The following is a 144,179-nucleotide window of genomic DNA, read 5'->3' on the forward strand; positions in this document are numbered from 1 at the left end:
GACATTTCTCTAGAAACATAGGTAGCTAGTGATAAATTGCTCACTGTCTCCTAAAGAACTTATATGTTTAGATAGACAATAATCAAACACTAGCATCATTGAATATCAAGGCTAAAGAGTCCCTGTTGCTGTTCGTAGGCAGAGTCTTACTGTGTAGCTCTTGATGGTCTGGAACTTGATAAGTAGACCAGGCTAGCCTTGAGACACCTGCCCTGTCTCCAACTGCCAGATTAAAGATGTCTGCCACGCTTGAGGGGGAAAAAAACTAGTTTTGTATCCTTACTTCAGAAGTTAGTTGGTTTTTGTTGTTGCAATTTTGTTTTATTTGTTTTTTATTTGGTTTTGGTTTGGTTTGGGGTTTTTTGTTTGTTTTGGTTTTGGTTTGTTTTTTGGTTTTTCAAGACAGAGTTTCTCTATGTGTAGCTTTGGCTGTCCTGGAACACACTCTGTAGACCAGGCTGGTCTTGAACTCACAGAGATCCACCTACCTCTGCCTCTGCCTCCAGAGTGCTGAAATTTTTGTTTGTTTGTTTGTTTTTTAGATCTTTCAATTGATTTACATAAAGTAATTTAAAACAGGATGGAGGTATAGTTCAGCAGTGGAGTGCATGCTTAGTGGTCACAAGACTGAGGGTTCAATCTTCAGAGGCTCCTCAAGGTTAAACTGTGTACATTAATCTGTAAATACACTCAGAGGAAGACTTTAGGGCAGCAGATCTCAACCAGTAGGTTATAACCCCTTTGGGAGTTGAATGACCCAATCACAGGAGTTGGCTAAGACCATAGAAAACACAGATATTTACTATGCAATTCCGAACAGTAGCAAAATTACAGTTATGAAGTAGCAACAAAAATAATTTTTAGTTGGAGTCAGCACAACATGAGGTACTGTATTAAAGGGTCGCAGCTTTAGGAAGGTTGAAAAACACTGCTCTAGAGAAAGGCGTATTCCTACATCTGTCTCTTTCCCATTGTCAATGTTCATGGTTGGTGAGGTTTCACCTGGAGCTCATACAAAGTCTATCCAGGCAAGCCAGAAAGCCAAGGATAGTGAGAGTGGTACCTACCCACAGGCCAGAGGAATACCCACTATTGCCTCTCTCTTCCCTGTCCCCAAATAGAACAACACATTGCCATAGTAATGTCCTGCTTGCCAAATCATACTAAAATGAACTAAATCCAAATCACTTCATTGTATGCTTCAACCACAGTTAAGCCCGAAGGATATTATGCTAGATGAAATAAGCCAGCTACCAAAGAGGAATTGCCATACAGTTCCACTCATAAGACAAACCTACAATAGACTTATGGAAACAGAGAGTAATGGTGACTATAGGGGACAGGAGAAGGGGAAATAGGAGGTTCTTGATGAAGAGAAAGTCCTAATTACACAAGATGAGCAGGTTTTGATTACTATTCAACACTATGCCTACACATAATAACTCGTGCTGTGTATTTAAATATTTGTTAAGTTATATCTCCAATGTATAGGGTTTTTTATTATTCTTTTACTCTTTGGTAGCCAGCCACCCAGCTACCTAATAAATACACAGAGACTTCTTATTAATGCCCAGCCTTAGCTTGGCATATTTCTAGCCAGTTTTTCTTAACTAATTATCCCATCTAACTTTTGCTTCTGGGATATTACTTTTCTCATATATATTAAATGGATATATATATATTAGAAGGAAGGATATATACTTACTCTTCTTATTCTGAGACTGGCTATGTGACTGGGTGATTGTCCCATGGCATCCTTCTCTTCTCCTTTTCTCACTCTCCCCTCTTCTCCCTTCACCTCCTATTTATTCTTTCTGCCTGCCAGCCCCAACTTTCCTTTCTTCTGCTTTACTATTGACTGTTCAGCTCTTTATTAGACCAATCAAGTGTTTTAGGCATGCAAGGTAACACAGTTTTACAGAGTTAAACAAATGCAACATAAAAATGCAGCACATCTTTGCATCATTAAACAAATATTTCACAGCATAAACAAATATAATGCATCTTAAACTAGTTTTCCACAATACCTATCACCTGTTCTTGTCACAATAAAAAAGGGGAAGAGGAAGGAAAAATCTAGTGTATTCAATTAGAAAACCCAGGTTGTAGAACAACCTATTTTAAGATATGCTAAGGTGGAGAAAGTCATTTAACTCTTAGTCTTCATTGGTAAGAACGAAAATGGTTACACTGATCTTGTGCGTCTTCAATTTGGTGATTCATGAAGCAATACCAGACCCAGAAACAAACAAACCTACAGGACACTTGTTTGCACAAGCTACCTCCTTGAACTTAGTCTCTTCAGGTTATTCACAGACACGCCAGTACCTAGAGCACAGGTAATTATTCATTTTTAATTATTCACATATTTAAGTTGCATTTTATTTATGTGTATGGGTGTTATGCCTTTTGACGTTTATTGGGAATGCCAGCCCTCTGAACCCCTCAGGATCCAGAAGGAACAGCAAATGAAAACTGACTAAAAGGAGTCTGAGGGTAAAAAGTATAAATCAGCTCACATAAATCTTCTCATTCTGTCCCATTGATTCTTCCAGTGTTCTCTCTTTCAGTGTTTTCTCGATATTCTCCACCATCCCACAAAGTTTCCAATTTATACACACACTCAGACACAATTAGCAGTCTTTAGGCAACAGCAATGATAACAAGCATGCATTGCGCAGGGCCACAGAGATAGATTAGGTCTGACAAGGCTGGTCCTGTTGACTTACTTCTGTCTCAGAGGGGGCACGGCTGTGAAGTGCCTGGGCACATCTGAAAAGGGTAAATAGAGGAAGGGACTGTGATTTCTAAGATGGGCAGAGGGAGTTTTGTGTTAACTACATTTGTGTGGTTAGTTAAAGTAGAATTTTGTAATTAGTAAGTGTAGAAAAAGATGGAAGGAAAACATGGCATTGACTTTCCAAGCACTGCCATTCCTGCCGCCACTGGGAACACAGTGTTTATGGTAGCCATGGCAACCAGCATACGCTGCAGTAGGGGACTGAGGGCGCTTGGTTCCCATTGATATTTTCATCAAATACTTGCTAATTAAAGGGAATGGAATCTCTAGCCCTAGAGACAACATCTAAGGCGGCTAGATCAAAGGGGAAGCTGTGGTAGTGTAAAATCCGGAGCCTGGCATTTCCAGCCTCCAGGCCAAGCTTCTGACACCTGAGTGAGAAGATTTTCCTTCCTGGGGGCTTTTCCCAGAATTCAAGGTACTCAGTATATATTCTACACATCAAATTACACTGCCAAATGAAAAGTCATCCAGTATAACGGTACATGATGGAGTTGTGCCCAATAATTGATTAATACACTGCTGGGGGTTTGGGAAATGAGTTCCACTATAGAGAAAGGAGTGCTGTGGTTTCACAGAAATGACAGCGGCTAGTCAAAAGACAGGCATTCCTGAAGCTTCGCAAACTGTGTTTCCTCACTGGAACACTCCTATGAGTTAGTCTAGAGATTTTCCAGCTGTACTTCTCACTGTATGGTACTGTGGACCTGCATGCATGTCTTTGTACCACTTGAGTGTCTAGAGCCCACTTAGGCCAAAAGATGGTGATGGATATCTTGGAACTTGTGGGTACTGGGAAAAGAGGCCTGGCTCTGTAGAAGAACAGCCCACTGCTCTTAATAGTTGAGCCGTCTCATTGCCTAATTACTATTTTTTTTTTAATGATTGTTTGGGCCAAACATCAAGCACAAGCTTGCAATGCTGACACTCAAGAGATAGAGGCAGGAATATTGCAGATTTGAGCCCAGTTTGGGCTACATGAGAACGTACTCCCTACCCTCCAGACCAAACCAAAAGTGGTATTTTTAATCTTATATTGGACTGCAGAAAATTATGTCAACCTCTGTTTTCCAAAATGGTTTGTCTTAAAAGGTGTGATAAGAACATGAGATAGACAGAGGACTCACAATCTAAACGTAATCTGGGGATCTTCCATTTCCTGTAACTGTCCTCTGCCCTTCACAGAACACAGATCAGTCATACTACACATTCAAAACATGAATATAATATTTATGATCACATCTTTCATTTTTAATAATCACACCTTCCTCTAAGTAGTTAGAAATGTATCAAATGTCAAAACTAAAATCTTAGCTGGGCACACACACACCTGTAGTCCCAGCACTAGGGAGGAGGTAAAGGTAAGAGTCACAAATCTGAGGGCAGCTTCAGCTGCAGAGTAGGACTCTGTCTCAGAAAAACAAACAAAAAACAGAATGGGGAAGACTTGAATTCCTTCCCTGACTTAAGTGTAAACCGTGTTCTTTCCTTCACTCCTGACCTCTTCTTAACTTCTAACACACACACACACACACACACACACACACACACACTGGGAGGGGGGCAGTCCTCAAACTTATGATCTCATGCCTCAGCCTCCATAGCACTAGGCTTACAGGTTGTGCTTCCAGATCCGATAGTCTGTTCTATGTTTTCAATTCTAACACATTATGTACCTTATTATGGTGATTTTTCTCCCCTTCATTTTTCCCCATAGAATATAATTTTTATACAGATATTGCTATGGTGTAATGTCCCGTGAAGTTCATATGTTGGGTGCTGGAGGTATTTAGCAGTGCTGGGCTACTAGAATCACATGAAGTCATGAGGAGGGACACCTATCATGAGATTACTTTCTCAGTAAGCTTGCATATTCTTTGGGATGACACAGCAAGAAAGCCCTCTGTCTTGGATTTACCTGCCTTCAGAACAGTAAGGAATACATTTCTTTTCTGCATAAACTACCTAATCTGTGATATTACATTACAGCAGCACAAAACAATTAGGGCAGGAAGTCTGAGTGCAGGCACCCATGCTTTTTCAGGAAAGTGGACCTTCATATGTGCCGTGTACACAATCTATCCAGAAGCCTCACTTCAACTGGTATTATGGGTACTTTTAAGGGCAAAAATGTTTCTTTTGTTCACTGATATGCTCCGTATGTTTACCCAAAACAATTTCCTAGTGCAGAACTAAGGAATAATAAGCAACTGGTCAATAACTGGATAGCTGATTTTTCTTTATGTATAGAATGTTATCATAGTGGTTATATGTAAATATGAAAATAAATGCAAAACTGATATATAGTATATTGGGTATAAAATATTATATATATATATAAATTATATAACTGGCATCAGAGTGTTTTATGTGAAATTACATGGATTTGTGTAATGACCAATAAACATTTAGGCAAATTGTTTCAAAGCTTTCACCAGAATTTTGGAAAATATTTCATCACATCCAGCTTATGAGTTTTGTCCAGAGAAGCCTTTGCCTGTATTCAGAATGTTTCTGTAAACAAAGAATAACAGAAGGACAGTGATTCTCAACCTTTCTAAAGAGGTGATCCTTTAATGTTGTGGTGACCCCCAATCGTAAAAATTATTTTGCTGCTGCTTTGTAACTATAATTGTGCTACTGTTATGAATCATAATGTAAATACCTGATAAGCAGGATGACTGACTGATATGTGGCCCCTGTAACATGGTTCTTTGAAGGCAGAAATGATCTGTAAGTTTCCCCTAAATAAATAACCCTTTATTATTTATAATTCTGAACTGGTTTGGAATTATTTTGTGACTTCCACCTTCATCTGGCGCCCAACCATTTGGTTTTAGAACCCCTGGCCTGACTGCACGCTCATCATCCACCAGGCTCAACACAAGTCCTCATCAGCCTGCCTTGGTCACAGCCTGTGCACGGAGCGAGCAGTTCATTTGGACATAGAATTCTCGTACAGCAGCTTTTTTTGCTACGGATCAGCCACGGTTCTTTATATTTTCTCATTACACACCTAGGAGCGGCTTCAATTTCCTGTGCACTCTCCCCAGTACCTGTGCCCAGCGGAAACTCAGACGGAACACAGGCTTTCCCGAGTGACTCTGTTATCTTGTTATTCCTGTGCTCATGCGGCTGCTGACCAATCACGGTCCACTGCGGTGCACACAGTTTATGATTTTTATTAAATAACTATTTTTAATCTGAGCATATCTTTCAGCTTTTCACTCTAAAATCAGAATCAGACCAGCAAGCAACTCCCAGTGTGCCACTAGGCCCCCCTGGGTTTGTTTTGTAGGTGGCCCTAACACCTACTGGCAGGTAGTGGTTATTGCACCTACACCAACTCAAAATCAACCATAGGTAAGATTAATAATATGAAATATAAATTATAAATCTATAATTTAAAAGGGAAATATGTTGGATAACCTAACCATCCAGGGTTTCAATAGCCTCTTTATTTACACCATGTACAAGATTTTACAAGACTTATATGATTTCCCTCCTGCATCACTATTTTTGATTCTGGAGATTTGTCCTCAATATTTTTTTCTTAAAAATATGGTTTGATAATAGGGATAAGAATGAGGTGCTTAGGGCTGGAGAGATGGCTCAGTGGGTAAGAGCATTGCCTGCTCTTCCAAAGGTCCTGAGTTCAATTCCCGGCAACCACATGGTGGCTCACAGCCATCTGTAATGATGTCTGGCGCCCTCTTCTGGCCTGCATACATACACACAGACAGAATATTGTATACATAATAAATAAATAAATAAATATTAAAAAAAAAAAAAAGAATGAGGTGCTTTCAGAAATGGTAGTCTTTCCAGACTGATACCAAGCATCTCAAAAAAGAGGTCAGAACTCTGAAAAAGGATATGAACAATTTAACAAAACTCAGTCAACTGAAGTATTTTTAGAAATGGTACAGACTGATTGTAATTTATTAAAAGGAAAATTCAAGAACTATGGAGAAGGATACAGCCGATTTGGCACATAAAACCCAGTCAATGACAGTGGGTGCTGAAACATTATTTGAGAGAATTTGTACTGTTGAATGTATTAATTGGACTCTGTCAAAGGTGTATGACTGATTAATAGAATGTCTCTCCAGGAAGGTAATATGTATGCTATTAAGATTATGTCCAAGGATGAGACATTATCTTTACTGGACAGACTTCATACCTTGGAATCCTCAGTGAGGGCATTAGAACAGAACACCGGACAGGAGATCCAGACTTTACAAAAGGCAGTGGTAGATAGATTTGAAAAGATTGAGGAACTTATTGAATTTGATGACCAGGGACAAAAGATACAAATACAAAATTTAGCCTCATCAGTTCGTAAAAACCTCGAGGATAGCTTCCCCAAAGTTCTGCCTGCATTTCTGGTAATAACATCAGAAAGAATGCCTGGCCCCAAGTACCCTAAGGTTCTCAAAGAATATTCATGGGAGCCCATATGTAAGACTGATCTAAAAGAAATTAAACAAGCAATTGTAGCTTACAGACTACATTCGTCCTTTGTTAGGGAAATGGTAAAAACGTGGGCTTCCAGTAACAAAGCAATGCCATAAGATTGGGCTCAGTTAATCTCAGCAGTCCTAGAAAGTGGATTGCAGTTGCTTTGAAGGTACTATTTTAAGGAAGAAGCTAAAATTTTAGAGCAACAGGAAAAAGCAAAAGGACCTGAGATTTCCCTAGATCAAATTCTAGGCGAGGGACTTTACTCTGATCCTCAGGATGAAGCTCTTTATGATGACCACATCTTGTACCTATGTAGCAAAGCAGCTTTAAAAGCTTGGGACAGAATTCAGGAACTAGGAAAGTGAGTTGAATCATATCTTAGGGTTAAACAGGGTCAGAGAGAACCTTTAAGTGACTTTTTACTAAGACTAACATGGGCTGTACAAATAGGGCTAACTGACCGAGAAGCTAGACATATAATAATTGAATCTTTGGATTATGAGTATGCCAACTTAAAATGCAAAAGGATCCTTGGGCCTTTGAAGATCAGATCAGCACCCATGGATGAATGGGTCTTAAATACAATGAATGTTGAGACACTTGACTATGGTACTGAAGCTTGGGTAAGAGAAACAATTTCCAATGGTAAGGTGAGGAGGGCACAGGAATTCTGGATCTTTAAAAGTTACCAGGTATGTTCACTGTCTAAAATGGGACCATAAACTCCCAGACGACTGGACCACCTGAGAAGCCAGGGCGGGGTTACACTGTGGTTCTGAGTCAGTTCCTAATCCAAAGAAGGAATTGTAAAGAGAGAGTTTGGGGATGTAATAACGCTGTCAGCTGTGTCTCTCAGTTTCCTGTGAATCCCACCACTTCACAAAACGCTCCCTGTTGTTTCTCCTCAAATTCACCCAGTAGGTATTGATGCGGCACACACTAAATGACAAGCACTAGGAACAATCTATAGCTTAGAGTAGTAAAGGAGACAAGCATGGCTTTAAAAACTCTATTAACATCTGAGGCTACGGGGAAGTAAAATAGAGATGTGTCAAATGTGCAGAGTTTCTGTGCAGCCAGGAGAGAAGTTCAAAGCATCTGGACACAGTGGTGTGAATGCAGGTGACACTACTTCATGGCACACTCAAAGATGGTTCCAATCGTGTGGTGGCTTAGATAAGAAATGTCTCCCAGGCTTGAGAGTGGGAAATTTGTTCTCCAACTGCTGGTATAATTTTGAGAAGAGGTAGGGAATCATCAGTGAATATAAGGCCATCCTGGCCTACTTGAGACTCTCTCTCAAAAATTAATAAGTAGGGGCTGGAGTGATGGGTCAGCAGTGACTAGGATAATAGATGATAACCACATAAATATTAGCTACCTGCTATAACAAAACCCTCTGTTCCAGGTGAGGGATAAAGCCAGTGCACCCACAGGCACCTGGGTTGTTAGGAACGCTGGCTTGCACCCCTTTCTATAGCAGTGTTGATCCAGCACCTCTCTTTGTACACTCCTTCCCTGCTGACCACACCTGCCTTCTGGCCTCCACACTGACTTCTGGCTTCTGTACTATTGCTCACTGAAGAGCCCTCTGCAGCCTCTACATCAAAATACTATTGGTATCATCTAGAGTAGTAGCTATCAGCCTTCCTGATGCTGTGACCCTTTAATACAGTTCCTCAAAGTGTGGCCCCAACCATAACATTATTTTGTTGCTACTTCATAACTGTAATTACGCTACTGTTATGAATCATAATGTAAATATGTGGTATGCAGGGTATCTGATATGCAACCCTGTGAAAGAATCATTTGACCCACTGGTTGAGAACCAGTGACCCGGATGCTCTCCCCTCTCTAGTCTTTGGGCTATGGGCTATGTTCCATCTGATCATTTTGATGAAGCTTTGAGACACTTAAAGGGGATTAACATGGCTACACGGCAAAGAAATTTGAGTACTAACCAATCTTCTTTTAAACTCTTCAACATCCTACCCCCAGGGAATCTTTCCCATCAGTTAATCTTTGGGGACCGTAGTTTTACTGAATTCTATCCCTACATCTCTTCTACACTCGTGTGTGTGTGTTTCCAGCATGTCAGTGTCGGAATTTACCAACAAATAATGAATCCACAAGCTAAGTTGGCTTTGGTGGTTGACATGGTGTTTGACATGGTCACATTTGTTCTGAAGAAGTCAAAGGAAGCTGAAAATACTGGGCAGTGGTGTGTGTGGGGGGGTGTATGGTGTGAGTGTGTAAGTGACTGAATGTGTGTGTGTGTTGTGTGTAAGTGAGTGAATGAATGTGTCTGTGTGTGTGTGTGTGGTCTCAGAACAGATCAAGTGTTGCAGCTGGGTATGGAGTATACACCCAACATCCCAGTACTTGTGAACCCAAGGAAGGAATAGTGCCACAAGCTTTCAGCTAACCTGGGCTACATAGTAAGTTCCATACCAGCCCGGGTTAAAAAATGAGACCTTGCCTCAAAAAAATAATCAAATAAACAAAAAGATTATTTTTTCAGCCTAGCTATACTAAATTTTGGAGCTTTTGAGGCGGGAGATTAAGGGCATCTGAATTAATCAGATTAAGAGGAACCTAAACCTACAAATAACATTCAAAGATATCAATATCTCTGTGATCTAGTAGTTTACCTAGGCCCAACAATGCCATCCATTATGTCCCATTGCAGAAGTATTTTATAAAAAGAGTCCTATGACTGCCCCAAGCCACTGCTTGTCTGCTTTTATTTTGGGCAAAATTATTTTTCTGTTTGGCCAAATAACGTATGCTCATTCTATTAAAATGTGTCATTATGTATAAATATGCATTGCATGTGTTTAATTATTAAATGTCAAGCTTTAAAAAAGGAAATTGTAGAAGCTACGCCTGACAGTGTGTGATCATACATCAGAAATTTTCAGTGTTCTAAAGGCTAATTTTCAGAGCAGCATGAATATATGTGGGCAGTGAGAAATCATCACCCTTCAGCAAAATGAAAGAGAAGAAGAAATGAGCAAGCATGCAGCAAGTTCACTTCAAGCCAGGAGTGGGATAACGCGGCCTGAATTAAGCCAATGTTCTAGTAAAATGTTCAGAGCTTATTCTGCCAAATGCCACTCTGTAAAGGAGGACGCTCTACCTGTATTTTAAGAAAATAAAACACAGATACTTGCTTGTTTCTGTTTATTTGTAGGTCATCTCTTTTGGCTTTAAGATGATCTGGTTTTTAAAACATTATGAAGAAAAACATGCAAAGCAAGTGACTGACTCTTATAAGGAAGTAAGACTTACAGGAAAACAAAAGAAAGAAATATCAAAATACAATATCTTTGCTGGTTTTCTACACTTCTGTGGTTTCCTTTTAAGTATGAAATAGAAAAAGAATCAGGCAATATAGAGAATTCCAATATAGCAATTTCCAGTATCACAAATCTATGCCAACAGTGCCGAATTCCAGTACCTCCTAAGTTCTCAACGTGAGGCCAAGGCAAGAGCATAGCTGGAGTGCAGGAGTCTAAGGCCAACCTGAATAACACGAAAAGCTCAGAGGCTAAACACATTTGCTATACAATCATGAGAACTAGAATTTAGGTCCCTGAGCTGGGTAGCCTTCAAATGCCTGAAAATACAGGTCTGGGGACTCAAAGTCCTTTTCTGGCTTACACACACACACACACACACACACACGCACACACAGAAGAGAAAGGGGGCACACACAAATACATTAACCTTGTAATGGAAGTAGAAGGAGGAGGAGAAAAACTCTAAAGGAAAATAACGCACATGACTACAATCAAGTGCAGCAAGAGAAAGGGATATTAAAATAACAATCTGAGTTAAGTGCACATAACTGCAAGGGGAAAGTGGCTTCATTTTATTTAGGCAGTATAGCTCATTCCAGTAAATGGACCAAAATTGCAGATTCAGTCATTCATTCATTCAGCAGATACACTGAAGAAACAATTTTGTTACTCTCTTCTAACTGGGGCATTCAAAGGGTCTGTCAAATGTCCATATAGCTTTATGGACTCAAAGTGCATTTAAGCAAATGAAATCACATTAAGTAGCTTACTGTTTTGAAACAAGCACTAAATAAAAACACAGTACACTATTCGAAAAAGGTACTAGAAATACTTGACTGTGTTTGTACATAAAAAACTATTTCTTGCACTGTGTCACTAAAGGCCATACAACATGCCAGGAACTGTGTCTCTGAATGGGAGCTTAAAGATGGCATCTTTAGATTTCAATGGCACATTAGAAGTATGCAGTTAGTACACAACCTTCCACAGACAGTATCTAGGTTTCCTCTAAACCATTTTCTGCTGAATTTTCTCTTTTTTAATTATATGTTCAAAGAAGAAATTATATATTCAAAGAAGAAATTATATGTTCAAAGAGATTACCATGAGCATATAAGTGGTTCAAATCATCAGTATGTGGCCATGGCCAGTGGTACCTTTTCTTTTTTCTTTTCTTTTTTTTCTTTTTTTTTTTTTTTTTTTTTTTTTTTTTTTTTTTTTGGTTTTTTGAGACAGGATTTCCCTATGTAACAGTCCTAGCTGTCCTGGAACTATCTCTTGTAGACCAGGCTGGCCTCAAACTCACAGGGATTCACCTGCCTCTGCCTCCCAAGAGCTGGGATTAAAGGCATGCGTGCCACAGTAGCTTTTACTCAAATGGCTTGCAGTTTTGACTGACTTGCTTGAAATGTGTCTCTCAGACAGATGCGTGTCTGCATCTAAGATTTAACCAAAATGTCACAATGCAATTGAATTTTCATTTTTGATTCTTATCATTATTATTACTGTACGTGTATGTAAGCCTAGCAAGTGCTTTACCTGCTAAACCTTCAGGATGGCCCTATAATCTTACTCTTTGTAAATTATTCAGTATGTGGGTGGGAGGCGGTCATTTCTCCATGGAACTTACAGAGGAGTTAAAAAGAGAGACATAAGTGGCAGGGATGGGGATGGTAAAAGGGAAAGGGGAGCTAAGTAAGTGAAGTCAAGGCTCTTGGTTACAAGTATTGGATGATAATTTTATCTGACTATGAATAAGGAGAGATTTTTTTTTAAAGCAAACAAAGCAAGACATTATGGGATTCAAATCACTGAACAAACTGGAAAACAGTGTAACTGGGAAACCCACACTTCCGACATCTTCCTGATAGTTTTTCCCCACTAATAAAATTGTCCATGAAGATCAGATACCTTAACTGATATCCCAAGGAAGTAACCTTTTTTCCCCAAGTTACTTGTTAGCCACGTTAGCCTCTTACTTATGTAAGTCTCATTGGTAAAGCCTAAATCACATGACTATGACCTGGTTATAAAAAGCCCCAACTTTGAAGAGGTCAGCTTCATAGAGCAAGGAACCAATCACCCAGTGTTTACAAAAATGCTGCAAGGTGGGAGATACAAAGGCTCACTGAAATTCAGAAGTACTTCATTCATTCAACTTCACTTATTCTTATTAAATGGCTACCATTGTCAGGTCCAGTTGCTTGTCTTAGTTCTCAGATATTACATTACAAAAAAAATCTTTATGTCTCTCTTGGCAGTCCAACCCCTTCCACATTATCAACTACTAAATTAGAGGTTGTTCCAAGGCTGGGATTTGTCATATTACGAGACATATTGCCATGTATTCAACAAATATTTATTAACAATATAAATCATAAAGAAGCAAATGTTATAAAAGTAAATGATGTAAGAAAGAGCATTATCAATGTGGAATTCTAGATTAACTTTAAAGAACCCCAAAAAAGTAATGAGTGTTCTAGACAGAGGGAATAGTGTATACCTTGAAGGAACTCTGACTGGCTTGGGTGTGTATAGCAAACATGGCTCTGACAGGCATTGTCCTTCCCCCTCACTCCTTCTGCTTTGCTAAAAAGCATTAGATTGTACTCCTGAAGCTAACCACCAAGGTCTATTCCCTTATTTGATGAACTCCTCCTCCTGGGGCTGACTACTAAGGTCTAACTATCAAAGTACTGAAGTCCAGCAATCAATAGTCCCCTTTGGCTTATCTAATTAGCATGCCCAATTACAATTAAACACTTCATTCTAACATGTGATTTCCCCTTTTTCCTTTATAAACTGTCATTTGCCTATGGGCCACAAATGTCTCCCCTTTATCCAGAGGCAATCCGTGGTCCCTTTGGGACAAATACCCCTTCCCCTCTCTCCTGTCCCCTTTCCCTTCTCTCTCATCCTCTATCTCCCACCTCTGTCTCTTATTCCCTGTCCTCTGTCCCTCTGGGGCAAATAAATCTCCTTTGGGCTGAGAACTTGGTCTTGGGGTGTCTTGAGCTGACTCTGCAGTTCCTACTTATTGCATCCTGCAAGTGTGAGGTTAGGAGATAAACGTTAAAGAGATGGTACGGTGTAATGGTTCACACATGGTATGTCCCCTTGCAGTATTTGAACATTTGATCACAGACAGGTAGTACTTTGGGGGAAGCTGTGAAATCTTCGGAAGGTGAGTCTATCTGGAGGAAGTAAGCCATTGGAGGCAGGCCATGACGTTTATGCCCAGTCCCATATTGGGGCCATATTTTATTTCCTGGTCCATCAAGTTGTAAGGTGCCCCAGCCACATCAGACACGCACTCCTACTACCATGGCCTCTGCTGTGTCTTCCCTGACACTCTAGTTTGCAGAGTTTCACATCAACTTACACCTCCAGGTCATAGTTCATCAGTGAGAGAAGTCAAGGCAGGTGCTCAAGCAGAAATGAACTATAGCCCATAGAGGAGTGCAGCTCTTTGGCTTGCTCTTGGACTCATAATCAGCTAGCTTTCTTATACAGCCCAGGCCCACCTTTGCAGGGATGGAACCAACACAGTGGGCCGCCCCCGCCCCACATAAATGATGAATCAAGTCATGCCCACAGGCCAATGTGACAAGTCTTCAGTTGAGGTCCCTGCTTCCCAAGTGAATAAAGGTTATATCAAGGTAACAACTAGAACTCAGATGGATAAGGGACACCATGGACGACACTCTCTAAAGCCACATGTTAGCTCATTCTGTCTTCTGAAGCATTAACCTAATTTATCTTTATTAATTAATTAAAAATCAGGAGTTAGCACTTGGGAAGCAGAGGCAGGCAGATCTCTGTGAGCCCAACCTGATCTATAACAGCTACTTCCAGAACAGCTAGGACTGGAGCACAGTGAAACCCTATCTCAAAACAAAACAAAACAAAACAAAAAAGCAAAATCAGAAGTCAGATATCTGTATAAGAACCTGAAAGAACAGAGAAGCAGGGAGCAGCCACCTCTTCTGTTCCTCCAACCAAAAGGCTGAGGTCCTCTCTCAGCCCCATCTTGCTACTTCCTGTCTCCTCTCTACCTATAGTCCTCCAAACCTCTATGGTTAATTTTGGTCAGCTACTGGCTAGCTCTGCCCTCTGACTCCAAGCAAATTTTATTTGTCAGAACACAATGAAAATATCACACAATAGTGTAGATGGTGATTTTTCTCCATCTGGTGGTCCTGCTGGACCAGTTTCTCTCTGTCTACCAGGTCCTGCAGCCACTTACAACCAACCACTTATCCATTGCAACTGTTTGTCCAATGGCTTAGGCTTCTTTCTGACCAGTTCTCTGTCCGATAAATAACCCAATTTTATTGAACTGTGCATATCTCCACATGGCCATGGTGTTACCTCTGTTCTGGTATCTTTCTCCTTAGGCTGCTGTTGGCCTCTCTCTTCTTGGGTGGCTACATGGCATCTCCCCAACTCTGCCTTCTCTTCCTCTATCTTTATTTCAATTTCCTGCCTAGGTATATTCTGCCTGGTCATTGACTGAAACAGCGTTATTCATCAGCCAATAAGAGAAACACATCATCACAGCCTACAGAAGGACACCCTACATCATGGAGAAGGCAACTACTGCAGTTGGCTATAGCATGGTTCGTCATCTCTTGTACAAGAGATGACCAAAGCCAGCGTCAATCCCACTCAACTATGTCAGTAGAGAGGAAAGGTTGTAGCAATCATGGCGCTGGAAGACCATCCAGGTAATTCCAAGGGACATTTGTCCTTTCCTTTATTCCATGCCTGCGCACAATGGCCACTGACAGTCAGATGGTGTTCTAGTTTCATTTCTGTTGCCATGATAAAACAGCTTAACTGAAAGCAACTTAGGGGAGGCAGGGGTTCATTTGGCTTACAATTCCAGGTTATGCTCCATTCTTTCAGGGGAGCTGAGAAAGAAACTAAGTGTTTCACGTTCACACTTGAGTGCTCTTGAGAGCAGAAAGAGGACAAGCAAATGGATCCTTTTGATTGTTTTCTCCTTATACTCAGCTAGCTTCCTTCACTCTTCCACAGTCAGGGTTCAGCCTAGGGAATAGTGCCGCCCACAGTGGGCTGGGTTCATTAGCAAGACAATCCCCCACAGACAGGCTTACAAGCCTGTCTGATCTAGATGATATCAAGGATTTCAGGTGATTTCAGGTTGTATCGAGCTGACAAAACCTAACCAACAGAGGTGGTTGTAGCAATCTTCCTAGCTGGGAGAAACTTCCTGTGTTGGGCTGTCTTTTAGTTTCACGCCACTGAATTGCCTCCAATTCAGCACCCACACTGACTGAATGCCTAGCAAGAGTAAGCCAGGGTGGCTGTGGTGTCCATATAAATTAAACTATCCTCTTCTCAGGGCTCTTACAGCCAAAACATCTGCATTCTGATACATAACTGCATACATTAAACACCTCTGAATTTTTTTTTAAAAAGCAACAATTACATCAAAATAGGGAGAAATTGTGAAGCAAATGTCCTACCCTATATGTTTACAACAACTTCAGTTTAAAAGTATGTCTTGGGATGGGGTAAAAATGGCTAAAATTTATTATAGAAATGTAGAGATGTATACAACTGCCAGACATTCAGAAGAATTAAAGTTTGTCTGTTCTAAAATTGTTCCTGTTGACTTCCAACTTCCTGAATGTTGAATATGTAATATTCAGATGGCAAATTGCAGCCATCTGTAGGCATCTGAGACCTTTTCTAGTACAAACTGTGTATATACGTGTGTGTGTGTGTGTGTGCGCAGGAGAATATATGTGTATGTGAGTGCATGTATATTTGTACACATGCATATAGACGCCAGAAGACAACCCCAGGTGCCATTCCACAGATGCTGTTATCTTTAATTTTAATTTTTATTTTTTGAGACAGGTCTCTGTGATGATTCAGCCATACAACATGAATGACACTTCCGGGTTCCAGGGCCACACATGTGTGGACAAGCCCTCAGGCAGAAGTGCCTAATGGCCTTGGGAATCTTAAAGGACCCCGTGTGACCCGCGTGCAGCATGGTTACATCATCTATGTATGGCACAGCTGCAGAGCCCTTGTGTGCATGCATGAGCTCCGTCATCTGCGTATTATGTAACCACGTCACCCCCCTGTGTGCAGCCCTAGGCAGCCCTTAAAAGCCAGACATGCCATCTTTAGCTCTCTCTCTCTCTCTCTCTCTCTCTCTCTCTCTCTCTCTCTCTCTCTCTCTCTCTGCATACCGACCTTCACCAGACCTGTACACCCACCCCACAATAAACTCCTAAGCGGGTTTGTTGCGTGTTCCGTGTTTCCGTCTCACTCACGCCAGGTAATTTCAGTCTATCTCTGAAGACCTGGAGCTTGTCAATTTGGCTAGGCTGCCTGGCCAGCAAGCCCCAGTGATCCATCTGTCTCCACCTCCCAAGCGCTTGAATCACAAGTAAGCACCGCCATGCCCTGTTTTCTAACATGGTTTCTGAGGATCAAACTCAGATCCTCATACTTGTAGAGAATTATTTCATCAGCTGAGCCATCTCCTCATCCTCAGGAGAAGAAAAGATGGGGTTGAAAAGAAGGAACACTAGGGAGAAAAATCCAGGCCAGTAACCTCCAGGAAAACAGTGGAGGGTGAACTCCATGACAAGTATTTTGTCAGGGCTTTGGTGGGTGTGGTTAGCAGCGGCACAGTCCCTGGGTGAAGGGTGAATAAAAGAACAGCAGCAGACCTTTGCTGACTCACAGCCCCTAGGGGAAGAAAGACACCAGAAGAAGGCTGTGTAGTGGGGAAGTTGGCTCGGCAGGACTGCAGCTTCAGCTCAGCCCTTGCTCCCTCGGGTAATGGATACTGCTGGCAGGTGCCTGCCCAGAGCTCCAAATGGGCCCTTCCGCCCAGAGCTCCAAACCTGCCCTCCTGCCTTCTCTATGTTTATCTCTGACTATGCATGGAATCTTCTAGTTGATGTTCTCCAGCCTTCCTGCTTTCATTCTACACATGCAATCTCAGGTATGTTCTTCTCCTGCTGCCCCCACCCACCAAGTCCTCCAAGAAGGGCTGTGGGTCACAAAGGCCTGCCGTTGTTCATTTGTTTGCCTGTAACTTTCTCTACAAAGCATTTCCTATCCCCTTCCTCTTGCAGGTAAGTCAGTCAACACCACCATCTTCTAAGCCCTTGAACCCCAGCCCCTGGCTTTGACTCCTCAGTGCCGCCTGCCACCTAGCAGAGAGCAGCTGTGCCTTCACTGAACTGAACTGGGTATGCTGTGCCAGTGCTAACCCACTTGATACCACAAGCTGGGAGTTTTCATAAGGCTTCAAGATCCTCCCCGCACAGACTTGCCACGGGAAGCCAAAGAATGGGATGTCGGAACCAACTGTAGCAACTACCAAGGGAAAGAACCGTTTGGCAAGAGAGCTTGGGTGGCTCGCCAAATGAACAAGTCTGAGAATTTAGGACTGACTATGGAAAGCCCAGGTGACAGCACTCCATGAGGAAGTTTGCCCTACTGCTCCAACCCTTTGTGGACTGACCAGTGAGTGAGTGGGTGACGCAGAGGAGAATATCAGTTACCCACTGGCATCCAAATCTGGACCATTAGGGAGCTACATTCTAAAAACATTCATTTAATAATTTCTATATAACTTATTCATCACAAAACTACATAGCTAATTTAATGCTAGCGAATTAGAGAGAGATTTTATTCTACCTATATCATATTTTCTTTGTCCTTTTAAAAGTTAAGAGTTAGAAAAATATGATTTAAATACTGTTACTAGTTACTCAATTCGGGTAGACTAAACTGAGTAGCACATTCATTATTTACCTAGACGATTGGCCAAATGCAAGAAATGTAGCAAGTTTCGGAAACATGAAGATATTCTGTTAAAGAACAAGAATTTCTGCTTTTTGCACCATTCACCCGGTTGGCCTAGTCTTTGGTAGTTTCCAGGAAGACCCATAGGGGGCGCACCTGCGAAGCCGCCGCTTAGGTGCGCGTTCCGCCGGGAGCTCCGGGGCACGCGCCCGAGCTCACGTGACCGGGTCTCGGGGCCGCGCCCGAGCGCAATGGCGGCCACCGGGCCCGATCCTGGTTCTGGCCCCGCCGGCGGCGCCCGGTTCTTCTGCACGGCGGGCCGCGGCCTGGAGCCGTTCTTGATGCGGGAGGTGCAAGCACGGCTGGAGGCTACTCAGGTGAGTAGGGCTCGCCGGGTCCCCACCGGGTCCCTCTTCCCGCCAGCGCGGGGCTTACGCCCGGGAAGGATGTGTGAGTCCGGGGCACCCATCCCTGCGGGCGGTGGGCTTCACCCAAGTCCTGCGATGAGTGTGTGAGCACCAGGACCGAGTAATTTCTTTTTCGTCCAGTCTTGTCACCGGACATCTGTCACGGCCAAAGTTTTAAAGAGGGGTGCGTAAGCCAGTTTTGTTCTGATTTCCTAAAAAAGAAACTATGCAGTGGCAATAATTGCAGTTATACCTTCAGTGGAGATGTACTCTCCAGGCTCCGTTGTTGAGTCTTGTTACTTTCTTCACGAGGTTAGGTTTTCACCTTGTGACTTGGCTATGAAGCTTAAAAAGTACACCTCAAACACACGCGGTAACTGTAGCTAAAAAACTACTCCGCTCCTGCCGGCCTCGGGGCTACCTGTTCATTGCTGTGACAAGCGAACAAATTTTAAACACCTTCTTGTTTCAGAATGTGCTACCGAGGTTATTGAAAGCAGAGGGGTAAGACGTTGATACTTTAGTGTGGGGTGTGTTCTGGGAAAGGGAAAGCTTGCTAAAACCAAACTAGCGCTCACCTCAGGTGCAGTGTTCAAAGCCCACAAAAGGAGTTTCAGCGATGGTCCGCAGGGGCAGCAGGGAGTTACCAAGAATGGCTTTAGCCACATTGCACTACAGAATTCAACAAAGTGCTGAGTGTAATTTATCCAAAATAGTCTCTCTGTAATAATCCCTGCATCACCAAGGATTTAGAGGGTTTTATTTTGTTTTTGTTTTTTTAATTGTGTGTGTGTGCTGACATGAATGTATTGTACTGGTGGAAGCCTGAGACATCTGCTCATCTCCCAGGAACTGGAGGGACAGGTGATTGTGAGCTGCCCAGCATGGGTGCTGGAATTTGAACATGGGTCTTAACCAGGTGAATCCAATGATGTATTCAAGTCATACAACTTCAGAATGACAACAGTAATATTCAGATTCTAAATTCCAGCTCTGCCAGCCATGTGGCCCTATGTAGTGCCACTCTGGGATTTACTTTGCTAACTTGGCCAGCTCAGTGTCGAAATAACAAGGCGTGATCCAATCTGAACATCTAAGATTATTAGAAAAGGGACGCTACTTGTTTGTTTCCTCTAAAGATAAAATCATTTGAGGGAAACTTCAACAGCCAAGAATTGAATCCAATATGAGAGAAACTTTCTTGACAGCGAGAGCAGGTAAGTGCCAAGCGAATTTCCACCTTCTGCTCTGGCGTGGTTTTAGAGAGATGTGGGTAGTAGATCCGCACAAATAGTCTCAGCCTGCATCCCAGCCGCTCTGATTAGACAGCAGACTCTCCGAGTTAGTTACTGATATTTATTTACATCAATCAAATATAATCCTACCTACAAGTGAAATTAGTGATGGCAAGGTCCCTCGTGCACGTGAAGATCTGTTTGTACCCATCACTGGCGTTTGGCTGGGCTGTCGGGTAAAGTTTGCTTCCTCTGTGGCCTGAATAAGAATAACTGCCGGCTAAGCAGGGTCATCTATAGTTTGCCAGGACTTGTAATGAACAACAACAACAAAGGCAAGGTGTTTGAAAAAGCCCTGGCTAAAGTAGTGCCTTCTTGGAACAGAGTTGTGCTTCCGCAGAGAGCAGCTGTGATTGTCGTGTTCCTTCCTCAGGACCCTCATGGAGTGTCCCGGGTATCCACCTTGGTATTAGAGCAGTCCAGCTTCACACCTGACTGACAGCCAGGGCTGTCAGAGCACCAGGGAAGGGGCTAAAGCAAATTTTCCCAGTCTTCAGCATCTTAGTTGATTTAAAGGAAAAGTAAACAGTAAGAGGATGTTTGTAGTCATTAATATCAGTATTTAACAGTACTGTAACAATAAGCTTACCTTCTGCCCCAAGATGGTTCCCTCTGATCTGTCTGACCTTGATATCCGAAGTGGAGTCTGTGTCAGTTGGTCTCATCTGTATGTACAGTAGTGTAGTGTTTGCTTACAACTTGCACATGTGAACTCTGTCCAGATGACAGAGGGCACTAATTTCATGTCAGTTCTTAAATTATTTAGGAAATAATTTACCTAAAATAATACCAAAGAATGAGTCTGTGCGTGCTCAGTATAGATACAGGGTTTACATCCTAAATGCTTTTCTGTGTGAGAGTCATTGCGTCCACCAAGAGGGCTCTTGCAGCTACCAGGGACCTGCAGTCTAGGGACCTACCCTGTGGCAGTGGGTGACGGCTGTTTACTAAGTGACAGTAAAGAACACATGCTCTACTCTTACACTGGTCTTTAATAGATGTGTGATTTCAAATAGCTTGTTCGGATTTCCAAGCCTCACTTTTCCTTGGCTAATTCCTACTTTCATGGCATCACTGAGTTAAAGATAGGTAGCATGGGGTACATGGCAAATAATTGGTGTTCTATAAATGCTATCCCACAAAATTAGTTGCACAGGGATACTGAAAAAAAATCATTCTTGTGGTGACAAGAGTCTCTTAGAAATTTAGGTTTGCTAGAAGAAAATTAATATTCAAAAATCTGAATTTGTAAGACAAATTAATTCAGAATGATTGTTTACTTTTAGAAGGTAATCACTCAGTTTTAATCAGTGTTTTTCCAATTTTAGTAAACATAAGACTCGCCAAGGAAGCTGTTGGAGGTGCATATTATCCCGGGGCGCTTGCCCCAAAAGGCTTTTCTTTCTGTGGAGATGCTGATGAACTCAGGTGTTTGCAGTGAACATGAAAACCCATGTGACTGTCGCTAGGGTAAATCCTCCCACACAGCGTGCAGCAGGAAACCTCCTGTGAACTCCTTTTCGCTGTCTTTCATGAACACAGAAACAAACAGAAAGATATGGTGAATTCTCCCTGCTCATCAGCCAGCTGCCATAGCAATCAGCCCACCATGAATTCTGCCTCATTCAGCCCTCTGCCATACTCCTAGGAATCATTTCATCTGCATGTTTGCTTGTGCAGCTCTAAATTATGACTCTTTCATAGCCGCGTAGATAGTGTAAAGGAGATGAACTTTCTAAAATATGTCACCTTATCATTTACACAGCTAAAAAATTCATCTCTTCTCAGCACATGCCTCATTAGTGTTCAGAGTCAAATTTGTTTTCTAATATCTCTTGTTTTAAGTTTGTGTGTTTAAGTAGGGATTTAAATACCGTCTACATATTGTGATTGGTTGATACTCTTCATCTATAATTTTACCTCTGTTTCTCTCTTTTTTTCTCAGAATTCTCATGTTAAAGTGACTGGGTTGTTTGACCTTAAACTAAAGCAATCTGTAAAATAAGAGGCCTGATAGTAAATATTTCAGGTTCTGTGCACCACAACTGGTTTCTGTCATATTCCTGTAGGCGTTATTAGTCACGTGATTTCTGTTACATTTTTCTTCTTCATTGTTGTATTTACATCCCTTTAAAAAAAAAAACCTTAACCCGTTCTCAGCTCAACTCTCAGCTCAACGGGGCTTTCTGGCCTGCCATGGCTGTGTTAGCCAATAGGGCCCCACAGTGACTATTTAGAGAATCCATTTGTTCTTCAGATACCTTAGTGACACTATAAATGCTCAGAAGCTGTGCATCCTAGTGGCATCTGGATTGGACCCTCATCTAGACTTGCCAACTGTGGTGGTTTGCGAGAATGACCCCTCCTAGGCTCATATATCAGAATGTTTGGTCCTTAACAGTTGGCAGACTGTTAAGGAAGAATGAGGAGATGTGGTCTTGTTGAAAGAGGTGTGCCACTGGGAACGGGCTTTGAGGTTTCAGACGCCCATACTAGACCCAGCCTGTCGTTCTGTCTCTCCCTCTCTCTTCTCTGTCTCGCTCTGTCTCTGCCCCACCCCCACCCCTTTCTGTCACTGTCTCCTTCTTGAGGATGAGATCCAAGCTCTCAGCTACTGCTCCAGCACTATGCCTGCCTCCCTGCCTGCTTTTCCACCGTGATCCCTACCATGCTGACCATGGAGTCAACCTCTGAATCTGTAAGCGAGCCCCCAATGAAATGCTTTTAAAAGTTGCCTTGGTCATGGTGTCTCTTCACAGCAATAGAAAAGTATCTAAGGAGCGGAGTGATGGTGGCACATGCTTTTAATCCCAGCACCCAGGAGGTAGATCTCTGTGAGTTCAAGGCTTGCTTGGTTTACAGAGTGATTTCTAGGACAGTCAGGGCTACACAGGGAAGCCCTGTCTTGAAAAACCAAAAAGAAAGAAAAGAAAGTAAATAAGACATCAACATTCATTTCCATAGCATGATTTAATGTATCCTTCTATGTCTTGGTTTTTTTGTATTGCTATAAAGGAATACTGCAGGTTGAGTACTGTGTAGAGAAAGGAAATGTAATTTATAGTCATGGAGTTCAGAAGCCCAAGGCTCAAGGACTGTATCTGTGAGGGACTTCTTGCTGCCTTCTAACATGGCAGACAGCATTCAGGGAGAGAACGTAAAAGACACACAGACACAGTAGGACCCAAGTTCATGTTTATAGCAAGCCCATTTCCTGTGTAACATTAATCCCCTGCAACACTGTACCTTAGAAAGCTCCTACTACCCTCCCCCATCATGCTTTGAGCATACTTTCAGCACAGGGATGTTGGGACACGTGGAAACCTAGGACTCCGTCCTCTGCATTTACTGTAAACTGGGTTCCTGTCATTTGTGTCTAGAGCTTGGTCAAACTGAAGGTTGATTTCCCCATCTCCGTGTTCCAGTAGTGGGGTAAATATCTAAAGTTGCTGGATATTTTAAAGTATTTAAGCACATACTTAGACCACTTTCAATACAGAAAAATCTCTTTATAACAATATGTAATGTGTGGAGGCCAGAAAATGTGGGCCACTTCCACCTTGTCTGCTGGTCAGAGAGTTTGGAGATTGACAAGCATAGTTGCTTGTCCCACTCAGGATGTGACTGCTTCGGTTTTTTGAAATTAAGATAGCTCCATGCCATCCTGACAGGTGGTCAAGATGTGCAAAGTACTTCTCCTCCTTTTGTAACATGAGGTCACCTGGGGAAGGGTGTTCTTCAGGATGAGTGATCTAGAGCACCTTCACTACCTAGACAGCAGGATGCTAATGATTTGGGTGTCTCAGAGTGTTAAAGCGATTGACTGTGTGAGTTATCCATTGGTTCATTTGTATCATGTTCATAAAGTCTTTTGTTACCTTCTCCCCTCCCCCAATTACGCTGGGTATAAAAGATGTGGAAAAATAAATGAGAGCTGATTTCAGTCACTAGAATGTCCTCCCGATACTTTCTGTGGTTTCTGTCCTGTTATTTTTTTTTTTATGTGTCTTCATATTCCTTACTATATTTCTAAAATTCCTACCCCTATCCTAGTAAGAAGTATTTTTGATGAGGCCGGCCCTCGGCAGTAATGTGCTAAATTCTAATTTTTAGTAAGAATCATAGTAGCAACAGTTATCGTTAAGATAAAATTACATGCAGCAGAGGTGATGTTATGTTAGCTAAGGAGAGGCTCCTGTGGATGGCTCACTGATCTCTATAAATCCACACAGAGGAGACTATTAACCCAAGCCTTTAGTAGGCCAACCAGTTTGGGTTTTTTGTTTGTTTGTTTGTTTAAATAGCATTGTGGACAGTAGGGTCTATTTAGATCTAAGAGGGTTATTTCGTAGTTATTTCTGTGGGATGTAACATAAGCCTTTTCAAGATTCTGTGTATTCCTTTCCTTTTAGTTTAATGCCATTTTGAAAGTTAAACCTATTTTAAAATTCGGTCTTAAAAATGAACCAAAACAAACTTAGACACCACCCTAACAGATGACTTAGTACCTTAAAAAGTCATTCTGTATCTAAATACCATCTGTAGAATTAGAAGTTTGGTACCTACCAGTGATACTATAATGTGCCTAAATTTGAACATCTACTAATCTTTGGACCAATCTTGAGTTCATGAGTGTAAAGGGAAAGACAAAAATGCTGAGGAGTTGGGGAAGGACTTTTAGCCCAGGGTTAAACACCAGACCAGTTTAGACCAGTTTAACACTTCACCTTCACGATTCAAAAGGGAGGGACAACTTGTAAATAGCTTTTCAAATAACAGCTATTGGAATGAAAATTCTAGAATGCTATATTACTCCATAATATTATAGTTGGATATGGTCAGTTAGAAGCAGTAAGCCAAGGCCTGAGGAATCCTGGGTAAAGGCACTTGCTGCCAAACCTGAATGTCCACGTTCAGGCTCTGAGCCCCGCCATGGTGGAAGGAAAGAGCCACATGTGGTCCTCTGACCTCCAAGTACACACTGTGGTACTCATGCCCCACAAATAAATAAATGTTAAAAGTAGTACTGGGGGTGGAGAGATGATTGATCCTCTTCCAGAAAACCCGTTTAGTTTCTAGCACCCACGTCAGACTGCTGACACCCTGCTTCTAGCTCCAATGGATCTATCTTGCTTCCTCATGCATCCAAACACGCATGCATACACATACACATAAAATTTTTTAAGCGAACAGGTAAGTTTAAGAACTAGAGAGTTGCTGGGAGCACAGTATTGCTCTTACAGAGGACCTGAGTTAAGATCCCAGCACCCATGTCACATAGTTCACAACTGCCTGTGACTTCAGCTCCAGGAGACTCCAGTACCTGTGATCTCTTACGGCACCCAAACACACATGTGCTTTTCTAGACACATACACATAATTAAAAATAGTAAAAATAAGTCACCCCAAAAGCAACGAGAGAAAGCTGAAGGATAAATTCTTAAATACTGGCATGAGTTCTCCCACCTGCTTTAAGGTAATGTTAATATTCACAAGGAGAAAGTGTTTGTATTCACATACGTGACCATGTGATTCTCACAGTGACTGAATTAGTAAATATTTCTGTGTTTCTCGTGTAAAAAGACTAGTAAGTCATGTGTAAATTAAGACAGTAATGCTGCTTTGGGTTTCAAAGATGGATTTGTTATTTTAATTAATCAGCATCCTGCTCTCGTGATTGATGTCCTGAATATGTCAGCCTTTTCAGTTATGTCAGTCCATACCCTGCCGTGTTCTGAATAAGCCTTTCTTTTAAAAAGAGGATATTTTAAGAAAATCTGGTTGTACAAAGTGTTTTCCTTAATAGCCATAGAAGAAAAATATGTCTGAACAGTTAAGGAAGTATAAATGTCTAGATTATTGGACTAAGTAAAATCCTTGGTCTAAGTTTTTATGTCCATTTTCTTGTTGTTATTACTTTAATTTCTTTGTTTTTTAAAATGTGTATCAGTGTTTTCTGCATGTATCATAGTCATGCAGTTCCCATGGAGGCCAGAAGAGGACATCAGATCTCCTGGAACTGGAGTTACAGATAGCCTTAAGCAGCCATTTGGATGCTGGGGACAGCGTCCTTTGCAAGAACAGCAAGTGCTCCTAACCACTGAGCCATCTCTTCTGTCCCTGTTACTTTAGTCTTAAAACCATTCACCTTCAGTAAAATAGTTTCGTTTCTTTAGAATCTTGGCAAGGATTTTAGGTTAAGTTGCATAATGACCGTGCGTGTGTGCATGCGTGCGTGCGTGCGTGTGTGTGTGTGTGTGTCTTATTTTATGTTCATTGGTTTTTCCTTCATGTGTGTCTGTGCTTGCAAAGGTCAGAAGCAAGCTTCAGATCCCTGAAACTGGAGTTAGGGGTGGTTGTGAGCCCCTGTATGGGTGCTGGGAATCAAACCCAGCTCCGCTAAAGGAGCAGTCAGTGCTCTAAGTGCTGGGCCATCTCTCCAGCCCTGAATGAAGAATCTTCTTAAGAACATGGATTCTTAGTTCATTCTGCTATGGCAGACTAGCTGGCATGAGGTAATATATAAGACAAGAGATTTATTTGAATCATCATTCTGACAGGAGGAAAGTCAAAATAGCATGGTGTCTGAAATGGCCATGCCGGTCTGCATCATGATGAGATGGAGAACCTCAGAGCCTGTCTGAAAGAGGGCATTTATACAGGAGAGGGGTGGGAGCCACGCTTCTCTTATAGCAACCTGCCTCTCTGGGAAGTAGCTCCTGTCATGAAACCCAGCTCACCCCGGTGACCAGCATCAGTTAGAAGGTTGGTGTGACCCAGCCACTGCTTACTAGGCCAAACCTGTGAAAAGTTCTGCCATCTTTCAGTGCCGCCATACTGACCAGTCTTCCTGTCTATACACATTCAACCTGTAGCACAGGGTACCCCAGATTCCCTGGCGCCTTAGTTCCACATAGCTTAGGGTGATGTCAGTCAGCCGTGAGCATTGTGAGGACTCCCAAGACACCCATATCCTTCCAGGGCTCAAGGCAGCTACAAGTGCAGTTTCCATACTACACTCAGTTCCCTTAAACCAGGGAGTTTCCCTTTTCCCCTCTTCCCACACGTGCCACAGGCTCATCCTAAAGCTGTGACGTGTATCTCTCACTCCTACTTCCCTGTCTATACCCGCACACCCCTCATGTCTGCCTCAGTGATCTGTTCTTCCTCCAGCATCACATTCTGCACCGTCCTTTATGCCCCTTCCAAGGTAATTTTTCTGTCAGCTACACCATTGCTGTCATAGTTTTCATCGGAATTCTTTAATGGCTGCCCATTCCCATCTGTGGTGCTCAGAATTTCATGGCCGTGTATCAGGCTGGCCTAAGCGATGCCGTCCGTCCCTGACATGCCAGCATGCTAACAGTTCACTGCAGCCAGCCTTCTGTTGCTTTTGCACCTGCTTCTGTTAGCAACCTGCTTCCTAGGTCTTACAGGATTCGTCCTCAGCATTTTAGAAACGGTGACTTCATATTCAATGCTAACACACTGTATAGATTGTCAGTATGGCTGATAAGCAGTTAAGTGTCATTTTCTTCTGGGTTTAATTTACAGTATTGTCTTACAAGTTTTACATCTTAGTTTATATGGCTGTCATGTTATTGTTCAGTATTTGCTGTATGTTCCCTGATAGACATGGAAATATTTAATAAACATCTATCTTGTTCTAGACACTTAATTTGTAATATGCTTATTACCTATATTTTGCCTACTTTTAAGCAGTGGGTGAGGTTTGACAGTGTAATTATTGAATATTTTGTCTTCTATTTTTTTCCAGGCATATGGGTGTGTACTTTACAAGAGGTAACATAATAGTCTGACCATGTGACCTTACACAGATTGTGTGACCTACCCTAGATGTCAGTTTGTGATGCGGAAAATGGCCATGATAAAAATCTGCCTTAGGGTTGTCAAGTGTTTAGAGGGAAAGTAGATGTTGGAGGTACCTGCTGCAGAACCTAACAAATGACAGATGCTCCACAAATGACCAAAGGGAAGAAAGAGGCCCTTATTCTGGCCCAGAACCATATTGATGCCTGTTTTTCTGTGTCTAGGTTGAATACATTTCAGGAAAAGTGTTTTTCACCACCCGTTCAGATTTGACCTCAATGAAGAAGTTGAAGTCAGCGGAAAGACTGTTTTTGTTGATTAGGAAGCAGCTTCCAATTGCAGTGCCTTCTCTGAGCAAAGGTACAACGCGCACCCTCTGCTTTTACCCACCTGCTGTGTGACCAGGGTTGCCCGCCCAGCAGCTGTGTGTCTCCGGTTCATCCATACTGCGTCACTGTTACGGACTTTAGTTCCCTGGTATTGTCACGTGTCTGTAGCCAGCTCTCTAGCTTCTCTTGGAATCTGCTGCCTCCCTTCGGGGCTTTATTGTTCATGTTTTCTTTCTAGAAATGAGTATGTTCCACAGTATTTGATTGCTTTGAAGCATATAATAACCAGAATACAATTTTGCACCACAAGTTGGTAAAAACTGTCATCTTACAAATTTTAACTAAATGAAATAGTTGGAAATTTGCTACATAGTAAAATTTTCTTCTCCTAAAGGCACCTTGGGAGATTTCGTGATTACTCCCTAACTTTAGAATTATGTTGTATAAATAATTTCAAGATCATGATCAAAGCCATTTTAAAAGGCAGACGCTGCAGGATTTACACTGCCCGACCTTCACTCTGATTCCTGTGTGCATGAGACATCAAAGAATTACATAGAAAGTTAGGGCTGCGAAGGGAAGGGAGTTAAAGGAAATCCCGAGGGTTTGTGGGGTACCGTAATTTCCTCCCGTCATCCACACACTGTCTGTGATAATTTTCAGATCAACTTAATGACTTTTGTTTATAAAACAAAGTTAAAGGCAAGCTGACAGCCCTGAACTTATAAAGGTGACTTGTGTATCTGAAGTTTGACTTCATGGAAACTCATTTTAGGATTTATGTTAATATTTTTGTGGTCTAAAATTAAATGGGTCCAAGGTTCAGCTGCTCTGCTTCTGAACATTATTTTTCAGTTTATGGGCAAGGTCACTGTTATCTCAGAGATGTGTGTATCCCCAAGGTCTGTGCATAAACTCGCCACCTGCTGAGTATAGCACCACAGGATACGTGGCTGTGCTGAACTTTGCATGGTTTTCCATAAATTCGATAAATCTTAGATCTCTGTATGTAAATAATGAAATTTATTCTTCTGTAAATCTTAGAATAAATTATCTAAACTCTAAATAAAAGTAAAATTTTGTGTATGCAGCAACTCAGTAAAATGTTTTAAAGAAATAAAGGTCATGAAATCTGCATTGGTGAATGTAATAGACAGTTGTCTATAAAGTTTGAAGATGGATAAACTGAGGTTTTGTTTATTTAGGAAAAATACTTACTGAGCTGCAGAGACTTATAAATGAGGATCCAGGAAGTTGGCTGAAGGCCATTTCTCTTTGGAGAAAACTTCTTGAACGTGATGAAAAAGGAGAAAAAGTTTCTCAAAGGGATGTTAATGCACTAAAGCGAAAAGTGGGAGGAAATGAGATTGTCCTTGCCAAGAAATTAAAACTAGAGGAGAAGCAGATGGTTGAAGAGAGCCGAGGGGAAGGCCAGCGCGACGGGCTTCCCGAAGACTCGCTGGAGCAAGAGAATGCTATCACTAAAACTGACCAGCTTCAAGAGCATGGACTCCAGAATGACATGGTGAAGGCAGCTGACACTCAGAACCAGGACTTGACCTTCAGGGTTTCCTGTCGCTGCAGCGGGAATATCGGAAAGGCCTTCTCTCCACAGGTACGCTCACCTTCCAGGTGGAATTCTCCAGTGGAGATAACACGGCCCAGACGGATGATGAGGTCTGTCTTCATCTGATTGTCTGTCTCTAAATGTACGTTTCCCTTTTTAACTTTTCCTCAGCCGCTCCAGAGGAGCACTGTGCTGTTCCACATGGCAGCCCTTGCTTTCCTTCTAAACATTTTCTTCAGTCCATACATGTCCTTTGCATTTGTAAATACTGATGCTGTGGTCTTAATATGTTAGGGGCTCTTCTTCATTACAATGATATGCTTATAGACAACCACCCTGCACTGTGATGTTTGCAGCCTTGTCACATGACCTAGAAGTCTAACAGCCTGGGGAAGGGTGGCCACCTGTTTCCATCCCAAGACCTCGTTGGTTAGTCCTTACAAAGTTCAGTAGCTCAAAATTGATCTGGATCTTTTAGCCAAACTTAGAATCACATGGACCCTAAAGGTGAGTCTGATAAAGCTGATCTGGTCATGTGGAAACATAGAGAATGAGTTAATACATAATCCTTCAGTGTGTGTTCATTTCCTTAGAAGGGTCACAAATATCAGGTCATGGTCTTATGTCACACACCCAAAACTGCCAGAGTAGAGTGTCCACTGGTAGAGAGTAGTCCTAAAGAGTTTGAGACGGAGGAGGTAAAATACAGCCCTATTGCCTTACATAGGCAGTCTTGGAAGTTATATTTTAATATCACTAAATTACAGTCAGGTGATAGCTAGCTCGTGTCCATTTTAAAGTTTTCTTCTTATTTCTTATGTTCTTATCTTTTCTATGACCTGTCACTTTTCAGGAGGCAGGAAGAGTGGTTGGAATTGCTCTCATGAGGAAGTTTGGATGGAAAGCCAATTTAAGGAATCCACATTTAGAGGTAATGAATATCCATTTGATTTCTATACAACAGCATCATCTCCTTTCCATACTTTTCAGGTTGGGTTGACTTCCGCTATAAAAAGTATATCTACATGGATCTAGCAGCCTGTTTCTCTTCGGCAGCTAAATGATGCAGAAATGTCTTACCCAAATTAGGCTACTTGGCCACAGCTGAAGGAGATATTTATAGTGAGGTTGCAGAGGCACTTCATAGTCTTCCCATGCATAACAGATATCTTTAATAAGAAATCATAGCTGCTATGTAAAGAAAATGAATAATGATCTAAAGTATGATAAAATAATGACCTAAAATACGATAGTCACTTTGGGTGATGGTCTATAAAGTTCTTAGGACTGAAAGAGTAAGAGAAATCCCCATTTTTTAATTTTATGTGGAAGACTAATTATGACACATTAAATTCTATCCAGGACCTAATGGAAGGAAAGAGGCTAAGGTTTTTTTGTTGGGGAAGAAGGTGTTTGTTTTGTCAGCTTGACCCAAGATGGAGTTGTTTGGGAAGAGAGACCTCAGTGGCAATGCCTTCATCAGATGGCCTGTGGGTGAGTCCGTTGGGCATTTTCTTAATTAATGTGTGATGTGAGACGGCCCAGCCCACTGGGGTGGCAGTGCCACTGCAGGTGGTCCTGAACTGTCCAAGCAGCAGGCCAGTAAGCACGGTCCTCCATGGTGTCTGTTTCGGTTCCTGCCTCTGTTGTGTGATGTTTTACTCTTTTGGCTTTTTGAGGGGCCCACCACCCAACTGCCAAATAAATCAATACACGGAGGCTTAGTCTTACTTAGGAACACCTGGCCTTAGCTTGACTATTTCTAGCCCACTTTCCTTAACTTAAATTATTCCCTCTACCTTTTGCCTCTGGGCTTTTCCCTTTCGTTCTGTATCTGTTACTTTCATTCTTCCTCTGTGGGTGACTGGGTGGCAGCCCCTAGCAGCCTCCTTTCCTTGTTTTTTTGCTCCTCCTCTTCATTGTTTCTCCTTCTATTTACACTCTCTGTCTGCTAGCCCCGCCTGTTCTTGCTCCTGCCTTGCTATTGGCCATTCAGCTCTTTATTAGGACCATCAGGAGTTTTAGACAGGCAAAGAATTACAGCTTCACAGAATTAAACATGTGCAGCTTAAACATAGGTCACACACCTTAAAATAATAATCCCCAGCATGCCTTCAGGTCCCCTCCTTGAGTTTTTGCCCTGACTTCCTCAGTGATGGACTGTGACCTACCAGTTACTTTTGGTCCTGGTGTTTGTCATAGCAATAGAAGCTAAATAAGAGCCTTGTCTGCAGATGGCAGAGTGGAAGACACCCTGGCTTAGGAAAACTTCCTCTGCTCTGTTCTGTCTGTGTGCTGGGATAGGCAGACTTGCATGGCTGCAAGTCTTGCTTGAGGTTAGAGTAGGCTTTAGGAAGTCTTAGCTACCAAAGTCTAAAAGCTACAGTGCATAGGTCCAGCAAAGAAAGAGCCAAGCTCTTTGACCTGTGACTCTGGCCTTGACTCTGTAAACCTTATCACCTCTGGTTAAGAACAAAAGATTACAGAGGTTTGTTTTTTTTTTTTTCCCCCAGCATAACAAGTAGGTCTTGGCATTTCTTATTAAAATATAGGTCATATAAACTCAAAACAAATGCTTCAGATTTTCATATCTTGATGTAGTGTTTTCTTGTGCTATTCTGATTCTGTTTGTTCTTTCAGATTTTCATGCATCTGAGTGACGCTTACTCAGTGCTGGGGATTCCTCTGTTCAGGTAACCGATGTACTTGCAGAATTAAGAACTTGGTTTTATTTTTGTAGTATGAGTGTTGGTACAGCAAAGGAGGCAAAGCTTCCTGGGACCCTTGCCAATTGACCATGGTCGTCCATGGGTTAGGATGAATCTTGGAACAATACATCATTATTTCTGTTATTAAGTAGTTTGCACAGACCCACGTATAAACTATAATTGTTCAAATTCTTTTTAAAAAGCTTATATACTGAATTCTTACCTGCAGCAGGCACTTTGTATAGGTGTTTTGGGGAGAAGGCTGATTGATGCAAACAGTCATTCTTAGGTCTTGAAAGGTTGTAAGTATCAATACGTTTTTAAAATGTCTTGTGTGTCTAATCCTGTTCACAGTTATAGGGATGTAGAGACTCTTCTGTTAATTCTCCATTTGCCTTAAGCACATGTTTTCTCAGTCGTAAATGAGATTTTTTTTTTAATGCTTAAGATGGTTTTAATGTCTCTTATCCAGTGGTGAGCTCTCCAGCAGACCAGCACAAGGCAGAGAACTTTGCAGATGCCCAACATGTAGAATGATAGGTCCTTGCTATCTGCTGGTCATATGGCAGGCTCTGCCAGTGTCTCACCACCACCAAGGATCAGGAGTTATGTGAAGGTTCTTGGTACAACAGCCCCTATGAGACCGTTACCTAATGGGTGTCCCCCTGCTTCCGCTTGGCCACAGCTACTCCACTGCATGCTCCTAGACCAAGCCTCCCTGCTGTATGCCCCACTGTCTCCAGATTGCCCCACTGTAGGGCCCTGGATGACTTAAATTCCAGTACTTCTGCCTCTCTGGCTTTTTTTTCTAAATCCCGTTTGCTGACAGAAGGAGTGGGAGAAACTACAGAGTGATTACATTTGAACTGTGTATTTGTTGATAATCACCATCACAAAGGTAGGACGGACAAGTGAAACGGTTAAACAGAACTCATGTCATGGGCTGGAGAAATAGCTCAGAGGTTAAGAGCACTGACTGCCCTTCCAGAGGTCCTGAGTTCAATTCCCAGCAAACACAATGTGGCTCACAACCATCTGTAATGAGATCTGGTGCCCTCTTCTGACCTGCAGGCAGAGCACTGTATAAATAATAAATTTAAAAAAAGAATTCATATCATAAAGTAGGTCTCATGTGTATCTCTGGCTATCCTGGAACTCACTCTGAAGACCTGGCGGGCCTCCCCAACTCACAGAGATCTGCCTCTGCCTCCTGGAATTACCACTATCCAGACCAGTTCTGCATCTTAATTTATAGGTACATATGTGCTTTTAAACTTTCATCTTATTACCAATTATTATTTGAAATGCTATTTGCATGACTTCTTATGTTTCTATAAATATGAGTAAATTTGGAATAACAAAATTTAATGACTTAAAAACACATATAAAGTTATATATACTTGCTGAATAAAAATTCAACAGTTTTATATATAGTTGTAAATTTAAAATATTAGTATATTTGGTGTTGGAATCTAAATATATCACTGCTGCATTTAGCACCACTAGGGTTGAAATAGTTCTTTTTTAGTCAATTTCTAGACTCACCTTTTCTGGGGTAAAGGTCAAGGTACTAATGTAGCTTAGAAATGCAACATCTGCATAGTGTGTGTATGTCTGTGTGTGTGAAGCCTAGCATTGAGGTGGGGAAGAAGGAGAAAAGGGAGAGAGAGGGACTGGGAGAGGGGGAAGCACAGAGAGAAAGAGAAATCCTGTCTTGAAAAAAGTATTAAAGAAAAAAAAAGACTCGGAGCTGGAATGTACAGCATAAATAAGGTGTCAATTGGTATCCTGTGGTCAGGTGAGTGGACTGCCTCAGTGAAGGAAGGAAGTGGTCTCAAAGATGTGTCTTGACTAAGAATGATTTTCAAGAGTGTGAACAAAAAGAACAGCATGGAAGCCCTGACCATGGAAGAAAGTGGAAAATTATGAAACGGCATAGGATAGCCGGGATGTCTGGGGGTCGCATTCAAATGTGTATCTTAGTAGTTCCTAAAGGGCTTGCTTTCATTAAAGACAAGAACTCTTTGGATCTTTTAACAGTTTGAAATCCCAAGGTATTATTACCTGTACCTGTACCACATGGTCATGGTATCTACTCCTAGTATACAGCCTGGAGTCCAGCACTTTGAGTGTGGTACTATTTATAATGTGGACTGTCATTTCCTGAAAAGGCCTCAATTAACAGGCTTGTGCTGGATACATACTTACAGAATAATTTCAAGTCAGATAAAGATGAGAAACAAAATGATAAAAGAAATCAACGCCTGGAATTACAGAAAGTGTTTTAGAAGAGTGCAGAAAACAATGTGACTTTGTGTGAAAGCCCTGTAACTGTTTCTAAAATAAACCTACCCCCCAAACACCAGCACACATTCTTGAAATTCTAACTTCTTTATCTTAGCCACAAACTGTAGCTACAAAACCACATTGAACTTTCCAAAATACCACGTGTGTTGCATTAGAAAGGTAGAAATGGAGGTTGGGGAGGCAACTCGGTCTGTGAAATACTTGTTGTACCCTCATAAGGACTTGGCTTTATCCTCAGAACCCAATAAGAAGCCAGATATGGTGGTATGTGTTTGTAACCTCATCTCTGGGTTGGTAGAGACAGGCAGGTGGGTCCCTCCATTCCTTCAGCATTCCAAGCCTAGTCAGCAAGGCTTGGGTCCCAGTGAGAGACCCTATCTTTAAAAACAAGGTGAACAGTATAATGAGTCTCTCTGTGCCCCCCTCGCCAAGCTGGCTCCCAGAGACCGAGACCTCTTATTAATTATGAAAGCTTGGCTTACAGCTTAGGCATGCTCCTGACTAGCTCATTTAACTTAAATTCACCCACTTATATTAATCTACATTCGTTTACTTGATGTTACCTCTCTTCCATATTGCACCTCCTTTTTTCTCTCTTTCCCAGAGTCCTCTCTGTCCCCAGAAGTCCCATCTAACTTCTTTTTACCTATTGGCCATTTATCTTTTTACTAAACCAATCAGAGAGACTCATCTTTGCACAGTGTAATCAAATATCTTGAGACAGGATAGATAGCCTCTGAGGAACAACACCCCAGGTTGGCTTCTGATCTATATACACACACAGAATGATAGAAATAATACTTGATAGTCTGACAGTACTTTAACTACTTTGAAGTCTGTCAAATGTAGAAACATGGTATTTTCTACATAATGATGAGGGATGGGTGTAAGGTGGTCTGTGCTACGGTTAAGAATGAGAGCCGAGACTCATTTGTATGCTCCTGCCTCATTGTCTCTTCTGAGAAAGCTGCAGATCAGCAGAAACCAAGCTTACAGAAGAGACTGTGAATTTCCCATATTACATTCAGATTACAAAGCCCTGGCCTCTTGATGACACCAGCTGTTCTTGTAAAGACAGGGAAGTGCTAAGTAAGAGGTTTCCTTAGTGTGTGATTACAGTTTTGTAACTGAAAACATAGGAGAGTTTAAATTTCAGTTGTCTAGAAAATTTCATATTGTTAAGTACCACACTGGTTGATTAAGCAACGGCCTAATGTAGAAGGTATTTAATAATAAGGTTAAAATATCCTCTGGTTCAAAGAATATATCAGAATGATATGTTAAAGTACTTCTCAGATATAGACAGAATGATTGTGTTTTGCGTCCTGTTCTTTAACATACTATGGTAATACTTAATACCTTCCTGATCTCTTTCTTGCAGAGTTCCCTTAGCCAGCAGAACTTACATCCAGACAGCTGGGCTGCGGTCGACTATAGCATGGGCCATGGCATCTATTGCTGAAATTAAGGTCAGGAAGCTGCCTATCTCCCTCCAGTGCCAGCAAGGTCCTTCCTGCTAGTGGGCACCCGGTGTTGTTGTTGTTGTTACTCCTCTTTATTTATTTTTGGTTTTTGGTTTTGCACCTGCCATTTGACTTAAAAGCTGTATAGTTTCTACTTTTTGTTTCTTACTTTTTGATTTTCCATACTGAACTTCTTTAAGCATCTTGAGTGAAAAGGCTGAGGTCAAAGTGAGTTGCATTTTGTTATTTCTGATATCGTGAGTCATAATCAAAAATGTGGTCGAAAGAACCTACATCTTTAAAAAAAAAGTTTTTCTCTGTATCCAAGATCATCAGTCTGTAAGTGTTCCCTTGGCAGTGGGAAATTGTGTTTTCTAATTGAAATGTCCTGTTTGACCTCTGCTGCTTTTGCTAGTGTCTAGAAGCTACTCCGAACTTCCCAGTGCTACTGTCTGCTTTAGCACGGCTTCTTTGCGATCCATGTGCAGTGAAACCTCTTTATCTGGGTCAGCCAGCTTCGCCGGGGTCTCACCATCTCACGTGTCTTATTGGTCATTTCATGCCTTTCTTTTTATCTTCAAATTCAAGGGTTTGGGGGTTTTTATGGTTTGGTTTTGGTTGCTGTTTTGCCTTTTGTTCCTCCCAGGCAGGCCTGAGCACCCTTGGTGGCGAGACTGGTCCTGAACTTGTGACAGTGCTTCTGTGTCAGCCCCTCTGTTTTTAGTTTGTTACCGCCACACTCAGTGCTACACCTGGTTTTAGATCTTTTCTGTCCCTGTCACTTTCATTGAAACATCCAGGAAAAGGCATGGCAGATCCACTTCCTGTTTTCCTCTTCCACTTCCTGTCTTCTCTTTCTGTCTCTCATAGCTTCTTACTGTTTACCTGTGAGCTGCTCCCTAGTGTGACTGTGGACATCTAGGGATTTTACTTACTGATTATTCTATTAAGTCACTTTGCCCACTCCAAATTGATCACGCCTGTCTCTGCTTCTTCCTACCTGTGCCTTTTGGGTCATGAGTATTTCTCTTCTCTTCCTTGCCATGAGACCTTTCAGCTGTCCTGACTTCCTCTCCCAGCCCCCAGATGCCAGACTGAACTAAATGCCTCACTGTGCATCACAGTTTCCCATAAAGCTGCCCTGCAGTTGCAGAATCTTAGTTGGCCTTTTTGTGGCCACCATGCCCATCCTAATGTCCAAGCACACTTGTCGTAACACATCTGATACGGCTACAGAGCTCCCTCCGAGATGTGCTGCTCCTTATGTTGTTTGTTCTTTCCCTTCCACGCCCCCTCAGGTGATGGTGGGGTTAAAGTCTTTCCATAGCCATCACCTCTCCTCCTGTATTTGACTGGCCATGGTCCGAATCTGCTTTGTCTGGAGTTCTTCTCCCCTTTCAGCCCATGATGCTCCTCCTGTCTTTTAGCTTCTGGTGTTGCAGATAAACTACCATGCACTGTGGGTTTTCTTGGTTCTTTCTGCTAGTAGACTCCTAAGAGTTTTCTTTTGACCCCTAAAGCTCAGGAGCATTACCAGGTTCTCTGAACATGTGGCGTTTTGTTGTGTGTGCCTGGCTGTATTTCCGTTCAAGCCCAGAGTTTCCAAATCCACCTGCTGGTTCAGTTCTGTGTCCAGCACTTACTGGCCAAGGACTTTCAGGGACAATATTTATCAACTATCCCTCCGTTTTTTGCTTGCAAGATGAAAATAACATCTCATACTGTTAAAGTAGTTGTTAGAGTCAGAGCCTGGACCTTAGCAGCCCTGGTGGGCTTGGCTGCCTGTCCTTGAAAGGCCAAATGGATATTGACAAATGGCTGAAGAGAAAGCTCAGTGGCTAAAGCAGAGCTGCTCCTGCAGAAGATGAGGATCCAATTCCCAGCGCCCGCATGATGGATCACAACCATCTGTAACTCCAGTTCCAGGGCATCCAAATCTCTTCTGTTTTCCTCAGATACCAGACAGACATAGTGCATAGGCATACATGCAGGCAGAACACTCACATACATGAAATGAAATAATTTTTAAATTAAAAAATGAAGCAAGTAATCCTGAATAGCAAAACGAGATGTGTTCAATGAGACCACGTTAGGAAAGAAGCTAACAAAAAGTATGCAGTGACCTACTCATCTCCAAGCCCATGTCTGAGGTCCTGACAGTATTTAGGTTAATAAAAGGGCTGGTATGCATAACTAAGCTGTCCTGGTCTAGGTTGTCCTGCCCATCATTGTCACCACTGTCTCAGCCCCATCTCTCTTGCACAATGGTCTGACAACTGTCAGAACTGTGTGAAATCTTTCCTCTGGCTTTTGTTACGCCCAGCATTAGGTTCCAAGGGAAATTTCTTGGGGTCCATTTTTTCAGGAGAGGAGAGACTCTCCTCAGAATACTTTCCTTCCCGTCATGATGGTTATAATAGGTTCATATCAGGACTAGGTGAATTGGCGTTAATAAAGCAATTAAACTAGTGACTGTCGTAGAAAGTACACAAGTGTTAGTTGTTATGGCAGTAGCATATGAAATTGGTTCTGTTTAATAATAATTATCATTTCTCCTAACTGAGCACTTTCTTCCAATATTTAATATCATTGCCTCAGCTGTCCTGTGAATTTAACTTTAAACTCTTTGTTTTTGACCTCTGAACTTCCTGGTAGAGTCTGTTAACTTGCTGGCTCCATCCTCCCAGTCATTCATCTTTCCCATATGTTTCCATCTCTTTATATTTTACCTCTCCGTTTGAGTTGTTCTTCTAAGTTCCAAGAATAACGGAGATCTCCCTTAATTTATTTGTTGATTTTTATAACTTAAAAGTCATATTTTTTGTTTTGTGTGAGTATCAGTGAAGTCTCAACTCATCGCCCCTCTAGTAGTCAGTAGCTCTGCTCACTAGGGCAGGTAGGATGCATTGCTCCCCATTAGATGGGCCAAAGAATGCTACCAATGGACATTTGAATGCCTCGAATAAATGGTAAGAGGCAGACAGTGTGGAGAGACTCTGTTAACCTGGAGACACCTGAAGGAAGGGCCTCTGTTCTCTGGTCTCAAAGCTCTCTGAAGGCGGTTTCCACTGCTTTCTTATTACTCCACCCAGGCAAAGTGGCCCCTACCAGTTACTTCTTGGGGGTCTCAATGTGAACCCAAGCTTCTCTGAGCACCAGAGCCTTGAGGTCTGAGCATCAGCTTGACCAGAGGTCTAGCCCCCATGCTATTCTTTAACCTTTATCCCAATTTATTTTGGTATAAGACTAGAGACATGATTACTCTCTATTCTTGTCTATACTTTGAGTAGTTCCAAAGTTTGCATTTAAACATAAGTTTTTGTGACCACATGCAAATCTGAAATCTTGCCTTTGTTTTGATGTAGACATACATTTGGTGCCAGGATACAGGTTTTTTTGTTTTTTGTTTATTTTTCCTGAAGGCTATTTCACTTCTTTCCTTCAGGTCTCATCTGGTTCTGCCTCCTGGCTCTGCCCTGGGGACCTCGCTTCCTCTGTAGACATATCCAGTTGCCACTCAACCTGAAGTGGGGTAGGTGTCCTGCTTGCTTGCTCCTCACTGGTTTTTGCTTCCTTTCTTCTATCCTAGAAGCTCATGTTGTTAGATTATGCCAGTCAAATGTAGACCTCTTTCCCTATTGTCCGTGTTAGAGGTATAAGCCTTTATTCCTGTCTGCTTCTTCATGATCCCATAGCCAGGAGACAGGATGCCTCTTGGTGTATTGGCTCCCCTCCATCAGCCTGCCCTAGTCACATGCTAGGCCATGTCAAATCCGGAAGGGTGTATCTGGATGTCTCTGTCTCGAGAATCCTGCTCTTGCCAGGTGTGGAAATGTGTGCCTATAGTCTCAGCTACTTGGGAAGCTGCAGGTGGAAAAAAGGACACAGAGACTTGTTAATCTTGAAAGCCTGGCCTTAGCTTAGGCTTGTTCCTAACCCACTGTTTTACATTGCTCAGTTCCCTTCACTCTGCACTGCTCATCCTGCTTCTCAGCAGTTGCCTGGCGACTCCCCCTTTCTTCTTTTCTGAGTTCTCTCTGTCCGGATGTCCCACCTGTACCTTCTGCCTGCCTATTGGCCATTTAGCTTTTTATTAAACCAGTCACAGTGACATGTCTTTACACAGTGTAATTAAATATCTCACAACAGGAAACTGAGGCAGGAGCATCACAAGGTTCCAAGAGTTTGAGAACAGCCTTTGTAACATTGCAAGGCCTTGTTTCTTAAAAAGAAAGATTTCTGCTCTCGTGCACTAGCTGGTTTGGTTCTACACTTTCAATTCTCTTCCTTCATATTTGTCTTGAATATTAGAGCCGGAACTAGTGTGCTAGTGTGTTCTCTAATCTATCAGCATGTGATTCTGCGCCCACATAGCATAGCACCGCCTTTTGTCCTTCAATAGTGAATTGTCTGTTCTACCCTAGAACCAGGTACTGGATTGGGCTCCCTCTTTCATACTTAAGGACACTAATGGACTGTTTGCATCACTCTGTCCACTGCTCTAATAGCTTACCATTTTGTGTATTTGAAAAAAAAGACAAAAAACATTCTCTAACGAGTTCAAGGTTCAAGAACAAAGCACTGCTGGAAGTGGGAAACAGCAGATACATGCTGCCTCTGGTTCCCTCCTTCCCATTCTCTCATTACCCACTGCTCTCATGAAGACCGCCCCAGCCCGCCCATCATCCTTGTTAACATTTGGTGATGTGACCACTCTCCCTGAAGCAGATTTTCTCTGCTGGTTAGAACTGCTGGCTCTCATCCTGGAGCACGTGCACCACCTCTCAGTGAGCATGACTGAGCCTCACCTTCCAGTCATCTACATCTAGAGAGCACCAAGGCCTGACGCATAAATGTCCCTTCTTAACTCCCCTTGCTTCCCTAGTGAGCTCGACCAGTTCTTAGACTTTAAATACTCACATTGATTGTTCCCACATTTATATCTTAGCCTGAACCTTGAGCTCTAGATTCATCTATCCAGTGCTCACTCATCATCTCTACCAAGACGTCTAAGAGGTGTCTGAAAACTAGCATAGTTCCCTACTCCTTCACCTCTCCTTCCATTCCTCTGTCCCCACCAGTAACAGACGGGTCTTTCCCTGTCAGTCAGGCAGAAGGTTTAGTCATGCCAACCTGTTGGGTTTCTTCAATAGTCCACATTAAATACACCCAGAATCCTGCTTCTTTCGGAATATCTATAGTATCTAGTCTCTCCTGCCCAGACTCCAGAACCAGCCTCCTGTGGTTCATGCTTCATAGCAACCAGTTTGATCCCCTCCGACTGCAACACCATGTCACTTCTTTAACCACGCCCTGTAATAGTTGTCTGTCCTTCATCGACAGAACCAGAATCCTTAGGGTACTGATGCGATCTGACATGATATTACTGTGAGAGAAATTAGTTTTTTCTCCAAATTTCTATTTCCCTTCAAATAGTATTGCATTGCCTTGACTCCTTGGGACTATGTGAACCATGAGACTGACAGGGTTTAACCAGCCTGGTGCTGTTGGAAGTCCTGGGAATGACATCCAGATGACACCATTCAGATCAATGCACAACTTGCCCTGCATGCCCACCCTCTGGCATGGTGATGGTATTCGGCCATTCAAATGGTGACCATTTCATCAGCCTGGCTTCCAGAAAGCATCAAAGCCCAGGTGCCCTGCTTTGTGGGCATGAAGTATGGGCTGCATGTTATTGTAGACCTCTGAGGTCTGGGGATTCTATAGTCTTGTCATTCCCTGGCTACATCTCCTGTGTTACATTGCCTTTGCCCCGCCCCTGCTGTTCCCTGAACTCACTGGGCTCCCTCCTGCCTCAAACCGTGACAAATGCAGTCCTGCCTTAGTTCTCCTAGAGTATAAGAAGGAATCTTGACTCCTGAAATAATGACTCCCCAGGTTTAGGCTTCTTTTATAGTAGACCTATTGCAGCAGACTTAGTAAGAGCAATTTCTCTTTCTGTTTAGGCTGGAGCTCTGGTTCTGGATCCAATGTGTGGCCTTGGGACCATACTTGTGGAAGCTGCTAAAGAGTGGCCAGTAAGTTGCAAAGATTTGTCTAAATCAAGTTACATTTTTAATAATTATATCACTTACCAATATTTTACAAGTCGATAGTCTGGTTTTCGATTATAGTAATTATATGAGTTCCTGTTTGCTATAATTATGAGATTTTGAAGAGTTCATTAAATTTCTATATTTTTTCTTTAAATGCTATGAAGAATTTAAGAAAATATGACAGGATTTAATAATTATTCATACCTATATTATACTAATTGCCAAATTCTTTAGTCATCCATAATGGTAAAATATTAACAGACTTTAAAATTTACTGTTGTGTATTTTTTTAAAAATTATTTATGTAGCACAAATTCTAATCAGTCTTAATAATAAAAACCTGGAATCAGATATTAGGGGTGAAAGCTGAAAGATAGAGAAGCAGAGCAGCCAGTCTCTAGTTCTTACCTCTACAAAATCCTCATACTGATTGGAGTATCCTGTCTCTACATATCCTCATACTGAAATGCCATGAGCTTCTGTCTCCTGCCTTGTGTTCCTCTCTCCACCCAGTCATATCCCTTCCTGTCTCTACCTTCCTAGTGCTGGAATTAAAGGCGTGTAACTCCCAAAGTACTGGGATTAAAGGTGTGAGCCATCATTACCTGGCTCTGTTTCTCTTTTAGATTGAATCAATTTTATGTAGCACAGAGTGGCCTTGAATTCACAGAGTTCTGTCTGTCATTGCCTTCCAAGTGCTAGGAATAAAGGTGTGTGCCACCACTGCCTGGCCTCTATGGCTAACCAGTGGCTAGTTCCTCACTCTGATCTCTAGGCAAGTTTTATTTGTTAGAGCACAAACAAAATATCACCACAACTTTAAACTGTTTTAACTTGAAATTGGGTATCTTTTAACTTTACTTTTTCCCTGTAATAAAATGCAAGTAGATTTTCTTAATTACCGAAATGCTTAATGGATTTATTTATACTTAAAATATGGACTTCTTTCCCACAGGATGTGTATTACATGGGTGCTGATGTCAGTGACTCGCAGTTACTTGGTGCATGTGACAATGTGAAGGCCGCAGGCCTTGCAGACAAGATTGACTTACTTAAAGTCTCTGTCACAGGTAAGATAGTTTGGTTGCTTACACCCTGTGGAAGGTCTGTGGGACTAATATGCACTTCACTGCTGTAGTTGTTTAATTTGTTTCTTTCAAAATATTCCTGATTGGGAAGCTGTTGCAGACTGAAATAAAGTAGTCCCACACTGGCCCAGAATGGAGCATAATAAAGGTTTCTTTATTTAGGGGTAGACTCACAGATCAGCAGTGATCAGCAGTCCTCTGCATGAGCAGGGAACTGGAACTGAATTCAGCAGCCAAGAGACCCACTCATTCTTTTGCTCTGAATTTATAGCACATGAGACTACACCCAAAGTGAGTCGATATCTTAAAGGCTATTGGTTGAAGAAGTTCCCACAGCACCTCCCCCTTTTGTCTAAATAAGAGAGTTCTAAACCCAATACAAAACCATATACAATAAGAATAAATATCAAGTATAAAAATTAGAATCACAGCCAGCATGAACAACATCAAGCAAGAAACATATGCTAAATGTTTCAATAGATCTCCTATTCTAAGGTGTCTAAGTCTTGTATTAGAAATGGCTTGGCTGAATCATGAGAGGAAAGTGACTATGACTATCTAGTCTTCAACCCCATCTAAGACCTGAGAAGGGAAATAATATTACTTGAGTTAGCAGGAAGTGCAATCACGCAGCTTCCAAAAGATGCAAGAAATAACAAAGACAACCTAAAGTCTCATTTGCAATGTTGGGGCAACCCACTTTGGCTAAGGTCTAGAGTAACTCACAGACCATTTTCAGAGGCAGAAAAAATTTTAAAACCATCTTACCCTGTCTTGGCAAGGTCTGGCAGTCTTTTTGCTTGTATCCTGCTTGTCCAGTCTAAACACCAAGCATTTTGTCAGTGGTCAAGGCATGGACAGTTCTTTGCCCAAAGGCTGGTTTTGCCAAGAAGAAAACAACCTCCAAGTGGAATATCTTTGGTGCCCAGCATTCTCTCTGGAATAGATTAGTGCTACCAGGAGCAATCGTGTCTCACATCAACAGAATCCTAAGTTACTTAATGCCATATTCTTTGAAGGGGTTAAAGATTACCTATCTATGCAGAATGCAATCTCTATGTATCTAAAGAACCTGATTAGTCTAACTATAAGTATGATAAACGTAGATGACTATTGACCTATAATTCTTAATACCTATATAGCTTAAAGACTAAGGCTTCATATTATATTAAAAAATCCTGAAATAACTGCAGCATATGAGGACAATGATGTCAAAATGTAAACAGTGTATAAGTATCTTTATCAGAGGTAGAGATATATAGTGTAGTATGATAAATATATCCTAAAATTGCGTCAATATACAAAATATCTTAAGCAGAGTAGAAATATGCATGCATACAATATGATGAAATAACTTTGCATAGGTGTACAAATATTGTAAACAGAAATAGGAGCATATTCAATATAAAATATATAATTTGAATTTGTATCAATATTTAAGAATCTATATCAATATAAATTGTCTATAAGTAATAGCTCACAAGTATTCTTACTATTATTCACTATTATTATTAGTTTGAATAAGCTCACACTAATCTACCTATTATCCCATCCAATCCCTTTTTTTTCAAAAGAGATCCTTAAGCCTACTTAATTTCCACCCCAACCCCCAACCCCTGTTAGATGTCCCTAATACTGAGGACAAACTTTGTTGGGAGAGGGGACATCGTCTTCTAGAATTATTTCCAGCTGTTATGAGACAATGTTATTTCTATGGGATCCTGTAAAAGTAAAATGATGCTTAAGTTTCAAGATTACTGTCTGGTATAATTGCAGATACTCTCTGAGTAGTCAGTAGGGTTTTTCTGAAGTTCTTATTTGAAGTTCTGGGCAGAACGTTGTAAGAAGGTGCACCATCTCAGCTAACCAAGTTGAAACCATCTTGAGTAGCTTGTAACCCAAAACCGATCTTAAAGTGGTGCTACCAACATTATGACATCATATCAACTAGGTGAAATCATCATTGTTGGACCCCATCCTCTTCCTGGAAACTTCAAAGATTTCTGCAGGAAAATTTATTATTTGTTGAGGAAAACTTAAAAATTATTCATATAGACATATTCATTAAAAGGTACTATATAGACAAAAATAGGTATAGGGAGAAATAAAATGTTTCCTGAATTCTTTCTTCTCTCTCTACCATACCAGATGGCTCCTGATATGAAACAGAAACTCTGAATTTTTCTTTTAACAACATGCTTGGATTTAGAGGATAGTCATTGTCCAACTCCAAAGCCAGCTTTGATTTTTAAGTGATATAGGCTTTTTATTATACTGAGAAGTGTGTGTATGTATGTATGTTTGTATGTATGTATGTTCAGGTAATGAAATTTTATCCTGCAGAGGATATGGTACCATAAGTCAGATTTCTCTTTGCTTGGTGATTCTTTCTGGATAGTTGTCTTTTCTTCTTTAGGCATCTAGATGTCCAAGGTCTCTTGACTTTTTGAAGACGAGTATTTTTCTGCAAAGATAAGAACAGAATCCTGCCCCAACCCTTATGAGGTTTTCTTACCACCTGTATGATTGTTACTTCTGTGGATGAGTTGTCATTTCTCTTTCTCAAGAGGTTCCTCTCTTTCAAACTGAATCTTTATTAATTTTGATGGTATCCATAGCTTCTCTTCTCCTGTGGAAACCAGAGTAAAACGTCTCCAACATAGCACATCTCCTAGTTTCCATTCTGAGGTCAACACATCCTTGAAATACACCAGCTGATTTAATTCAGAAGTGTTTTTTTTTTTTCTATTATTCAATGTCTCTCTGCTGCCATTGTTCCTTTCTCATTAGCATTAAGAAAATTCAAGGTTAATAAAGCATTATGCAATCTATTTCTGGGGGTATTTTCCATCCTTTCTGTTTGTTTAACATATCCTTTACAGTTCAATTTCATCTTTCTATAACTGCCTGACCTGTAGGGTTGTTTGGTAGACCTGTAATATGCTTTATATTACAATAAGCAAAAACCTGTTTCATTTTCTTAGGGACATATGCTGGACCATTGTCTGTCTTTATTTGTGCAGGTATACCCATAATGATCATAATTTCTAGTAAATGCGTGATTATTGAATCAGCCTTTTCCAGTTGCCTATTGAAAACCGAATAGGTGTCAATGGTGTGGTACACATACTTTAATTTTCCAAATTCTATGAAGTGGAACACAGCCATCTGCCAGATTTTATTCCTTTGAATACCCTTTGGGCTACTCCCTGCAGGTAGTGGTGTTTGGTTATAGAAAGAAAAAATAGAACATCTTATAATCTCCTTAGCTTGTTGCCAAGTAATAGGGAACTCTTTCTTTAAACCTTTGCTATTGACATGATGTTTTTTAAGAAATTCTGAGGTCTTCAGCACATTTCCAATAAATAATCAATCAGTTACTGCATTACCTTGTGCTGGAGGACCTGACAGACTCGTATGGGATCAGATGTTTGTTATGTATATGGGACAAAGCAAATTCCTGATTATATCTTGAACCTAGATGAATAATGAAGTCAATTCTGTATCATCTGGTATAAATTCAGTGGTTTCGATATGCAAAACAACTCTTTCTGCATATTGTGAATCAGTAACTATATTGAGAGGTTCTTAAAATCCCTTAGTACCATTGAGAATATCATAGAATTTTGACTTTTGGACAAATTGCAAGGGTTTTGCTCTACTTATATCTTCTGATTTTTAACCTGCCTTTCCTGATTTTTTTTTTTTGCTTCAATATAGACTGTACAGGCTCCAGTTATTGGTGTGTCACGTGCAATGCGGAGAAGGATCCAAGTAGCTCTCTTTATAAGGTTAATTCTATAAATTTTGGGATAGTTGCTCTTAATCTCTCCAAAAAAAAAAAAAAAAAAAAAAGATAGCACAAGCTTTTTGCCAGGGTTCATTGTTTTCCCTTAATTTTTTAATTTCATCAGTAGTAAAAGGTAAAGTAAAGTAGTAAAATCTCTGCTGGGTCTATTCCTGCTCGTTGATGAAGTCCCAATTTTCCTTTTGTAATTAATTCAGAGACTTTTTCCACATAAGTTTTTAGTTTTTTACTCAGTTTATGTGGTAAAAAGATCCATTTTAAGATAATATCTTCCCTGTGCATTAAAATTCCTATAGGGGAAATTTTGGAGGGCAATATGACCAGAATAAAGTTAAGATTCTGATCCACTCGTTCCACATGTGCCTTCTGTAATTTCTCTTCAAGCACAGTTAATTCTTTCTCAACTTCATTATTTAAGTCTTGGTCACCATCTAAGGTTTTGTTTAAATGAATTATTAGATCAGGTGTTATCCCAACAGTGGGTCATAGATTGGAAATGTCTCCTAACAATCTTGAAAGTCATTAAGAGTCTGCAATTGATCTCTCCTAATTTGCTCTTTTTGTGTTCTAGTTTTCTGTAAAACTATTTTATAACCTAAGTCATTGACTGACTCTCCTTTCTGTATTTTTTCAGGAGCAATTCATAATCCCCGTTTAGGCAAAACCATATTTACTTCTTCAGGCGTTCTTTCTTAAGTATCTACATTTGAATCAGATAGCAAATTGTCATCCATGTATAGTACATGAGACCACACACACAGTGGGCCGGTATCTTAAAGGCTATTGGTTGAAGGAGTTCTCACAGCAGGAAGGGATATATTTATGTGATTTTCATATTACTTAAGCTGGAGCACATTTTTTGAGATTGTGTTTGTTACAACTGAGTCATTGTCATCTCATCTCACAGCCTGGAATGAAAGGATACAACCATAACATAGAGTATTAGAGGAAAAAGACATTATTTTAATTTTTTTCTACATAAACTGTATGAAATGATTAGTTGATCTTCTGCTTCACAGTGGGCACCGAGAAGTGGGTGACTTAGTCACCCACCCCTGGGTGGTAAACCAATACTTTTAAGAACCCAATGAGGTCTGGAACAGACCAGGATGGATGTAACCATCATCCCCTCTTCATTGATAGGGAATCAGCAGGGGCAGATGGAAGCAGGCACCAAGCATGCAGAGCCCCTGTTGTATTTCCCTAGCCTCTGGCCTGGCACTGTGTTAGTAGAGCATTGCTGAGCTCCTTGACTACTTGCCATCCCTTGATATCACACTCCCCTTTTTAAAAACCAGCTTATTTAATTTTGCTGAGGAGGATGGATCATGCTCTTGTCCATGAGTAGATACTGAACCTGTAATCTGAAATAACAGAGTGTGTTTTTATAGCTTCTCTTCTGGCAGAAATGAGTACCACAGGAGCACATGTTAAGACTAGTTTTGTATCGAAGCTTCATAAAGTAGCCTCAAAGAAAGACCTAGACTGATCTCACACTCATGGCTGTTGTCAGTCAGCGACCATTTGCTCTGTCTTAGGCCTAGATTTATAGAGTAAACAGAAATGAGCAAATCAAGTTCTCCTGAGTCTGATTCTTTAAGAAGCTCTTCCTGAGACCTGTAAGAGAATGGCTTCCTAAGTTGTCTCAGAGCCTGGGTTTAGAATCTGTTTGCTTTCTCCATGGCACCTTGCAGACCTGAGGGAGGGCACGATGATTGCCCTCTGGACCTCTGCCACATTCCCAGCTCCACTGTTGATTCGTTTTGGAGATGTTTTCTGTATAGTTTCACTTTCAAAAACAAGAAAAGGTACCTCTGCTTTTCTTAAATAATAGTTTTTGACAGAGGTTTCTCTCCTGCCCAATCTCCCAATCTCACAGCTCTTCATTCCCAAAGAAACACACAGAGGTCTACATTAATTATAAACTGGTCAGGCTTCTTTTTTTTTTTTTTTTTTTTTTAATTTCCACCTCCTCCCATTTCCCTCCCCCTCCCCCCATGGTCAGGCTTCTTATTAACTCTTACAGCCTACATTAACCCATAATTCTTGTCTGTGTTAGCCACGTGGCTTGGTACTTTTTATCAGCAAGGCATTATCATCTTGCTTCCTCTGACGACTGCAGACTGTGTCTTTCCTTGAAGGCGAAGGCATAAGTAACAAACAATCCCACGCTAGTTTGGAATTATGATTAATATAATGGTTATTTATTTAAAGGGGAAAAACTTACAGATCACCGTCCCAGACAACAGCCCTCTGCACAATCAGGAAGGGAGTCTAGTCGCCCGAAGCGGAGCAGGAAGTAAGAGAGAGCGAGGAGGGAAGTGGCCGCTTTTTTAAAGAGAGAGAGACCACGCCCCAATGGGCTGTTATCTCAGCAGCTATTGGCTGGAGGAGCAGAAGGACCTCCTGCAACATTTCCTCTTCCCAGAATCCTCCTGTTCTCATCGCCCTGCCTCTACTTCCTGCCTGGCTGCCCCTCCCCCCAATACTTCTTGCCTCACTGCTGGGCAATCAGCATTTTAATAAAGCAATACAACTGACAAATCTTTACAGGATACAAGATCATTGTCTTACAGCATATAGTGATTTTTATTTATATAAAACCATAATCTTATTCTCTTTATTGTATTATTTTTTTTGTTTGTGTGTGTGTACACACATGAGCTCCATTTGGCACATGTGAACTCAGGGACAACTTACAGGAGTCAGTTCTTTCCTTCCACCATGTGGGGTCCAGGGAGTGGACTGTGGTCATCAGACTTGGCAGTAAGAACTTTTACCCACTGAGCCATCTTATTGCCTCCACTTTATTTTAATGGTTTTATTATTTCTGCTTCTTGCTAGCATTCACTTTGTGTTGTAACTCTCTGCCAGTATAAACAAAGATGATCATTTAACATGAAGAAATTCTACACATTTGTTCCTGAATTTTAATCATCCTGAAATATGGACTAGAATGAGTGCTGTGCCGCCCATTATCTAGGAAAGTAAGAACTCATCACTGACTAAGCATTTTCATCTGTTGACATTTACATATTCTTAGCGTATGGTAGAAACTGTAACATAGAGATTTGAACAAAAGAAATACATTTGTGATGTAATTAAAAGGTAACTAAACTAAGTAATTAAAAGGTAACTAAACTAAGGGAATATTTACATTGCATCAGCAAGACATTTGACAGCTGGTCACTCAACACTTCATCAGTAGGCTTTATTATAACAAGATTTTTGGCTACAAATTGTGCGTTTTTGCCATCTTTGTTATGGTTTTAGACCATATGGCTTCATTTTCCTTCATGCTAATGTGTTTTCCTCCAGCCCTCGTCTCCCATCCTGTTGACCTGGCTAGTGTTACCCCTCTGGGGAGTTACTAGCAAATGAGGGACATACAGGCTAGGTGTATATGAAGTATAACAGAAAATGAATAAGAGCTCACCTCCAAAGTGTTTGCATGCTGTCATTGTATTTTTTGGTAACAATTCTATTTTGTGATGAATTCTTAGTGCCAGTACGTTAATTAGAGTGAGTCTTTAACAGGAAGGTTCTACACTTCTCTAGAAAGACAGTGATGAGCATGTAACGTGAATGAAGTATGTTGACATTAATTGTCCACTCTGACCAAGTGAGACAAGTCGGCTAATAGAACCACCTAGCATCTACTTCAGAACTTATTTTAAAAGTTATTTTAATGATATTTGTGGATCAAAGCCAAGTGTTGTCGTGTGAAGCATGATTTCATCAACATGGAATGACTGGTTTCTAAATTAATGTTGTTCACCGTTCAACTGCAAGTGTTCTTATGCTTGTGGTGTGTGTGTGTGTGTGTGTGTGAGAGAGAGAGAGAGAGAGAGAGAGAGAGAGAGAGAGAGAGAGAGATTTGTTATTAAAAATAAAGTTAGCAACCAGGAAAGCATGAAGCTCAGTAATGTACAAGATAAAATTTATCCTGTAAATATACCTTGGGTGTCTTGTGGCAAGAATCTTTTGATGACTTTCTTCATTTTAATTGGACATGAGTATATTCTAGAATAGAATGGAATAAAACTGCAGTCCTAATTTTGTTGAGTCTACACTTGATAAAAGAAAAACAGTAGAGACAGCTTATTTGAATTTTATGTTTGCTGAGGTCACTGAGTGAAAGGACTCCAAAGGGCTAAAATGTTCCCATTTTCCATCTTAAGTAGACTTAAGAGTAGCCTCCACTTAGTAGAATTTATCTTGAGACCCATTGTTACTTGAATACCTCCAGACAAAATATGTTCTCAAATATAAATGTACCTGAAGAAGTTTTAACTATCGAAGTAGAACTTTGTTGCTCACAGACAGTTTCATGAACACAGCCTTCACCATTGATAACTTGGGATCAGAAACATTGTCTTTGAAGCTGGTTGGTAGATGAGTGAAAACACAGTTATTTTAATGTTCAGATTTTTTTTCTTTTTTCTGAGACAGGGTTTATCTCTGTAACAGCTCTAGCTGTTCACAGAGCTTGCTTTGTAGACTAGGCTGGCCTCGAACTCACAGAGATCTGCCTTCGTCCACAGGCAACTTGGAGCACATGACTTACAGGGTTTCCCGGTGTGCCATCTTGTGAGTCTGTTCTGCAGACACCTAGCTACAGACACCCCTAGGTGAACTATGCACAGTCAGTGGTACTTCCTGAGGTACTGACGCTGTGGGCCTTGAAAACTGCTGGAGATGGGGTGAGCAGAGAGGCCTGTTTACACCGATTTCAAGACCTTCCCTGAAAGTGAATAGACAATCTCTAAAAGGCTCTGACCCTTGAGTTCCCTGCCGGTGACCCTGCCAGACCAGGGAGGATTACACAGTAATTTTGCTGCTCTTTGTCTTGGATCTCCAAAGCATTTGGAGTCTTGTCATCTCGTGGAAACAATACAGAAACTCTAAATGTCCTTGTAGGTCAGTGTCTTGTTGAGGTGGTCAATGCCTGGCCTTCTCATAACTAGAGTCTCTGGCTTCTGTATTGCAGAGTTACCGCTGCCGTCACAAAGTGTTGATGTGATTATTTCTGACATTCCATTTGGGAAAAAATTCAAGTTGGGAAAAGACATCAAAAGCATTCTACAAGAAATGGAAAGGTAAGTTGTTGAATTTATTTCCATAATTTTTTTTTTAGCTATAGGCCATTTAGTCAAACTAATCATTGCCCTTAAGTTTGTTCACAGTGGAGTAATGTCCCAAAATTTTGATGTTTAATTTTCTATTTTTTATTCATTTTACATATCAACCACAGTTTTCCCTCCTACACCTCTTCTCATTACTCCTCTCCCCCCCCGAAACTAGCCCCCATTCACCCCTCCAAAAGGGTAGGGTATTCTGTGGGGAGTCAACAAAGCCTGGCACGTTAAGTTGAGGCAGGATCACATGTGCCCCCCCACACACACACATAAATCAAGGCCAAGCCATGTTGTAATAGGAGCGGCGGGCTACGACGTTCCTGGCACCCGGCCGCCAACAGGGCTAGCTTTACCCGAAATAATTACACAGAAACTGTATTCTTTTAAACACTGCTTGGCCCATTAGTTTTAACCTCGTATTGGCTAGCTCTTACATATTGATCTAACCCATTTCTAATATTCTGTGTAGCACCATGAGCTGGCTTACCAGGAAAGATCTTAACCTGCGTTTGTCTGGAGTGGGAGAATCATGGCGACTGCCTGACTCGGCTTCTTTCTCCCAGCATTCTGTTCTGTCTACTCCACCCACCTAATTTTCTGTCCTATTAAAGGCCAATCAGTTTTCTTTATTAACCAATGAAACAACAGATAGAAAGATGACACTCCTCCATCATTTCTCCTTTTTCTGTTTAAACAAAAAGGAAGGCTTTCATTTTAACATAGTAAAATTACATATAACAAAACAGTTATCAAGCAAGAATTACAGTTACAATATTTATATCTACTTTATCTTTTATCATAACTAAGGAAAACTATTGACCCTCCTCCATCAAAGCCAGGCATCCCACCATAGGGAATGGGCTCCAAAAAGCCAGATCATGCACCAGGGATAGAGCCTGGTTCCACTGCCAGGAGCCTTTCAGACAGACCAGGCTATACAGCTGTTGCTCACATGCAGAGGGCCTAGTTTGGTCCCACGCAGGCTCCACAACTGTTGGTCTAGAGTTCATGTGTTCCCAGGACTTGGTTCAATTGTTTGTAGTTTTCCCCATCATGACCTTGACCTCCCCTTGCTCATACAATTCCTTCCCCCTCTCTGCGACTGGACTCCTGGTGCTCTACCTAGTGCTTGGCCTTGGCTCTCTGCATCTGCTTCTAACAGTTACTAGATGAAGGCTCTATGATGACAGGGTATTCACCCATCTCAGTACAGGGGAAGACCAGTTCAGGCACCCTCTCTACTATTGCCAGGAGTCTTAGCTGGGGTCATCCTTGTGGATTCCTGGGAATTTCCATAGCCCCAGGTTTCTCCCCAATCCTATTTTCCCTTCCTGGGCAGTCCATGTGTCTGTCCTTCTTAGGGTCTTTCTTGTTGCCAAGCTTTTCTGGAGCTGTAGATTGTAAGATGATTATCCTTTGCTTTACATCTAATATCCTCTTATGAGTGAGTACATACCATGTTTGTCTGAGTCTGGTTTACCTCACTCAGGATGATTTTTTTAGTTCAATTCATTTGCCTGTAAATTTCATAATGTCTTCGTTTTTTATAGCTGAGTAATACCACCTTATGTAAATTTATCACATTTTCTTTATCCATTCTTGGGTGAGGGGTATCTAGGGTGTTTTCAGGTTCTGGCTATTACAAATAATGCTACTGTGAACATAGTTGAGCAAATGTCTTATATGATTGATCATCCTTTGGGTATATGCCCAAGACTGGTGTCACTGGTTCTTGAGGTAGATTGATTCCCAGTTTTCTGAGAAACCACTATACTGCTTTCCAAAGATACCAGTTTGCATGCCCACTAGCAGTGGAGGAGTGCTCGTTCCCCTTACTCCAAATCCTCTCCAGCATGAGCTGTGCCTAGTGTTTTGATCTTAGCCATTCTGACAAGTGTAAGATGGTATCTTAGAGTTGTTTTGATTTGCATTTCCATGATAACTAAGGATGTTGAGCAATTTTTTAAATGTCTTTCAGCCATTTGAGATTCTTCTATTGCGACTTCTCTGTTTAAATCTGTACCCCACTTTTAAATTGAATTATTTGGTATTTTGATGTCTATCTTTATATATTTTAGAGATTAGCACTCTGTCAGATGTGGGGTTGGTGAAGGTCTTTTTCTATTCTGTAGGCTTTCATTTTGTCTTATTTACTGTGTCTTTTGCCTTACAGAAGCTTTTCAGTTTCAGGAGGTGCCATTTATTGATTGTTTCTCTCAGGGTCTGTGCTGATGCTATTATATTTAGGAAGTGGTCTCCTGTGCCAGTGCATTCGAAACTACCTCCCACTTTCTCTTCATCAGGTTCAGTGTATCTGGATTTATGTTGAGGTCTTTGATCCACTTGGACTTGAGTTTTCTGCATGGTGATCAATATGAATCTATTTGCAATCTTCTACATGTTGACATCCAGTTATGCCAACACCATTTGTTAAATATGCTTTTTTTTTCCATTGTATAATTTTATCTTCTTTGTCAAAAATCAGGTGTTCATAGGTGTGTGGATTAATGTCAGCATCTTCAATTCATTTCCATTGTTCCACGTGTCTGTTTTTATGCCAATACCAGGCTGTTTTCATTATTATAGCTCTATAGTAGAGCTTGAAGTCAAGGATGGTGATGCCTCCAGAAGTTCCTTTCTTGTCCAGGATTGTTTTGGCTATCCTGGGTTTGTTTTACCGTATGAAGTTGAATGTTGTTCTTTCAAGGTCTGTGAAGAATTGTGTTGGGATTTTGATGGGGATTACATTGAATCTGTAGATTGCTTTTGGTAAGATTGCCATTTTTATTTTGTTGATTCTACCTATCCAAGAGCATGGGAAATCTTTCTATTTTTCTGATGTCCTCTTTAATTTTTTTCTTCAAAGACTTAAAGTTCTTGTCAAACAGGTCTTTCACTTCTTTGGTTAGCATTACCCCAAGATTATTTTATTTGTGGTTATTATGAATGGTGATGTTTCTCAGATTTATTTCTCAACTCCTTTATCATATGTATTTAGGAAGGCTCTTGATTTGAATTTTTTGAATTCATCTGTATCCCGCCACATTACTGAAGGTATTTATCAGCTGTAAGAGTTCCCTTGTAGAATTTTTGGGGTATATATACTATCATATCATCTGCAGATAGCAAAAGTTTGGCTTCTTCCTTTTCAATTTGTATCCCCTTGATCTCCTTTTGTTGTCTTACTGCTCTAGCTAGAACTTTGAGTACTATGTTGAATAGATATGGAGATAGTGGACAACCTTGTTTTGTTCCTGATTTTAGTAGAATCACTTTGAGTTTCTCTCCATTTAATTTGATGTTGGCTATCAGCTTGTTGTATATTACTTTTTATTATGTTTAGATACTTTCCTTGTATCCTTGATCTCTCCAAGTCCTTTATCATGAAGTGGTGTTGGAATTTGTCAAAAGCTATTTCGACATCTAATGAAATGATCATCTAGTTTTTTTTTTCTTTCAGTGTGTTAATATGGTGGATTCCATTGACAGATTTTCATATGTTGAAAATCCGCACATCTCTGGAATAAAGCCAACTTGATCATGGTGGATGATTTTTTTTTTTTGGTGTGTTCTTGAATTCTGTTTACCAGTATTTTATTGAGTATTTTTGCATTAATATACATAAGGGATATTGGTCTGTAAGTCTCTTCCTTGTTGAGTCCTTTTGCAATTTGCAAATTGGGGTAACTGTAGCCCTGTAAAAAGAGTTGGCAGTTTTCCTTCTATTTCGATTATGTGGAACAATTTGTAGAATATAGGTGTTAGCTCTTCTTTGAAGTTCTGGTAGAATTCTGCGCTGAAACCATCCATCCCTGGGCTTTTTTTGGTTAGGAGACTTTTGATGACTGCTTTTATTTCCTTATGGGTTATAAATCTATTTAAATTGTTTATCTGGTCATCATTTAATTTTGGTATGTGGTACCTATCCCATTTCTTTTAGATTTTCCAAATTTGTGGAGTACAGGTTTTTGAAGTATGACCTAATGATTCTCTGGATTTCCACAGTGTCTGTTATATTCCCCTTTTTGTTTCTGATTTTGTTAATTTGGATATTCCCTCTCTGCCTTTTGGTTAGTTTGGATAAGAGTTTGTCTAGTTGATTTTCTTGAAGAACCAACTTTTTGTTTAATTGATTCTTTATACTGTTTTCTTTATTTTTATTTTATTGATTTCAGCCCTCAATATGATTATTTCCAATCGTCTACTCCTTCTTGGTGAGTCTGCTTCTTTTTGTTCTAGAGTTTTCAGGTGTTTTGTTTAGTCACTGATGTGAGCTTTCTCTGTTTTCTTTATGTGGGCATTTAGTGCTATGAACTTTCCTCTTAGTACTGCTTTCATAGTGTCCCATATATTTGGGTATGCTGAGCCTTCATTTTCATTGAATTCTAGAAAGTCTTTAATTTTTTTTTTCTTATTTCTTCTTTGGCCCAAGGGTGATTCAGTTGAGTATTGTTCAATTTCCATGAATTTGTGGGCTTTCTGAAATTAGTGTTGTTGTTGAATTCTAACTTTAATTCATGATGATCCGATAAGATAATAGGGGGTTATTTTAGTTGGGGTTTTTGTTGTTGTTGTTGTTAATGTTTGTTTGTTTATCTGTTGAAATTTGCTCTATGGTCAATTTTCAAGAAGGTTCCATGAGGTGCTGAGAAGAAGGTATATTCTTTTGTGTTTGGGTGAGCTGTTCTATAGATGTCTGTTAAGTCCATTTGAGTCATGACATCTGTTAGTTTTCTTATTTCTCTGTTAAGTTTCTGTCTGGCAGACCTGTCCATTGGTGAGAGTGGGGTGTTGAAGTCTCCTATTATTAGTGTGTGGAGTTTGATGTGCGATTTAAGCTTTAGTAATGTTTCTTTTACGTATGTGGATGCTCTTGTATTTGAGACTTCATTTTGATGGATTTTTCTTGTGATGTGTATGAAGTGTCCTTCTCCATCTCTTCTGAGTGATTTTAGTGTGGAGTCTATTTTGTTAGGATAGTACACTTACTTGTTTCTTAGGTCCAACCTTTTCCCAACCCTTTACTCTGAAGTAATGTCTGTCTTTGAGGTTGAGGTGTGTTGTTTTTCATATGCAGCAAAAGGATGAATCCTGTTTTCATATCCATTCTGTTAGCATGTGTATTTTTATACACAAATGGAGTTCATTGATATTAAGAGATGTTAAAGATCAGTGATTGTTAGTTCCTCTTATTTTTGTTTTTTTTTGGTGGTGGTATTGTGTGTGTGTTTTCCTTTGGGATTTGCTGGTGTGGTATTATCTAATGCCTGTGTTTTTGTGGGTGCAGCTAACTTTCATGGGTTGGAATTTCCCTTCTAGTGCTTTCTGTATGATTAGATTTGTGGATAGGTATTGTTTAAATCTTGCTTTGTCATAGAATATCTTGTTTTCTCTGTCTATGGTGATTCAAAGTTTTGCTGGGTATAGTAGTCTGTGCTGACATCCATGGTCTCTTAGTGTCTACATAACACCTGTCCAGGACCTTCAGGCTTTCAGAGTCTCTATTAAGAAGCTGGGTGTTATTCTGATGGGTCTGCCTGTATATGTTACTTGGCCTTTTTTCTTGTAGCTCTTAATGTTCTTTCTTTATTCTGTATGTTTAGTGGTTTGATTGTTATGTGGCAAGGAGATTTTTCTTTATTTTTTTTATTTTTTAGTCCAATCTAGTTGGTGTTCTGTAAGCATCTTCTATCTTCATAGGCATTTCTTTCTCTCTCTCTCTTTTTTTTTCAAATGTCTTCCCATTTTATTTATTTATTTATTTATTAAAGATTTCTGCCTCCTCGCCACCGCCTCCCATTTCCCTCCCCCTCCCCCATCAAGTCCCCCTCCCTCGTCAGCCCAAAGAGCAATCAGGGTTCCCTGCCCTGTGCGAAGACCAAGGACCACCCACCTCCATCCAGGTCTAGTAAGGTGAGAATCCAAACTGCCTAGGCTCCCACAAAGCCAGTACGTGCAGTAGGATCAAAAACCCATTGCCATTGTTCTTGAGTTCTCAGTAGTCCTCATTGTCCGCTATGTTCTGCGAGTCCGGTTTTATCCCATGCTTTTTCAGACCCAGGCCAGCTGGCCTTGGTGAGTTCCCGATAGAACATCCCCATTGTCTCAGTGTGTGGGTGCACCCCTCGCGGTCCTGAGTTCCTTGCTCGTGCTCTCTCTCCTGCTCCTGATTTGGACCTTGAGATTTCAATCCGATGCTTCAATGTGGGTCTCTGTCTCTGTCTCCTTTCATCGCCTGATGAAGGTTAATATTCAGGAGGATGCTTTTATGTTTTTCTTTGGGTTCACCTTCTTATTTAGGTTCTCTAGGATCACAAATTAAAGGCTCAATGTCCTTTATTTATGTCTAGAAACCAAATATGAGTGAGTACATCCCATGTTCCTCTTTTTGGGTCTGGCTTACCTCACTCAGGATAGTGTTCTCTATTTCCGTCCATTTGTATGCAAAATCCAAGAAGTCATTGTTTTTTACTGCTGAGTAGTACTCTAATATGCATATACTCCATACTTTCTTCATCCATTCTTCCATTGAAGGGCATCTAGGTTGTTTCCAGATTTTGGCTATTACAAACAATGCTGCTATGAACATAGTTGAGCATATACTTTTGTTGCATGATAGGGCATCTCTTGGGTATATTCCCAAGAGTGGTATTGCTGCATCCAGGGGTAGGTTGATCCCAAATTTCCTGAGAAACCATCATATTGCTTTCCAAAGTGGTTGCACAAGAATAAGGAAGCAGAGAGGGAAATCAGAGAAGCATCACCTTTCACGATAGCCACAAATAGCATAATATATCTTGGGGTAACTCTGACCAAGGAAGTAAAAGATCTATTTGACAAGAACTTTAAGTCTTTGAAGAAAGAAATTGAAGAGGACACCAGAAAATGGAAGGATCTCCCTTGCTCTTGGATTGGGAGGATCAACATAGTAAAAATGGCAATTCTACCAAAAGCAATCTATAGACTCAATGCAGTCCCCATCAATATCCCATCAAAATTCTTCACAGATCTGGAAAATACAATAATCAACTTTATACGGAAAAACAAAAACCTCTCTCTCTTTTTTTTAAAGATTTATTTATCCACTATGTATACAGTATTCTGTCTGCATATATGCCTGCAGACCAGAAGAGGGCACCAGATCTTGCTATAGATAGTTGTGAGCCACCATGTGGTTGCTGGGAATTGAACTCAGGACCTCTGGAACAGCAGGCAGTGCTCTTAACCTCTGGCCCATCTCTCCAGCTCCGGCATTTCTTTAGGCTGAAAAAGTTTCTTCTGTGATTTTGTTGAGTACATTTTCTGTGCCTTTGAGCTGGTATTCTTCTTCTGTCTTAGGTTTGGCCTTTTCATAGTGTCCAGCTGGAAGACCAGTCACTCACCTCTTGGTTCAATCGCTGCAGGCAGTGTCTGTGTCTCAGGGAGCCACTGCGGTCACAGGGGATGTATGGGTTTTAGTGTTTAATTTTCTAAAAGTTAAAAATTTTAAACTATGTTTTCTGTGTCTTCTTATACCATTAATTTTATTGAGAAAAAATGACTTTTGCTCCAGTTACCAATGTATCCTTCTAATCCTCCCAATCATGCATCCTCAAGGTCAGACTCCACACTCTATAATGAGGAACTGGGGCCCAGAAAGATGAACCTGTGCCTGATGGCAGAGCTGCTGAACCACGGGCCAGAATGGGAGGGGCAGGACCATTGCCAGCAGGAAGTGAAAATGCAGAATATTCTCCATACCAAGCTTTCCAGTGTTGATCTCAGAATATCATTTAACAGAAGTATTTTGTGGAGAGGTTCAGTGAGACCCAGATAAACATTTTCCAGTCATTTATATTGATACAGGAATAAGTAGACAAAAATAAGGTAATCCCTTATTTTTGGTCCATGTCAGCTGGACATTTGATGGACCTGAACAACATGAATGCTATGAGCCTGCCAGGGAATAATATGTCACCAGCTAAGGATGTATTTGGGGAGGAGAAAATTCAGTGTCGAGGCTAACATTCCTTGAGGGAGTCATAGCCTGGCCCGAGCTCTAAGCCTGCCTGTTAGGCGTTTCACTGCCTCTTGTCAACTGGGTGCATCATGTTTCTCATTTGCGTGTGTGCATGTGTGTTTGTTCACGTCTCTGGTGATGTCTTTCTGAGTCACTCTCCACACAGTTTTTGGACATAGATTCTCTGAACACAGAGCTCTCAGAATCAGCTTGACTGCGACCAGCAAGCCCCAGGAGTTTCTGCCTCACCAACCCCTGTGCTAGGATCTCCGGCACACACCACCTCATCTGTTCCTCTGCATGAGTGCTTGGGATTTGACCTTGGGTCCTCATGTTTGTGTGGCAAGCACTTTACTTACTAGACCCTCTCTTGCGTCCCAGCCAGTGACCCCCTGTAGTATAGCACACCTACCTTTGCAGTGCCGATGCTCCCATGTGAGGTGGGGGTCTGGAATGACAGCTCTGACCTCCGCGTGGGTGTGCCGTGGCATGTGGGTGCATAAACATAGATGAACGAAATAAATTTTAAAGAAGAGCCAAACCACTCCCTGTGCCTGGGTCCCTGGTCCCACCTCACTCAAAACAGCGTGTGATACAGGCATCTCTTGAATATCCCCAGAGCCAATATTAATTCCCCTCTCGTCACACCCTGACTTCCTGTTACAGTCATTGCAGGAGCATTTTTAAAACACTATTGCCCATCCCCCACTATTGTCCACATTTCTAATTTAATTTAGGATTGGGCCTGGGTATGTTTCTTACAAGCTGCCAGTGTGATTCTTTTGTACTGCCCGGGCTCAGAAGTGCGGCCTGCGAACCTAACTAGGTGGGAGGTGGGGTTGCAGAAAGCAGCTTCTGTGGAAGTGAGATAGTAATGGATGTGCCTGCCTGCCCACCGTCAGTCAGTTTAAATGTTTACACAGAGTCAGAAAGATGAGTATTCAAGATTTCCTGCATGGATAAGAATGCATTTGAATATAAGGGGTTTCCCTTCTTTGCCCAGCTTCCTTGCTACCTGCGCCCAGCCTTTGTGACCTGACTTTAGACTGCCGTGGTTTTAGGTTCCTATAGACAACAGCAGTGCCTGAGAGCACAGCCTCAGAAAGCAAACGACTGAATCCAGTCTGGGTTTTGTTACTCCGTAATTCCTCTGGCATAAGCGGACTGCTGACCACTTCCTATCTAATTTTGTTATCATAATACATACCTTCAAGTATTGTCCGGAGATTCTGTGGATCTAAAGGTCTCAGAACAGCTCTCAGCACTGCACAGTGCTTGGCACCTTAGCTCCTACCCAGACTTTCTCGCATAAGCCACTTCTTGGAAAGTAAGCAGGGATATATATTCATAGTTAAATACATATAGCTTGTCTCTCAATAATTCAGGGGTGTTTATAGGTGTAGACATCCAAAAATCAAAAGAAGATTTGTGTTAGTAAAATTAAGGGGAAAGGCGCTTAGTAAACCTACTTGTAATGGCAGTGGAAATAGATGGCTCCGTTTGTCACACAAATGCAGCCCCCAAGAAGGAATATGGATTCCTGTGATGGCTTGAGCTGTGCGTGCTGCCCAGTTAACCATTTCATCAGGACAGAGCAGTTAGGAATTTGATGAACATTTGAGCTTTGTTCTAACTATTTCCATGTAAAATACATGAACAAAATTTGAAATGCACCTTGCTCGCCTTGAAGAAAGGAGAAAGCTCCGTGTGCCAAAGAAGCCTAGAATGGTCTCAGGGAAGAAGACAGTTTCCAGTAAAATTTGGAAGTCGTGAAAGAATTTTTTTAAAGGGGCCATGTTTTTATTCATGCCAATGTTCAGTGAGCAATGCAGCAGCAAGGTTACTCAATGACCAGTGAGTACACCAAGCTGCCTGAGGCAGGGGGTTGGCAGTAGGTGGTTTAGGTGGCTGAGACCTGCTGTGCTCCATGGTCCAGTGGTATCGTCATTGTTACCATCTGCCCTGGCCTCACAGGGTCCAGTGGCATCGCCATTGTTACCATCTGCCCTGGTCTCACAGGGGCACGTGTAGAAGAGAAATCTTTTCTAGGGTTTAGTACACAGTTTTCTCACCCTTTTAATGATAACATTTTAAAGATATTACCATTAATATCAGGAACCAATATACTGGCAAAGATTTTGAGCAATATTATAATTTCTGAATAGGTCTTTTGTAAGAAATTCTGTGCATGTACATGGGAAGAGGTCAGGAACACTCATCAGAGAACTTTGGGTCATCTTTTGTAATAAGTTGGTAAACACCGTGTGAAGAGTCTGGTCTTGCATATGGGCTAGAAAAGAAAGATGTTTTCTGACGTTGTCTATAAAATAGCAGTGCTGGGGTACAGACTAGAAAGGATAGTTGAAGGGTTAAATGGTATGTGATACACGGAGCATTTGAAACAGGGGCTGGCATACAGCACACACTGGGTAAGTATTAGCTGTCACCATTACTGAACACCATCACACTGCTGCTACTCTGTTACGTCTTCTTGGGATAGTTTCAGAGAGGTAACACTCCAGGGATGAAGATACTCCATATTGGTGATACTATATATAACTAGCCTGCTCTCCCGAAAGTGTTATACCAATTCCGTCATCAAGAATGTTTGTTTGTCTCAGTCTTACCATGCAGAAGCCTCAGTCTTTTCATCTTTGGTAATGAAATGAGTTAAAAGATTATGTATCATTGCCAATATTTATTTTATATGTTTGGAGATATTTGTAGTTTTCTTGTTTCTGTCTCCAGCATCCAGCCACAGTGGACCTTCTCCTACCTGGTCTGTGTAGGTGTGGCTTCTCTCCTCCATCTAGGCTGCCTCTCCCAGTCCCTTCCCCAAGAACCATAGTCTCCCCACTTTCCTCTCTTGTCTTGAGCCATTTTATCTCCCTGTTCTTTCTAAGTGACTCAGCCTTTCCTAAGATGCTTGTGAATGTCATGTGTCCTGCACTAGGTGATGAGGAAACAGCCGTGGACAGACAGGTGAGGTCGCTCCTGTCAGAGTGGCATGATGGTACACACAGCAGTGTTTCCGATCATGCTGCAGTTGGGGAATAGGACAGGATACCACCTTAGGCATAGTCAAGAGATGCTTGTGTCTCCACAGAGGTAGAGTTCTAGGGGCCTTGAGAATGAGAAAGCACACAAGGGAATGTGTGTTAAGTGGAGAGCTAGCAGAGGCAAACAGAACAAACAACAGAAGCAAACAGAAGCAGGTTATTGAGTTTGAGCAACTGAAGGAAGATCCCTGGCAAGAAGAAAGTGGATCAGCAGTGAGTCTAGAAAGGCAGGAGCAGCCGTGAGTGCCTTAGGACAGTCTAGAATTTGCCTGATGCCAAGCAAAGCAGCTACAGAGCGACCAGACATCTGTATCTCCATCTGAATGAACACCAGGGAGCAACGGTGGGAAGGGAATCAGGAGTGGAAACAAGACCCTGCTGTCCCAGCTCATTATCTCCTTACTCCTGGGCCTTCTGTCCCCAGGCTCACTGGTGGCATCTACTCTTGGCCACTTGGTGGTCCTGTGGCTTTTGACACTTAGGGCCACTTTCCCTTGGCCTCCGTGGCACCACTGTTATCCCAGTTTTCTCTAGAGTGTGTCTCCTGGCTCTCTCCCATGGTCCTTCCTTACAGGTGATGTCCCTGCTCACTGCCTTTGCGTCCCTCTTAGCCTGCTGCTACCCGAATGATCCCAGCCATTGTGGCTTTATCATTAAACCTCCTCTCTTGCCGGTCTCAGAGCCCCCATCTGTCCCTTGGCAGTTACTCAGAGTGGCATCATACTCCAGACTGAGCTCTGCTTCCTCTTTCCAGGTCCTTCACCAGGGTGAAACCACTGCCAGTGCCTCCTGTTGCTTCTACCCCACTGCCTCCCAGCCTTGACCCCTTCCTGTCACTCCCGAGCCTCATTCTCTGCCTGCTCCTGGCCCCCCTCGCTGCTGTGGTCCTTTAGTCACTCGTGCTTTTGGTACTGGCAGCACTTGAATGACTGAGGAAATAAACTCTCAAAAGTCAGAGTTTCAGGGTTTTCCCTTTATGAAGTCTTTTCTTAATCACCCCTTTGTTCATGCCCAACTCCTCCCTGGTGACTCTGCCATCGGCCTGTGCTTTCTTGAATATGCTGACTCCATAGGATGCTACCGTTCACCTTCTTCATTATACAATCATTTGTTAGAATGTGACTACAAATTACTTTGAAGCTTGCCTTTTAAGTAGAGCAAAAATAGATAATTAAAGCAGATTTGTACTAGAGATTCCATAATTACTATAATGAATATGCATTATAGAAGATGCTACCTAATTATCAAAACCCTTGTGTTTAAATAGATAAAATTAAATTTCAGATTAACAACTATTTTTAAATAAATCAGGATTGTTTGTTGTTTCAGAAGAAGGAAATACTCATTCCAATTACCATTTTTTGTCAGAGTGCTGTGTGTTGGTGGAGCCATGGTCTTGCTGCTCAGTGAGGATCACCACAGGTACCTTGGAGACTGTGGAGGCAACAGCATCCCCCTAACGTCCCAAGACAACATCGCCGACCCTGAGATGAATCCTGACAAAAGAACTGGCGCACCAGGCACAGCATCGCCTTCATGTAAAACCAGTAGCTCCCAGTGCCCAAGCAGAGTGTTGCCCTGTGGCTCCCTGGTGCCAGTGGAGTGCTTCAAAGTTAGCCTTGGAAAAACAGATGCATTCATATGTAAATATGAGAAGGTGCATGCTTCTAGACTGTCACCAGCTGGACACCATGAGCCTGGAGCTCATCGGCAGATGGCAGCCCTTCAGGAATCCCCCCATCTCCAGGATTCCTCAGAGCCCCAGAGCCCAAGTGCACAGCCTCTGCAGGTGGGTGCAGCTGAGTAAGGCCTCCCGCTCTCCAGGACTCAGTGTTCATGACAAAAAGCACTTGGTGAAGATTTTGAAGATTCTGTCTGAAAACTGCTTCATGCCAGAAATCAAACTTTTAGAAATGAGAAACCTTTTATGTGTAACTTTTTTTACATATTAAACTTGATTTTTAACCTATAATTTGCTTCTTCATTGAAATGAAAATAATTTTTATTTGCCATAATTGATGACTCATATTTTGTAAAACATCAGATAACAGTAATCTGGAATTCCTCAATATGATGAAAATGCATTTTGCTTTTTTAAAAGATTTGTTTTTGTTTCATGTCTTTGTATGCGTGTCTACCTGGGTGTAGGTGTGCCATGTGTGTAGTGTTGCTGGAGGAACAGAAGACAGCATCGTGTCCCCTAGAACTGGAGTTACAGTTGGCTGTGAGCTGTCGTGTGGGTGCTGGCAACTAAATCCAGGTCCTCAGCAAGAGCAGCAAGTGCTCTTATCCACTGAGCCATCTCTCTAGCCCCTGGAATTTGCTTTTATGAAAAAGCTTTAATGAAATTGTTCCTTACTTTCTCTGTAGAGAGTCAATGTGTTTGTTGTGTTTGTTGATTGAGAAAGGGAAATTGGAAGGTAGTGAACATACATTTTCTTATTTGACCTTTTATATACTAACTCACTTCCTGTCACATTTGACACCATTTGAGCAACCACCCTATGTTTAGGAATTTCCTGTCTGTGACTCTCATCTCCACCATAATTTGCCTTTCAAGTGGGGTCTGGTGTTTATTCTAGCTCCACCCCCATGAAGGTACTAGTGCAGGCTGTGTCTGTGTGCAGCAGCAGCAGTAGCAAGGGGGTCTTTGTCATCCCTGCCCTGGAGTTTTAGCTCCTAGGCTGGCTTTCTGGCTTTGCTGGGTGAATTTGTAATGCTGCATGCTAACCTTGAATACGTTCTGCCTTTGCTCAAACTCTAGATTGCTTGCTAGCAACTAGGATGCTAATATGGAACTAGACACTTAGGGGCAAAAGGCCCCAGAAATGTGAGTGTGCTCTTGGTTGTACAGCCTGGCTGGGTGAAAAACAGGTTATAGATAGCATTGTAACAAGCTGGTGGCGGGTCTTGGTAGTGAAACAATCCATTGCTCCTCTGCTTACCAACTACCTTGGGCTGCGTAAAGACCCTGAGGAACACCAGCTCTGTGGAGTAGCCTTTGTTAATAACAGAACTTGACAGCCCAGGAGAAGACATTCAGGTTCACATAGTCCTTCCTTCTTGAGCCAGTGCAGTGGTCTCAGCCAGGGGCAACTTTGTCTGTAGATGACGTATGGCAATGTCCTCAGACTTTCTGGCTGCCACCTTAGGAGGCAGAGAGAGAAAACTGGAGTCTAATGAATAAAAACAAGGAACTGTGAAGCATCCGGCAATGCATAGAACAGACACTCATAACAAAATGCCACCCGTGTGGAGCTGAGAAATATGGGCTTGTGAAGACCGGGGATGCTGGGATTTACCCAGGATTATGTGAAGACAGCCCCTTCTGGTCACCACTGGACTGAGGAAGCAAAAGAGCAAACTCAGAATAGGAGCCTGTGAGGTACCACGTTATATCAGTTGAATTCACAGCCTAGCTGGGTCTTGTAGGTGGAAGAAGTTAGTACATGATGAGGAGAGACCTTAGACCTGAATGGAGACCCGGATGACTCACCTCCTCAACCCCACTCAGGCTTCTGGGTGCTCCTGTTGAGCAAGCCCACATTCATTAGCAGGTGTTCTTCATGTCTTGTGGCTTCTAGGACTTCGACTGAAGACGGAACCCAGCAGCCTTGGGACCTAGGGAGAAAAGGGCTTGTGCAGCAGAACTCTGAAGATTGCTAATTGATAGACAAAAGTGGGACGGAAGGGGGTCTGTTCAATCTTAACTAAAATTTAATTTTGGGCCAAAACTAGATCTGTTGCAATTGATGCAGTTAATATAGGCCTCTGTGTCTATAATGGAATGGGGACCTGGGAAGGTATGGTGGTTTGAATAAGAATAGCCCCCATAGGACCATCTGTTTGAATGCTTAGTCATCGGGGAGTGACACTACTTGAGAAGGATTAGGAGGTGTGGTCTTATTGGAAGTATGTCACTGGGGGTGGGCTTTGAGGTTTCAAAAGCCCAAGCCAGACCCAATGGTTTTCTCTTCCTGCTACCTGTGGATCCAGGCGTACAACTCTCAGCCACCTCTCACATGACCTCCTGTATGCCATCATGATGATAATGGACTAAACCTCTGGAACTGTGAGCCAGTCCCAATTAAGAGCTTTATTTTATAAGGGCTTCCTTGGTCATGGTGTCTTATCATAGCAACAGAACACTGGCTAAGACAGAAGGGCTCTAACCATTTGAATATGTGGTCAACTGAAGCCTAAGCTTAGTAGCTTCCCTCACTACCTGAATCTGAATAGCAGAATTCAAGGTATATTGAAGAATCAAAAGCCTTATACAGGGAAGCATTGGAATAGACATATTTGCCCACCCTTCAATTCTTTCTCTCCCAAAGCCCCCCAAAATGTGTCTTCTGCTTCAGCATTGAGGGTGGAAGTATCTCTGTAGGGCTGGACTGTGGAGGTGGGGGATGTAGGATGCTGCTGTCTCAGTAGGCCTGATCTCAGTAGAGAAGATGAGCACTGTGTGAGAGAGGCAAAGAAACAGCTGTCAAGGGGACAGACACATGTGGAGTCCAGGGCCTGAGTGGTACCTTCCATGCCTTATCCCCAGGGCCGTGGGTAAGGGAGACAAAGTTAAACAGCCCTAGATGCCACTCAACACCGACGACAAGGAAGTCTATAAAGTCTCACTTCTTATGAGTAGCTGGAAAACGACAACTAAGCTCTTACTGGAACCACCGGCAAGTTATAGTTAACCAATTATAGTTGGTTATAGTTAGCTAATTCCCACAATAAGTCTTAATACTGTACATCAAGCCCTTCGAATGGAAGGAGGGAAGGGAGAACTTTCCAAGGAAAGAATTATGACCAATTAAAATAACTCACTAAGCAAAGGGGACATCTAGACCTCTCTTTCCATTGCGGGCCGACAGTGACCTCTGTTAGCCCTCATCCCTGAAGTTCTAGATGCCACTGCTGTCCACTGGTCAGTGTGAAGGCTCACGAGGCTTCAATGGTAAGTGGACCTTTGACACTAAACTGCCTCTCAGTCCTATCCTACACAATAAATACTACATACCTATTGTTGCCAAAGCCCTTGTGTTCATTGCTTCTGCTGCCACAAAATACCTGCTAAAAGCAACATAAGAACAAGTATATTGTGACTCAGGGTTTGACATTACCTACCGTCCCTTGTAACTTGGTATGGTGACAAGATCATGAAGCAGTTGGTCACAGTCTACCAGGAAACAGAAGGCAAAGCTGTTCACTTTAATTTTTCTGTTCATTCAGTCCAGGACCCCAGTCCATGAAAATGCTGTCAGCTCACATGAAGGTGGGTCTTCCCACCTAATTCAGAAACTCCCTCATGGACATTGACAGAGGTCTGTCTCCATGGTGATTCTAAACCCCATCAAACTGTCAGGATTAATCATCACAGAGCTGTTCTGAGCCTGAAGCACGTTCATGACCCAAAGCCCTAGTTGAGTTCAAACATTGGGGCGGGGGGGGGGGGGGGGCAGACATAAGAAATAAGAAACAACTGACATCATTCGTTTGCTAGGTTAGGACAGTTGTGTAACTGTGAAGATGGACAAGTTCTGGCCTGGGAGAAATGAGATTCTCTAAAGGGACACCTGTGACTCTGTCACACTGTTGGAACAATGGACCCCAAAGAAATGGAAATTTCCCCAGGAATTTACTAGGAGAAAGAGAAGACCCCAGCCAGAGGGAGAACTTGTTACACAGAATCCACAGTTCTGGCAACATGCCAGCCCACCCTACAGGATGAGACCGAAGCACAGATAATGGGTCAGGGTGGGCAGGAACACACGTTGGCCTTGGCTACTTGGTTGTGTCGATCTTTAGCATTTATCTTTGTCTTCTGGACACTAAGATGTATTTAGGGGAGTTGCTGTTTCTTTGTCTCTCTTGCCAGTGTGGCTACATTGAGTAAATGTTTCTGCTTTCCAATATTAATTTGACTATTAATTGACTTATTATTAGAGGACAGGTGGAAAAAACTGGCTTGAGGCATAGGTTGTAACCACCCAAGTTAAGCAGCAAAGTGGTTCTGGAGTAGACTAGATTTTTCTTTTTTTTTTCTTTTTCTTCTCTTAATGCATGTGTATGATGAGTGGATACTTGCATATGTATGTATGCTTGCATATGTAGGGTCTCATGTATGTCCATGCATGTAGAGGTTCAAGGTTGATGTTCTAAAGCACTCTTCAGCTTTATTCTTTTGGAGGCAAGGTCTCTCAGTCAAACCCAGACCTGAAGTTATGGCAAGTCTAGCCAGCCAGCCTGCTCTAGGGATCCCTGGTCTCTGCCTTCTGAGGCTGGAATCACCGGCCATCATACCCACTCAGAATTTACATGGGTGCTAGGATTCCAAACTTCAACCTTCTTACTTTTAGGTCCAAAGTGGCACCCCAAAATGGCAGTGCTGGTGGTGAAGGACTTTGGCTGGGTGAAGAAGGGTTGTTACTAGAAACATTTGTTTACTAGAAAAGCAAGTCCCTTTAAGGAGGTTCTTTTGTAAGAGACCAGCCTTAACCTTCCCCCAAAGGTTAACCACCTCCAGCAAGGGCACTCAATTCTCTGTCAGTCCCAACAACCAGTATCACTTTAAAGCCTTCACCCTGTTGACTCATAAAATCTGCTTGCTTTTTGGTCCTCAAGAAGCCTTTCTTTCTAAGGTGGAGTAGGCTAGTTCTATGGTTTCATTGAACCCTTGCTTGCACTTGCTTGTACTTTAAGGGCTGTGCAATCCCCCAACCCTGTATTATGTTTTTAATTACAACGGGTTTTGCTGAGATTGTGAAGTTTAAGCAAGTGTATAAAGGTGATGGAGAAATGTTCCAGGCAGGAGGAATAGGGAGGTGGTCAGGTCTGTTTCGGAGGTGGAAGAACAGCAAGGGTACCTGGAGCAGAGTGCAGAACAGCAGACCAGGATGGTGTATGTCAGAGGCATTGAGGCAAATTATAAAGGCTGGCTTTAGCACAGAACACTGAGGGCATATTTAACAACCGACAGAATCTAGCATACATGAGCGGCAAACTGTCGGAAGGAAATGGTGGAAAATTGGTTGTGTACTTGTTTGTTTGATTGTCCTCCTGCCTCTGCCTCCAGAATGTTGAGTTGTACCACACCTGACTGGCTTGGAGGGTGTTGTTGTTGTTGTTGTTGTTGTTGTTTTCAGTAACACAGGCAAGAGAAAACTAGGACATACTCCAGGATGGGTACAGTAGAAGCAGGAGGAGGTGGCCTGTCTATGCTCTAAAAGTAGACTAAACAGAATTGAGGGCATATTTGACAGCAGTGTGATGGATGACAAGGTGACAAATGACAGTAGACCTTTAGGCATGCACCTGAAGCAAGGGAGTTGCTGTCAACTGAGAGGGGGGAAGGTTGCAGAGACAGTGGGGTAGGGATAGGTTTGCGGGTATCAGAAGTTCAATTTTTAGACTAGATAGTCTAGACAGCCTAATTTCAATTTGTCTAGCCAAGACAATCCAAACTTACAAATCTAGTTTAGACTTGCTTGCTAGACGGTTTTAGACTTTCTAATTTTAAACACACATTAAACAAAGCGGAAATGTCAAATAGGCAACTGAATATTTGAATCTGTAGTTTAAGAAAAAAGGTCTCCTCTCCTCTGGAGGTACACATGAGGACACTGGGCATGTGTTTAGAGTGGCTTAAAGTTGAGTGGTGTCACCAAAGAACTAAGCATAAGATAAAAGGAACTGAGTGTGAACTCCTGGATAGATGCTGTGCCCATTTAAGCTGACTGATGGATTAGAACCTATAGTAGGAGGGTTGCATGTTTGTCCCGCCCACCCGGCTATCTTAGCCCCAAAATAACCACACAGAAACTGTATTAATTAAATCACTGCTTGGCCCATTAGCTCTAGCTTCTTATTGGCTAGGTCTTACATTTTAATTTAACCCATTTCTATTGATCTGTGTATCACCAAATGGCAGTGGCTTACTCGCAAAGCACGCCTTTCTCCAGTGGCGGCTCTATGGTGTCTCTGTCACTCCACCCTTCTTTCTCCCAATGTTCAGTTCCATCTTCCCTGCCTGTCTAAGTTCTGTCCTATCAACAGGCCAAGGCAGTTTCTTTATTCATTAACCAACAAAAGAAACACACAGACAGAAGGACCTCCCACACCAAGAACCCGCTACTGTGGAGAGAGACCAGGATGTTATAGTTCCAGACACTAACTACCTTGTCTTGGGCTAGCTTTAGACTGGAAGCAGCCACTCCTTACCCGGGTGCATCTGTGTCAGAACTTATATCCTGTGATTAATGAATACAAACCTTTGGAATCTCTTAACTTTAGTCTCCGGTGTCTACCACCTTCAAAGCTAAAGATGTCATCATACAGCATTATGGGCCTACGGAAAAGCTTTCCTCATCTTGCTGTTCCCACCTCTCGGATGTGCCCATCACGGTGTTTTAAACTTGCTTTGGTTTGTGACATCCTTTGTTCTGTAAAACTAGAAAACATCATGAAACTGCCCCCAGCATAGAATTTAGGGTACATGGGGGGTGGGGTGGGGTGTAAATCTGTGTTCCTGATCCGTGGTCACCCAAAATGGCTCCAGAATAAACTCTCTTATTTCTTTTAAGATGAGAGCTGAGAGTTTTTCATAAGCAGGGGCCCAGGCTGAGCCCTGCATTCCTCCAACACTTGCAGAGGGGCAGAGATGGAGCCACCAGGGAGGAAAGGCAAGCGTGGAAGTATGTGTACTCAGGTTATGGGGGAGTAAGGAGTCACCCTGCCTGTGAGCTAACTGACCACACGGGAAAAGGAAGGAAATCAGTCACCGGGTTTGCCAACAAGGTTATCAATGGCTTTGGCACTAGAAGGTTGGGATGGCACAGCGTTTAGGGGCACTGACTGCTGTTGAGAAGAACCTGAGTTCAGTTCCCAGTACTCACATAGTGGATCCTAACATCTGTAAGTCCAGTTTCAGGGGGTCTGACACCCTCTTCTGACCTTCAAAGTCACTGCATCCACATAACACACTCTCATACACATAAAATAAATATTTTTAAAAGAAGATAAGAAGTAAGACTACAGGGCTAGGATCAAGAGAAAATAGGAAGGATGATAGAGTTCTAGGTTTTGAAAATGGAAGCAAAGAAATGGGGTTGGAAAGATACAGAGTGAGTGATGGAGGAAGGTCATTGGTTAAAAAATAAAGAAACTGCTTGGCCCTCATAGGTTAGAACATAGGTGGGTGGAGTAAACAGACAGAATGCTGGGAGGAAGAGGAAGTGAGCTCAGACGCAATGTCACTCTTCTCCAGGGCAGATGTGATGAAGCTCCGACTCAGGGTGGACGTAGGCTAGAATCTTCCCGGTAAGCGCACCTTGGGGTGCTACACACATTATTAGAAATGGGCTAGTCCAGGTGCGAGAGTTAGCAGAGAAGAGGCTAGATATAATGGGCCAAGCAGTGTTTAAAAGAATACAGTTTGTGTGTTGTTATTTCGGGGCAAAAGTTAGCCAGGCGAACAGGAGCTGGGGCAGCAGGAACACAGCCCACAGCTCCCACTACAAGTGAGAGAATGTTTGATGAAAGCATAAAGAGTAGATATACATATATGTGCACATGCATATGGAGATATACACATATGTGCACATGCATATGGAGATATGTAAATGAAGAGTAGATATACATATATGTGCACATGCATATGGAGATATACATATATGTGCACATGCATATGGAGATATGTAAAACCCAAGGAACATTTTACAATAAATGTGTATAAAATCCTAGGAGAGTTGAGAAATTGTTGAAAAAAGAGGGGGGGGGGACATCCTGGGGCAGCGTCCCTGAATCAGGGATGAAATGTTGTTACAAGCAGAGGGATTAGCTCACCCATGGTTATGGTGGAAAGGGGCATTGTACAGGCATGCCTGCTATAACATAAATATACCCCTAACATTTATTTCACTCTCAAATTCATGCTCTAAAAACAACAGAATTTCTTTTTTTAAATAATTACTAAATTATGTTGGGCAGACCATCCTTGCAACCTGGGCACTAATGCCAGTACAAAACTGGGCGCAGTGGCAGGTCCCCTCGGATTGCTTGAGCCCAGCCATTGAAGCCCAGCCTGGATAACATAACAGGACATTTCTCCTCTAGCCGTTGCTTTCAGAAAAATAAAGTACAATCAAAAAGACATATTGGGCTGGAGATACTGAGCTACTGTGCAGACCAAACTTTAGATCTCCAGAACCCACATAAAGCCTGGGTGGGCGTGACAGCCACCAAAATCCCATCGTGTGAGAGGCAGAGACAGAAACCACTGAGACAGCTGGCTCCAGCCACGGGAGCTCCAAATAAGACTCTGCTTAAGAGAGATCAAGGAAGACACACATCAATCTCAGGCCTCCATACCTGTGCACACATGTGAACCGACACACATGTGAATATGTGAATATACATATATGCATGCATCCCACACCACTACATTCAAATAAAGATATATCACATTTCCAATAAATAATATATTTAGTTTCTGGGAAAACAACAAAGTCTCCATGGCAAGCTGGGCATGAGGAAGTGTGGGAGTCCCTGAGCTGCACGACTTTGCCAAGGAGTTACCTCAGACTCCTGTAGCTTGCTCATTCACCACCTTGAGTTTTTGCCTTTTATATTTTGGTGCTCATTTGATAACACAAAATATTAGTATGCCACGGCAGGGGAGAATAAGTTATTAATCAAAATTACAATGACACCATCTCGTCCTTGGTGGTAATATTTGAGCCTGTGCCCGTTACAGAGACATACGACAGAGCGAACTACACGGCGAAGCAGGTGCCGGATGGTGGGTGGACATGATGGCAGTACCGGACAAATTCTCTTCTGACTGCTTCGCTTTTCTCAGTAAACGAGAAAAAAATTAAATGGCAGCTTACCCAGTTTCTCGGCAATCACAGGACCCTAACAGATGCCTCCCTCTCTGACTCAGGAAGGAAGGCTGTCGATTAATGAAAGAGCCAAGGTCGCTTGCCTTGTGTGCTCCCGGTCCCTGCCAAAATAGCTAACCAGAAGCACCGCCACGGCATTACAGAAGCTGTGGACATCCGTACCACCAGAAAGGGAGACAAAGATGATTAATGGAGCTCTTTGGCATCTGAAGGCAGCCTGTGTCACCTTTGGGGTTGCCGCTCTCATTTCCCAGAAGCCTGGGAAGAGAGACTCCAGCTGGTTTGGGCCCCACTGTTGGCAGCTCCACATTAATGCCCTTATGACCTGCGAGATCTGAAGGTGCCCAGAGCATCTGTGGCAGATCCCGACAGGAGAGGGCACAGCTGCCGCCTCTTAACTTCTGGAGCAGCGCCAAGCTCTAGCCTGCAAGTAATTATCCTGCCTTTGGAAACAGCTATTGGTTTGCTAGTTGGTCTTGACTTTTGGGCTGCATGTAACCATGTGACCTGCAATGCAAATCTTGAACTGGGTGTGATTTGACCTCCCAACCTCAGAGTCCTGGGGACCCAGCAAAGCAGCACTTCCTCATCAGACAGAGGCTGCATAGCTCAGTGCAGAGCTCCCGGTGGCTGACTGCCTAGGGGCTGCAGGGGAAGGAAGACTGCCTCCCAACACTGCCTCCCCTTCCCTCACAGTCCCTGGAGGAATTTGCAGCAGGGATCCTGAAAACCTCAGGAAGGGAAATCACAGGTGAAATTGCAGGTGTTTGTGGTTCCTGTGGGGGGCGGTTCAGTACCACTCTGGATACTAGTGAGGAGGTACGGAAAAAGAAGTCCTCCTCGGGAGCCAAACTGGAAGTTGTGTGCTGTATGCACTTTGCCTCAAAGGCGAGGTGACCTAAAAGGTACATTCTTGCTGTCTCACAGGCGGAGACTGGGCATGTAGATGGAAGAGGAACATGGGTGGACCTCTTACAGCAGGCCCCAGAGCAGACCTTCTGCGAGAGACCCTTGGGCAATACTTTGCTAAAATATAACCACTTCTGGTTATAGCGTCGGTGCCATCAGCACACCTGTGTGCACAGTGAATGACTTTATTCACAATTGTGTCTTTCCATTCACCGTTGAGCTTCTGACCAAACAGTCCTTTTTGTAGTGATGTGATGCAGTCATGGATTCTTTGTCTTAACCGTGTATCCTGTCGCCTGAAGAAGATGCTTTTTATCCAGTCCTTTTTAAAGCTCTACCAGGCAGAGACTATTCCAGGAAAGCTGAGGATCAGAACTGGTACATTGGCTCCATTTTTTCCTTACTAAGCTCCTCCCACTGTGTTTGCTCATCTTCCCGTGGAGGGGTGGGCACTAACACCCAAGTGTTTCCTTTTCGCTCAACACCAGCCCCTATCTCGCGAGTCACGGATGATAAAGTTCTATAAATAGGGGACGATGTTGCATCTTGAAGAAAAGGCTGTTTCAAATTTTAATTTCTCCGATGGTACGTTTCTTTCCTTAAAACCCCAGTTCATCAGCTGAAGATAGAGCTCTGCCAGCAGAGCTCTGCCTGGCATGATGAATACCAGACAGATGGCAAAGGGAGGGGAGTTAACTATTACAGTGAAACTTGAAGAGTAATTGGGAATGGCGTATTCTGTCAAAAGAAAGCATGTAATTGCTACAAAAGATAAATATAGAAACAAAAGAATGGGGTTCATTATGACACTCCATGCAAACACATCATTGTACTTTGCTCCTATTCATCCCTCCCTCCCCCATCTCTAATCTTCACTCTCGGTTCTGCTGGTCCCCTTCACCCGTCTCCACAAGAAGCCCCACTCCCCAACCCCCACCTCCCGCTTCTGCTTTTCAAGGTTTGGTCTGTTAAGAGTCAAGTTTTCCATCTGGGGAGTCATCTGAAGTCTGAGATACCACCCGGTGGCATACCGTGTGTGTGGTGAACCAATGACCAATAGATGGCGCTGTTTCTCCCATAGTCAGAAGTCCTTAACTGAATTCCGCCACAGCACTCTTAAAGACCCTATTGACATGTTTGTAGCTCATCACTGGAGTGTCTGGTTTTCCTGACTCTGTGCTCAGAACGCCTCTTCTTCCTAGTGGAAATCTGCAGGGCTGTCATCCATCCCATGAAGAGACAGGGCATATCTCATCATCTCATAGAGAGATTCATTACATTCTAGCAAATAGCATGCCACCACCATCACTGCCTCTGCCACCCCAACCTGGAACCTTCTTTCTTAATGGACCACTATGATAAAGAAGCTCTTCTTATAGAAAAAATACACAAGCTTCTCAGTGCCAGGCAGTCTTAGTCTTCTAGATATTTCCAGATGCTGTCTGGACAACCAGTTTTTCTGTGTCTAGGAATCTAGATCTACTAACCTGGTCACATGATGTTTTGCAGTCCTCTCAGATGGAGGTAAGAGGCAGAAAGAAAGCCATTGGTTCTGTGGGAATCTGGGTTTAAATAAAGGCAGTCCCTCCTTCTGGAGAAAGCAGTAACCTACCCCCTCCCCCACACACACACAAACATACACACTCCAATTTCTAAGCTATTCATAATTCACCATGAGCAGCCAGGGTCATTCAGGGACTAACCCCGTTCTTTCTGTAACTGTTCTTAAAGAGAATTTCACTACCGGGACACACAGCAATGAAGCCACTGCATAAGGAGGCATTGGTCATTTTGGATTCGTCATTCCACCAGACAGAAAAAGCACAAAGCATGTTGGCTGTGCTGGTTGGAACACTGTCTCCAAGTGCTCAGTGACAGGTATGTCTGTCAAGAGCACAAGTGTCAGCCTTAGTTCCCAGCAGGATCGTAGCTGGGACAAAGACTGCTTTGCAGGTGATTTATTTTGGGAGTGGAAGCCAAAGGAACAACATTGGGAAAGAGAGTAAATTAATCCAAGGAATCACTATTGAGCAGAAGCAACTGTGACGAGGCTTTCAGAAGAGCTGTATGGAATGTACCACAAAACTGTCCACACAACACAACAACAGGAGGGGGCGCCTGCGCACCAGCTCCTACCTCCATCAGTCAGACAGAGCAGCTTTTTCTCCCTGCCACTGGTTTTTCTTGTGATTTTATTGTGTATACAGTGTTCTGCCTGCATGTATCCTTGCAGGCCAGAAGAGAATACCAGATCTCATTACAGGTGGTTGTGAGCCAAGACGTGGTGCTGGGAATTGAACTCAGGACCTCTGGAAGATCAGCCAGTGCTCTTAACCCCTCAACCATCTCTCCAGCCCCTCCTCCCACTGTTTTAATATTTAAACTTCACGATCTAAGCCATTATCCATGGGATGTCGGGTAGAGGGAAGACTGAAACTGCTCAGAAATGATGTTCTTGAAGCAGAAGTGTTCCTGGCCCTTGTCATAAAGAGGAAAGATGGCTCATGTTCATTTCTGGAGGGAGAGTAGCTATATTACATTACATGGGAATATTGGGTACTTGGAGGAATCTTAAATATAGAGTAAGAATGGATGGTGATATTGGGTAAGAACATAAGGAATTAGTAAGTTATCATGTTTTCAAGCTACCTGGGACTCGTTAACACATTTCCAGTACTGAGAGGATTTCCCACCAGTTGAGTCCCACCCTCAAAGGCAGAAACCAGGGGCCAGCTTTTCCAACCACGATTCTAAGTGACACATTGGCCAGCCCTTGGTACATGATCATTTAATCCAATAGGAACTTGGTTAGGAAGCAGGCACTATGCCTGAACACTGTCCAGGAGAGGGATAACAGACGCATCAGACCTCTGAGACCAGCAGCCACAGAATGTGCTCATGGTCAGTGGTACAAGCTGGAAGGTGGGCAAGGGGCTGCAGTGGATCCTAACAACGACTCTCCTGGTCCATGGTTTAGGTGGTACTCCTGCTTGACTAGCTCCCAAGACTCGTTTTTCTAATCTTAAGCGTCCAGTATTGTTTCTCGCTTGTTTCAATAAACTTGCTTTCTGCTAATTTAGAGTAGATTATGTTGAGGGTTTCTGGGAGGCCTGTCCCACCTGTAAGGTCACACTGACCACACTGTAGCTCATCCTTAAAGGACTGCCTCTTAATTCTTGCCTGGTTTTTATTGTTGTTGTTGTTTGTTTATTTTTCAAACAATCTTATTTTATATACCAATCCCAGTTTCCTCTCCCTCCTCCCACTCCTCCCACCATCTCCCCTCCCCAGCCCCTATCCAGTCCTCAGAGAGGGTGAGGCTTCCCACGGGGAGTCAACAAAGACTAGCACATCACTCGAGGCAGGACCAAGGCCCTCACCCCTGTATCTAGGCTGAACGAGGTACCCCTCCATAGGGAATGGACTCCAAAGAACCAGATCATGCACTAGGGAAAAATATTGATTCTACTGCTAGTGCCCCACAAACTGCAAGCACGCAACTGTCACCCACATTCAGAGGGCTAGTTCGGTCCTATGCTGGTTCCCCTGCTGTCAGGCCAGAGTCAGTGAGCTCCCACTAGCTCAGGTCAGCTGTTTCTGTGGGTATCCCCATCATGGTCTTGGCCCCTTTGCTCATAATGGTTCTTTGTTTTTTCGAGACAGGGTTTCTCTATGTAACAGCCCTGGCTGTCCTGGAACTCTCTTTGTAGACCAGGCTGGTCTCGAACTCACAGAAATCCATCCAGCTCTGCCTCCCAGGTGTTGGGATTAAAGGCGTGCGCCATCAGCCACCACCACCTGAGTTGTCTTTGCTTTCTGACTGCAGGTGTCGTTCACTATTGTGTGATGCCATTTTCCAAGTTTCTGGTGTGCAGAAGCCTTACTTGTATCTTTGGGGGAGAAAGAAACAATGTATGGGGTACTTATCTTCATGTATGTGTCTAAGACCCAGCAAGTGACAGATAAGAAATGTGTGTCTCCTCGTTTCTTCATTGACTTGAGTGACAGTGATGCTGAGCAGGACGGGCAGCAGTTTGGATAATCTCTGTGTATGTCACAGAATTAAATCATGGTCTTAGGTTCCGCTGGTATAGATTTAATAGAAAATACAAGTTTTTTGACTTCTTTCCCCAATATTGATGATATCCTCCAGTTGTAATATTTTTATACAGCTTTTCCCCTCCTCAAGAACGCAGCTCTGCGTTCAGCTCACAAACAACAGAACATCTAATGTTTCATATATTAAATTGAGCTAGCTCTTGTTTGAAGTAAATAAATAATCACCTGTGGGTGTGAGAAGGGTGAAGAAGACATGGAAGTCATGTTAGGAACAGACAGCTATCGGGGGAGATATGGACTTCCTGTGCAACCAAAGCTTATTAAGGATTCCAAATAAACAGTATTTGAAGAGCAACTGCTCTCGTTGATATTAGATGATGTGACCAATCAGGGAGCTATGCATGAGTGCCTTTGCACTAAATGTGTAAGATGCAGTCTTAACAGAGAGACCCTGCTAATTAAGAGATATCAAGTGATCAGAGAGGCTTCCCCCGGCAGCTGATAGAAACAGAGGCAGATCCACAGCCAAAATTTGGCAGAGCTCAGGGAATCCTACAGAAGAGTTGGAGGGAAGGATACCACAAGAAAACCCACAGAACCAACTAACCTGAGCTTGTAGAGGCTCACAGAGACTGAACCGACAACCAGGAAGCCTCCATGGGACCGAACTAGGCTCTCTGAATAGATGTTACAGTTGTGTGACTGGTCTTCCTGTGAGACTCTCAACAGTGAGAGCAGGGGCTGTCTCCGACTATGCTGCCTGCTTTTGGGACCCTTTCCTCCTGCTGGATTGCCTCATCCAGCCCATGTAGAAGAGGAGGTGCTAGATTCGCTACATGGCTGGCTGGTCTCTATAAAGGCCTATATCTGAAGAGAAACAGAGGAGGAGGAGTAAGCGGAGGAGAGAAAGGTGTGGGGAGGAACTGGAAAAAGAGGAGAGAGGAGACATTTTGGTTGGGATATAAAAACAAACAAACAAAAACCAAACAAACAAACTCAATTAAAACAAACTCAATTAGCTTTCAAAGTATAACCCCCCCCAAAAAAAAAGAGGAAGGAAGGAAGGAAGGAAGGAAGGAAGGAAGGAAGGAAGGAAGGAAGGAAGGAAAGAAGGAAAAAAGGAAAGGAGGGAGGGAGGGAGGGAAGAAAAAAGGAAGGGAGGGAAGGAGGGAGGGAGGGAGGGAGGGAGGAATATCAAGTGAGTGTTTTCATGCGTCCTTATGTTTTGCTTTGAAAATGTGTATTAACCCTTTCAAATCTCCTATTCATCCTCTCATTCATTTGCTCCTTCATTCATTCAGCTGCCGGGCATTTCCTCATTTGGCAATGGGCCCTGGGATGTTCCTGAGTAAACCAGCCTCTCCTTAGTTGCTGTCGTAAGGTTCTCTAAAAGAAAACCAGGCTGAGGGCTGGTTTAGGTTGAAGAGGAATATTCCTAGCTGTGGGAAATGAAGGGATGAAGTCATTCCATAAAACCTTGACCCAGAGAGGATGGACAGGTCCAGAAAATCCATGAAGGGTGACAAAATAACAAAGAAACATGCCTGCATACACACATGACTGCGTACACACACACCTAAGTACACACATGCCCGCATACACACACACCTGCATACACACACGCCTGCATTACACACACACCTACATACACACACGCTTGCGTACACACACACCTACGTACACACACGCCTGTATACACATACTGCATACACACACACCTGCATACACACACGCCTGTGCACACACACGCCTGCATACACACATGCCTGTGTACACACACGCCTGCATACACACACTTGCATACATACATGCCTGCGTACACACACACCTGTGTACATGAAGAGTTCAGCTTTGTCTTTAGGTTAAATTCCAAACATGTATTATGTTAAACAGAATGAAGAGACTTGAAGTCTAATCTCTGAATGCTACAATTATTAAATATTGTCAGTCTCCATCAAACCTCTTCCTCAGCCGCTTGCTTCTGAAGGATAGAATGAATGAGAACAGTCACTCCAGGCAAATCTCCCTACCCCCACCCACTTGCACACCCATCTAGTTGCCCTCTTGTGACTCCTTCCCTCCATCCTTCTACACGGGCTTCACCTTGAAGGAATTTGCTTATTTACCATGGATTAAGCCTAGTACTGGCCTAGCGGGAATGAACACGGAAATGAGAAGAATTTATTTACTGAGCCAAGAGGTTTCTGTCTTTGCTTCCTATGACTCAGACTATATTCCTCATCTTCTCAGCATCTTCTGATGACTGCATTGCACTGAGAATCAAGCCTTGCCAAGGTCTTCAACTGGCCCATGTGCTCTTTCTTCACCCCAATCATTCTGCCCCTTACAGGCCCTGGGTCTCTGTCCTTGCTTCTCCATCTCAGAGATATTTCTCCCAGATACCTGCCTGGCTCAGGCTCTCTCCTTCAGTGTCTCCTTAGAGAGGCGGACTGTAGTCTCCCTGTCCAAAGTAACCACCATGTTGCCTTTCGTCCTCGATTTTCCTGGCCATCCTGTGCTCACAGCACACGGCTCTACCATGGACGGCCTGCCTGATTATCATCTCCCTTACACGGTCACAAGGCTGCTCTTTGGGATGAAAGCAGCAGTTTTGGTTTGTGCTTTGTTTCCCCTCCCACTTAAATCTGTCTCTGTCACACACTGTGCACTTAATATAGATTTGACGTGAGTGACCCCATACATGAATCAACGTGTGTGGAGCACTGGTCTCTCATTCTATGACCATGTCCATCTTGGTCCCGTAATGTGGAGATGTCCTCCTTCACACTCAGGCCCAGAGTCTTCTTCATGCTGTTGCCTTGCTCTTAAAGCATCCACAGAAATCTGACCATGAAGGGAGAAGTGGGCTTCTGAATAACCCAATAGCATAAGTTTGAGAAGCAGACAGCAAGTGTTGCCCAAGTTCAGGAAGGCACACCTCCACCCATTACTTCAGCCACACATTCCCTCATTCCTACAGCACACAATCTAGCTCTTTCTCCACACTCCCCTGACCCCTGCCCACTCACCACCAAGTTACTTACTTCTCATGCTCCACTGCCCGTAATGTGAACAGCTCCAGAAGGGCTCAAGATCCTAAACCAAGTGCCCCACTCGCTTTGACCAAATCCATGCATTCTAATGACACCTGGAAGGAGGGTCTTTCCCCATGGGAACTCCCCTCTTACCCTTTGTGACCCTGGGATAGATGGAATGGTGCTGCAGAGAGCCAGCTGTGCCAGCACTGCTAGGGGAAAGCCTGGCATCTCCTGCGACACCCTTTATGGTTATGTAGGCGAATCACACATTCGCAGCTGATTAATGCAATCTTACTGTGTTCTTAACCTAGCACGTTCTTCCCTGGCTCCCCTCGGTAACTGGTTTGCTTTGTTGTTACTCTTTTGGACAGGCTTGTGCAGACAGAACTGTTCGCCAGCCCCTCTGCGCACCCCATATGGTCCTCCCTCCAGCTCTCCCTCACCAGCTCCTCTTGAAATCCATTCTCCACTGCTGGGAGCACTATTTAAACTGTTGCTCTATTTGGAGGATTCCTTATTTAAGAACTGGCTCATCCCTCGCGGTCGATACTGCATTAATCACGTGTGTTATCTCCTCCTCAGATCACCTTTCGCAGTTGGTTTAGTTTCAATTCCCAAGTTCATTTTATCTGAGAAACATGTCGGCATCATAGCGACTTACTGTAGCCCCAGCAGAGGCACATAAAACGGGGGCTGAGGCTGCGCTGCTGCGCCAGCAGACAGATGCTTGCCCCGATATGTCCACCTCACCACCCAGCTCACTCCTTTGTAGGCGTTTGACTTATGCTCTGGGTCTTCGTTTTTTCCAATTGACAACAAGGACAACAGTCACTGCCTCTCTTTACCACCAAGGCTACTTCAAGGTTTGATTTGTCATGTTTGAGGAAGATTCCCCACCCCACCCCCCACCACATCACCACACAGTAAGCCAACTGCAGAAAGGAAACATATAGCCTGAATTGCCCTCCTTAGTATGCAATTTTAAAAAAAAATCACTTGGAAAATACCTTCATGCTGACAATATCAGATAGCTTTATTTTACTGCTGAGTAACTTAATATGTGATGCTTTGTAAATTAGTTCACATTCAACATGGATAAAGAGAATGAAAATCGACACTGTCTTCACAATGCAGGGGAGGGGCTCTCTTTAACATGAGACTACTGCCAATATTTCTAGAAAGTACATCAGCTTGTGGACACCTCCTGAGAGGATCAGCGGTGATGACTGACTTTCAAGGTCACATAGCAAGACAATCAAGAGGCAAGGACTGACTGTAATTCCTGAGTCTCTGAGATGCTAGCCTGTCGCTTACTATGAGGCTCAGTAGCCTCTTTTCCAAAATAATTGCTCCCATTTAATAATTTTAAAAAAAAGCCATCAGGGATGCTTTCACAGGACAATATAGGGAGGATTCGCCCACTTAGATATTAATCTTCAGGCAGTCCTAGTGACATGGGAATTTCTCGTAATGTGCTATGGGGGAAGTGCCAAGAAGGTAATTAAAATTGCTGTCATACCTCTAGGCGACTACAGACAGACTCCAGGGTCCCCTGAAGGTCAGTCATGTAAAGCAAGCCTGTGCTTATAAAAATAAGCCCGGCATTCTTTGCAGAGTCACAAAGGGCAATGTGTATTCTGGTTGGGAAATACAGTGGCTTGATGAAAACCTACGGAGCAATTACTTCCAGGGGGAGCTGTCAGAATCGCGAGCGGATGAGAATCTATCTAGATGCACAAAACGCTGATGAGGTCTCATACGGCTGGGGATAGGTTACTGGTGTATGCGGGATCTGGGGCGTTAACATGTATGCTGTGTAGGGAGATACAGAGTCTGTGGGAGGTTGTGAGGCAGGTCTCTTACTAATGCCCAGAGGCAACAGTGAGGAGAACCCCGATAACCAGAACTTTCTTCTCTACCTCTGTGTTCATCTAATCAGAATGGAAAAAAACTAACCACTAGTGTGAAAGTGACTCTGGGATCAATATCTTAAAAGAAAGTACAAAAGTGAGGTTTAATGGTGGCTGCTTCTAGTCTGTTTTCTTTTCCGAGCACCCCGTGGAGAAATGAGAAAACCTCAACTGTGTCTTCGGGTGCACTTTAAACACTTAGGTTTAACGGACTGGAGCAGTTTGACAAGGTGAGGTGTAATGTGTTCGGCTTGTAGGGAATGCGTTTGAAGCCCACTAAAGGCATGGCCGAGTGAAGCTCAATTCAGGCATGGCCGAGCTTCTAAAGCAAGTATTTACGTGCTCATCACAGTCAACGTGACAGGCAGGCAAAGCCATAAGGGTCAAAATAGAAGATATTCTGTGATGTAAGGACAAACCACCCTATGTGTCACATCTGGCTAAGATGCTATGGTTCCTACTCTGTTTTAGGGAACTGTTCAACAGAGAGCCCTGACTGACCTAGAGGAACAAGAGTCTAGTGGTACCTCTAGAAATCTTGCAAGGCTCTGTGCACTTTCGAGAATCCCCAGAGGGTGGCACTCCACACGAACTCATGAACAGAACAGAATGCACAGAGGTCCTGTGTGGACCTAAAGATTTCTTTTGGAGAAACCTGAAGCTACACATCTAGTCTCGCAACAGTCAAAGAGATCAGAGTCGTGGCCGTTTATTAAGGGAAAGGTGTCATTTTCACAATGGCCCGTGCACTTCATAAATGTCAGCCCTGCACCACTCAGGAGCTCAATCTCCCAATTTTAGTAAGCGCTGGAGAAGGGAAACACTTGGCCAAAGACCGACAGCCTAGTAGGTGGACCTGATGCTGAGGTCACCACTGTGGGGCTTTGCCTCTCCGGAGCACTCACGCTCATTTACCCACAATCCTCACAAGTGTTTTCCTTGAGCCTGAACTGAAGCCTTGCTGGCCTCACAAACTGAACAATGATTACAGCCAGCTTCTGGAGAACATCTGGAAAGTGCTGGGACAACCCATCCACATGCTCAGCCACTTGCTCAGGCCCATGGTCTATCAAGTTCACGGCATTCCATCCTGCGCAGCATAGAATTTACAATGAAACTTATTTTATCTATTTTTGCCTTTTCTCTTTTTCTTCAAATTATTTTATCTTCCCCCCGTCTCTTTTATTTTTGGAACAAGAACCACAGTTTTTCAGGCTGGGAGTGTAGCTCAGTCAGTAGAGCGCTTGCCTAGCAAATGCAAAGCCCTGGATAGTGATATTTTATTTGTGTTTTAATAAATAAAGCTTGCCTGAAGATCAGAGTGCAAAGCTAGCCACACTAGTCAGCCATAGAAGCCACGCGGTGGTGGTTCACACCTTTAATCCCAACAACTACACTAGTTAGCCAATAGAGGCTTGACAGTGGTGGTGTACAACTTTAATTTCAGCACTAGAGAGGAATTTAAGGCGGGATAAGACAGAAACTTACTCTCTCTTCAGTCTGAAGATTTCATAGAGCTAAGAGCTCTCTAGCAGCTTGGCTACTATGACTTTCTGATCTTTCAGCTTGAACTCCAATATCTGTTTCTATAGATATTTGTGCTACAGTCCTGGGTTCAACCCCCAGTACTTTGCAAACCACACATGCTGGCACATGCACTTAGGAGGGTGAGGCAGGAGGATCAGATTTAAAACAAAAGCAACAAAACTGGGGGGAGGGGAGGCTAATTTTTTGTTTTGTTTACTTTTTTTCTTTCTTGAGACAGGGTCTCAGCAACCCCAGCTGATCTTTCCAACTTGCCATGTAGGTAAAGATGACCTTGATCCTCCCAAGTGCTGGCCTGCAGTGTGTGCCCCCATCAACTACCTAGTTCTAAGATCTTACGAGGGACTCATTCTTGGTCATCCTTCCTGTCCTTCCCCACGTCCAGATGACTGACAATCTTGTCAATGCCAGCTCTGAAACATATCCGCCCACGCCTCTCCATTTTCCTAGCCATCTCTCCAGTCCAGGCCTTCATCTCATCTCCCGTGACATCAGGGCTGGCCTCTGTCTCTTCAGACCCCCTGTCTAGCCAGCTGCAATACGAATATTCCTAAAATGGAAACGAGAACAAATCTTTCTCCTTCGTTAAGCCCTTTAATTGCTTCCCACTGCCAGAACAAAGTGCTGCATCGACTAATGGCAGCAAGCAAGGCTCTGCTGGCCTCGGGACCTCAGCTCTGCCCCTGCCCCTTTGTTTTCTCTTCTCCACACCTTTGATCTGCTGTTTCCTACCTACAACAATTCCTTAGAGACCCAAAGGAGAACAATAGGAGTCCAAGCATGTGGGCACTGTTCTAACAATGAGTGCTGAAGGAGGCAAAGAGAGCACACACACACACATGACACACACACAGATACACACAGACATACACACAGATACACAGACATACACAGAGAGACACACACAGAGAGACACACACAGATACACATACACAGATACACATACAGACACATGCGCGCACACACAGACACACACACAGACACATGCACACACACACAGATACACAGACACACACACAGAGATACACACAGAGACACATGCACACACACAGAGATATACACAGACAAACACACACACACAGAGGCAATAAAGATGAAGGGATCTGGGGGAAGACTCAGTGGGTAAGAGACCTTTCTGTGAAGGATGGAGACCCAACTTTGAACCCCAAGTACCCAGGCATGGCCTCACACAACTGTAACCCAGCCTTGGAGGACAGAGACAAGCAGATCCCAGGAACTTAAATAAGTTTCAGGTTCAGGGAGAAACCTCAAGGGAATAGGAAGACAGCAATAAAGGAAAATGCTCCATGCCATCCTCTGGCCTTTTCTTGCATGCACATGGATGCATGTGTCCACACCCATGCATGTGATATGTACATATGCACGCACAAACACACAAAGAAGGAATCTTAATTTATAGGTAACCAATTTGTTTTCCTTTTACAGGCACTCCAGGCGGACATACTCAGATGGAACAGTTGAGAACAAATAAAAAGCTTGCTTTGAAGGTTTGTGAAAATATAGGTTGCATACAAAGAGGAAATATATTGAATAGCCATATTCCCAGGAAGCAGTTGGGTGCCGTAAGCATCTTCAAGCATTTGTGGTTGTTCTGCAGAACAGAGAACTCCCACTCCTTCTGGTCAAAGGACAAAGCCCTGGAGAAATACAAATGCAATTTAAAAGAGCTCTTGGTCAGTATAGCCATTTGCATTCAAAAGAAATTATTTCTGAAGCAACCCTCTCAGAATTCCAATTAGAGATGTAAAATGCCCGCACATAAATGGGAAGGTTTAAATTGAGGTGTAGAATCATACTGAGGTTACTAACTTAATAATGTTTGAGCCATCAAATAAATGTCCCATCCTGCTTTGTTCGCAACACAGGCAAGTTATAGCCAGGTTAGTTTGGGTTAATAGTCCCTTTAATTATCCTAATGAGCCTTCCTGGCTTGCCAAGCTATATTCTCCTTCCATTTGGCCTCATCATACACTGTCTATTTTTAACAGCTTCTCTAAAATGGGTGTCAAGGAGTCAGGGATATCTAGGGAAGGAGAGTTTATATCTGTGACTCTGAATTCATGCATTGATTCTACAGAGATTTAAGAGCGCCTTCTGTGCACCAGTCACTGGGCAGTGGAGACAAAATAGAAACAAGACAGTTGGCCCCTTGCAAGAGTCTAAAGTCTGGTTAATGCTAGTTAGCATGCAATCAGCCTGTGGAGAAGAACGGGGGAGGACAGGGGCTATGGCATCGCAACCCATTCAAAGACGGTGTCTAGGAGGGTTGTGCTTTGGTTGGTGTTCCCAGCAGGAGGACCAGCCCAAGGCACCCAGAGGCAGCATCCAGTCACTCAGCCCTCATCACTGAGCACACGGGCCTTCTGTTACCTGTCCTCACAACCCCAGGTATCGCTTCAACCCTGTTTAGTTCACCTGTTTCAGACCCTGTTATCACTCTGATTTCAGTTTCAACTGGGAGATCCTCAAAAAGGCACCTCCTCACCTCCAAAAATGTCATGTGAGCTATAAGAATGAGGCAAAGGGAAATGCACACTGACCACCGTGAGATGGTCACCCAAGCAATCTTGTGGCAACAGTTGTCGAATTATTTTGATTCTGTATATATGCAATTTGGGGTTGGAAAGGAGACATTTATTTGTCTACCTGTACCTTACTTCATTTTATTGTCGCACAAGCTTCGCACCGGCAGGAGCCTCTGTCCAGCTGCATTGGTTCCCATGCGCCCAGCAGAGCACTTGGCTCATGTTAGGCATTCCAGAAATATTTGTTGAAATATTAAATTCATTTTATTGCAGATAGTATGTCTGACAATCTTGACTCTCAAGAGCTCGGGGGTCCAAAGAAAGAGGCAGTGTTTCCTCAGAGTGGGTGGTCAAGGTTCTAACAAACCAAGTAAACCATAGACAGGACCATTCAAAAGAGGGGAGACGTGGACCCTTGACTTTCTCATCGGTGCTTTGGCTAAAGCTTGCTTCGCTAAATGTTATCTCTTTGCAGCAGGTAGATGAGATTTTTTTTTTTTTCAGCCTGCAATCTCAGATGCTCTGTAAATTCACTCATCATTCAGAGACTGGGGCGGGGGTGGGGGAGGTGGGGACCTTTTCAGATCACTACTGAAAAGACATAAACACAGATGGGCCAATGTCCCTAGACTTTCTAAGGCTAAGACCAACCACAGCTGAGGAGTCCCTGACCAAGGCTTGGCTCTCCCCAGGCCTTTGAATCTGCTCTTGGGTTATGGGAACATTTGTACCAAGAGCCCCAGTATCCCTGGACACCCTGATACTGCAGGGTGGGTACAGGTAACCACGTGGTCACCATCTTCTTCCCTTTGCTGTCTCTGGGCTGCCCTTGAGGCTCTCCCAGCCTAGGAAGTTCCTCCTTTGACTCTCCCACCCCCAAAGCAGCTTTCTCCTCACTTCAAAGAGCACAGCTACCTCTACTTATGGCCCATCAAAATCCCCCGAGGCAAAGAAGTCTCGCCACGTGCACGCAGTGAAAAGCAGGGTAGAGAACGAGCCTAGAATATCAAGACATTTTCATCCCACCCACAGTTCTGCTCAGCTATTTCAACTAGTCTTGTTCAAATGCCAGTTAAAGAAACACCCTGAGGAGAGGACCCCAAGATGGGGGCCAAATGCCCGATATTGACAACATTCGATCGTTCCCTGGACAGTAAATTGAATTAAAGGAAATCTTGGCCATGCTCCTTCCCCATGTTCCCAACTCCCAGAATCAGAAAGCTCTTGCCAGCTTCCGTTTAAATTCTGTCAACTCCCCCAGCTTCCTAGGAAACTGTCTGGTGTGTAAGCCTTTCCACCTTCTGCCTCTGAGAAGCTTTCCTCCGCTCTCACCTCAAACCTCTAGGAAGAGTCCCTGAAACTTCAAAGGGAACTCACTCAGACACTGCACTGGTGGGTAGAATATAGATGTTCAGGAGTCCCGATATCTTCTGGGTGGGTGGGGGGGGGGGACCTTTCAAAACAGACTTCAAAGAAAGTGCTCTCCTGCTTTGAGACTTTCCCACATAAGTAATAAATGAAAATAATTGCCCCTTTCTAGATGTGTCTGATTTTATCTAGAGAGACTGGGTTGTTAAATAGGCTGGAGGACTAAGAATGTGCCTGGGGCCTCGGGGGCTGCGTGAACCCTCAGGGGAGCATTTGAAGGCCCTCTGGTATCTGCCTCCTCCCAACAGCCTTCAGGATGGTATGTGGGCACTGGCAGTTGGAAATAAACTCTATTCTCTTTGGGAGTAACTACTGTTTTTCTTTTCTAAATACTGAATTCATTAGGTATTGAGACAGGGACTCAAGGTAGCCAGACCCACTTTGTAGTAGCCAAACAGGACCTTGAATTTCTAATCCTCTGGCCTCTCCCCAAATTCTGGGATTACAGGCATGTGGCAGCGGGCCCAGTTTATGAAGTGATGGGAATTGAACCCAGGTCTTTGACATGCTATGCAAGCACTCTACAACTGAGGTCCATCTCCAGCCACTAAATCGGGGTTATAAAGAATGACGTTCTTTCAGTGAAGTTAAAATGTGAAACAATGCCCCATTGAGGGTGTGGCATTTCCCCCTATTTATAGAGCCTTCCGATACCTGTCACACGAGACAGGAGCTGGTATTGAGCTGCAGGGAAAAGCTCAGGTGTCAGTGCCCACTCCTCCCCAGAATGATGATTTTAAAGGGGAGAAAAATGAAGTAAATATTCCCATTCTGGCCCTCGGCTTCCCTGGGAGAGCCCCCGCCTGCCAGAACTTTGAAGAGGACGGGGTAAAGTAACAGCTGGGAAAACGCACAGCCCACCTGGGAGCTAAGTAAGTTAGCTAGCTCAGTTGGTAGCTTAGGAGCAAGTCGCATTGTGCCCCTCGTGGTCAGTCCCAGATGCGCACAGATGTGCATCAGGATTATCTGGTCTTTCTTTCTTTCTTCTTCCTTTGGTCTTCTTTTTTTCACTTGTCTTAAAATCCAAGCATATGCTCACCCGTGGACCTTGAGTTAACGGTCCTGCTGAAGAACTTTCCAGGTGTTTTTGATGTGCAGGTGTGTAAAGTTGAAAACTCAGGAGGCCAAGGATCACATACATCACTGAATGAATACCAGGTAGGTGGCGAAGGCAGGGGGACTTAAATATCGTTGTGAAATTTAAAACTTGAAATTCAGAAGTTTGGAAAATGGCATCTTATGTCAATAGCAAACATATAATTGCTACGAAAAGATAAATAACAATGACCAGCTCAATCAACATAACATAAGTAGGCTTCATATAGTTTGGGCTCAGCACTCAGAGGACCCAGACAGAAGGATTACTGCAGGTTCAAGACAAGCCTGCGCTACACAGTGAGCCACAGGCCAGACTACAAAACAAGACCTGACCTCAAAAAACAAATCAAATCAACAACAACAAAAAAAATTGAAATCAAAACAGAGTTCTTGTCTGTCCTATGTCTAGGGAGATTTGTTGGCCCAGCTAAAAGATAGAGAAAAAACACACCTAAAATAACAAGGGGGCAGTCATTTAATGCAGAAACCCAGTTAACATAAAAAGACACAAAGCCAAACAACAGACAAGACTTCAAACGATACTGCATAGTGTTCCGGATCAGTTCTTACACAACCGTTCTATTGTTCTTATGCATTTGAATCCAGTACAAAGACAGCGCGTTGACTTCAATTCATTAAAAGTAATAATAAGGCAAAAGAAGAAGAATCCTCTGGTGACAAGAAACAGCCACAAAGAATGCACAAATATCAGGTGCTGACACGAGACACCATTAGGACACCTTCTGAAGATGCTGCATTAAAATCGAACAAGCCTGATACAGTGACAAGAAAATTATAGTCGTTTTGTTACGAATCCTTTTGCAAATAGAAACGACTCTCTGGAGATCATTATATACAAACTTTCTGAAATAAATGGAAATTGTAGAAATTTTTCCATCACCGTTCCTCTTTTCTGATGCCTATAAATGTCCCGTGGCACTGTTCCTCCTTTCGTACAGTCAAAGCATAAATAGTCATTAAAGCACTTGAACCCACAGTAGTCTTGTCGTCAGAAAGGTTGGGAGGTTCTGCATGATTTCCTATCAATCATCTGGAAAGGGCTGCAGGCAACAGGTTGGAATGTAATAGACCTCTTTGTGCTTGGAACCCTGGTGTGAACTCAGTTCCACTCCCTTTAGGAGTGACTGACCCCACTCGGTAGCTGGGCCTTCTCGCATACAGACAGTTATACCGTGGAGTCCCGGCCAGACTTTAGATGTGCAATCTTGGTCTGGCTAATAAACGGATAAGCGATGCAGAGACCTCCAGCTGCCACAATGAAGCCTAAACTGCACCAGGCACAGAAGATAGACCAGCTGTAGCCGTGTTCCACATCGTGAGGCAGGCTGTAAATTAGCTTCGGGACCCGGTTCAAATCATAGGAGATGCTGGCAGCGTACGTGCAGAGCGAGATGGTGCAGAAAATTCCTGGGAGGAATACAAAGAGAACAGAACGATCGGTTGTGCTTTTGCTTGTGTCCAGAAAAACGCCAGACAAGGCTCAGGGAAAATCAGATCATTCCAAATCCAGGGACACCTGGAATTCTATTACTTGAACGAATTCATTCCACAAGCATTGACAAATAGAAGGGGAAATTCAGATAATCTGAGCCACTCAGATTTGTTTTGTCTAGTTTTGTTCTTATTTTTTTAAATAGTTTTGAAAAAAAAAAAAAAACTGGTCTTTGGCCGGGTGGTGGTGGCACACACTTTTGATCCCAGCACTTGGGAGGCAGGTGAATCTCTGTGAGTTCAAGGCCAGCATGGTCTACAGAGCTAGTTCCAGGACTGTTACACAGAGAAATCCTGTCTTGAACGCCCCTCCCCCCCAAATGTCTTTGTTTTCGTCTTTGTTGTGTGTGTGTGTGAGTGTTATGTGCTGGTATCTATGCATGTGCAGCTATACATGGAGGTCAGAGGGTAATTTCAGGTGCTAGTCTTAAGGTGTGATCCACTCTTTTTGTTTTGTTTTGAAACAGAGTCTCTCATCTCTCCTAAGCCTGGAGCTTAACCAAGGTTGGGCTGGGCTGTAAACCTCTGTCTCGCCAGTCCTGGGGACAACCCCTAGTTCTCAGGAGCTATCTCCCAGGCCATGTGGTTTGGTGGTGTTGTTTGTTTTCACTGAGAAGGGGTTTCATTTAGCCCAGATTCTTCTTGGAACACACAGAGGATGAACCTGCATGTCTGACCCTTTGTCACGACCTCTTGGGTGCTGGGATCGCCAGCTTGTACCATCACACTTGGCTTCAGGCAATGCTGGAGACTGAACCCAGGGCTTCCTGCATATGAGGCAAGCACTCCATCAACTAAGTGACATTCCCCTCTCTTAAGATTTCTGATTTTTGGGAGGTGGGGGTGGGGGTGGGGGGAGCAGAATCTAACAGTCTCTCAAATCGAAACCAATACTGCTGTCATTTCCTTTACTCTATACCAGACCTACATTTTCATAGAGTTGCAATCATTATATAAAGTCATCTTTTCTTCTCTTTTTCTTTTTTTGTGCACATCAGTTTTATTGGAGCAAGGCAACTTTTGCACTTCAGCATTTAAAATGGATTATTATATTTATCATGTTGCCTATAAAAATTAAATGAATTATTAGAAGTGACTATGCTTTTTGTGAAATACGGAATCTATCACACACTAGGCCTTCAACAATTTTTTTAAAAAAGTAAAATAAAATAATGAATATTTCCAAATAATATAAATTATGTCTAGGAATTTGGAATTGATATAAAAATCTTAGTAAAGCTATCGGGCACGTCAATCACACAAATTGTAATTAATTTGAGTGACTAATATATAATATTTTACCTTATATCAATTATGTATATATACAATTGTCCTTCAAGAACATTAAAATCAGGGCTGGGTAGACAAAACGAGGACTCATTTGGTAAAGTTCTTGCCTTGCAAGCATGAAGGTCTTGGTCTTATATCCACATAAAAGCAGTCATGGGGCACATACTTATAATCACAGCATTAAGAAGGGGAGACAGGCTGATAGACTTAGGGCTTACTAGCCAGTCAGCTTAGCTCAGTGGGCTAGTGAGGGACACTGCGAAAAAGCACAACTCAGAGATTGTCACCTGAGGTTGTCACCTGAACTTCACATGCAGGCGCGCACGTGCACGCACACACACACACACACCCCACTTATAAACGTGTTTCTTAGTGTCCATGTGATAGTCTGAGGATGTAGACCCTCAGGAATGTTTTATGGAGGTGGGCATAGGATGAGAATGGGGCGTTTGCAGAGTTTGTGAAATTACATGAGCAAATGAGAGCAGAAACTGGCATTCAATCAAGTGTCAGAACGTCCAAGTCCCACCACACAGTCTCTCATCATGCCCTGGATTATTGCTGTGGGCAGTAGAAGAGGCGTCTGTTTGCTGGGAAATGGCTTTCCTATCCTTGGGGATACACGAGGCACAGCTTTTAGAACTGAGAAGTCAGAGGCAAAAGGAAGCAAAAACTCTACCCTGTCTTAATCCGCAGCTTTGGAGACCAAAGCCAGCAGCAGAGAAACCAACTCAGAGCAGGTGGCAGTTCACAGGGAACAAAGACACCCTACATCCTAATGGTGTTTCACAAGCTCTAGATGTCTGCTTCCATTTGGATCACGCAAAGGCACATTATCTAAATCTTTTTCCAAATGTGCACTTGGAAAATAAATAATCCAAAATAAAAGTACTCTGAGATAATTTGGTATTTCCTGCTTTTTGTCTGGTTTTCTAAGCTCAGAAATAAATGATTTTGTTTTTCTGAAAGGGATAAAGTAGTAATATCATCTGACTTCTTTCTGCTCTGCCCTGTTTTTGTTTGTTTGTTTGTTCTAGAAATGGGGTATCTCTGTGTAACCCTAGCTGTCCTGGAACTCACTCTGTAGTCCAAGCTGACTGGCCTCAAACTCAGAAATCTGCCTATCTCTGCCTCTCATGTACTGGGACTAAAGGCGTATGCAACCACCACCAAGTTCTGCCCTGCTTTTGTATTTTTGCTTGTTTGATTTTAGCAGCAGACATATCACCCGAGTTGTCCAATAGGGAAACGTGGACGGAAACCATTCTTTCATCAAGGAAAAGACCATTTAAAAGAGTATGCCCTGCTTTTGCCAAACCCGGTGAAGAGCAAATGCCCTTACATCTGTCCACACGACTGCACCGACAACAAAATCCATGTTTGTGAACAACAAGACCCTAAAGGCATGCTGATACTAGAACAATAAGGCTGTTGGGGAAAACTGATCTCTGGAAAATCAACAGGTAAACCGTAATGACCTCTTCCCAGGGAAACAGCTTCACCCAGCACTCAGAAGTCTGCATACAGCTGACTGCCTAAAAGCCAGCGTTTTTACAAGGAGCATGATGTTAACGACCTCTGAAAGCTTGAGTTCAAACTCAGACTTTCCAAGCATCCTTTGATGTAAAACGCATTGGGCTGGGCTGCAAGAAATATTCATTGTAGTCTCGGCTCCGTGTGACCCCGATATTGCCTCGCCTTCCCTCGGGCCTTTGTGTAAAACAGGGGCTTGCCAACGCAAGTCCCTTAAAACGCTCATAATTCTGCTAATCCCAAATAAGACACAGAATAGTATATTCCCTAAGACCTCTCTGTGGCTATATTACTGTTAGGAAACTAATAAGCTTTAAAAAATGCAGCAGCTTACATTGCTTTCTGAATAAAATCCCTTTGATTTTATCTAAAATGTTGATTTTTTTCCGAGCACTCTTTCCACCAAGAACTCCATGAAGCTGCTTTTGGTGTGATACATTTTACTATCACACCCTGGGTTCATGCTGAATAAGAAAGGACGCTAATCTGAAAACATGGTCAGGGCAAAGGTTTCTCTCAGCCTCGTATCCTGAAAAAGGATGTGTTTCCCGGGCCCTTGGTGAGAACAGACCGCATGGACACTGTGTGGAGGGTATCTAACTGGATTTCTTTTCTTGCCCAATATGCCAGGGCCTGATGCTCCCTACAGCTTAATCTGTACCCCTCCTGGGAGCAAAATAGAGACAATTTTGGCATACTTTCTAGCTTCTGCCCTCACTCTTGGATCTAGATGTCCATCAAAGGCCATGAGTCTATCTTGTTTGTCAGTCTGTGAGTGTTATATATAATAATAATAATTGTATGTCAGTGGTGGGTCTGAGAAAGGAAGCTGACGCATAATTACCCCATGAGCCAAAAAGTCCGGAGGAAAGCAAAGACAGTGGGGGGAAGGGCAAGAGAGGTTAGAGTTAGCCTGTTCTTCCAGGTCACAGCACCAACTGCTAAATATAATAATAAATAGAGTGGCCAATTGGGGAAAGGCAGGTAATTGCGTCGGCCTCTTTCCGACCACTCTCTTAATGTATTTCACAGTGAGCATGACTGGGAGACAGTGGAATCTTTGGCAGATGGGAAACTGGTAGAAGGAAATTAGGTCACAGTGGGGGATCCTCAAAGGGGCTACTGGAACCCCATAGGATTATTCTGTCTATGGGCCCAAAGCAATGGGGCTAAGAGACCATGGACTGAAGACTCCAAGACCATGAATCCCAAAACCAAACCAAACCTTTCTTCCTTTTCAATGGAAAAGGGATTTTGTCACAGCCACAGATGCTAACACATCTTACATATTTGATTGTCCCTTTCTCTGGCTTTTTCCCCCTTCCTTACCTGTGTTTATTTTACCATGAAACACCTCATGCTTCTCCCTGCCACTGGGGTCCTTTTTTGGGAAGAGATACTCATCAAACTGATGCAATTCTATCTCCTTGCTTCGCTGGCATGGTGTCAGGGAGGGCAGGTCCACTGGTCCACTCAGCTGTCCCCTGTCTGCCCTTCCCTCTTCCCACAATGCCCCTATGGCCTCCAGTGCTGTCCTCCCTCCTATGAAACCTCTTGGGGTTGTTCTAAATGGGACAAGAAACCAAGAAGAGATGAATAAGAAGAGCCATTCCATCCGGACCCTCGCATCCTGAGGAAGTCTGCAAGGGACTAGTGGCTAGAGATGTTCTTGGTTCCATGGAAGGGCTTATTCATGGTCGTACAAGGGCATGTACTGAAGGAAGACAAACTTTTACAAGATCTTGTGAAAAGAAGATTGTCCCATGAAAGATATTTAAAAAAAAGAATCCACCTGGGTATAGCATCCCTTTAATCCCAGTACTTCAGAGACAGAAGCAGGTGGGTCTTTGTGAGTTCAAGGCCAGTCTGGTCTACAGAGTGAGTCTCAGGACAGCCAGGGCTACATAGAGAAATCCTGTCTCAAAACAAACAAATAAACACATAATCCTAAACTTCATCATATCAGAAAAAAAAAAAACTTGTTTTAAATTACAAAAGCATGCCTGCTGCAGCCAGATCTATAGTTTAGGCCAGCTTTCCTAGAAGCTCTTACTGTGTTCATATGTATGACCGTGATAGGGCTACTGTAGCAATGTACTACAGGCAGAGAGACAGGGAACAGAAAACAGCTGTTTTCTCAGAATTCCAGAGGCTGTGAATCTAGGTTCAAGGCATCGGTATAAATGGCTTGCCTCTGAAACCACCTTCCCTTGGACACAGCTGCCTTCACCTCACATCTTCACGTGTAAATATTCAAAGCTCTCCCTTCTCGAAGACTAGCACCATCTCCACAGGCTTATGACACAACATGTTGCCCTAATTTCATGCGAGGTTTTCTTTAAAGTCCTTGTTTCCAAGTTAAGTCACACTTGGAGATCCTGAGGGCTGGAGAGCCAACATATAAACTGTGGAAAATTCAACTTAACCCTTAGTATTGACTGTGATGGGTCTGCGAATTAAACAGAATATACTTCTATTTATTTTACAGGTCTTATGTCCCAGACCTAGTTCTGCTTAGATGAGAGGTAGTTTTATGTTATCTAGAGGATCACATAGAAGCTCTGGGACCCAAAGCATTCTACCACTTCCCGATGTGCATTGAAAGCAAAGGTAGTAGATACTTCTTGGATTATCTGTAGCTTCTACATATTGGCTAACAGGCTCATAGAATCAAGAAAGCCTGCCAAACAAAACTGGACTCTACAATTAGCTGGTTGATACCCTTTTAAGAAGTAATTCACAGGGACTAATAAGATGACTCAGTGGTTAGGAGCACTTGCTGGTCTTGGAGGATCAAGGTTTGAATCCTGGCCCCCACATGTTGGCTCACACTATCTGTAACTCCAGTTTCAGGTGATCCAGTGCCCTCTTCTGGTCTCCTTGGGCACTGCATGCACATTCTACACAAATACACATGCAGGGAAAACCACTCAGACACACACAATGCAACTAAATCTTAAAAAAAAAAAAAAAAAAAAAAACTTAAAAAAAAAAGTAGTTCGGGGGCTGGAGAGATGGCTCAGCAGTAAAGAGCACTGACTGCTCTTCCGAAGGTTCTGAGTTCAATTCCCAGCAACCACATGGTGGCTCACAGCCATCTGTAATGAGGTCTGGTGCCCTCTTGTGGCCTGCAGGCATACACACAGACAGAATATTGTATACATAATAAATAAATAAATATTAAAAAAAAAAAAGTAGTTCGTACCAAATTGTCCCATGAAGGAACTGCCTACTCATCAAGTTACTTCAGATAATACCTCATTCTTGTCAGCAGCGGCCTAGTTCATACCAGGTACAAAGAGAGGTGTTTCTGTATGCAAACATTCAAAAACACTAAGGTCTACCTTGAGGATCCATACGGAGAGAGCTTAGCTCTCCACTCTCCCCTCCAGCTTTCCCTTCCCCTCTTTTCTCCCCCGGAAAGCTCATTCTTCCAGCCCAGCTAGTGGCCCTGGGAGAGAGAGGTCCCCTGTCCTGAGCATGCTCCTGGCTACGTCTGGGTGTATCTTCAAAGCGTGAATAATTACCGCTTTCCTGACAACCCACATATGCAGCTACTTCTCTTATAAAATATTAAAGGGTTTTCTGCCGATATTCTTAATTAGAGCACATCATGACATCACAGAAGATCAGGACTGGAAGGGATATTTTCAGATCAGGACAGCAAATAAATTCACGCCACTGTCCCAGATCATCAGCCCAGTTTCTTGCCCTAAAACCTCGGAGGTGCCCATGGCCAGCTTGGAAGATGTAACTGGGCTAACCAGGCCCATTCTTTTTTAATCTCCCTCTTTCGAAGTGCTTAAAAGGCTCAAGAGTAGGAGTTGCTTCCCTATGCTTAGCCTGCTTGATAAACAGCCGACTACAACACCCAGAGGCATAAACATCGATTTTCTTTTCCATATGCCTTCAGAAGATAGCCTGCCCTTCATTCTGGTCTTTCTGCCCTTTCAGCAAAAAAAGACTTGCTCCTTTTCACATAGATTAACTCAGAAAGCCTCACCTCTGTCCTCTCAGCTAAATGATGTGGCAGGCATAGTAGAGGCAGACAAAACTCATAAAAAAAAATAAGTAAACAAACACAATGAAGAGATCCACAATCTCCAATTCCTTTAAAAAAAAAAATCTAATCTTTTTCTGCAATATTGCATCCATTTCCTTTAGAGGCAAAGTCTGCCCAGCCCGTAAGGCTGACAACCCTCACTGCTCCTGCTTAGTGTGAAAATCCATACATTTTGTTGCAAAAATGTTAATGTATTTGATTTTCCAACAATGCCCCAGACCTTGCTGACATGTTAGATAACACATAACACATGTGCCTTTTACGAAAATAAAATATTTAGGTCTTGAATTTTAAAACCCATTTAGTCCCCAGGGTTTCAGATAATATATCAAGTGTCTGTGGTTTAGGGTTGTAGTTGATGGATAGCTTCGATCATTCTAGACTCAGACCCCTTTTACTTAGATGTATTGAAGCAAAGAAGAGTCAGGCCAGGGTGGGTGCTGGCTGCTCCTGATGTTTTGAGGGGGCTGCCTTCACTCTGCCCTTTTCTCTGCAGTCAGCATGGGGTGTCACAAGACATGCTATGTGCGCTCTTTCAGAAGGGTTCAGTCTTTGAAGGACAATGGGTACAGATGATCCTGAGACCCACACCCAGGAGGAAAATAGAACACAAGAGCTTTGGAGAAGACTTCCAGTATATGTATGTGTATAAATATATATATGATATATATATATAAACATATATATTATATCATATATATATATCAGGGTGAGGTTTCAGCAGATGAAGGAAGGTGTTTGCCCAGCCCTGAGTTCCAACCTGGGAAGCCACACAATGGAGGAGAGAACTGAATCCCACAAGATGTTCTCTGACCTCCACAAGCACAGGGCAGCACACCACACACACACACACACACACACACACGAATGCAATAAAAGACAGATTAAAATTCTATAACAGATAAAAACTAGACTAAAACTGAAAATATTGAACAAATTAACTCTCTAATGGTAACAATGGCAGCTATATTAATTACTACTGTTATCCAATAGAATGCTTCATTTATTCATTTTTGTTTGGTTGGTTTTGCATGTGTCTAATGTATGTGTTTGAGTGTGTACACATGTTCATGAAGGTCTTAGGACAACCCTGAGGAACTTTCTCTCCCTTCTTTGAGACAAGGATGCTCATTGGCTTGGAGCTCACCAAGCAGGCGTGGCTAGGGCTGGTCAGCTACACCTGGAAACCCTCCAATCTTCGCCTCCCCACCACTGAGATGACAAGCACACACCACCACATTCAGAGTTATATATAATGTGGGTTCTGAGGATTAAATTGAGGCCCTCATGCTGTTGGGGGGGGGGATGCAGAGTCACTTTGCTGAGTCAGCAATCTCAGCAACCCAGAAGTTTCATTCATTCATCATTTAATGTGGACAGAATACTCGTTCGCACTTCATTGAAAACAGGACACTCTAGCAACAGGCAGGAGCTCAAAGCTAGAAAAAGAGGGTCTCGCTGGCTCAGTCCTCTGTGTACGTCACTGTGCCGGAGCATGTAACTTCAGAGCATGTGATATCATAGGTCTAACGTGACACCCCAAGTCCTTCTCTGGGAACCCTTGCAAGGCTGGAGAGTAGGGGTCAGGCATATGGGGTTGCAGCCCAGCTCTCAGATGCAAGCTGATCGTCTGGAAGCAGTCGCTCCGTCTGCAGTTCGCCAAGGCTGGTCCGTGGGCAGCGTGGTTGAAAGAGGAAGGTTGTTCTATGCCCCTCATTTCAACAGCTCGGTTGTCACATCACTGGGGTTCCCACTGAAGGGCCAGCTAATCAGTTCAGGCAGAGAATGAAGACGCCAGCGTATTAGAGGGGCTAAGTTTAGCGTCAAGAATCTGTGGGAGGGCTGCTGTCTAGAGCTGCTTTAGACAGCCTGCTTAATTAAAATCAATTCTTTTAACTCTTCATTGCCTGCCATTACCTGAGAAGGGGCTTCAGCCACCTGGATTAACCACTACCTTGGTGTCCTGGAAGGAATATGGAGGTACTGTTTGTATCAACAAAAAGGAACCTCCCTACATCCCTCTTCAAGCGACAGAAGAACACAACACCCTGAAAACTGCCAGCCACTTCAAGACACTGGGTTTTCACATTCCTTCCTGGAACAACCATCTCCTTGGCCTCCCCGGAACCATGAGACCTGGCGTGTGTGGCCTTGGGATTTGTTTCAGTAGTTACGGCTGCTTCGTATTCTGTACATCTTAGTTACTCATGCATAGTAAAGATGGCCTTTAAAAGAAATAATGCTTCTGGAACTTTTGGCGTGGGGCCTTTCAAGAGTTTGGGGGAAGCGGCCAGGCATTATAATGTATAGCTGCAATAATATAAAGTATAGACTCAGAGGACAGCGGGGCAGCTGCGAGTTCAAAGCCAGCAAGTTCCAGGCTATCCAGGGCTGCACAGCAAGACCCTGTCTGAAGAACAAACAACAAAGCAGCGCTGAGGGGAAGCAAACCGCACCGCCTTGATGCATTCTGGCTAGAAACCAAAAAATTTGGGGTGCAGCTAACAAAGAGGAGAGAAAAGGAGTTGATTTTTGTTGACTACAAATCCCCAGTCAAGGCTTAGCAGAATCTTTAAACAATTTGGTCACTTTGTCTGGCCTGCTCATAGACATAGACCCAGAGTCTGGCTTTAAGGGTTCAAATCCTCCTTCCAAACTTAGGAACCAGCTTCAAGCCTTCCTGAATTACATCACTAGATAACCTTCTAAACCTGGGAGAGCTAACTTGGCTTTCTGTTCAGGACTATATAGAGTTTGTGGTTTGTCTGGTCATTTTGTTGGCGGTGTTTATGACAGTCCACAGACAAGGCCACACCACTGCATGGAAAACCAGTGGGGCGGAGTAAAAAGGAAGGAGAACTGTTTGTCATGTCAAAGGCCATGAGGTAAGCATGCTAGAAACGAAAGCACCCGTCGTCTGTTGGCTCTGAGCGAAATGCAAAGTGTAGGAAAATACCATGATGAACCCCACTGGTTAGTACACTTAGCATATGCTAATAGAGTGGAGAACCAGATAGCATCGGTCCTGGGGGCATGCTGCTGCCAAAACACAGCTTTGATAAATCACCTATAACAGAGGGAAGTACTGGGAAAAAAATCACATCGTGGTCACTTAAGTACCAAAACCCCGGGAGTGAAAATGGTCATCTAGAATAGTGATGGTTCCTCTGCTGGGTCGATTTGGTGAGACTTAATTTGGCATTCTCTCATTAGTCACACGTCACTTCCTGTGAAGGCTGAAAAGGAAACCATTTCTTCTCTGTAGCCACCTTCCGCTAACCACTGACCCAACTTCCACCTCCCTTTTACACAAAAATGTCCTTCACTTGTTAACCAAAAAACCCTAGCCATGTCTCCACACCCCTTATGCTTTAAGTAAAGCCATCCTTCCGTGAAACCTTCTAGTGGTTTCCATCACCTTCACTTCAAATTCATGCTCTTCCTGTCATTAAGGGATCTCTAACGATTTGGCTCCTGCTTTGTGTGGTATCTCTCCTTCCCCTATTGCTCACAACACACTCACCCAACTCTTGCCCAGAGTCCGGGCCTGGTGGCTTCCTTAGCCCACAGTTCTCTCCCAACTTCTGGCTTCTCACAACTCAACCCAGAAACTGTCGCCTCAGCATCACCCAACTAGACCGCACACTGCTCACCTTCTTCCCTGCTTATATTGCTATCACAAATCACTTCTTACATCTCTCCACAATAAAAATGGGCAGTGGCATTGCCTGCTAGAGAGGCTGTGTCTCTAAGACCAAGAACACAGGAAGTCCTCCAACAGTAAGGCCAAGGTCACCATCTCAGGTCCATGGATGGTGAGGGAACCTTTGCAGCTGCTGACCTTCCTCTCTTTGAGTGATCCTGAGAAAAAGTGGCCCATCTTTGTCAAGAGCCCAAGCCAGAATTCAAGGCATAGAATTAGACCATGAGACAGAAAATATCAGCACCACTGTGGGAAAAAAGGCAATGCACTTTGTGTACTGCTCGCTTTAAACTGTATTTCCTCTGAAAGCTAAAGGAGCATCTTCTGCTTGCTCTCTTCTCACTGGTAAAGACATAATTAATAGTGATATGACCACACTGAATCCTGGGCCACAGAGAGTAAGTCGACAGTGTACAGTATACCTGTCATGAGGAACAGGAGTCCAGCCACGTGTTGGGTCAGGCTTTCTTCCCAGAAGAAGCTGACAGTGGCCACGATGCAGCCACACAGCAGGACAGCCACCGCCATGCCCAGGAAGCCAGCGGTTATTCTTCTTAGATCTAATCTCAAAACAGAAACAGACCATCAAAATCGGAGGCAGAGTCAGGAAAATGACTGAAAACTACAGGACAGAGAGTTCCATATATTGTGAGACAAAGCTAGACAGGCAGGCGTGGGGCCTGCAGGGTGGAGGATTTGGGGGCTTCTCAACCTGGGATGAGTAAACCAATATCTGTGTACCCCTCTGTGTCCATGAACTCAGTTACAACTACAGAACAGAGGAGGGGACAACCCCAGGATAAACGTGAGTGACAAACAAGATCCGCAGTTAAGTGGGTGAGGAGGATTCAAGAAACACATTCTCAGCCGTCAAAGAACAACCCAGAGGAAGGTCAGCACAGCACAACGGCTGTTATTAACCTGGCTTCTCCCTCTTTGGAAGGAAGAGCCTAGAAGCCAAGCTTGTACTAAAAGAGGATTTTGTCTGAGCATCCCAGTGGCCAATTAGTTTTGTATTTTTCATTTGTAGCTACTCCTGTCTATTTCCGACACGTGTTTAAGAGACTGTGAGAAGGGTGAAGGCACCGTGGAGAAGGAAGCAGGAGCCTACGGTGCACAATCGAGACAGCTAGCTGCTCACAAACACCCTCCCGATCTCACAAGCGGAGCGCCTGTTTACCAGGCTATAAAGGGACAATACCGCATGGGACAGAGCAACAGTTCACCTATTTGCCCAGGCTAAAGAGAGACTATGCCCACGGGACAAGTCTCCACTGTACGCCTCACTGATAACATCTGTATCTGCTGTTCCCAACCTGTGGGTCACCTCCCATTTGAGGGTCACATATCAGAGATCCTGCATATTTACATTATAACGCATAACAATAGCAATATCATAGTTATAAAATAGAAACAAAAATAATTTTTTCGTAGGGGGCCACCACACCACGAGGAACATTGAAAGGTGGCAGCATTAGGAAGATGGAGAACCAGCTGCTCTATATACCACGGTGTCTTCCACTTGCAACATTCAGGTTGCCAGCCTTCTGGTTGTTTTACTTTAACATTGTTTCTTTCTGTCTTTCCTGCTTCTGCTCCTGTCTTTGTTAGGAAAAACACAAACGAAAAGAGCTCTTACCTAGATGTTTGAAGTCTACCATGCATCTTAAAACCAGTGTTCCCATTGCACACACCTGCTGCCCCCAAGGCCAGGCAACAAGTCTGAACAAAATGCCCTGCAGTAGATCTCCACACATAGCAAGGTTTCTCTGCTGCTGTGGAAGCATCCCAGGGGCACTATGGGAAGGGAAGACTGGCTACAGTAACTTCCAATCTTGGCCATAGCATCTTAGCCACATGCAGGTTTCCCTATTTCTTGGTTTTTTTAGTTGGTTGGTTGGTTGGTTGGTTGTTTTGGGCTTTTGTTATTTTGTTTTGAGACAGGGTGTTTCTGTGTAGCCTTGACTATCCTGAAACTTGCTCAGTAGACTAGGCTGGTCTCAAACTCACAGAGATCTACCTTCTTCTGCCTCCTGAGTGCTGGAATTAAAGGTGTGCATCTCCCCTGCCCAGCTTGGTTTCCCTATTTCTTCAAAGGGAGTCCTTATTTCCACCTCAGAGCTTTTAAATCTTTTAATCTGAATTAAAACAGGGCTTTTCCCTCCTTCCAAAGAGAAAATATACATCATAAAATAAGGGGTTATGGAGAGTAACAATTTAAATATGCTGAATTTAGTGTTACACGGGTACAAAGAATTTGGAGATGGCCACATGTGTGGAGAGAGGCTAATAATAGCTCAGTCATTTGCTACAGCATCCCAAGGCCCTGTGATGTGCAAAACCTGTCTTCTGCAACTATTACAGAACACAAAGGTGGGGCATAACCTACAGTGGCCTGCAATCAGCTCCAGCCATGGTGGAGTCCTCACTGGGAAACGTGGCACAGATCACCAACCGTGGCTTCTTAGGCACAGTCAGGCATTGTGTGCACTGAAAACATCTTTCTCTTAGAAACTCCCCCAAGGCTGACGCTCAAATCATTTGTTGCCTTGCTGGGTAAGGAGGCCCAAACTTGGAGAGTTAAAGAGATGAGGTACTTTGCAGAAACCTGTAATTTTTTTTATCTGGTCAAAATCAGTAAAAATGAGACTGGTCTCCACAGACCCCTGAGACAAAAACCTTCAAGGCTGCTCATAAGGAGTTAGGAAGGAAGACCACTCAGTGAGACTGGATGGGACTACCATGAGTGCTTATTCAAATTTGCCAGCAAGAAAGGACTTCCAAGAAGTTTATCGTGCTCTCAGAAAATAAGCCATGTTTTATCCAATGACTTTTGCTTTTGTTTTTTTGAGACAGGGTTTCTGTGAAGCCTTGCTCATCCTGGAACTCACTCTATGGACCAGGCTGGTCTTGAACCCACTGATCCGCCTGCCTCTGCTTCTAAATGCTGGAATTAAAGGCATGCACCACTGCCTAGCTTTTATCCAGTGACTTTCTAAGTCCTAAAGTTGAGCCTCTACGTTTGCCGTGAGGTTTGGGACAGAGCTTTTTGCTCTACAGGGAGATTTACTTAGGCAGCGTCCACAGTGGCTTTCTCCACTAAGCAACATGACCACAGCCCTCTTCATGGCTTGCTCACTGGAAAAAACGGCAATGCTGACTTCTGACTCAGGGCACAGTGGGCAGAACTCAGTGCCACCCACCACTAGCCAGCTAGAATCAACAGCTTCCGGGTAAATATCCACCCTTTTTAGTTTCATATCGCATGTTCTTATCTAGACTTTCACATTTCCATGACAGTGAAGAAGAGCAGTTCTTTCCACTGAGTAGAGATAAGAGACAATCTTCAGCAAAAATACAATGTTCTGAGCTAAACACAGCAGCTAAAATAAGTATTATGTAAAGAAAAAACAAGAGCAGTGAAGGTATAATGTCTAGGGTAAGTCCTTATACACAATGACTTGGGGGAAAAAATGAGATGGGCTAGGAAGATTGCTCTTGAAGATAACCTGAGCTTGGTTCCCAGCACCCATGTTGGGTGGCTCACAATCACCTGTAACTCCAGCTTTAGCAAGATCCAGCAGTGCGTCTGGCTTCTAAGGGCACATAATTAAAAATACAACTTAAAAAATAAGTTTCAGTCACCTGATGTTAGTTAGCAATGCCACGCAGGCAGACAGGCACACAGCCCTGTCATATAGAGCGTCACACCTGATTGCTCTCACACTTGAATTGTAAACAGGCTGTGTTCACAGCAGAGCAAACTGACAGTTGGAGTGTCTGACCAAGTTTGGCTAGAACCAGAGGGTACATAGGACAAACAGCTGTCAACCCAAACTTAAGAGGGAGGCGGGGAATTTTTTTTGGCTAATCCTTCCCCAGAAATACTTACGGAGCAGGTGCCATTCATCTTGCTGGATTGTCTTGGTTAAATTGAAAGGAATGTTTCTTAAGCGGATTGGCTGAGAAAAGTGGTACTTGATAGCTGTGCAGCGCTGTGCAATTCCTTGAAAGAAATAAGAAATGCGGTTTGCTAGCCTTTTCATTTGTAATAGAATTCTGGAGCCCAAGGCAGAATAATTTATCCTAAACCAGGGAATGAATGGGAAAAGGGTAAGGAATCTCTTGATTGCTGTCACTGACAGAGGCAACTCATGGCAGCAGAATACAAAACCTTAAAATAGATTTTAAGATCACATTCCATTTAAATGCATTTTTATGAGTGTGTATATATACATATATTTAAATATATACGTATATAGCTATGATGCCTTTCAATACTGAATAAGTTTGTATGACTTAAATACAAAGCTATTCAAGGGGGAAATGGTTGAAGAAATCTATCCTGGAGTTTTGAATTAACATTTAAATGCCTTTTCTAAATTTGATCTAGTCTCAAACTCTCAATTAAGCTTCAATTCATTAGTATATGTGTTATTTGGAAACTAGAAGACTTTTTCCCATAGTCAGCTTCTACATGGTGGTTTAGGGCACAGCTACAATTGTCAAACGAAAGTCTGTTTAGTCCTCCAGCAGCTTGAGTCGTTCCTTAACGTTACAGACTTGAACTATGGAACTTGAGGAAGACTTTAGCCTTGATGGAAGAGGAATTCCTTGCTTCCCCTCATCTGGTGGCATGGCCAGTCCCCCTTTTGATATGGTCTTGTGTAGCTATTGGGTTATCTTCAGCCCTCTTCCTCATCCTCCTGCCCAATGCGTTCATTAATGACTTTATGTGTCTGTTCTCCTAAAGTCTTTTGAATCCTACGAACAGTATTGTTCTTCTCCTAAAACGCAGCAACAAACAAAATATACTTCTCTCAGCTCAGTCATCATGGCCAGTTGTTTGAATAAACACATCTCATTAAAGTGACTTTAAAAGCATCATGAGTGTATGACAGCCCTTTAACCCGAGCAGCTGTTCACTGGAGAATCCTCATAGATACAAATTAATCTCTAGTGGCGAGGCACCCAGGAAGAAAAAAGAAAGAAATCAGATAGTGAAAGGAGGTTAATCTTACAGAAATACATACTGGAGAGATCTGCCAAACACTAATACTAGATTGGACAAAAGAAATTCCTAGGAAGACACACACTCAAAGGCTAACTCGAGGCAATAGGCAATCTAATCTGACTATATCTATAATAAGAAAAAGAAGGGAGTTTGTAATTAACTTGGTAAAACATGCCCTGTAAGGAAAAGCCCAAGACAGCTGGTGAGTTTTACCAAATGCTTAAAGAAGAATCAGCAATTCTCAGACTCGTAAAAGTTTAAAAAAAAAAAAAAATCAAATGGAAGTGGAGAAAATGCCTCCTAGCTCTTCATAAACCAATACATCACAAGAAAGGAAGCTATGTGTGTCTATGTGTGGGTGCAAACATCAGTACATATGTGTGCACGTGTGTGTGAGATCAGCCTTGGGTGAGACTCCTCGGGTGCTACCTACTTCCTTCCTTCTGTCTTCATTTCTTCCTTTCCTCCCTCTCTCCCTCCCTCCACTCCTCTCTCCTCTCCCTCTCTCATCTTCTCTCTCTCTCTCTCTCTCTCTCTCTCTCTCTCTCTCTCTCTCTCTCTCACACACACACACACACACACACACAGGTCCTCTCACTGGCCTGGAACTCACTAAATCGACTAGCTAGACTGACCAGCCTACAAGTCTCCAGGGACCAAGCTGGTTCCACGTTCCAAGTGCTGGGATCTCAACCTGCACCATCCCAGCCTTCACCATCCCAGCCTGCACCATCACCACCTTCATCATCACAACCTTCACCATCACCACCTTCCCTATCCCAGCCTGCACCATCCCAGCCTTCACCATCACCACCTTCCCTATCCCAGCCTGCACTATCCCACCCAGCTCTTTTTTATTTTTATTGTAAAACAAAAAAGCAGAAAGCATGGGTTCTGCAGATCAAAATTGGGTCCTCATACCCTTACCAGTACTTACCATGTGAGTCAACTCCCCAGTCCCAGGAAAATATGTAACATTCTTTAATAATTTTTATGCAAAATCCTTCCCAATCCTGGCAATCTCAGTTTGGCAACATTTTAGAAAGTCATGCATCATGACCAAATGAGATATCTCTCAGGAATACAAATTGGCTTACTATACAAAATTCAGTTCATGCAGCATTCCACATATACTGAACAGACTATAGAAATGATCTGATCATTCTAGGCACACAGAAAAACCACTGGACAAAAACTCGCTTGAGGGGTTGGGGAGGTGGCTCAGCAGGTCAAGGGCTTGCCCCGTAAGCATGATAATTGGGGCAGCTGCTTAACGCCTACATAAATACTGGCTGGGTACAGTGGCCATCTGCAATCCCACATGGGAAGCAGGGAGAGGGGATCCCCAGTGCAAGCTGGCTAGCTGAACTATTGGAAAAGGCGAGCTCTGGGTTCAAGTGAGGTGCTCTGCCTCGGTGCCTAGAGTGGAGAATAATTATGACACCCAACATCAACCTTTGGCTTCTACACACACGCACATGCACTAGCACCCACACAGCGAAAGACACACGCATTCCACAGTCCACACACATATGCACGCAAAAAGAATCCAACTGATAGTCACCAATGAACCCAGGTATATTTCCAATAGATAGAAAAAGTCTGACACACAGAGGCTAAATAATTAGCCTGAGGCCCCCATACAAGGCAGTAAGCAAGTTTCAATGTGTATGCTGTTAGACAAACTGAATTCTTTAGCTTTTAGAAACTCGGATTCTTTAACTTTTAGAAACTCATGCTAATTCTACAGATTTCTACAGTTGTTATTATTCTAAAATATATGGTCGATTCGATATGAAAAATCGATTTTTCCAACTTAGTACCGACATGAGCACGTTTGGAGAGAAAGCTGCTTCGTGGTGGATGGTTCTGTCTGTGTATTTTCTACACCTGTCTACACATGTTATTAGGAGATTAGACTGGCTATGTGGCTGCATCCCTGGCTTTTCCCACCTGCATCTCTTGGAAGCTGTTTCATGCTGGAGAACAGGTACAGAATTGGAGGAAAAATCAATAGCTTTTTCAGACTCACAGAGACTGGCTTTAAAACAACTTCTGCACTTAGGAGACCACATGCTTCCTTAAACCACTGTAAACATTCCCAGGACCGGCCCTCCTTTGCCCTCCGGCAGTAGGCAGGCAGGACCCTAGGAGGTCAAGCGCAGCAAGAAGGCAGGCAGCTGGGTGCTCTGCTGGAATCAGAAAAGAGGAAAGCACCAGATACATCATCAGATGCAGTTCCTTCTCCTGGGATGTAAGTCTAAACTTAATCACCAAGGATGCCGAAGGCGGCATCAGAAGGCAGCAAAGAAAGGGACCAGATCTACAAGCAGCCCTCAAAGGTCTCAAAGGTTACGGGTCTGGTGGTGAAGCCCTGACACCCCAAGCTTAGTGTATAAGAAAAATGTCCTATGTTCCCAGTGCTCCACTTCCTGAGGAAAAAGAGACTCTAGACTTCGACAGAATTAGAAGAGAAGGTGTGAGCAAAGGCGGGATGAGAGAGCAGCCATAAGACCTCTGATGTCCTTCTCTTAAGTCCTTTCCGCTGCCACAGCACAAAGTCAAACAGATTTGTCCGAGTAAGTTTAATTATTAAGGTTTGGCTTCCACAGCCCGTGCATTACGCTAACAAAAATGGCACAGAAAAAGACCCGCTGGTGCTCAACGGCTTACCAAAGCTCTTCCATCATAAGGCCTTAAGGTTAAAAAAAGGAAAGCAGATCGGTACAGCTATTCATGTACAGTCTACATGGAGGAGGATAAAGACAGACATCCCCTATGGCAAAGGCAAGGAACGATACTGGCAAAGTCCACAAGGAGGCGTTAGATTCCAGGGCTTCTGAAGCCACACAAGCAAACTCTGAAATCAACCCTGCTTGCTGGGCTCAGGAAGGAGGAATCTGGTGCTCTGCAAAGGGACACAAAAAGCATGAGCTCATAGCACCAGATGGCATCACACAATGAGGGGAAGAAGCATGCAGAGGACTGAAAAGAACAAGTCGTGGTCTATATTTGGTGATTAATTAGCTTCTTACAGGGCCAAGTAGAGTCACTTTAATGATGCTACAAACCACAGAATAAGATATATAAGTAAATACGTTGTCCTGGTGAGGAGCGGAGCCTTTGACCTGCTGAATTGTTACCATCTCTGATGCTGACAGATGAATTAGTTCCAGGCTGAGTCACAGAGACCCATACCAGAGGTTAAATAAGGGAGAAACATGACAAGCACGAGATGCTATAAAAATCATGGTTAATCAACACTGAGACGTTATTCGGGCTTTGAAGCTGGGCAGGACATGGGTTTGAATTACAACTGTGCTAATTTAATTTAGTGAATCATTTAACCTGTGTCTAAATTCCCTCCCCTGTAAAAGTGGCGACATGACAGCAAATATTTCATAGTTTTATTACGGGGAAAGCAAAGCCTTGCCCGCGACTTAGCCTGGGCTCTGGGCTAAAGTAAGTACCCCATAAGCGTCCACGCTGGGCCATGAGTCATCTCTTGGCACGTGCTCATATTCATTAGACAGAACCACTGTCACATACCAGGAGGCTATACCCTAAATGCCCATCACAGATTAACCCACGTGTACAAAGGGATAAGTGGAACCCTGTAGTCGTTGCCTGGGCAATGACCCAATCATTGGTTCCTGTTTTCCTCTCCATCCCTGTCACTGTGATTGCTGAAGAGACTGAGGACAGACCTCCTTGTCAGTCCTTCTCTTAGACCTCAGGCCACACGTGTGCCACTGCTGGATTAATCTGCTACGTAATCATTTATAGTGTCTGACTGGCTGCTCTTATAGAGGACCTAAGTTTGATTCCCAGCACCTACATAGTGACCCACAACTATCAGTAAATCCAGTTCCAGAAGATCTGATGCCCTCTCCTGGCCTCTGAGGACACCAAGCACACACATGGTGCACAGACATACACACAGGCAAAACATAAAAATAAAAATAAAAAATGAGTCAAATGGAACTTGAAAATTTCTGAGATTTTTTTTTCTATTTTTTTTTTCTTGAGACAGGGTTTCTCTGTGTAGCCTTGGCTGTCCTAGAACTTACTCTGTAGACCAGGCTGGCCTCAAACACAGAAATCCACCTGCCTCTGCCTCCCATGGGTTGAGATTAAAGGCTTGCATCACCATCGCCCAGCTGATACCTGGGATTTTTTTCTGCATCTTCCTGCCTTTTACAGTATCATGAAGTTATATTGCTTTTAAAAAAAGATTTATGCACTTTTATTTGTACGTATGAGTGTTTTTACAGGTGCGTGTCGCTACTCTATGTTGCTTTAAACGGTGGCTGCGAGTGTTTTATTTACCATTATACATGTGTATCTATGTAGAAATAAAGTGATTTGCGCATATTCATTACATGGCTTTAATGTTCTGCCAATATGCCGACTTTCAAATTTTGACAACCAAAAGATGAGGAAAATCTCCCCAGTCCCTCAGTGCATGAGACTAGTGTTTCATTGTCCAGCGTAGGTATCACACCCCAGGAATGTATGAGTGGCTTCCTCTTCACCCAAATCTCTCCAGTGCTACCTCACTTACAGTTACCTGGAGATGATTCCTGGAGGCCGCCTCTGTCCTTCTAATGAGTATCCCATGACAGTGCTGTGCCTGCTTTCGTGACGCTCCCACCTCTACAACTCTCACCTTCAATCTGCCCCGACACCTAGTGGCCCTCCAGGCCCCTGCCTGGGAGAGATGAAAATCCCAGCTGTCTCCTCTGCTCGCTCCTTGACTCTTCTGCCTTTGTTCTTTCCTGATAGGCCAGGAGCCAACTTCTGTTCCTGACTCAACTTCCTTGTGCACATAGGATATGGCTTCACTGTCAGAATGTGACAGTGTCAACGACAGCCCTGAAAGGGTACGGCATCAGCAATACCTCCAAAACCTCAGACTCTCTTGCTGACAGGTTGGGGCAGAGTACACTGTTCCTAAAACATCCAAGGACAACTTGGAATTCTGTAAGCGGTCCGTGAACAGAGAGCAAAGGACTCTTTGTTTCACACAGGCTCTGTCAGCACACATCCCAGTTTAAAGGGGGAGGTCGACCCTAGGGTCACAAGGCAGAGCAGCAGCCGTGTTTTGGTCGGAGAGATTTCTTCTAAGAGCCGAGCGGGTGCTAAGAAGATGAAAGAAACGTTTCTCTCGTCGCTTCCTTTATCAAGTGCAGCCCTAAGCTCAGTGGCTTCTACTGACTTTGAGAGCCACAGCCAGCTGAAAATACAGTCTGGAGGGCAAACCCTCCCGGCCTGCAAACCGAAAGGAAGTACAAGCAGAAGCGGTAAATCACCAACACCCTGGGGAAACACAATGCAAGTCCTGTACCATTTCAAATTTCCTAATAATCATATTAGAAAGTAAACTGAGGACTTTAACTTTGATATTATATATATATATAAACATATAAATATTACACATACATATACACACAAACACACACACACAAGGTCTCATACAGCACAAGCTCAAGCAGAACTTCTTATGTAACGGAGGGTGATCTTGAACTTCTGACCCTCCTGTTTCCATCTCTCGAGTGCTAGAATGACCAGCATGCTAGATCATGCCTAGTTTTACATGATCCAAGGAATCTGGCCCAGCACTTTGTGAATACTAGGTAAACACCTACCAACTGAAGTCCATTCCCAGCCACATTTAGTATTTTAAACACATAATCAATACTTTGAACATTTTTCCTTGAAAAACTTTAATGTTATTTTGACGTGATTTTTGGTGAGTAAGTCTTCAGACTCGCTGTGCTTTTTGCTCTCTACAGCACATCTCCTCCTAGATGAGGTTCATCATGTGCTCAACATCTCGTGTGGCTGACGGTCATCATGGCGGAGAGAGAAGAGGGGTGCAGAATGGTGAAGAGTTTAGAAATTAACTCAGCACAGCAAGTGACCAAAGAAGAATAACACAATCCCAGGTAAAAGCGAAGGAAGTCCTTTAGGTTGGGGTGGCAAGTGGCCACGGGCATGCCGACTCAAGTCTAAAGCGCCTTTAGGGCTGCTATTACATTGTGTCTACAGTAAAGGCCAAAAAAAGAGCTGGGTGTGGTGACCGAGGCCTTCCATTCTAGCATCTTGAGTTGGCGACCAGTTTGGTCTAGTTTGCTCATAGAAGTTTCTAGACCAGCCAGACAGAGCTGCATAGTGTGACCCTGTCAAAAACAAACAAACAACAACAAAAACCTACTATCAACAACAAAAGACCAGGGACTCCCAGCTTCTCAGAACCATCATGGTGAGGGACTTGGTGGGCATTTAGGATTTGAGGCTAAAGAGGATATGATTTTGTGTGGCTCGTGAGAGATTTCAGGCCTAGCTAATGTTTTCCTCAGCCTGCCTTCTCTTTTCCCTCCTTCTCTCACAAGAGAACAAAACCCACAAGAGTCCTCTCCTTTCTCCCCAGCTCTGAGAAAGCAAGGTGTGTGACAGGGGACATCCTTAAAGAGGAGGCCGAGCAAAGAACCACACCCCACCCTCTGATTTCTTCCCCTGAGCCTCAGGTGGAACTGAATACAGGCAGCAGCTCAGATGATGCTTAGCCCGAGCTGGGGTGTTTTTCCTTTCCATGCTGAAGACAGGCCAGCAGTCACCACTGGTCACAACACATGGCCCTTAGAGAGGTCAGTAAAGTCAAATCGGACGCTGTCTGAATAGTGCCTGGGTTCAGCGGTGTTACTGATGTCCCCCTGAACTTACAAACTCCTGGACCAGTGGCTCTCAACCTGTGGGTCGCGATCCCTTGGGGTCTCAGATCAGATATTTACATTATGATTCATAATAATAGCAAGATTAGAGTTATGAAATAGCAACAAAATAATTTTATGGCTGGGGGTCAGTACAACACGAAGAACTGCATTAAAAGGTCGCAGCATCAGGAAGGTTGAGAACCACTGTTCTGGACTGAGGACGACACCAGCATTCGGGCAAATCTAAGCTTTCTTCCTTCTCCAGCATGACTTTTCAAGTTACTGTAAATATCAGTGGTTTTTTTTTTTGTTTGTTTGTTTGTTTGTTTTTAAAATACAAGGTTGCAACATTGCTCAAAATACTAGAAGGAGCTTGGGTGTGCATTCGATATGTGTGTGTGTAAGCAGTAGCATGTGTATAAACCAGACAGTAGCTTTGAAACAACTGTGACGTCACAGCAAGAGATTCAAACATTCAAGCATGTATTTCCTTATTTGTGTAACAGGAGGTCACCAATATCCCCAGAACTGCCGTTAGGACTGAACAAGCCACGCTTAGTAAAGGTCCCTGTCCGCCAACTCTCTTTAGAAGGAACACCAGGGTGTGAGCCAGGAACTGCAGCATTTTTTTAAAGTTTCATTCCCACTGTAGTGTTTAAGAGAAAATAAGTGGTCAAGTAGCAATTGCTGGATTTTCCCAGCTATGCTTGTTATGTAAAATACTGTAACATAGAATTCACTGTCTTTATTGTTTTGTTGAATATATTTAAGACACATAACTTGATGTTTTGACATCCATATACAATTGTGAAATAACCACAGCCAAGTCATTTAGCATATCCATAAATTCACAGTTACCTGGAGAGAGAGAGAGAGAGAGAGAGAGAGAGAGAGAGAGAGAGAGAATGTACTGAAAACTTTCAGGATCCACTCTCTCACAAGTATACACTATAGTATGATTTCTCAGTGTATTTGACTGTATAAATCCCCACAGAAACCTATTCATTGCGCATGGTAAGTGTCTCATTCTTTTTGATGCGTCTGGAAGTGGGATTGCTTCCTGGTCTAGATGGTTTGTTGTTAGTATAGAGAAACAGAATTGATTTTTACATGTGGATTTTCTATCCTAAAACATTTTTTGGCAAGTTTTCCTATTTTCTTCCTGATATTGATTTGTAGTTTCATGTCATTGTGGTTACAGAAGACAACAAAATTTCTTTCCCACGTTTTCTCCCTTTGTATGGGTTGCTTTATGCTGACTGTTTTCCTTTGTTGACAGATGTTTAGTCGGCTTAGCCCCACTCTATTCTATTTCTGCCTGAGTTGCCTGTGTTGCTGGTGTTCAAAGCTAAATCTTACTTTTGTTAAGATTCATTTTATGGCTGAACATGTCACCCACCCTATTCACACCACGACATATGTTCCTCACACGTATCTCATTTTCCCTGCTACCAACTCCAAGAGACACAGATCTACTTTCTGCTCTTCTTTTTGTTTGGTTGGTTTTGGTTATTTTGTTTTTGTTTTTGCTTTGTTTTTTGGTTTTCGAGACAGGGTTTCTCTGTGTAGCTTTGGAGCCTGTCTTGGCACTCATTCCGTAGATCAGGCTGACTCAAACACACAGAGATCCACCTCCCTCTGCCTCCCGAGTGCTGGGATTAAAGGCATGTGCCACCATGCCCATCTGAATATGATAATTCTGGGTTCAGCATGGAAGTGGGATCGTGCACCACCACATCTGTCCTGTCTGACTTCTTTCACTTAGCGCATCTCACAGGTCCATCATCTTTAGGGCTACATAAATACATCCCAAATCCATTTATCTATTGGTGGACATCCACACTGTCTCTATATCTCAGCTATCCTGAACAACTGCAAAAAATAGGAGTAAACATCACTTGGAAATCTCAAGTTTTTCCAGGTAAAATAAAGTTTTGAGGGATCTCTGTTGTTTTCCTTCATAGCTGTACCCCAACTTACTTTTCCAATGTTCCCTTTTCTGTGCACCCTTCCTAACATATGTCTCTTATTTTCAAATGCCATCTTAACGGGCGTGACATACTGCTATCTAGTGGTTTTGACTCCACTTTCCCAAAGGTTGGTTAGCCACGTTAATCACATTTTCATACATATGCTTGCCTTTTATATAACTTCATTTGTTACTGAATTTTCTGATTCCACACACATTTGGGATATTAGCATCTCCAGGCATTTGAAAACATTTTCTCCCTTGCCATAGGGAGAAACAAGTCTTTCTCTGTCCTGCCAGCCAGCTCCCAGATAATGACACAGAGACTTATTAATTATAAAAGCTCGGCCTTAGCTTAGGCTTGTTCCTAACTAGTTCTTATTTTTTAATCTGCATTCTTTATGTGGCTTGATTACCTTCACTCTGTACTGCCCATCCTGCTTTCTCCACATCTGGATGGCGATCCCCCTTCCTTCTTCCCAGAGCCCGCTCCATCTGGAAGTTCTGCCTCTACCTCCAGCCTGCACATTGTCCATTTGTTTAGCTTTCTATTAAACCAGCGTGACAAATCCTTACGCAAGTGTAATTAAAAATCTTTCAACAGCTCTATGCTGACTTTTTTTCTTTGTTGATGGGAGGTGTTTGCTTTTTATTTTTTACTTTTATTTTTGCCCACATTGCCTGTGTTTTGGGTTTAATATCTGAAAAATCACTGCATAGACCAAACATCAAGAAGTTTTGTTTTCTTTGGGCGGTTTGCAGTTTAATTGTATGACTCTTTGCCTACATGTGTACTTATGCACCATGTACATGCAGTGCCCACGGGGGCAATCAGACCCAGGTCCTCTGCAAGAGCAGCCTTGCTCTTCAACACTGAGCCAACTGTCAAGTTCCACAGTTTTGAGGTCTTAACTCTTTAACCTACTTTGAGTTGATTTTTTTTAATATAACAAAGGCATTCTATTTTATTCTTTCACCTATAGGTATCCATTTTTTTCTACATTTTTTTTTCTTAAAAGGCATCTTTCCCCCATTCCCATTCTTGGCAGCCTTGTACAAGGTCAGTTGTACATGTAGATTTGTATATGGGCTCTTTATTCTGCCCCAGTGATCTACGAGCCTGTTTTTATGCTAGGACCAGCCACATAGTCTGATTACTATAGCTTTATAATGTAATTTGAAATCAAGAAGTGTGATGCCCCCCCCATCTTTGTTCTTCAGAGTCTCTTGTGGTTTCAAGCTAATGTCAGAACTTCTTTCTACTTCTGTAGAAAGTACTGGAACCTTGACAGGAACTGCATCAAGCCTAAAGGTCACTTTTGGAGAATTTGTCAAAATCAATTTTCAAATCCATGAATGTGGGACAAATGTCCATTTTATTTATGTTTTTCAATTTGGTTGACATTTTACAATTTTTAGTGTACGAATATTTTACCTCTTTGGTTAAATTTAATGTTTTATCATTTTTCATGCAATTGTAAGTGGGGTCTTTTCATTTTCTCTGTTACAGATGGTGTAGTTACAGTGCAAAGAATGCGACTGGTGTTTATACATTGATTTTCTACCTTTGGGGGCAAATTGTCCTCTTTTGCGCCATTATTGATTTCTAATTTCTTACTACTGTGGTTACAAAAGATAATATCATATAAATTTACTGAATTTCCTTAAGATTCGTTGCATAGCTGATCATGTTACTGGCCCTGGAAGCATGTCTTCCGGGTGCTCAGGAAGAACGCCTATTCTGCTACCATTGGATTAGAAGTTCCATATCTGTCTGTTAGGTCCATTTGGCCTGCAGTGTTGTTCACATCTGCTGCTTCTTCATTGATTTTCTGTCTGGATGATCTGCTCACTGTTGAAAGTGGTGTATGCAAGGACCCTACTATTACTGAACAGCTGGCTACCTATTTCTTTCTTTAGTGCTATTGATATTTGCTTTATAAAGTCAGACACTCCAATATTAGGTAGGTGTGTGTGTGTGTGCATGTGTATATTTTTAATTGTTAGGTTCTCTTGAAGAACTGACTCTTCTATCATCAGACAGTGACCTTATTTCTTATGATGCTTTTTTTTTTCATTGCAGATTATTTTATCTGATAGAAGTACAGAATATGCAATTGAATGTGAGTGAAGATGCCCTCAAAAGTTAGAGGCAACAGATCACCATAGATCTGGAGTCACTGGTAGTTGTAAGCCATCTGACTTGGATGCTGAGCACCAAACTTCAGCCTCTATAAGAGTAGTGTGTGTTCTTAACCACTAAGCAATCTCTCTAGTCCCAGATTTAGGGATTTTCCTGTCATTAATTATTTTTAAATTTATTATTTAATTATTTATTATTATTTTATTTGCATGGTTGTCTTGTTTGTATGTATGTATTCCTGTGCACCACTTGTGCGCTTGGTGCCTGCGGTGTGACCAGTAGAGGTCATCAGATCCCCTAGAACTAGAGTTACAAATGGTTCTGAGCCACCATATTCGTGCTGAGAATTGAACTTGGGTCCTTGGAAAGAGAAGCCAGTGCTCTTAGCCTACTCTGAGTCCACAATCTAGCCCCTGTCATTATTTCTTTAATAAGATTTCTCTTCCTTTCTGCTTTTTTTTAAGTTTGGGTTTTCATGGTACAAATCTCATTCTGTTTGATGGAACCCCACATGTCACAACGGTGTCCTCTGCTTTCTTCTCTTTTCTTTCTCTTTATGTTCTCATGGCTGTAGTTTCAAAATGACATGCGTACGAATGCATGCTACTCTTCCACATGACCTAACGACTGTGGGAGTAGCTGTCTAGCCAACTTTTACAGTTCTGTCACTATATTGTTCTGCTCCAGAATCACGGCTTGTGACTTCATTAGACTTGTTGTTTGCTTCAGTGTTGTTTTCTTTGTTTAACTGAGCTTGGTTGCCATCCTTATTTGAATTCTTTGTCAGGTAATTCATCAATCTCCATCTAACCAGGGATAGATCCTGAATATTTATTTTTTTTCCTTTTAAAGTATTACATTTAAATTTGTTCATGTGTTTCTAGAGCTGTCCCCTCTTCCAGCCTTTATCGATTGTCTTCAGAGAGTGGCCTTCAGCACTGACAGACTTCAAGATGCTTCAGACCTTCCTGTGGCATCCTCTGCTCTCGCTACTCATTTTCCTCTTAAAGGGAAAGTCCTAGGACTGTTGGCCATTTTTAAATCCCATAAAATCAGGCTCATTTATTTTCCCCCTCCACACAGGATGCTGATTTTCTGGTTTACAATGAAGATACTTCTGGCCACTCATTCCCATGGATGATGGGAATCTCTGATTCTGCCATCTTATTGAGTCATTCTGCCTTGCTGGCTTTAAGACATGTACCACTCACTAGTGCTGAGAACACGCATATTGCTATGCAACCATTGGCACCATACCCTTCTCAGCTTACAAACCGAGATCCTACCTATTAAGCAAATCCTTCCTACCTGTCCCTCCCATATCCCCATGGAAATCTGCACTCTACTTTCTGTTTGCATGTCAATCATTACCATTGGCATTCAAAAGTCAATCATTACATCGCTTACTCTTCACTCGTTCATTTGCTCATTAATTCAACAAAGATTGATTTTGCAAACGCCCTTTACCGCCTGACTCGGGAAGTTGGTACCACAAAGACTAAAAGTTAATGAAATGAAACTAAAGCAGAAGTGGAAATGGAGAGGGAGAGAAGGAGGCAAGAAGAGAACAAGAATTCCTACCTCAGAATGACCTACAAACCCATGGCTTTAGTAATTTCCCAATATGTGAACAAGAGCGACTGAACAGAAAAAGGCTCATGTTTTAGCCCAGGCTGGCCGTGTTCTGCAGAAAGACACCCCAAAGTAGTGTGCTGCTGCTCTTTTCCCTGTGTCTTGATAGAATCTTTCCAGTTGAGCTGTATTTTTTGACGTTTGCTTCCTTTATGAAATAAAGCCTGCATAAAACCGAATTGACTAATCACTCCTGTTTCTGGAGGTGAGGAAGCAACATTCAATATAGCTAATTTATGAAAATAAAGTCAAGGGGCAGTCACTCTACTCACATTATAAAAATAATTTATGACTATTTGCTATGGTGAACAATGTTCTCTTGTCCTTTTCAGCATCTGATGGACTACAAGATTTATGGCGTGTGTGTCGCAGGCGCATATCAAGAGACACAGAAATGGGGAGTCCACTTAAAGCCAGCCTTTATGATCTAAAGAAAGTCTACCAAACAGAGGTAGGAGATAGCTCAGTGTGTAAAGTACGGTCAAGAAAGCATGAGGACCTGGGTTCAATCCCCAGAATCCACACAAAGAAAAAAATAATAACAGGCGTGGCCATACTCATCTGTTACCCCCATGGGTGGGAGGCAGAGACAGGAGGCTCCCTGTGTCTGGTTAGCTAGCCACTCTAGTCAATCGGCTCTAGCCAATCAGAAGGCTCTAGCCAATGAGAGACTCTATCTCAAAGAATAAGATGGAGAAGATACTTGGCATTTATCTCTGGTTTCCACATATGCATGTACTTGCTCATACATGTGCAAAATACACACACACACACAGAGTTATCAAAGGGTATACAGGAGAATGAGGTGGAACAAAGATAGTCAACAGGTAACAGGCTCAGTGGTGAATATAAAAGGAATACCTACAAGCATTCCAGAACACAGTAGGATAACCATAGTTAGCAGCAATTAATGATTTCAAAATAGCTAATGGAGAGGATGGTGAATGTCCCTAACACAAGGGCATGATTACCCGAACTGATCACTCCACATTGTTCACCTATGTTGAAATGTCACACTGTGCCCTATAAATATGTATTAGGAGTCCATTAAACTACTTTTAAAAGACAGTTTATTGTATAGTTGGTTTATAATCGACAGAAATGTACTCTTGGGATTTTATGGATTGTTGAAATCAATTTTTAAAAACTACATATAAATTGATTTTAAGCAATATTTTCAATTTTTTTTCTAAGCAATATTCAAGTAAAGCTGATATCTAAATTTCTTTTTACTTCTTCAGGCCACTCTCTGGTAGAGAGATTATCTAGCAGAACCCAGGGGAAAAGAAGTAAAGGGATAATAACATTTTACCAGGAGTCTGTCATCAAGATGAGACCGGATGCCATACCTTCCAATGGCAGGAGCCTGATGGTTAGGAAGAGGCCAAACCCTGAAACCATTAGTGGCAGCAGCAAGAAGCAACGATCAGAGACCCGGCCCTCTGGCTTTGGCGGCCTTGTTAGTTCCCTATGCTCTGTGCTTCTTCCAAATGACTCCACACACACGTCTAAGTCACTACATCGACCCGCAGCCTGACAAGCACACTTCTGAGCACATCGGAACAGTGGCCGCAAGGGTGCAGGAGAACAGCAACCGTGTTTTTATTCATTACATAGCACGTTATGCTCTTCTCGGAGGGCTTTCTCACCACCTGACACTTCATGTGGCAGACAAGCTCCCTCCCACTCTCACAAATAAGAGGACAAGGCATGGAACACTCGGGACGGCTGCTCATGGCTGCACAGCCAAACCGTGACGGTAAGAATTTCCTGAGCACTTCCTACATGGCAGGCTCCGTGCACGGAGCTCTATCCCCATTTCTTTGTGACTGGCTCCATTACTACTGTTTTAAGGGGGACACTGAGGCTTGGAGAAGTTAAATAACCTGCCCAGAGACTCACTAAAGTTGCCTCTCAGTCACGATAACAAGTTGGTCCTTTCATCTGTCTCCAAGACTGTCTGAGCAGCCGCAACCAGATAGGAATCACTAGGACTGTATCTCCTCGTGCTCAGCTAATTCTTCTAAGTGGACAGCGCAGAGCAGGCAGACCCACACTGGCATGCAGCTTTCCTTTTATTGTAACTGTCTACACTCCGGTCCTATTTTGCTCACAGGCTGCTTCGCGGAGGCTGTCCTCTCTCATGCCGAAGCAGGAAAGGAAAGAACTCAATGAAACGGCTGTGCAAAGATACCTTTCCCTGATGGCAGAGGGGGTTTTCAAGGTCCTGGGCACCTGACTGGGGCTGAGTGAGACTAGTGAGAACAAGAGATGCAGAGATGACTAGGAAGGGAAGGGATGTGGGGAGAAGATGAGGGAAGGACTCCTAGCGAGATCACTGCAGGGCACTGGGCACACAAGCTCACATTGGGATAGGACTGGAGAGGGGCAGGTATTCAAACCCCAATGTGACAATGGTAAGGAGACACCTCCCAGTCTGAGCAAGTGAAGCAGACATTCCATATGGGAATTTCTGTTTGCATGAGGATGGAAACCTACCATACGACTGGACGCTCTCAAACTGGATAGCCACCCTTCCCATTCTATAATCGCTCACCTATTCACATAACTTAGACAATCCAAACGGCCAAGTGCTTGAGCCTAAGCGGACTTTTGGTGCAGTTCCAAGGCCAACGTGAAGGTGAACTGTGATCCCCTTGTTTTTACCACCTGGCCTCATTACATCTAGTCCTAACAAAGACATACACATCGCCTAATCAAGGACAAAGAGAGAACACAGGACACGGTATCTTGGAAATAGTCCAGACGGGTACCTCACCTTACACATTGCATCTCATAGTTACACACACACACACACACACACAAACACACACACACACACACACACACGCATGCCACTGCCTTTCCCCTTACAGTTCATCAGAGCATACCCACACAATGTTCCCGGCATTAATCTTCCATCTAGCGGCATGATGTAGCCAATCAAGCATGGGTGGAAAAAAAATGTGCCAATAAGCAGTTTTGCTTAGCATCCTTACGTTAGCTATTTGAAGGAGAGGATGTTAAGAACCAGTCAGTAAGCACAGTTCACCAGGATCATAAAAGTCAAAAGATTTGCACCCAGCCCCCATCCTCCCATCATCAACAACTCTGCCCCCCCCCCACATCCCCAGCCCAGGCTTCAGCCCTCTCAGCCTGGCTCCCTGCCTCCAGGCGCCTTGCTCTGTTGGCTCCCCTCAGCAGCCAGGCTGCTCAGCACATCAACATTCCTCTCACTCCCCTCAGCCCAGGGGGAAACATTTCCAGCTGCCGAGTACTTAAAGCATCACCCTCGGCACCATAAGCCCGAGCCTGTGCATAATTGACAAGGAATATGTTGATAAGGAATGGGGACGCTCCAAGTTTCTGAAGGATAAGTAGGTAATTAAAAGAAAAACCTAATTTAAGAAAATTCTAAGGACTTTTTTCCCCCCTTTCAAATCTCTCTAGCAACATAGCAACATCCTTTATGGATTATTCTGTTACCAGATGATTTCTGATTTGAGTCTGTTTGCTTTTCAAAGCCTGGGGCTAGCTAGCCAGTGTTCTAGGGCATCCCACAGGCCTCATGACTCCTAGCAGAGCAGTTCAAGAGCCCTGTGCTGGGAGGGAAGTACTTGCCTCTGTTTCTCCCTCAGGGCTCAGAAGTACCCGAGTTTTCCAAAGACTGAGCATCAGCTGACTTCCTGCTGAAGTTAAACATGGTGCTGTGAGGTGCTCTGGCCAGTGGCCGTACATCCCCGCATCCCAGTCTGCAGTGGACAGATTGTATTTGAGACAATAGGTCTCTGAGCGCACACACCATTGCCAAGACGCAAGTGTGCAAAGGAGAAATCTGTGGACGCTCCGAGCGTCCAGCTGTATCACTTGGTAGCATCTGGTTTAAGACCCATAGTGGGGCACAGATGTGGCTCAGTTGGTAGGGTGCTTGTCTAGCATACACGAGGTCCTGGGTTCAACCCCGAGCACTGCATCAACTGTATAAAAAATACTGGGTGTGAGAGCATAAACCTGTAATCCCAGCCCCAGGAGGTGGCAGGAGGAGGATCAGAAGTTCAAGGTCATCCTTGTCTACATAGCAAGTTCAAGACCACCCTGAGCCATAGAGATCCCAACTCAAAACAATAGGGAGTGGAACAAAACCCACAGTAAACTGGTCAGCTGCCAAAGGTGCAAAACTGCAGGTGGGCAAACCAACTTGGGCTTTACAAGATGCACACTAGGAAGTGTTTCATTTCTCAAAGCAGAACCAGGACAGGTTTGCTCCATGCCACATTGCCATCCTATCTTGGGTATCTGAGGCTATAGACAATGGGCTGTGGGCCCCCCTTATATCCTCACTTGGGATCCCCATTAAAGCAATTCTGAATCTTAATCATAAAACGGCTGATAAGTCAAAGGTCTCCAAGACTCTAGGCACTTCATGTTTGTGACCCCTTTAATTGAATCCATTTGGTCTAATCTAACAAGTCTTGTGGTGCCTCCCTTGGGAGTTGAAGCGCTTGTCTAACTTGAGTTATGAACCCTGTGATGTCACCTCTCCAGTGCCTTCAATCCTGTTCCACATACAAACTGAACATAAACAAACACGAGCTCTCCCTTGAAGAGTCTGCGGCCCAATGAAGGGCACAAGCTTCATGAAATAATAACACAAAGAGATGAAAAATGTCAGCTCTAGCATAAAAGAAAAGTATGCAGGGCTACGGAATCAGAGAACAGGGTACCTGAGTCAGGGGGGAATGCAGAAGGCAGTTGGGGCAGGCTAAGGCTCCTGGGATGATAGAGTCAATCCTAAACAGTAAGGACACACTCGCTCAAGGGCTGCCAAGGAGAGAGCAGCTCAGGCCTGGAACAGGAAGACCTGCGGGCCTGGGGTGAAGAGAACAAGAGGGGCGCTGGGAAAGATGGAGTGGGATTAAGTGGGGAAGAGTCTGATGTCCAGGTTGAGACGTTGTGGCCCCAGACTGTGAACTAGAAGTCATGATCAGAGATGATTATTTTTAGCACGTAAGTCAAAGTCATTTCCCTTTAGTCTGCGGAGAATGGACTGAGGATGGCCAGCAGTGGCATACGCGATAGAGATACAAACAGGGCCACCAGAGAACTGCCAGGAAAGGTTGCCAGTGTGTGTAGGGGGTGCGGGGGCTGGATGCCCTCAGGAGACAGGCAGGTGGCAGAAGGAAGGAGCTTCCAGACAGATGAAATGCCAAGGCGACATTCAGAGGTAGGAGGTGTTTCTACGAACTGACAGTGTTGGAGTATGGGGAGGGGTGAAGCAAAGAGAATAAGCAAGGAGAGAATGTCAGTGGACGCCAGACGGAAGATTTCTCCCCCGACGGCCAGACCTCACCCAGGTTAGCAGAAGTGACAGAAGACTCTAGATTCAGAATGATATATCAAATTTATCTAAGAGAGCTGATTCTGTCAGCTGGTGGAAGAGATTCCAGGAGGAGATAAGGGAATCTTATCTGGCCTTATCTAAAAGCTGTCTCTAAAACCAGATGCCGGATTCATGGTTAGTTTGACCCATGGGACAGATCCCTGCTAAGAAGACTTTTTATAAGAGCACTGATATAGGACCAACTGCCATATACTAAGCCATGTGATAGAAGCATGCCATTTAATGACAATTACAGTTTGTCCCCAGGCTCCCCGATCCTATATATTCTTTATATTCTGGAATAAAATTGAGCTGATTCTTTGAACTCTGTCTCCTGGAGGTCTGTCTCCATTTGTACTCATTGGCCATGTACAGAACTTTCTGTCACCCCTTTCTGCCTCTTTCACGTCTTGACCTTGTGGCCGACCGGCAGAAAGGGAAAGAGGACCCCTACAATGATGGATAGGCAACTCCTAATGCTCACTTCCTACTCAATGGAGAAACACTACCTTTGGGCTGGAAGAATGGCTCAGAGGGTGAAGTGCTTGCCCAGAACTGGGCAGCAGGGCATCCACACACTAAAACACTATGTGGATAGAAAAAATAGGTTAAAACTCTACAATCCTTGTGACTTGCTGCTGGTTGTGAGACAGTATATTTCATGTTATCTCAAATATGTGTTTGTATATGTGCATGAAGACAGGATGAAAGCAAATCTTTTAACAGATTTGTAGAACTAAGTTAGGGATTATAGATGATTTTTGATCCTTCTTTACAGTTTTTTTGCAATCCCTACACTGAGCATATATTTATGAATTTAAATCAAAAATAATAAATCCAAAGTACATGAAGTCAGCACAGATGATCTTATCAAACTGATATCAACAATTTATGTTTTGATAGTGCCTGATATTTAATTACTCGAAATTACAAGCTACAAGATAAATGCTATCCTCTTTTTGCTCATAGGGAGAAGAAGGAAAAGCAGGGGAGCAAAATGATTCATTTAACATGACACCAAGGGCTGGAGGCAAAGGCAGCCAGGAATTAGGTAGATGCCTGTGCTCTTCAGCTGCTCCAATCCTTTTCGCTGAGAAATTATTTGAACAAAACAGATCATGCACAATCCAATAATTAAGATAGCTAAAATAATTAGAAACAGCCCAATAGACTGCATGATTATCAGTCGCAATCAATACAGAAGAAGTCAATCCTGAGCCTTAGAATAAACAAGGCAGGCTATGCTGCTACCTGGACTGCAATCCAAGAGTCTTCTGTTTAATTAAGAAAGTGTTTATAGTTCCTTTTCTTTTTGTATGTGTATGAGTGTTTTTGATTGTGTGCGTGCATGTGTGCATGCACATGCGCACACACACATGGGTGGGTGCACATGTGAAGGCCAGAGGTTAAGGCTAAATATCTTCCTCAACTGCTCTCTACTTTACTTTTTTGAGACCAGGGTTCTAACTGAACCTGGAAATCAGCAAGCCCTGGGCACCCTCCTATCTCTGCCACTCCAACGCTGTATTTGTATTACAGGTACAGGCCACTCACTCTGGGCAAGCACTTCACCCTCTGAGCCATTCTTCCAGCCCAAAGGTAGTGTTTCTCCATTGAGTAGGAAGTGAGCATTAGGAGTTGCCTATCCATCATTGTAGGGGTCCTCTTTCCCTTTCTGCCGGTCGGCCACAAGGTCAAGACGTGAAAGAGGCAGAAAGGGGTGACAGAAAGTTCTGTACATGGCCAATGAGTACAAATGGAGACAGACCTCCAGGAGACAGAGTTCAGAGAATCAGCTCAATTTTATTCCAGAATATAAAGAATATATAGGATTGGGGAGCCTGGGGACAAACTGTAATTGTCATTAAATGGCATGCTTCTATCACATGGCTTAGTATATGGCAGTTGGTCCTATATCAGTGCTCCTATAAAAAGTCTTCTTAGCAGGGATCTGTCCCATGGGTGAAACTAACCATGAATCCGGCATCTGGTTTTAGAGACAGCTTTTAGATAAGGCCAGTCCTCCAGGCCCAGAGACATTCTTCAGATAAGGGTTGGTAGAGGCAGGAAATTCTGCTGGAGAGAAGGAGCTCCACATTGCTGAGTTTACTGAGATTAGTAACTAGCTCACGGAGAGGCTGCAACCTCTGACCGGCCAGTAATGTCTTCCAACACACGATCAGCCAAATTGATTGTGTTGAATGAGAGGACACACAGCTCCAACAAGCTTAGCTACCATGCGAGCATGGGCAGTATGGAAGGTTCTAGTTCCCAAATGGCTAGTCTCCTCTCAGCTCTCCCAAATACTTCTCCATCACCCTCATGAACTACAAAACAAAACAAAACAACAACAGCAAAAACACATGGTAGGTGAAGCTACAGTCACAGAGATGACTAGAAGCTCCAGACTCCAATGTTCAATTCTTTTTTTTGTTTTGTTTTGGTTTTTCGAGACAGGGTTTCTCTGTGATTTTGGAGCCTGTCCTGGAGCTAGCTCTTGTAGACCAGGCTGGTCTCGAACTCACAGAGATCCGCCTGTCTCTGCCTCCCAAGTGCTGGAATTAAAGGCGTGCGCCAACCACTGCCTGGCTCCAACGCTCAATTCTTGATGAGCTCCCTTCTCCGGGAAAAGGGTATGGTCCCAGAAAGCATCATGTCTAACTATAAGCTGTGTTGCTTCTTAGGTATGGGCATGCAGAAAACAAGAGGAGAATTCTGCAGAAGACCAGCCTTACTTTTTTTTTTCTTTTAAAACTTTCAGAAAAAGCTTAGATACCCAATGATATGTTTAATATGACTTCCATATCTTAAAATAACACTCTCAGCTCTGTTGTTGGATGGGTGAGATGAGACCATGAGGGAGGAGGTAGGAGGATTCCAAAAATTGCCAGCTCTGCAGATTAAACAACTGTAAATTAGTCAGCAACAAAATTTATGCTAAAATGGACATAATGTAGTTTGCAAGCTAATAGGGTGGGTTTTATTTGTAAATAAACAAAAAGTGAATAAACAATTTAAATTCTCTTAATTATTGCAAGGGGCCCTGAGGATGGAAAGAACAAGGAGTTGGAAGGGCCGCACCATGGATCCCTAATTTAACCTTCGCAGCTACCAATTCCCCCTTTGCACTCATCTTCCCAAGGTGGTGATGAGCAAGCCAAAACTGCGAATAGGGTGATTATGTGGGATGGCCCACAAATGAAATCTGACCATGCCTGCCAATCATCTGGACACTAACAGATCCTCTAGGCATGCCCTTTCCATGGCTTCTTTGTATCCCTTAGGCCTCTCATAGTCCCTCAGATTTGGCTAGATTTCCTCTTTATATCCTCTAGGAGGAAAGCCACAAGCTTCATATCATTCGTATGTATGAATCATACATATCATAAGTAACATAAGCCTTGATTCTTAATACTTGTTGCAACACAGAAAAAAAAAATACCTCCCAAACTAAGCTTCAGGCAATGGTAAGGAACTCTGTAAGTCTTTACTGGCAGAAGTAACTCCTGAAATGTCACCTGGGACCACACACAGTAACTTCAGAGGAAATGTCAACTGGCTTTACAATGGCCACTATTTCTTGCCCATTAGAGGAGGAGGAGGACTGTAAAGAGGGATAGCCAGAAGTAGACAATAGAAATAAGGAGATCATATTGATCAAGGCAGCCAACATAAAACAAAAAAATAATCAGAATAAGCACAATCATTTTTCAAAGCACAGGCTGGGTCATTAAGTCTTAAGGCCACCACTCCTCCATAGCGCCACATTCCTTGAGGGGAACTTAGATAATGATCATCATATCACACGATAACCTTGAGTCGTTATGCAAAAATCAGATTTAGCACTTTCTGTTTCAGAAGGCAGAAGCATGAGTGAGGTGCTGAGTAAATCCACCCTTCCAGGGAGATCAAACCAACTTTGATGCACAGAAAGATGGACTTGGGGAGCTCACGCTTGACTTCCCAATGCCACCGGTAAAATCCTAGAATGTGAGAGCTTGAAAACGCTTAGAAAGTATGATGCTTGACTCTTCACTGTAAGAATGAGGACCTGGGGCCTAGAGTGCTTTAGATAACTTGTCATTGTCCCAGGATCAAGGTCCAGTTCCTAGTTCCCAGGGTTCCCTCACTCTACTAGAGACACGCTCTCCACAGTACACACACAGTAATTGCCAGCAGCTCCACCACTATTCTTCCCAAGCACACATGATTAGTCATAGAACGTGTCTCCTTCCTAGCTTTGTAAGAACTATTTTGGATTACGTGAAAGGGTGCTTTGTGGGCTAAGGCACCGTTTCTATTCTACCAGCGATGCATTCTTCATCATATGATCATGACAGGTCAAAGTTACCTACTTCATTATCTTCTGTGGATTTTATATGCTTCCTCCTCTCAAAGAAACAAATATCCCCGTAGAATGAAAAAAAATGCTAAGAAACATATTCAGAAATCACGAAACAAAGTGAAGACCAACATGCTCTCATCATGAATTCAACATGCATGGCTCTCGCCTTCATCCTTCCGGACAGATCTCTCTTCCATGTCTTACCTAACACCTTTACATGCAGTTTGGTTAACTTGTTTGGGAAAGATTTATCTGTCTTGATTTAAACAACCCTGAAATGAGACTTTCAAATGACCGTAACACTTGTAACAGGTTAGAGGTGAGGCAGTATGCTCACCATGCACAGAGTGTGGCTACTGGGAGTAGAACTCACACAGTATGTCTACTGAAGTCACACAGTGCCTCTCTCAGTGACAACCAATCAGACCCTGATGCGGCCACTTCAGGATATTGGTTTGTCCATCTTGTGTCTGCTTGGGAGGGAAGGATTTAAGAACAAACAAGCCAAACAGTGCTGTCGTGTCAAAATGAACTGCAGATCAGCAGTTGCCTATGCTAACTAAAGAAGGTTTGCTGTTGCTGGGTGTCTTCCATCTACGCAAAGAAATGGGTTTGAGCAAAAGGATATCATGTTCAATTTCTCTAAGTAGGACTTTCAGTGAAATTAACTATTATGCCGATTACAATGTTCGGCAAACTACCTAGAAATATCATTCAAAGGAGAAAGGAAGAAATTGAAATGAATAATCAAGATTCATAATTTGAATTAAAGTTGATCAAATATAACTTCCAGGTATTTAACGCATTAGCTATTAGACTCAGAAAGCACGCCACTAAAACTCTGGAGCAAAATGAGGCATAATTGTGGACTTCTCTTTGATTTCACGTAGATTATGCAAATGAAATACCCACAGGCAGCAAAGAAGAAAATCAACCTCAAATTTTCCCTATAGCAATAAAAGACAATGAATTTCTTTCTTTCATCAAAATCTTTTCAAAAGTTCTTCAAAGACATTTGAAATGAACTGGTAAGGCAAATTCTGAATTGTACATACTATGACATTTTCTAAAGTATATTCTCCATTAAAAATACACTCAAACTCTATTGCCTAAAAGCACATGTATCTTACTGATACCAGTCCCTGTGAAATGCACGTGGGGAGAAAAAATAAGGCGACTGAATACTTCCAACCCAGGGGCAAACATTGCGGCCGCAAAATGCAAATGTTGAAAAAGTACAGAAAAAAAAAGTCCTGATTTCTCCCTTAATTCCATCGTGAAATGAAAAAGAAAATTAGAGAAAGCACATCACACTGAAAAGAGTAAAGCACAGCCACATGGTGAAGAATTGGAAAGGAGTGAAGGGTCCTTACACTGGCTTGTCCTAACACCTGCTCCTCCAGATAGGCGACCTTTTCTCGTCCTGGCACTCTGCCAAGCTGTGTTGTCTAGGCATGCTATCCTCACAACAGCAAATGCTGAAAGGGACCTGGACAGGTTCTCCTCACGCCCGAGCTCTCTGTACAAATGAACTAATCTGGATCCGGAGAGACTCAATGACTTACCCAAGGTCACATAATCAGTTAAGAACACAGTGAAGTAAGGCCCCCAACTCCTTGACTCCTGTCACTTCAATAAACTGCAAAATCAACCTGCTGAAAGATACTCCAGAGTCCCAACAACCCTCGTCTCTTGAAGAGGAGGAAGAGAAGCCCCCGTATCTCACATCTTCACATGGTTCTCCCTAGAAGCCTCTGTAAGACAAGTCTGACAGCAGAAGATAGAAATTCAATGAAGGACCAGTAAAGGACATCAACCATGAGGCCTCCAGCAACTCCCTCCTGTCATTCTGCTTTCTGGCTGTCGGAAGCACATAATTTGACTTACAATAACTTTATTGAAAAAGGAACATTTAATAAGCCCAATGTATGAGGACATTATGCATGAACTTGGCAAAATAATAGCACTACATTGTGCTCCTGTGATGTGAAAACCACCTGGCGATTTGTGTAAAAGGATAAAGGACCAGTTCCTGGAGGTAGGGACTTCCTGTGGGGACACACAGCAAGACAGGAAAACCTGAATGGTCTCACAGTCCTTCACTTAAGGATTGGGGGCATTTTGTAAGAAAAAAAAACCATAAAGGAGCTTTCTGCTCATGTTACACCAGTATTTCTAATGGTTTGAAAAGAAAAATGTACCATGAATGCTAGCTTTTGTGGTTTCTGCGATTTCACGACTATTACTTTTTAAATGTCAAGTACTTTGGCTTCTATTTATTAGTGTCTGATTCTAATCAGGCCTTAGTGTTTTGTCTTTGAAAACACAACAATTTCCCCCTCTCGTGCTTGAAATAGAGCCTCAGGGACTGGATGAGAAGAAAATGAATCTGGTATGTCTGTGATTTAAATCCACCCAACATGACTGTTTTGAAGAGTCATTCAATAGAAAGATCTGTATGGTCCAAATAATAAGATAGTTGGTATCTATTCCCCATTTCCAGTTACAGAGAAAGAATGGACAAGGAAAGGCTACCGTACACTGCAAACATCACTATAATGAGGCACAGATAACACAGTAGGGGCCTACTCAATAGTTGCTCCTCTTCATTCAAGAACAAAACTTGAATGTCTCCCAACTTCTAGTAGATAGCAGAAATTGTGGTTAGACCTAAACTTTCTACAAACATAATGATTTTTACATACATTTCTAACTATAATAAAGGTTGATTTATGAATTAGGTATAGTTAAAGTTTAATAATAAAAATCAAAATAATCATAATATACTATAATAAAAGTGTCAGCATAACCATTGCACTTTGGGGTATTATTACACGAAATAAAACACAGGCACCAAGATATTAGGACCGGCTTGATAACACAGAGGCTGCTACATGACCAGCAGGTCAGTAGCATATAATATTGATTCCATTGATCGAGGGGAAGATTCTCAATTCATGGGCATTATCGAGTAAGGGATGCAAGATTTCATCATGTCACTCAGAATGCTGCACGATTAAATTCATCAAGCATTTATTTCTAGAACTTTTGATTTAATAATTTTAGGCCACAACCGACTTTGGACAGCAAAACTGTGGGTAAAGGTAGAACACTGTGTAACAATTCATTATGGTGTAAAAGTTCAAACAGTGAGAGGGATGTAGGGAGAGGGATAAGGGACAGTGAGAGGGATGTAGGGACAGGGATAAGGGACAGTGAGAGGGATGTAGGGACAGGGATAAGGGACAGTGAGAGGGATGTAGGGACAGGGATAAGGGACAGTGAGAGGGATGTAGGGACAGGGATAAGGGAGGGACAGTGAGAGGGTTGTAAAGACAGAGATAAGGGACAGTGAGAGGGATGTAAAGACAGAGATAAGGAACAGCGAGAGGATGAAGGGACAGGGATAAAAGACAGTGAGAGGGATGTAGGGAGAGGGATAAGGGAAGGTGGTGGTGATTAAAATAAAATTTGTATGTAATTAATCTCTCTACTATATGGTAACCTGTAGGTATGCTACAAGGCTACACACTGCTAGTCCTAGGAGTAATGGAACACCAAACAAAAACCCCAGTTTCTGGTATTGCATACCTCTGTAGGGATTGGCTGTCAGAAGAACTCAGAGGCCCCAAAACAATACAGGCTTATTGATAAGACCCTATTACTGAAAACAGCACACAGGTTAGATTCAAGGGGAAAAAATCAAGCTGAACCTAAGGGCCCAATGATGTTACGCAGGCTGCAGGCAGTTAAAGGAATCAACTCTCTTACCTGGCTGTGATGTCTATGAACCACAAATCCAGCCTTCTAGGTAAGATGTGCCATTGATGTAATAGTGGCACAACAGTTACGGAGGTCACCAAGTGTTCCTTGATTGGCTTTGAACCTGCTTCACCAAAGGAAATCTCTATCTAGCATTGCAAACCTAGATGAAAACCCACAAGGTCCCTGGGAAGGGAAACCAATACTGCTGAATTTACACAGCATCCATCTGCTTTCTACAAATAGAGGCTATTCTAAGCTTTAATCAGAGAGGCTTCTCACTGTAGTAAACATCCCTGGCTACAGAAGATGCTGAGAATAAAGGATGGCTGAGGGCTCTGCCCTAAATAAGACATTTAATCACCCTCACAAGGCTCATAAGAACTAACCATAATATAGGGAGAAGTCCTGGAGAATGTCCAACACAGCCATAGTGATCATAAACTCTCAGTGGCTGTGTCAATGTCACTGGGCACACACAAATCTTCCTAACAGTCAGTTATAGACTGGGAAGGGGCTCGTGGAACCCTACCACTTATTAATGATCTACTGGCAACTAACAGATTCTGGGAGAGCAGGGAGCATAGTATCCAATGTGAGCTTACCAGGTTCTAATAGATAGTTTCAAACCTATGGTCACACATATAGCCCTAGCTAAACTCTGTTGGGCACTAGGCAAAAGAAAAAGTAGTGAGCAAGGGAAAGAAATCTGGAAGAAAGGAGAGGGCCTGGGAGGGATGGGAGAGGAATCAGAGAAGTTTGGAGGCAGCCACCAGCATGCATCAGATCATATGAAACCACCACAAAGCAGAATTTATTAATAAAAGCTCAAATTTACTCTGCAAAGGATAAAAGTAGAGCTGAGGATAGGGTCGAGAAGACAGACAGAAAATATAATAGTACTTGAATTTCAAGGAAAAGACAGACAAATCCTATATGGAAGGGATAGAATGGGATTTCAGGAAGAACAGGCTATAAAAAGGTGAAAGAGCATGTCTCTTAGTCAAGGTTCTGTTGATGAGAAGATACACCACGGCCACAGCAATCTTTCTTTCTTTCTTTCTTTTTTCTTTTTTCTTTTTTTTTCCTGATTTTTCAAGACAGGGTTTCTCTGTAGCTTTGGAGTCTGTCATGGAACTATCTCTTGTAGACCAGGCTGGCCTTGAACTCACAGAGATCCGCCTACATCTGCCTCCTGGGATTAAAGGCCTGTGCCACCACTGCCCGGCATGACCACAACAATTTTATAAGGGAAAACATTTAATTGAGGTGGCGGTTTACACTTTCAGAAGTTTAGTTCACTGTCATCATGGTGGGGAGCATGGCAGCTGGGAATATGGTGATGTACAGGCCAATGGTGCTGGAGAAAAAGCTGAGAAATCTACATCCTGATCCAAAGGCAACAGGAAGTGAACTGAGATACTGGATGTGGCTTGAGCATATATGAGACCTCAAAGCCCACCTCCATAGTGGCACACTTCCTCCAACAAGGCCATACCTACATCAACAAATCACATCTCCCGATAGTGCCATTCCCAATGAGCTCATGGGGACCAATCACATTGAAACTACCACCCCATGTGTGAGGGAACAGCAAATTCTAGTGGAGCCTGACCCTAGTTGCTATGGAGGAGTGCTGGTAATGGAGAAAGATAGCTGGAGCCTTGTGGTTAAAAGCTTGTGTATAACCTCACAAGAAGTTCAGACCTGTAGCTGTGGACATGAGGAAATCACCAGTTTGGGAAGCTCTTGTTGGTCACCATTTTAAACTGTGCAATTTACTGACAGTACATTGTGCAATGCCCCGCTATTTCTAGCACATTTTCATAAACCCAAAAGAAAATTCCACACCCACTAAGCAATCCCTTCCCCTCTATAGATCTGCCCAGTCTGGTTATTAGGATTGCTACAGTGCATGGCCACTACAGTACACGCTTGACTTCCTTCCCTGAGCATAAAGTTTACAAAGCCCATAATGTTGAAGCATGTGCCACTATTTCATCCCCGCCCCCTTTTAACCTCTGCATAATGATCCATTATATGGGCACATCACATTTCTTTATCTGGTGATGGGCATTTGGGTTGTTCGCACACTGGGCTGTTATAAAAGAGTGCTGTTGTGGCTAAATACAAGTTATTGCTTATGTATATGAGCGGAATGACTCGTTTCTTTGGAATAATAAGCTTAAACTTGGGGAGATCTCATCAGAGTCTTTTAGTGAAAGGATAGACGTGACGAGACTTCATTTAAAACTGTTGACTGTCTTTAATGTTCAGGAAGTAAGACCTATAGATGGCTTCCCAGAGACTCAGCAAACACATGTTCTTCCTGCCTGCTTGCCTGGTCTTCCTAGTGCCTTTCCTTTCTTTTCCCCTGGATGCATACATGTCTACATTCTCTCTCTCTCTCTCTCTCTCTCTCTCTCTCTCTCTCTCTCTCTCTCTCTCTCTCTCTCTCTCTCCCCCCCCCCCCCCCGTGTGTGTGTGTGTGTGTGTGTTCGAACCCACAAGTTGGCATGCAATCCGGTGGTCTAAATATGTGTCCACCCACACACCTCGCGGCTTTACTGCATCTTCTCAGGCCTCTGCACTAAAAGTCCTGCTAGCTCATCCCATCCGTAACAGTTCGCTTTTGCTTTGTCATTCCTGCTCTGATCAGACATCAGACACAAATAAACAGAGCTCTTGGTGCCGGAGGAGCAACGCAGAGGAGCATGGAATTCCATCAGGAAACACAAAGTTCAGTGCAGCAGCGTGCCGTGAGCCATTCCTGCAGAGATGACGAGGGCTCATCTTCTGATACCTTTCCTTCATCCGCCTCCTCCAAACATAGCAACAAACACAGCCAAGAAGTGGTTCCCTCAGCTGCCCTTCTAGGTGTGAAGCTGGTCTAGCTTTGAAATGGAACGGGTTAGTTCTTCAGATTTCGGGTATGTGCCTCTACTGATGTGCAAGGACACAAGGGGCAGTAACAGAGGCCTTGCTTGATTCCCTCCTCACACTTACTATAGGCTTGTCTGAAAGTTGGTATGATGGTCACTTAGAACTCGCCAGGAGCTGGGAGTGAAATATAACATCATCATTGTGCTGTTTTCCTGAGAATCAAGAAATTAAAATAAGTCAGGGTGCAGCTTGAACCACTTTATCAAAGACCTGGCCTGTGAGAAAGTATGCCTGTTCTGAGTAGGGACCCCTGCAAGGCTCTTCTGGCAGATGCTGAACTTTCATTTATTTGGAAAGGCGGAGGGGAGACAAAGGCTGCACATCTGGGGAGTGCCTTAATATGAACCACACCAATCTCATGGACATCAGATTTTAACAACGGCACTGTCTAATCTTAGAGTCCATTTACAACTCCGAAAATGCACAGTTTTGACCATTTTGCTTCACATTTTAAAAGTACAATTATAAACAAGCCTGCTAGAAACTGTACAACCTGTGGGTCATTCTAGATTAAGAGGAAAATAACCAGCGTGATTTTCAGAACAAAAAAGACCAGGCCTTCATAGGGGCAGAGGGCAGGGGAAGCATAAACCAGAAGAGCTGACTTCTGCTGTCTGAAGATCCCCACTGTAGCAGCTCCACACTGACGCATACACGTCCTTGTCTAACTTTGAACAAACCAGGTAACCATGAGCTTCCAGAGAAGATTGATGCCTCTCAGCCTCAGAGGTAGAGCTTGATTAGTCTATGAGAATTAATTATCACTTGTCAGGCGTTGGTTTAGAAACGGTCACAGGACATAATTACGAGCAGTGAGACTTGTGGACAAGTCTACTGAACATTTTATAAACATTTCAAAAGAAGTGGGCCAGTCAGGCGGTGGTGGCGCATGCCTTTAATCCTAGCACTCAGGAGGCAGGGGCAGGCAGATCCCTGTGACTTCAAGGCCAGCCTGCTCTACCGAGTGAGTTCCAGGACAGTTAGGGCTACACAGAGAAATCCTGTCTTAAAAAACAACAACAGTTTAAAAAAATGGACCAAGAAGGGGTAGGGCCTCTCCTAGTGCCTACCTGTTAAACTGTCACCAAGTGAGGAAGCGACTCAGATCAGTTGGGTCCAGAAAGGAACCGGAACCAGGCTGAAGGCAAAGCTGCCATTGCTGGAACTCCTAAAGCCTTCCGGCACCTAACCTCTAATTACCTGGGATGCACAATCCCTCCAGACTATTATGCAAGGTAATGCTTTTTCCTTTCAGGTTAAGCCATTTTTATTTTGGATATTCTGTTATTTGACACTAAAACATTCATAGCCAATAAACCTACCCAGAGGAGTGTATAAATGTTTATCAAGTACTGTGTTAACTTCCTTTTTAAAAAAAATTATACCCATAACCCAAATTATAATGTGTCATACCTCATCAGAAGTGCTGCTGTATCTGACCCTTTGGGAAATAAAAACAACTCCAGAAAAAACTACATATATGGAAGAATAATGCGGGGGGGAGAGAGAAATGAGCCTGCGGATTTAACTTGCACATGAGACTAGAAGGGAGCTCACAGCAGAATCACTTTCTTTAAAACTCGCCCCTGCCACAAATTCAAAAGGAAACTCCGGGGCCTGTTGGTGCAACGTACTCAGTTGCCACCACAGCAGAAACAAAACTACGAGAGCTGGGGGCTACTCCGCTCACCGCCCATCAGACAAATTCACTTCAGTAACTGGCACATTTGGACGACACGCACAGATGTGACCTTCTATGGTTCCTCCTGTCATTTCCTTTTGAACTTCTCCAATCAGGTGTTTGGGGACCTGTTCAGAGGAACAACAGGTAATGAGTTTTATACAGCTGCCACTTTCCTAAATCAGCGGTGGCACCAATGCACGACTTTAAAGGACTGAAACCCCCACGCCACTGCATCCATCAACTCCCCCACCAGACAACCTCCACCCCCAGAAAACAGAGTTGGATTAAGCTCCTTTGCCACCTCTTCTGCATAAAATCAAAGGGCCGTCTCCTTCCCGGAGGTGCCTTCTGTCTATAACTTAAAGCCAGGTCAGGATTATGCTGATTTGCCTGGTGCACAGACACTCAGCAGACAAGCATTGATAAGGCGTGGGGGGAGTCAGAGGAACTGCAAGTGACTGGCCAGAGTACTCAGAACAGAATCGGGTGGCCAGGGCTTGGCCTTCCTTTCAACCTCTTTGACTGGATCTTTGATTCCACCTGTATTTTCCTATCTACCTCCTAACAGTTTGAGTTTCTTTGGAAGTGGGAGGAAGACAGAGTGGGGAAACAGGATAGGCAGGAAGAGAGACACAGACAGAAACAGAGGCAGAGCCATCTCTAGCTCCCATAAGCCCTTGAGAAGGCAATGTACCACAACTTGGACACTCCTCCAGCAGCCTCTAGCTGGACTTCGCCTGTTAGCCACCCCGAGGCGAATGGTGACCTTGTGTTATTTGTTTCCAGCCCCTGAAGAACACAGGGTTTTTTCTGAGCCCTGAGGTTAGCAATGGCTGCGGCTTTCCCTTTCTTTCTGTATTTGTCCAGCACTTGAGAGTTGGAGCTCTCTCCAACCAGTACTTCCATTGTCTGAACGCTAAGCAGAACTTCCCTGCAATGCGAGCCAGATGCTCTGGACTAAATGAGCTGTATGAGCTGTATCAGTTCCCCAGCTCAAATCCTCTCCTCCGTGTAGCACAGACTACCCCAGTAGGCCTTGGGGATTTCTGCTCCCCACCCCCTGATGTCCTGTTCCTTAACTTCTCATCATATGGCAAGTGATCTGTTTTGTTTGTTCTCAATATATACTTCATGAATAGTATTTGCTCAGACTCTATAATCCGAAGTATTATGGGGAACAGCTTTCTACCACAAATTAACCACAACTCAGAGACCCTTCTCCACTGCTGACGAGATGATAACGATAGCAGCCTGTTAACACAGGACCTACAGCGATGAGTATTCTTTTTTTTTTTCCTAAGAAATCACTTATTTTTTAAAAATAGGTTCTTTTTTCCCTGTCGGTACTATGTATTGACTCTTGAATGAGGCAAGTACTTACATCTCCCACATCAGATTAAAAATTCTTTAAAATGTAGCAAAATGAGGTTCCAGCTTAATAGAGCCCCTCCTGAGATGGCTACAGATATATCCTAAGTACTCCAGGCAGACACGAGCATTATTGCTGATTTGCAGGTGAGCATCCTGTTACAGAGACAAGCCTTCCAGAATCATCTCACAATTTCCCACTTCAAGACTTTCTGGAATCTCTTTTCCAGCTGAACTATGTCAGAGACATTGGAGGAACCAAAAGGCACAGAAACCCTTCAGATTCTTAAGGGGGAAGAGAGATAATTGGTATTTTTTTTAAAGAAAATCTATGCACAATTCTTTTTTTTTTTTTTTTAATTCAAGTTCTGAGGAACACCCAGTAAGTAATTCACTGCATCCTTGGTAATTCAAGAAAGGAGAAAGTAAAATACAGATCCTATGCTTTTCCCTTTCCGTTGTGGGTGCATCCCCTGATGGGCGTTCCCCGTGACATGATTGCTTGATCTACAGTCAGCTGTCTGGCTGAGTTGCAGGGAAGGCAAAAGCAGCATGTTGCTCTTCCCAGTACTCTGCGTGAACAAAAGCTGTCTGCCTCACCATCTCTGAAGCCGAAGCTCACACTCCAAGAAGTTCACTTATATCCTTTTAGTTAAAACTTGCGATAAAGCAGATTAATTACCGCAATCACTTTTAACCACGGGGAAACCCCGCGAGCAAGCCAACAAACAAGCGCTATAAATTTTTACCAGGTTTGGAAGATAAAGTCTGTTCTCTAGCCACAGTGCCTTTATTTTGATTTTTTAGAAACTCTTTACCAAAGGCTATGCACAGCTATAGATAATATCAATACTTGGTGTTTTGATAGAGATAGTTACTGGGGCTGTAGGGATGGCTCAGTGGTTAAGAGCACTTAGGGCTCCTGCAGAGGACCCAGGCTTAGTTCCCAGCACCTGCATCAAGTGGCTTGCAACCTCAGTTTCAGGGGCTCCAACACCCCTGGCCTCTGAAGGCATCTGTACTCATGTACATGGTTCATATAAATGCTTACACACACGCGCGCGCACACACACAGGAATAAAACCAAATCTCTTGAATCCTAAGGCAGATCTACATGGTGAAGATGATCTAATACTTGGCTTCAAAGGAACCATATTTGCTGTTTGCATCCTGCCAATCTTTCAGTTTTCCCCTCCCATCCCACCGGTTGCTACTAGAGGGGGGTGAGCTATGGAGAAGATGATCAGATAGTCTGATTACTTTTATTCTTTGAAACCAGCAAGCCATACAAGAAAACAGACCAAAAACGTTCACACACTTTAGATTCGTAGAAAGACAGTGGACTTTCTCTGGAAGATCAGGTAGATAAAAGACAGGTGAGCTCAGGGGACGAGGGCACAGATCTGAGGTGACAGCTTGCTTGGCAGAGATCCCAGCATTAACAATCTGCAATGAGAATCTGACACTCAATCATTACAGGCTGAGAAGCCGGAGTCCCTGGCACTGCGGGCACTCACCACGACGGAATGGAGTCTGCTCTTGGTCCTGTTGGGAGAATCCGGAGCCCTGCCTCCATCCTGTCAACGTCCCCACTCTTCAGGACCTCATGATTAGCAGTTACACAGGGATTCTTTGTGACTCCAGATGCTCCTCCAACCAAAGCTTATGTTGTACAGCAATCAAGAACACTGGCTATTACGAGCACTCTGCCTGATGGAGTTGGAGGGCTCTTTTTGAGCACGGAAGAAGAAAAATCAGTAGCTAAGCAGGGGCGGACGGGGGGAGGGCAGTCACAACAAGTCGGGTATAATTGGATGTGAACTTTCCATGGCATAGCAAAAGAAAAAAAGAAAAAAAAAGCTTCCATTTTTCCCTTTCAAGGCCATTGCTGAATGTTATCCACGGGACATAGTGAATGAAAATGTCAGTAGTTCTGGAAATTTTGATCACAGACCACTTAAAGCACCATCGACTCTTATGTTTGTAAATGACTTTTCAAAGATATTTCCTGTGTACAAACAGGCGAGAACGAAAGCAAGTCGCTTCTTTGGATGGCAGGGTAGCAAGAATTTAATTCCTGCTCCAGATAACCTTCCTGAGTGTTGGTGACAGAATGTGTTGAAACAGAGCATCACACTCGGGCATGCTCAACCTCCACACATTGTGGGACAAGACGAAACTACAAATCTCGTCATTAAGAGCTGTGCAGGATGAAGTAGCAGTTGTTTAATCAAAAGGGCTCATTTAATACTGTGCCTAACGTCAGAATTGATGTGGAAATAAAATGCATCTTCTCTCCTCTGCACAAGATAAATGTGTGTGGTCTAACAGGATCCTGGGAGAGCATGCATAAATTTCAGCCATGATAAGCAAACCTCTCCTCCCTCTGCCCAGAGGACAGGAGTAGCTGTACTAATGAGCATCAAGAGAAGCCGTTTTTAAAGTGTGTTTGTGGGGAGGCACTGGGGTAGTCAAACAAAATTTCTATTTATACCATTTTAATACTATTCCCCTCAATATTTGCTTTTGTCTTTGCTTTATGATGCATGTACTAATATAGCCCTTGCACACAATTTTAAATGAATAAGAAAAATTATGTTTAGATAAGTATCAGAGTTCATGCTCGAAAACATCTCAGATGCCACTTATCTAGAGATATAAAGGAAGTCTGTTTAAGCTGTGTGTGTGTGCAAGAGTTTATGTGCAGCAGGGGCCAGAGCGTGTTGGATCCCCTGAAACTGGAGTTACACACACACACGCACGCACGCACGCATGTGTCACATGTATGCTGGTGCTTGCTGAAGCCAAAAGAGGACATTGGCTCCCCAGAAGCTGGAGATATACATGGATGTATGCAATCCACTATGGGTGCTGGGAAAGAAGCCTGGGTCCTCTGGAAGAGCGGCGGGTACTCTTGAACACTTAATCCCAACCACAGACTCCCTAAAACTGAGGGATCCCCTCACCAGCATTATCTAAGGCAAGATCTGCAAACATTCTATGTTCTCCTGGGTCCAGGAGGAAAAAGAACACCAACCACTCAGCTTCCATAGGTGGATCTGCCTCTGGTAGGTAATTATTCCCACACAAGTGATACCTTGGTCTACAAATGAGCTGAAGAAAATCATCAATCTATTTCTGCGTCAGTTAGAACTTGGTGGGTCCTGTACAGAATATTAATTTTGTGGAGAATAAGCAACAGGAGGACCAGATAAATCATTAGCACAGAGCAGAGAAGGCCTAGTAAATTCTTTCCAAAGCTTTCTCTCTCTCTCCTTTTCATCCCAAGAGCAAAATGACAAAGTATATATGCACCACTCACTGTCTTTGATATCTCTGTTTATCTCATTTGACTGCTTCAAAGACCATTAGGACATATTTCTACTTCAAGTCTCAATTCAGTCCTCATTGATTTTCGCAAATTAACGTGACATACATAGAATTATAATCTCCCCATCTCTGAAATCCTGTCATTTTTAATTTCATAAAAGCAAAATACTGTTTATTGTAGGTAGAGTATAACACCAAAATTTGATTTACATGGACAAAGTGCATAAATTTTAAAAATAATGTTGATTGCTCTTAGTGGAAATTCTTAATGAAAAAAATTTAAGTTAAAGCTAATACAATAGCTAGAACTCCTAGTAGAGTCCAGGGACCATTTCCAATCAAAACTGATTTCTCCACATTCTACACAATGTATTTACAGCTCTCACGAATACTTATTTATTAAAGAAAATGCTCCCAGGCACTAAAAGAAAGCACACGCAACTTTTCCAAAGGATGCTCCTTGCATCTGCCCTTGCAGCTCAGCACACTGTTGCACCTGGACAGGATGCCAGGGCGTCCCCACAGGGCTCCACACTCCATCATTCTGCACCGTCCTTTCTGTCATTTCCGCACTAGCGCTATCAGCTCTCCCAAAGTGCTCTCCACTCTCGTCAGGTCATCTTCCACAGCCTACTAAGAGTAGCTACTGTGTAATCCACTAGAAAATACAAACTTGGCTGCTTGAAATGTCTTCTTAAGGAGACGGGGATTTGTCCATTTCGTTCAACTCCCAGTGTCTCTTCCACGTCTAGCTAATGCCTGACACTTCACCATCAGTTTCTTGAGTAAATAAATGGATGGTGGCTAACTGAACAAAGAGCCTATCTTTAGGCCTTCCAGCCTTCCCACATTCCCAGTGACACAGAGGGGCCCAAAGCCCAGAGCATTAAATCCATTCTGTTCAAGTGCCTACTTGGTTTGATCAACTATTC

General features: G+C 43.0%; 2 protein-coding genes across 3 annotated transcripts in view; one reads left to right on the top strand and one right to left on the bottom strand.

The window, feature by feature from the left end:
• The first annotated feature begins 18,612 nt into the window (after positions 1-18,612).
• Positions 18,613-65,488, top strand: Thumpd2 (THUMP domain containing 2). 2 transcript variants are annotated; one of them, XM_057789902.1, is made up of 11 exons: positions 18,613-18,746; positions 28,126-28,261; positions 29,436-29,845; positions 30,651-30,728; positions 31,160-31,291; positions 32,438-32,490; positions 36,194-36,281; positions 42,245-42,316; positions 43,290-43,404; positions 52,221-52,329; positions 64,795-65,488. In XM_057789902.1, exons 1-11 carry the CDS (start codon positions 18,621-18,623, stop codon positions 65,231-65,233), a joined length of 1,758 nt encoding a protein of 585 aa, XP_057645885.1. In that variant the 5' UTR covers positions 18,613-18,620; the 3' UTR covers positions 65,234-65,488. The 2 variants fall into 2 exon arrangements, with proteins under 2 accessions (XP_057645885.1, XP_057645894.1); XM_057789911.1 differs by lacking the exon at positions 31,160-31,291.
• Positions 65,489-91,662: 26,174 nt separating this feature from the next.
• The window catches only part of Tmem178a (transmembrane protein 178A), a 57,610-nt gene continuing 5,093 nt past the window's right edge, over positions 91,663-144,179 (bottom strand). The window contains exons 2-4 of the mRNA XM_057777316.1: positions 106,854-106,967; positions 103,384-103,521; positions 91,663-92,288 (exon numbers count right to left, since the gene is read on the bottom strand). Of these exons, the coding sequence (XP_057633299.1) occupies positions 92,047-92,288; positions 103,384-103,521; positions 106,854-106,967 (494 nt within the window). The 3' untranslated portion in view covers positions 91,663-92,046. The remainder of the gene's footprint in view (positions 92,289-103,383; positions 103,522-106,853; positions 106,968-144,179) is intronic.

Source organism: Chionomys nivalis, chromosome 1 (assembly GCF_950005125.1).
Source record: "Chionomys nivalis chromosome 1, mChiNiv1.1, whole genome shotgun sequence".
Lineage (NCBI taxonomy): Eukaryota > Metazoa > Chordata > Mammalia > Rodentia > Cricetidae > Chionomys > Chionomys nivalis.

Bases quoted from the DNA above. Each gene is read 5' to 3' on its own strand.
- Thumpd2 (XM_057789902.1), top strand. From the start codon at position 18,621: ATGGCGGCCACCGGGCCCGATCCTGGTTCTGGCCCCGCCGGCGGCGCC. The intron at 32,491-36,193 runs GTAACCGATGTA...TCTTTCTTGCAG, and splicing joins CTGGGGATTCCTCTGTTCAG to AGTTCCCTTAGCCAGCAGAA. The intron at 43,405-52,220 runs GTAAGATAGTTT...TCTGTATTGCAG, and splicing joins ACTTAAAGTCTCTGTCACAG to AGTTACCGCTGCCGTCACAA.